The sequence below is a fragment of the Moschus berezovskii genome, chromosome 27 (genome assembly GCF_049115385.1).
Source record: "Moschus berezovskii isolate FMDL1 chromosome 27, NW_MosBer_1.0, whole genome shotgun sequence".
NCBI classification, from domain to species: domain Eukaryota; kingdom Metazoa; phylum Chordata; class Mammalia; order Artiodactyla; family Moschidae; genus Moschus; species Moschus berezovskii.
In genome coordinates this window covers 9,386,657-9,499,210 of record NC_142486.1, presented here as the reverse complement: position 1 = coordinate 9,499,210, position 112,554 = coordinate 9,386,657, and the positions used below count along the sequence as shown (strand labels likewise).

At 42.3% G+C, this 112,554-nt stretch overlaps 2 protein-coding genes across 2 annotated transcripts; both read right to left on the bottom strand.

Annotated features, from left to right (window-relative positions):
* Positions 1–3,533: 3,533 nt before the first annotated feature.
* Positions 3,534–18,714, bottom strand: NCF1 (neutrophil cytosolic factor 1). Its single transcript, XM_055410014.2, has 11 exons — positions 18,585–18,714; positions 13,985–14,065; positions 10,799–10,874; positions 10,496–10,661; positions 9,436–9,491; positions 8,244–8,366; positions 7,420–7,527; positions 6,446–6,563; positions 4,732–4,839; positions 4,058–4,200; positions 3,534–3,797 (listed from the first exon to the last, which is right to left on the bottom strand). Exons 1-11 carry the CDS (start codon positions 18,654–18,656, stop codon positions 3,670–3,672), a joined length of 1,179 nt encoding a protein of 392 aa, XP_055265989.2. The 5' UTR covers positions 18,657–18,714; the 3' UTR covers positions 3,534–3,669.
* Positions 18,715–27,508: 8,794 nt separating this feature from the next.
* On the bottom strand, positions 27,509–106,189 carry GTF2I (general transcription factor IIi). The gene is made up of 35 exons (XM_055409998.2): positions 105,817–106,189; positions 88,019–88,122; positions 85,540–85,678; positions 82,503–82,637; positions 81,232–81,415; positions 81,038–81,066; positions 78,282–78,336; positions 77,778–77,821; positions 74,891–74,968; positions 67,840–67,899; positions 65,626–65,682; positions 63,740–63,802; positions 55,946–56,056; positions 54,474–54,539; positions 52,780–52,963; positions 48,990–49,048; positions 48,159–48,230; positions 44,234–44,417; positions 43,315–43,373; positions 41,686–41,757; positions 40,357–40,540; positions 39,317–39,375; positions 38,913–38,987; positions 37,729–37,830; positions 36,912–36,977; positions 36,407–36,590; positions 35,451–35,509; positions 34,998–35,078; positions 34,487–34,570; positions 33,932–34,115; positions 32,438–32,466; positions 30,705–30,746; positions 29,901–29,942; positions 29,355–29,430; positions 27,509–28,631 (listed from the first exon to the last, which is right to left on the bottom strand). Exons 2-34 carry the CDS (start codon positions 88,115–88,117, stop codon positions 29,372–29,374), a joined length of 3,000 nt encoding a protein of 999 aa, XP_055265973.1. The 5' UTR covers positions 88,118–88,122; positions 105,817–106,189; the 3' UTR covers positions 27,509–28,631; positions 29,355–29,371.
* Between the last annotated feature and the right edge of the window lie 6,365 nt (positions 106,190–112,554).

The following is a 112,554-nucleotide window of genomic DNA, read 5'->3' as shown; positions in this document are numbered from 1 at the left end:
GTATGATTGAGCCAAGACTGGGAGAAACTGACTTCTCTCTTAAGCGACCAGCCTTGTCCAGCCTCACTCATATACTGCTTCCCACACGGGAACAGAAGCGCGCCATGCCTCCCACGGCCTTGGGGACAAGCTGTGTCTTCTATCAGTCAGCTCAGTTTAGGTCAGTCTCTGATTCGTGTCTGACTCTTTGCAACCCCGTGGACTGCAGCACACCAGGCTTCCTTGTCCATCACCAATGCCCAGAGCTTGCTCAAACTCCTGTCCATCGAGTCGGTGATGCCATCCAACCATCTCATCCTCTGTTGTCCCCTTCTCCTCCTGCTTTCAATCCTCCCCAGCATGAGGGCCTTTTCTAATGAGTCAGTTCTTTGCATCAGGTAGCCAAAGTATTGGAGCTTCAGCTTCAGCATCAGTCCTTCCAATGAATATTCAAGACTGATTTCCTTTAGGGTTGACTGGTTTGATCTCCTCGCTGTCCAAGGGACTCTCCAGAGTCTTCTCCAACACCACAGTTCAAAAGCATCAATTCTTCGGCAGTCAGATTTCTTTATGGTCCAACTCTGTTTTTTTATAAGATTTGCAATTCTAGTTTGCAGCGTAGTGTGTTTGCATCTGGAGAAAGACCCATTAGCAAAGACGTGAAGGCCCTGGGCCGGCTACAGTGCTGGAATGGGTGGTAATAATTGCTTTCTGGTACAACTCCCTAACTAGGCAGGCTCTCTGAATAATCAGAGGCACCCTGTCTCTATAGCCAAATACAATTCTCTGTGTGTTTGATAAGCTATTGTCCTTCACTGAATATTCACAACTCTTAAATTAGCCAAGACCCCCATTGCTTCTCACGGAGGGAAAACTGGGTAAACTTTCAAATTTCTGTGCCGCTTCTGTGCCTGAGCAATGGCCCCAGGATGGCTATTGTCAATTAAATCTGGAATGCAAGATCAATTAATTATATTCTCCTATTTATATTTCCAGTTTAAAAAATGTTTATTCAGTTTATTTAAACTAAAATAAATAACCAACTCACCCATTTCTTCCACCTTGCCACCTCCCACCTCTTACAGCCATCAGCCTGTTTCCTATATGTTGTTTTTTGTCTTTTAGGTCCCACATAGAAGAGAGATAGTACAGTATTTGTCTTTCTCTGCCTGACTTCACTTAGCATAATGCCCTCAAATTCATTTTGTTGCAAGTGGTAAGATTTTATTATTTTTTATGGCTGAATAATATTCCATTTTATATTTATGCCACAATTTCTTTATCTAGTCATCCACTGATGGCCACTTAGGTTGTTTCTATATCTTGGCTATTGTAAATGATGCTGCAGTGAACTTCGAGGTGCAGTTATCTTTTTGAATTAGTGTGTTCGTTTTCTTCATATAATACTCAGATTCTGATGGAATTCCTGGATCATATAGTAGTTCTGTTTTTAATTTTTTTTGAGAAATGAACATGGTGAGAGCACACATCGTTTTCTTGTTCTGATCTTAGAGGAAAAGCTTTTCACCATTGAATTTGATGTTAGCTATATACTCCTTATACGTGGCCTTTACTATGTTGAGGTATGTTCCCTCCATACCTGCTTTGTTGAGTATTTTTATCATAAATGGATGTTGAATCTTGTCAAATGCTTCTTCTACATCTATTGAGATGATCATATGAGTTTTAGCCTTCATGTTGTTAACATGGTATATCATTGACTGATTATTGAACCGTCATTGCATCCCTGGAATAAATCCCACTTGATCATGTGGTGTGATCAAAGATGTTGTTGAATTCTGTTTGCTAATATTCTTTGAAGAATTTTGTATCTAGGGTAGTCAGAGATATTGGCCTGTAATTTTCTTGTTTTGTGGCATCCTTTGTCAGGGTAATGGGTGGCCTCGTAAAATATATTTGAAAGAGTTCCCCTCTCACTAATTTTTTGGAAGAGTTTGATAAAGATTGATCTTATAATAACTGTTCTTTGAATGTTTGGTAGAATTCACCAGTGAAGCCGTCTGATCCTGGACTTTTGTTTGTTGAGAGTTTTTTTGTTTGTTTGATTCAAATTCCTGATCTCCTTGCAAACAATTGGTCTGTTTCATTTGAGATTTTCATTTCAGATTTTCTATTTCATCATGATTCAAGCTTTGTAGATTGTCTGTTTCTAGCAATTTATCCATTTCTTCTTGGTTGTCCAGTTTATCCATTTCGTCTAGTTTGGCGTATAATTGTCCGTAGTAGTCCCTTCTGATCCTTTGTATTCTGTGGTATCAGCTGTAGTGTCTCCTCTTTTATTTCTGATTTGGATCCTCTCTTTCTCTTGCCGAATCTGGCTAAAAGTTTGTCAATTTTGTTCCTGTTTTCTAAGAACCAGTTCTTAGTTTCATTGATCTTTTCTATTGTCTTTTCAGTCTTTTATTTCATTTATTTCTGCTCTAATTTTTGTTCCTTCCTTCTTTCTACTAACTTTGGGCTTCATTTGTTCTTTTTTTTTCTATTTCCTTGGGTGTACAGTTAGATTGTTTGAGACTTTTATTGTTTCTTGAGGTAAGCATTTATTGCTAAGAACTTCCCTCTCAGAACTGCTTTTACTGCATTTCATAAATTTTGGTATGTTTCACTTCCGTTTTCATTTGTCTCAAGGTGTTTTTGTTTCTCTTTCAATTTTTTCTTTGACTCATTGGTCATTTGTAACTTGTTTAGTCTCCACATTTGTGAGTCTTCCAGTTTTTTTCATGTAATTAATTTCTAGTTTCATACCACCATGACTGAAAAAATCCTCTTATATTTGTTAAAATTTGTTTTACAGTGCAATATATGATTTATCTTGGAAAACATTTACTGATTTTCTGGGTAGATGCCCTGTCCATTAATGTAAACAGAGTATTAAAGTCCCTTCCTATTATTGTATTGTTGTCTGTTTCTCCCTTCAGGTCTGTTAATATTTGCTTTGTATATGTTAGTGCTCCTATGTTGGGTGCATAAATATTCACAAATGTTATATCCTCTTATTGGATTGACCCCTTTATTGTTATGGGATGCCTTTGTCTCTTATCACAGTCTTTGTTACAAAGTCTGTTTTCTCTAAGTATAGCTACTCCAGCAGTCTTTTAAGTTTCTATTTGCATGAATGTCTTTTTCCATTTCTTCCCCTTCAGTTTATGGTATATCTTTACATCTAATGTGTGTCTCCCTAAACCTCAATTACAATTTTTTTTGACATTCAAAGTGTACATACAAGGTCAACTACAGCCCTGACCCCCCACCCCCACCACCCCACCCCAGCTATGCACTGTGTCCACTCTTCTTCAGGACTCTTCTGCAGTGAGGCCAGAGTTCAAGCAGGCAGTCTGTCCAGGCGAACAGCCAGAGGAGGCTGGCGCTTCCTCTAGCACTTGGCCTTGTGCAAACTTGGTCTTGGCCAAGGCCAGAAAAGTATGCAACCGGACCTCAGTTCTTGCAACTTCCCCAACAGAGCTCACAGCCTCCAGTCCTAAGTCTAGAAATATCAAGGGTGTTGCCCGCGGCGCAACTTTTCAAAGCATCAGTCCCCTGCAAGCAACGTTTATTAAGGGTATCGAACAGCTGGGTGGGGCGGGGCCAGGGGCTGCTAACCTCAGGCTCTATACACGTATATACAGGTTTAGGGGCTGGGGGTGGGGATAGCATCACGTTGGGGCGGCCTCAGACGGCGGAGGCCAGCTTCCGCTTGGTGCTCTCGCTGCAGCGGTGCAGGATGAGGTCTGCGCTGGGCCTGGGGGGCACGGCCGGCTGCGGCTTGGGGCGCTCGGTCTTGGGTTGCTGCTGCTCCTCTGCGGATGGCCAACACCAGGTGAGGCCCGCTCGGCCCCGCCTGGCTTCACTTTTCGGGCCCCACCCTCATGGCCCCGCCCCCACCGCCCGGCCCCGCCCCCATCACACAACTCCGCCTCCACCGCCCGGCTCCGCCCCGGGCCCCGCCTCCACCGCCGGGCTCCGCCCCCATCACACAACTCCGCCTCCACCGCCCGGCCCCGCCCCCAGGCCCCGCCTCCACCGCCCGGCCCACCCTCAGCCCCCGGCCCGCACTCACTCAGGGCGCCCCCGGAGTTCTGTGGCCCCGGCCGCTGGCGGCGGCGCTGCTGCATAAAACGGACGCTGTTGCGCCGATAGGTGTCCTGGCTGAGGCGCTTCCGTGACCGCTGGTGGATGCTGTGAGCGTTGCGGATGGACGACCTGGATCCAGCAGGAGGGGGACTTTGGTTAGCGCCCCGCGTACGCACCCTTGCCGCAGCCCTACCCGAGGGGACGCTCATGGCCAACCCTGGGGTCCAACGACTGGGCCGAGGAAGAGCAGCCGGTGGAGGGAGTCCTGCCCAGCCCCGATGGGCGTGAAGGCCACTGCCCCTACCCGGCACGGACCCCCTGCCCTGACTCAGAGCCCAGGCCCATTTCTCACCCGCCTTTCCCCGCCGGCCTTCAGCCTACCCCCTCCGCTGGAAGCCCTCCGGCCTGCCCTCAGGAGCCATCCCAAGGACGGTGGGCATCGGCGCCCCCACTGCCATCTCACACCGCTGCTGCCCTTGTGCCGGCCCCACAGTGTGGGAGGGCACTCCAGCCTTCGCTCAGTGAGAGGGCTGGCGCCCCTGCCCCGTCTCCGCCGCCCTAGCACTGTCAACCTAGGGCCTGGACCCACAGAGGGAAGCCGCGGTACACCCTCCTCCACCCCGCCCAGCCTGCCCGCACTGCCCCGGGGACCCTGCTCACCTGCGGGGCGGCGCCCCCCGACTCTTGATCTGGCTTTGGGCCTGGGCTACGTCCTGCCCTGCCTTCTGCAGGTACATGGATGGAAAGTAACCTGTGACGTCTTCTTTCCTGTAACAGAGGCAGCCCCTGAGGTCTGGGCAGTCGCGGCGGGGGGTGGAGCCTCAGACATGGGGTCAAGGGTCCCTTAGGGTCATCTGGGGTCAAGGCAGCTGGGAGGTTGCCAACACAGCAGCCAACACCAGCCCCTACACCTGTGTGCCTCAGTTTCCTCATGGGTGTGAGACAGGCCTTCCTAGTTGTGACGCTGAGAAGAGGAGCAACTTAGCAGATCCAGCTCTCCCGGGACAGGTGTTTGCTATGAAACCTCTGCAGTCTTGTATTTGTCAGTTTTATCTCTTATATAAGGTGATGGTCTCCTGTGTCCTAAGAAATCTTTGCCCATTTCCAAGTCGACAAGTTCCCTTATGCTTTCTTCCAAAAGCTTCTTAGTTTGGGGTTTTGTGCTTGCTAAAACCTGTGATCCATCCCAAATGTGTACGGCGTGAGGCAGGGTCAAGGTTCATTTCCCACCACCCCCTCCCGGGGATATCCAGGTGTTCCAGCACCATTTGTTGAGAAGATTTTTCTTCCCATTCTTACTACTACGTTTGGGAGTAAAAAAACCAGTAGCCTTTGCGTGCTACAGACTTCACTCAGTAAAACTCATTCTTCTTGGCTGGTGGGAGAATCACAAATATTGTCTCAGGAGTGCAAGATGGGGGCTCACTGAATTTGAGTCTAAAAACTAATTCACTTTGCTGTGCAGCAGAAACTAACACAACATTGTAAAACAACTTTCACCAATAAAAATAAATAAAAGTTGGAGAAATCCTGCCTCAAAGTCTTCAGTGGAGGGCCACACTGACGGGGGGTGTTATGGCCACAAGTTCACGGGGGTCACAGATGGGCGCTGTGACTCCAGATTTGGCAATCGTGTGTAAGACCCCAGGACTCTGCTTTCCCCAGAATCAGGAAAAACTAGTATTCTTACATTCATTTGAAGGAATGAACAGGTGAAAATTACAAGGATTTAAAAGGAAAAGGGATGACAGGGTCTGTTCTAGCAGCTGTCAAATATAACAGTTCATTCAGGGACTTCGTCTGGTGGTTTGGTGGTTAAGAATCTACTTGCCATTGCAGGGGACACAGGTTCTATCCCTGATCCACCACTACTAAAGCACTACTAAAGCCTGAGCACCTGGAACCTGTGCTCTGCAGCAAGAAGCCACTGCAAGGAGAAGCCCATATACTGCACCGAAAAGCAGCCCAGCTCACCGCAGCTAGAGAAAGCCTGCGTGCAGCAACGAAGACCCAGAGCAGCCCACAGTAAATAATAAATCTTTATAAAATGGTATTATGTTTTTAAAAAGGATAGTAATTAACACAATTAACTGTATTGCTGGAGAATGAATAGATGGACTGGTCAAGGGACATGACCCCAAAGCACAAAGGAAAGAAGTACCCACTCAGCCAAGGACACCAAACCCCATGATACAACCAGGCTGGGATGGAAGCAGTCTGCTTCCAAAATGGAAACAGCCCAGAGAGAGGCAGTGGCCTACCCAGAGTCACACAGTCAGGTCGGCACTGAGCCCGCACAGGTCCAGCCTTGGGCCAGGCTGGCTCGCGGAACAGGTGCAGTGGGAAGGAGAGAGGGAGGGCACGACTGTCCTACCTGATGACCCACCAGCCATCCAGGAGCTTATGAATGACCTCAATGGTTTCACCCTCCTCCAAGGATATCTCGTCCTCCAGCACAGCAGCGTAGGCTTTGATGGTGACGTAGGGCTCACCTGGAGGGGGAGGGGCATAGTGCGAAGGCCCACCCAGTGCATGGCTCCCCACCTTCCGCTCCTCTCTAGGCCTGGGGCTTCCTCCAGCTGGAGCTCAGGACACCATCTCCTCCAGTTCTCCCCACCCCTCCTGGGGGCACCCTGGACTTCTGTCCTCTGCCTGCTCTATTCAGGGGAGCTTGCCCTCTCCCACCCACCGCAATCCACACCAGAGGCCAGGAGCTCCCATGACCCCAGAGCCCTGGTCAGCCACCTGCACACGAGGAATGGCCAGACAGGAAGTGGGGAGGAAGAGTACCCATCCAGTGGCACTTCAGCGATCACTCCAGCCCACTGTTCACATGTGGGGCTGCCAGCCCTGTATACATGTCTTGCCCAGTTTTTAAAAAAGAGCCACAAATCCACATAAAATGGTAAACTCTATTAATATTTGAAGATATGGGCAACCAAAACTTTTAAAATCAAACCCCACATGGGCCCCATCCAACCCAGAGGCTGCCCATTTCCCCATTGTAGTCAGCCACAATACCCCCACCTCCAGGCAGCCCTCCTTCCTGAGCCTCAGGTTGGCTCACAGTGTTGCTTCCCACTGGACCTGGCCCCAGGCTGGCAGCCACCACGTGTCCCAGATTGACCTCATCACCCTCTCTCCTCTATTCTACCTCCAGGTTCCCTCTGTCCTGACCAAGGCACCACTTCCTACCCCCACCTAGACTCTGGGGTGTCAGCCCTGCCTCCGTCTCTGCCCAAGCCCTCAGTCGTGTCTGACCCCAAAGCAGTCACTCTGGCTCCTCAATATCCCTGAGCCCCTCCTGCCCCTCCTCCCAGCCCTGCAGCTGGGGAGGGCAGTGGGTACCTTCATAGTTGGGTTCTGGGTCCTCGGCTTCATCAGGACTGTCCAGAGGCTCCAAGTAGGACGCTGGGACCCAACCGCGCTTTGTCTTCATTTGGCAGAACCACCAGCCTGTGCCAGGGACAGGGGGCAGTAAGTCTGGGCGGGCCTGGGAGCCTCCCTCAGCCATCACGGGGTAGGCAGGGGGTGAGGACACTCAGACACAGACACACAGACATCCAGCACTTGCATTCAGACTGATTGTGTGTGTATGTGTTCAGTTGCTCAGTGGTGTCCGACCCTTTGCGACCCCCTGGACTGTAGCCTGCCAGGCTCCTCTGCCCATGGAATTTTCCAGGCAAGAATACTGGAGCGGGTTGCCAATTCCTACTTCAGGGGATCTTCCTGAACCAGGGATCGAACGCGTATCTCTTCCATCTCCTGCATTGGGGGCATTCTTTACCATTGCGCCACCTGGGAAGCCTGTCACCTTCACCACTTTCCATGCCAAAATTACACACACCGGTCCACAGAGGACCAGAGAACTACAGCTCCGAATCCATTTCACAGGCGTGATGAGAAGTTCGCCGGCCCACCCGGCTGTATCCCGCAGGGATGCTCCGCGCCCGCCCCGAATGTGTGCAGGTCCCCAGGGCCGCCAGGGGGCGCACTCGGAGAGAGGGTGACGCCCCCGCCCCGCCCAGCGTGGGGAGGCCGGTCAGGGCCCCAAGGAGCCGGAGCCCCGTGGTGCGGCAGGCGGGGAGGAGCGCAGGCAGAGCCCCGGTGGGGGCTTGTGGCCGGGGCCCGGCACTAGGGGAGCGAGGACCAGGCAGGGAGAGGAAGCTGACCGCTCTCGTTCTTCTCCACGACGTCCACCACGTCGCCCGTGGCCAGCGCCATCTGGGAGCTCGAGCCCTTCTCGTAGTCAGCGATGGCGCGGTACGTCTGCAGGATGATGGGGCCCGTGATGTCTGGGCAGAGGGAGGGCAGGGTGAGTGGACACGGTGGGCGCCTCCTCGCGGCTCTCCCCTGTGGGCCCTGCGTGGGTCGCCACGACAGGAACTGATGGCCTGTCCCCACCCAGCTCCAGACAGGCCGGGCGTGGACACGCCCTGTGTACTGGAAAGCAGCAGAGACAAGCTCGGCGGCGCAGCCCTGCACTTATTCAGCACCTACTGTGTGCCAGACACCGGCTGCACTCTTCACACGCTCTCTCTCATTAGATGAGGTTTGCAAGCAGTCTTTCTCAACATTAGAGTGCACAGGGGACTTCCCTTTGGTCCAGTGGCTAAAACTCCATGCTATCAGTGCAGGGGCCCTGGGTTGGATCCCTGATCAGGGCACTAGATCCCACATGCTGCAACTGAGAGTTCGCATGCCTCTAGTGGTGCAGCCAAATAAATAAAAAATTTAAAAAAAAAACAACTTTTAATGTGGAAACAAATCACCCAGGGATCTGGCTGAAACATAAGCACAGATTCCATAGGTCTCGGGTAGGACCTGAGGCTCTGTATTTCTAACCAGCCCCCAGGTGATGCTGAGCTGCCTGTTAAGCACTGACTTGTATCCACCCCTGCCACCAAATTCATATATTGAAGCCCTAATCCCCAGTACCTTAGAATCTGAGTGTATTTGGGCCACTAAAGGCCATTTTTGCCCCCAAATCTGATCATTCAACCAGAACATTCCCTGGGCTATTGGGAGCCAGGGTCTGTGCTTGATGCTGCAGTTAGAGGTGAGCTCCCAAAACTCCAACGCTTTTTTTTTTTTTTTTTTTACTTTTTAGCCATGCCCCACAGCACGTGGGATCTTAGTGCCCCAACCAGGGTTCGAACCCACACTCCCTGCATTGGAAGTGCAGAGTCTTAAGCCACTGGACACCAGGGAAGTCCCAAGATCCCAACTGTTTAGTGCAGCAGCCAAGACCCTTCACAGCTGCTCTCATTGCCTGCTCTTTTCCCTGCATACTTGGAGCTCAGGGTCCCTGATTGAGTCAACAGTCCCTGAGGGCGACCATGCTGGACTACCCCAGCCCCTTACCCGCAGCGTTGCTCTTGCCATCTTTGGGCATCAGGTATGTCTCTGGCTTTTTCACCCTGCAGCAGAGAATAGTCTGGGTTAGACCACTGGGCTTCCCCCTGGGATGCTCAGGACAGATCTACGGAAGAACTTCCCAAGACAGTTCCCAAAAGGAATGTGGGAAATGGGGGCCACTGCAGAGAGAAGGTAGCGGCTGGACTGGGAGGAAGGGGCTTTGAAGAAAGAAGGAGCTATTTGGAGCCTGAGGGCGGTTGCCCAGCTTCCTGCAGACCCAAAGGAGAAGGCTTATAGGCCAGCTTCCTTCTGCTGGAGCATCGAGAGAGAAGCCAGCGGGGGTGGGCGCCCTGTCCCTCAGGGCCTGAGGGGAGCTGTCCTGCCTGGGACCAGGGGTGTGTTCAGAGGTCCATAAGCACTAGCTGGAGCGCTGCTGTCTATGGCAAACCCTGTCCTCCAGGCGTCCCCTGGCACTCAGTACCAGAGAGGGACCTTCTGCAGCACATCCCCCAAGATCTCAGCTTCTCTGATGCCGTCCATGCAGGGCCCTGTGTCCAGAAGACCCCTAGGGCGAGGGCAGGCAGAGAATGAGGTGGCAAAGGAGATGAGGGGCCTGAGACAGGCTCAGGAATGAACAGAGGCCACCGAGCCCCATGTCTTCTCGGGGGCTCCTCACTTCCCAGTTTATCAGCACTCTCCCGGGCACCCACTACTGCATCCGGCCCTCACCACTGGGTCACAGGTGGGGAAGCTGCTTTCAGAAGGCTCCAGGTCCCACAGTCATGCACAACCAGGACAAGAACCGAGGACTTAGGACCCCCAGCCCAGAGTGCCTCCTCCACCCCACCCCCAGCATCCTGAGGCTCAGAGGGGTGCAGGTAGGAACCTGGCAGGGATGCTGCGGGTGTCCCTCTGAGCTGGAATCCTGCCTCCTTCGCTTTCTCGCTGTGTGACTTTAGGCAGGTCGCCCGCCCTCTCTGATCCTCAGGCTCTTCCTGTGTAACACGGGGGGAGCCCTGCCCTCTCCAGGTTGAGCCAACCACCCCTTCCCTCTCCCACCACTCACTGGCTGTCTGTGGGGAGCTTGAGGTCGTCGGGGCGCACCTTGAAGAAGTTGAGGAGGTGCGGGCAGCGGGAGATCTTGACGGGCAGGCTCATGAGTGTGCTGCAGTACTCGGTAAGAGTGCCCTGGCGGCTCTCTGCCACCCGCTGCCCATCAAACCACCGCGGGGCTGGTGGGACCAGGGAAGGACACCAGAGGACCAGTGAGCATACTTGCAAGGTCAAGTCCGGAGACGGTGGGAGTGGAGGGGACAGTCAGAGGGCAGGTGAGGGGAGCCCACCCAGCTGACTCAGCCCCACTCCTCACCTGGCAGGTGCGGGATGATCCTATCCTCTGGGTTGATGTCCCCTGCCTCAATAGGAAACATCTCCTTTAAGATTTTCTAGACAGAAAAGCAGACATGGAGGAATCGGTTTTATTAGAGCACTGTAACGGCACAGAATTGGACACGACCTAAATTGTTTCCAATCGCTGGGGCTAGAAGCTGCAGTCCAAAAAGTCATGCAACTTAGCGACTGAACAGCAAGAAAGAAGCTTCTGGTGGCATCCTGGATTCTTCTTTCTCTCCCGCCTCGAATCCAACCCACCAGCCCAATCCTTTTGGCTCTGCTCCCCAAATCTGTTCAGAATCTGATCCTTCTCACTACGCCCCCTTCTGCCTGGTTTGATTATTACAACCTTCTTAGGTCACTGACCCCCGCTCCTGGTCGGTCCTCAATCCACCACCCCGAGGCATCCTCTTAAAACCCAGGTTGTATCTCCTCTGCTCCCTCCCTCCCTCAGGACGCTCCCTGCCTCTCAACTCAACTCACTCAGAATGGAAACAAAGGCTGCGTTGTTCCATGAGGTGCCACGTGACCTGCCTCTGCCTGCCTTGCTCGTGTCTCCTGCCACCACTCTCCCCCCTATTCCCTCTGCCGGAGCCGCCCGTGGCAGCTCCAGGCCCACTCCTGCCCCAGGGCCTTTGCATGTGTTTTCCCCATTCTTCCCCCGACAGGCAGATCAATAGCTCATTCTCTCTCACCCTCTTTCTCCTTCTCCAAGTCCTTGCTCCGCTGTCTCCCCCTCTCAAGGCCTCCTTCCTGACAACTGCCCCTCCTCCTGTCACCCTTCCCACCTCCCCTCCCTGCTCTATTCTGCTCCTTCTAAGGACCATCTCACACACTATAGAGATTACTTATTTTGTTTGTCTGTCTGTTATCCCGACTTCTCCACTGGAACATAAGGTTTACAAGGGCAGGCAAGGATTTGCCCCTGTTTCTTATACCTTCAGCAGCACTGCCTGCTAATCAAGAAGAATGTGCCTGGCACTTAGTAGGTGCTCAATAAATAGCGGTTGGATGAATGAATAAGCCCACCTGCTAATAAAAGGGGCTTATCCTGGGACTTCAATGGCAGTCCGGTGGTTAAGATTCCACGCTTCCACTACTGGGAACATGGGTTGGATCCCCCAACAGGGAACTAAGATCCTGCATGCCATGTGGCGTGGCCAAAAAGTAAAAAAAAAAAAAAGCAAGGGGGAGTTGCTAATCCTACATTAATGCTAATGCTAAGTCACTTCAGTCGTGTCCGACTCTGTGTGACCCCACAGACGGCAGCCCACCAGGCTTCCCTGTCCCTGGGATCCTCCAAGCAAGAACACTGGAGTGGGTTGCCATTTCCTTCTCCAATGCATGAAAGCGAAAAGTGAAGGTGAAGTCGCTCAGTTGTGTCCTACCCTTAGTGACCCCATGGACTGCAGCCTACCAGGCTCCTCCATCCATGGATTTTCCAGGCAAGAGTACTGGAGTGGGGTGCCATTGCCTTCTCTGAATCCTACACTAGAACAGTTTAAGTAGGTGAGATGAAGCCCCACGGTGTATCATCATGGACTGGTCTCACAGTTGTAACCCAGTGATGGTAATAAGATTGAGGATCAGGCAAAAGGCAGGTTGGCATTTACCTCCACCTCAGAAAATGTACGCTCCACACTGCTGGAAGCTGTTCCTGGGCTCTGTGTGTGTGTGTGTACGTGTGTCTTGTGTGTGTGTGTGTGGCCATGTAGGGGAGGAGCTTGTGTGGGCTACGCGATGAAGGGAGGCTTCCACTGCTTTTGTGACGCTTTATCTCCTTTATCTTTTCTTAAAAATTTTAATGGGAGGATAATTGCTTTACAATATTGAGTAGGTTTCTGCTGCACAACACCACGAATCAGTCATAATTATATATGAACTGTGCTGTGCTTAACTGCTCAGTCATGTCCGACTCTTTGCGACCCCATGAACTGCAGCCCTCCAGCCTCCTCTGTCCCTGGGGATTCTCCAGACAAGACTACTGGAGTGGGTTGCCATTTCCTCCTCCAGGGCGTCTTCCCAACCAAGGGATCGAAACCCAGTCCCCAGCGTTGCAGGCAGATGCTTTACCAGCTGAGCCGCAAAGGAAGCCCAAGAATACTGGAGTGGGTAGCCTATCCCTTCTCTGGGGGATCTTCCCAACCCAGGAATTGAACAGGGGTCTCCTGCATTGCAGGCGGATTCTTTACCAGCTGAGCTACCAGGGAAGCCCAGAATTATATGTATATTATTTAAATATATATATATATATATCCTCTTCCTCTTGAGCCACCCCATCTCCTTTATCTAAAAGTCTTGTGCAAACAGCCCAGTGACATCAACTGTGATTCCAGGTGCTGCTGTACAAGGGTGGATATAGTTTTTCTTCACATTTATCTGCATTTCACTTTAAATAATTCAAAAAAGAGAAGTGCTTTTGTGGCCCCTCCATTCATCTGACCTGTCTTAGACCAGGACCCAGCAGCCAAGCTCCACACACTGTGACCCCCGCCATAAGCTCCCCCCAATTTTGTCCAAACAGCCTCTGGTGCTGGCAACCCTGGGGGATTCTCCCACGTAAACCCTGGTGATAACAGGCACCCACAAAGCAAGAAGACCAGGTTCCATGGGTATCAGGGTTATCCACCCTCCTTCCGGTCCACCAGGGTCTTCATCAGGCCAGGGACCATGAGTGAAAGAGCACGTGCCTGGGATGACACCTGCGGTGGTGACCCTGGCCAGGCTGCCCCCTGCGGGGACAGAGCAAACATGAGGACCCTTGAGACAGCCCCCCTGATTCCTGTGGAGTGGGTGCAGAGTTTTGGTTTGGGAAGATGAGAATGTTTAGAAATGGATGGCGGTGACGGTAGCGTGACATGGCGAACGTGCTTCATGCCACTGGCTTGTACACTTAAAACAGGCAAAATGGTAAGTGTATGTTACGTATATTTTCACAATAAAATTACCTTAAATGTTTTCTTTAAATTAAAAAAATATAGGGCCGACAACATTGTAAGTCAACTATACCTCAATTAAAAAAAAAAAATGCCCCCTTAACTGTAGGCTGGGAGGGGAAAGGGAAACTCTGGGTTTCTAAGCTTCCCTCCCCGAAGGCAGAGCTGGGGCTGGGCATGGTGTCTCCCCTTACCACCCCCGCAACACACACACACAGGGCACTCACGTGGAATTCGTAGATCTCAGTGAAGCGCCGATAGACCACCTTCTCAGACAGGTCCTGCCATTTCACCAGGAACATGTAGACCTAGGGGGGAGGCAGGAGCAGGGGACCTTGTTCAAGCACGTATCTGGGCAGCCCCCCACCCACGGTGGAAACCCGCAGGACTGGGGGTGGGAGGGAGAGTGCGATTTGGGGTAACATGGGCCACAGAAAGAGCCCCAAGTTCATGGACCCCAGAGCGAATTAACTCTCTCACAGTAACTCAAATTCCTCTCCGTAAACTAGAGGTAAAAGTAGGACCTCACTGCTAGGGCTGGTGTGAGAGTTAACAGGAGATAAGAAACAGAAAGGGCTGGGCTCAGATAACACAATGCAACCCAACACAGTGAGATGTGGTAGGGCTGGATTCATGCAAAATGTCCAGGGAGCTCCCTGGTGATCCAGTGGCTGGGACTCTGCACTTTTACTGTCGAGGGCCCGGGTTCTGTCCTAGGTCAGGGAACTGAGATCCCACAAGCCCAGGGCACAGCCACAAAATAAAAAAGAAAAGAAAGAGATGTCCAGAAGTGACAGATCTATTGAAACAGAAAGCAGATTTGTGGTTGCCAGTGGCTGGGCGGTTAGATGTAGAGGGGCTGAGGCTTGACTGGGAATAGGATTTCCTTGGGATGATGATAAAAAAACAGATTGTAGTGATGATTGTGCAACTCTGTGAATGTACTGAAAACCACTGAATTGTGCAATTCACATGAGTTAATCATACGGCATAAGAATTGTGGTGGTTTAGTCTCTAAGTCTGGAGAAGGAAATGGCAACCCACTCCAGTGTTCTTGCCTGGAGAATCCCGGGGACGGGGGACCCTGGTGGGCTTCTGTCTATGGGGTCACACAGAGTCGGACACGACTGAAGTGACGCAGCAGCAGCAGCAGCAGTCTCTAAGTCACATACGACTCTTGCGACCCCATGGATTGTAGCCCACCAGGCTCCTGTGAAAAATCCATGGGATTTTTCAGGCAAGAATACTGGAGTGGGTTGCCATTTCCTTCTCCAATATCCACAAAAAGCCATTATATAAAACAAACAAACAAAAACTCAATACGGAAAAATAAGCCTGTAAAAACTGTTAAGAGAACACCACTCAGCCACACAAAAGAACAAATGACTGATATTTTGCAACCACGTGGATGAATCTTAAAAGCACTGTGCTGAGTGCAAGAAGTCAGGCATGCAAGGCTACATACCATTCCATGTCTGTGACATTCTAGAGTGACCACAACTAATTCAAGGTGGAAAAAGACACCTTAAATAGTTGCTTCTAGGGGCTGGAAGGAATTACTGGGACACGAGGTGGAGTGAAGGGCACGGTCAACATTTCGATGAGAGTTTGGGTTCTGTAGGGACTGCCAGGGTCAAAACTCAGTAAATGTATCTCTAAGATTTGTGGGTTTCATTCTACACAAATTTTACATCAAAAGAGAAAAAACTATAAGCAAATGCTTAACTCTGGCTGTGACATGCATGCTGAAATATTCAGGGCAAAGTGTACTGATATTTGTGATTTGCCTTGAAGTGCATCAAAAATAAGACAGATTGATTGGATGGATGGTTTGCTTCATAAAACAAGTGCTACAGGTAACGTTAATGGAAGAATCTAGATAGTGAGCGTATGACTGGTTAGATTTTTGGGTTTTGTTTCACTGTAAAATTTTTTCAACTTCTCTCTATATTTGAAGTTTCTCAAAATAAAATATTGGGGAATCAAAAGAATAGCTACCACTGGGGAAGATCAAAATACTCTAAAAAATTAGATAGTTGTGAGAGTTGAACAGCTTATACAAAAAACCACAGTGTACTTCAGATGGGTGAACTTGCTAATATTTTACATGTTTAGAAATAAAATTAAGCCAACAAGGATTTTTTAACTTTAAAGTGGAAAACAAACAAAACCAAGTGAACTTAACCGTATATAAAGTGGGTAATAATCTAAATTTTGTTTTAATGGAAAAGACTCCAAATAGCTTTGAGTTACAGCAGTCACTGTTCTCAGTCCAAAAAGAACTGCAAAGGAAACTTAACTTTGACTGATTAGGTTAGTAGGTTTATTGTTGACAGTGGCGTGGGTGTAGTGACTCTGAAGCAAATTTGTGTTTACTTTAGAATTGAGCAGAGGAGTGATGCACTAATCTCCTTGGGCCCCACTGTTCCCACAGTGAGAGAGGAGCTGTAGATATAAAACGGTGAGGGGCTAGGATGATAGGACATGGCTATTTCCCCCAGTCTGTCCATTGAAAAGGCAGTCACGAGCCGTGACACCTTGGTGGCAATGAGCACACCTAGCTTCCAGATTTTGTGTTCTAACATCACTCCCACTAAAGAACCAGGGTTGAGTCCTGGCCTAGGGCTGAAAGAGTCCAGGTTAAGCTCGATCACCTTGTGCCATAAGAATGAATTCTGGTGCCCTCTCAAAAAAAAAAAAAAAATTGCTCAAAGAATGACATGATATATCCCAAATAAAGCACAGAAGCCAACCTGAAGGAGCTCCTAGTCACCAAATCTGGAACATTCTGAGCATCAAAATAAGTAATGATAGGAATGGACTCTGACCCACTGAATTCATGGATCCATACGGACATAAATAAAGAAGAAGGGAAGACATCTACAGGAAAATGTTAACTAGTGCATGCAGAAGGACCAGTAGCGTTTAAAAATCATTATTTGGTAATCATGATAGTCATTTGATTCAAACAAGAGTCATCTAGTTTCTGTAAGGCACAGGATACTCACATAGCTTTCCATAACCTCCCCCACGGGTTCGTTATTAATTTTGTTGCTTGTTGTAGTCACTAAGTCTTGTTCAACTCTTCTGCAACCCCAATGACTACAACCCGCCAGGCTCCTCTGTCCATGGAATTCTCCAGGCAAGAATACTGGGGTGGGTTGTCATTTCCTTCTCCAGGGGATCTCTTCCAGACCCAGGGATGAAACCCACATCTCCTGCATCGGCAGGTGGATTCTCTACCACTGAGCCACCAGGGAAGCCCAGTTATGAATTACAAAGGGGGAAACAGTAACTTTACAGCAGAGAAACTTGGAGGACACACTTAGGATTTAGTGATCAAACATCACTAATATAGGAATAAATAAAAATCACCTGCCACCTGATGGGATCAAAGAGAAGAACAGAGTCACTTCTGGGGTGTCCTTGAATTACTGGGATCTAAAGTGAAAAGTGAAAGTCGCTCAGTCATGTTCAACTCTTCACAATCCCAGGGACTATACAGTCCATGCAATTCTCCAGGACAGAATACTGGAGTAGCCTTTCCCTTCTCCAAGGGATCTTCCCAAGCCAGGGATCGAACCCAGGTCTCCCACATTGCAGGTGGATTATTTACCAGCTGAGCCACACAGGAAGCCCAAGAAGACTGGAGTGGGTAACCTGTCCCTTCTCCAGCAGATCTTCCCAACCCAGGAATCGAACCAGGGTCTCTTGCATTGCAGGCAGATTCTTTACCATCTGAGCTTTCAGGGAAGCCATTGGGATCTACGGAAGTATCAAACCTGTGTCTCCCTCATTGCAGGAGGATTCTTTACTCGCTGAGCCTTGGAAAGTCCCTAAGAAGTATCAGAAACACCGAAATTGAGGGGCGTTCTACAAAATAACTGGTCCCATCTCTTCAAAAAGTCAAAATTGAGAAGGATAAAGACTGATTAAGACCAATCTGGGTTAGAGAACACCAGAGAGACGTGGCAACTCAGATAGGATAACCTGGATTGGATCCTGGGCCTGAAAACACGTCCCTGCCGAGGGACAAGTAGGACAATTGCTGAAATCCTAATACAGTCTGTGGAATGGATAACTGTTTTATCAAGGTTAATTTCCTCATTTTGACACCTTTGGCTATGTAAGAGAACATTCTTAGTTTTAAGAAATACACACTTGCAATATTTAGGGGTAAAGAAGCACAATGTCTCCAAATAACTGTCAAACGATTCATAAAATATATATTCAGAGAGGGAGAAAGGGAGGGAGGGACAAAGGAACAGAGCGAGAGACACAGAAAAGGCAGATGAAGGAATACTGGAGTAATCAGCATTTTGCGGGCCGACATTTCTGTAAATCTGAAATTATTTCAAAATTAAAAGTTAAAAAAAGACGAAAGGTCTCCGCATATACTCTGAATGCAGCCCACGCGCCAGTTTATAAGGTGGATCCCTCTCTGGTCTTCCTCTGGGTTTGGAGACCCTATGACGGGTGGGGTGGCCCGGTCTGAGCCAACACTTCCCCAGCTCCCCGGGGGCCAGAGGGGGTACTCTTTGAGTCCCTGCGGTGGTGTCCCCCTACAGGAGGGGCCCCGACTCTGATGTAACTGATCACCACCTGCGCGCCCTCCCGGAGGGGCCGGCGGAGACACGTGCCGGGGGGAGAGCAAGGAGCGGGGTGGGGGCGCATCATCTGAAGGGCTCACGTGGACTGCGGCCCCCGATGGGCGGCCTGGAGCCCGGGGGCCCGGAGCCTCGGCCACGACCCTGCACCCTCTCCCCTCGGGCCGGGAGCCCTGGGGCTGTCCCCGCGCGGGCGATCCCGGCCCGGGCCGGTACTCACGTAGTGCTGGCTGGGGACGAAGCGCTTCTCGAAGCCCAGGAGGGCAATGTGGCGGATGAAGTGGTCCCCCATGGCTCGGCTGCGCGCGGCACCCGCTCCCCCGGGGTGCTCGGGTTGGGACTTAAATTGGCTGGAAAGAGGAAGTCGCCTCTGTCGCGGGGGGCGGGGGGGTGGCAGGAGGGGGCAGGGAGCGTGCAGAGAGGGCTCCGCTTCTTCTTTCGTTTTCTTTCGTTTTCTGGGATCCCTGGGGCTCCCGTGGCGGGACGTGGGCGGCCACACACAGGCAGGTGTGCAGGGACACTCTGGCCCCTGCCCTCCCCGTGGCCTCTAGGGCCCCACAGGTGGGGTGCCCAACTCCCCGCTCTCTCCTCCTGGCTCCTCTGCGCCAGCCGCGTTGGCTTCTCTGTTCTGGGAACTCCCCCGCTACTCGCACCTCAGGGCCTTTGCACGCCCCGTTCCACCTGGCCCATCTCCCGCAGGCCTGAAACTCCCACCCTCATTGTCTGCAGATTTCTCCTCTGAGAAAGGGCACCTCCTCCAAGAAGCCTTCCTTGATAACCTCACATAAAATAGCAACACTTCATGGGCCCCTACTCCTCTTTCCTTTTTTTTCAGAGCACTGACCACTGTTTTATTTTATTTTTACAATGTCTTTCCTGACCAAAATGTGAGCCCCATGAGAGAAGGGTCTGGCCTATTTGGACAAGGGCTCTGGCCCCAGTGCCCCAGCGCTGGTGCCTGGCATGCAGTGGGCCCTCTGCAAGTATTCATATAGTAACTGCATTGCGCATGGAGTGACGAATCCTCCAGGGGAGTGTGTGCAAGCCTCCAGTGCCCACCCAGGGTGCGTGTGACTGAGAACAGTAGTGGGCGGGCAGACTGAGACGCGAGTTCAAATCCTGATCAAAGAACGGCCCCTCAGAGCCAGCTTGGTTTCCTCCTGAGTGAAAGGGGACCCCAATCTCTGCTGAGAAGAGGGAGAAGGGGATTTGGGATGCAGGAGTGAGGGAGGAGCAGCTTTCTGGGAGAGGGTGGGTGGCTATTCAGTCACTCAGTCATGTCCTACTTTTTGCGACCTCATGGACTGCAGCACACCAGGCTTCCTTGTCCTTCACTGCCTCTCGGGATTTGCTCAAACTCACGTCCATTAAGCCTGGGGTGCTTGGCCAGGGAGATGCAGGACCTGGGAGCTCAGAGGTTAGAGGGCTGGTTCGAGGTCACAGAGCAAGTGGTCTTAGACCCAGGAAATTTGACTGCAGGCTCAGGTGGGCCAGGGTCACTTTGTGGCCCAGACTCTCAGATTTCAAGAGGCAGAGATGGTGGCCAAGGCCATCAGCGCTGCAAGCACTCTGAGAGCCAAGGGTCCCCGGGACCACCAGGGGCAAGGGCTGACGTTTGGCATGGGGTGTTACCTCGGAAGCGCAGGGCCCATTTCTTTGCTCTGGAAAAGGAGGTCCCCTCTAGACACTGCCGCTCCCCAGTCGCCCCAAGGTCACCAGCCCTGGGTGTGACCAGCCTTGCCAGTCCTTCCCGTGGTCATCCCCACTTACACAGCTGGGATCTCCCAGCACAGAAGGATGCACGGCTCAGCAATGGCAAAGAACTGCCCCACACAACACGGGTGAAACTTCTGGGCAGTGTGGGGATAGAGAAGTGGACCAAATGCCCCTCCTGCAGGATGCCATTGACCCCAAGCTCCAAACCTGCCCAGACCAGTCAGTGGGGTTGGAAGCCAGGGTGACCTCCAAGGGCAAGGGCGGGGGCCGGCAGTGAGCGGAGGGGAGCCAGAGGCAGCAAGCGATTCGCTCTGTTGATAAGGACGCCAGTTCCACAAGTGCGCTCACTTCCTAAAATTAGCCCGGCCCTAGGCGTGTTGAGTTTTGTGCACAGCCCTTCTCTGTGGGTGCCTTTTACCGCAACAGAAAGTTGGAAGCAAGAATAGACTAAGTGGGGCCTCATGATGGATGGTGGAGAAGGCAATGGCAAGCCACTCCAGTACTCTTGCCTAGAAAACCCCATGGATGGAGGAGCCTGGTAGGCTGCAGTCCGTGGGGTCGCTAAGGGTCGGACAAGACTGGGCGACTTCACTTTCACTTTTCACTTTCACACACTGGAGAAGGAAATGGCAACCCACTCCAGTGTTCTTGCCTGGAGAATCCCAGGGATGGGGGAGCCTGGTGGGCTGCCGTCTATGGGGTCACACAGAGTCGGACATGACTGAAGTGCCTCAGCAGCAGTAGCAGCAGCATGATGGATGGCCGTCCTCCCTTAAACCCACAGTACGCGGCACTTGGCTCACAGCTGAGTGATGGTCCTTCAGTCATTCACTAAACGCCCCCTCCCTGAGGGATGCTCAGCTTGTCTCTGGTCTTCCCCGTCTCACGCGATGCTGCCTTGCGGTCCCCACACCGAGGTCAGACTCTTGGTGCCACTCACCTGGGAAGGGCAGAGGAAGTGGCAGGTGGGGCTGGCTGCAAGTGGTACCCTCTCCTGGGCGCCAGTCCAGGTCACGGCCCGCCACTGACTTCCTTTCTTCTCAGAAGTCTTTCCACTCTTGCATAACCGCCCGGCCAGACTGCCCTGTCCTGCAGACGCCAGGCACGACCCAGCGGCCTGAGCCGTCAGCTGCTACCTCTCCACTTCCCTCCTGCGGTCTCCCCGAACCCCAAACCTCGCCTTGCTCCTCATCACACCCAGGGCAGAGAGGAGGGGACCAAAGTACGAAGTGCTAAGAACTCATGTTTACCTCATAGGACTTCCCCAAGCAAGCTTTTTGTCAAGATAAGATAGGATTTAATGCATGGGTGAAACAAGTGACCAAATGATTAATTTTTAAAAAATGAGCAAAATTAGAAAGAAAAAAATGATAAAACATACAAACAAAAATGAGCAAAATTAGACATTATTAATAAATAAAAGTTTGGCTTTTTTGGGGGGAAATACAAACTTAAATATTTTAGAACTTTCAAATTGTGATATTATAGAACACTGCAGGAAAAAATGAAACTGAACTAAATAAGAATTTAGGTACATTATGCAGATCTTGTTATACATGCCCCAGGTATTAGAATACCAGAGCTCGTAGAATCCCCAGAACGGATAGGGAGTTTGGGATGGACATGTACACACGGCTATTTACAATGGATAATCAACAAGGACCTACCGTAGAGCACAGGGAACTCTGCTCAGCCTGGATGGGAGGGGATACTAGGGGAGAATGGACACTTGTATATGTATGGCTGAATCCCTTTGCTGTCCACCTGAAACTATCACAACATTAATGTTAATCAGCTATACTCCGATATAAAAGTTTTTTTTTAAGTTAAAAAAAAAAGTGATTATTGATAGGTACATAAAAAATAATAATAATACCAGAGTCCCTAGAATCTCCCCCACCCACTTCCCATCAAGGGCTAACAAAGGACTTAGGCTGGGTTATGAATGCCTTACGTTTAGGATCTGATCTCATCTCATCTGCACAGTGAGACTCTCAGGAAGGCACTGTGATTCCCCCCGCTTGATAGATGGGAAAACAGGTGCAGAGAGGTTAAACGCACTGTCACGTCTGCAGAGCAAAAAGATGGGTCTTGAACCTAGGCAGTCTGGACCCACGCTCTTAGCCATCGGCCCCTGTGAATGAATGAACAATATTGGGGGGTTCACAAGGGAGGAGCCAGACTTCAGCCTCCTTGAAGAGGGAGGGTCTCACGACAGGCCTGACGGGAGGGGAGGCAGGGCTTCCCCATCTGGCCCAAAGACCTTGGCCTCGCTCCAGATGCCGCCTTCCCGGGTGGACGGGGCTGTGCAGTCCTCAACCAGGAAATCCTCGAGGCTGGGCCACAGGGACGGGCTGTGTGGAGACGGGTTTAGCCTGAGTGCCTGAGGCCCAGGCAGTGCCCTCTGGGGTCTTCTGTGGGCTTCCCAAGATGCGAACACAGCAGCCCTCACCACGTGACAGTTCTTTCTCAGAGGCTAAGTTAAGCTTCCTGCCAGGCCTGTGACAAAGGCCTCCTGGGTCAGTCCACAGGCCCAGATCTCGCCTGGCACTGGGTGCAGGCGGGGTCCCTGAGCCACTGGTTGAGGGGTTCCTTGGCCTTGAGGTTGGCTGCATGGGGCGGAGGCTTTGAAGGGCAAGCAGGCGCCCCAGTGTGGAAATGCACGCCACTAACCACCCATTCCCAAGGGACCTCGCGTCTTCCTTTCTCAGCAGATCAGACCAGGGACAGGCTCTGGCTGGGTTGGGGTGGGCCTTGCAGCCTTATCAGAAGAGAACCAGCAGTCTGTACTCAGGAGTGGAGCTAGGACACAGCCAAGCCACACATCCTGTGAATTCCTTCTCCCCTGGGCCTGATGACACGGTGGCCGGGTCCTTGGTCTAGGGACACAGGAGTGAGCACCTCGGACACCACAAGAGTCAGCCTGAGCCTTTGGTCTGCAGGAGGCCATGCACACACCAACTGCCGGCTGTGGGCACAGTGGCCTGGAGCCCAACCCGCACTGACCTATTCACAGAGGGTTGGGTGCCCTTGGCAAGCTCCAAGCCTGTTTTTTTCATCTGTAAAAGGACATTAGCAATTGTACCTATTCCCAGGGCTGTATTAGTATTTAGGGAGGTCCAAGGCAGTTTCTTGCTGTCTAAGCTGGGCCTGGAATGCGGGAAATGTCAGGTGAATGAGAGCTGGCACTGCAGGCTGCTGGGGCAAATGGTGCAGGTCTGGAGGCCTGTGTTCTCTGCTGGAGCTGTCGCCGGTGAGCTGGGTGGCTGTGTGGGGGGCAGCCCCCGGTCTAGCCCTGGGAGAGCTCAGCCTTGGCTGTGCCCAGGGCCATGGGGGCTTTCCCAGGCCAGGTTGGGGAGGATGGTAGACAGGAGCCTGAGTTCTAGGGGTGGGGCCGGGGCTGTCCCTTCTGCACTGTAGGTCTGGCAGACATCCTGATACCAAGTGGGTGCTTAGCCAAAATCAAAGGGACTCTACCATCTGGTCCCACTCCAAAGCCAGGTCTTCCCTGGTGGCTCGGACGGTAAAGAATCCGCCTGCAATGCAGGAGACCTGGGTTCAATCCTTGGGTTGGGAAGATCCCCTGCGGGAGGGAACGGCTTACCCACGGCCAGAATTCCAGGCCGGAGAATTCCATGGACGGAGGAGCCTGGCGGGCTGCAGTCTACGGGGTCACAAGGAGTCAGACATGACAGAGCAAGTTTCACTCGCTTCACTACCATCTGGTCCCGCTCCAGAGCCGGGAGCCCTGGGGCCTGCCTGTGCCCAGCCTCCCACCCCACTTCCTCACTGGGGCCAGATGCGTCATGTGGCCAGTCATTTGAAGCTCATCAACCATCAAGGCTAAATCCAGCTGTGTGCTACCGCCACAGGGGATTTTGCAGTGAGCTCTTCTGAACTTGAAGCTAATTCCAGTAACGAGAAAAATCCCACCTCCTAAATCCAGTCATCAGGGCTGGGTTGCCATTGTCTCCCCCACTCTGCCCAGAGACTGTGCAAAGGCAGATGGCAGCATGGTATCAGTCCAGGGCTTGGCACCTCTGCCCCGTCTGAAGGGGTACAGGGCAGTGCAGACGCACAGGCCTGGGGTGAGGCGCTGGTCACCTGCAGACAGTGGGTCTGCTTACAAGGGTGTCTGGTGGCGGCCTGGCTTGCATCAAGCACCGGGGAGCAGCGAAGTCACTCCCCTTGATCGAAAGCTCCTCTCTTGCAGGCCAACACTTGCTATGGCTTTTTGACCCTATGCCATGGGGTGGGTGCCTGTTGTGATCTAGCCTTTCTGCAAACCTGCACCAGCTGTCTTTCATTAAGGATTTTTCCTTGATGATCTTATAAAGAACAGCTTGTACCAATTACAGATGATGCAAATCTATAGATTCTTTGGGGATTTATGTGAAATCTTCCTAGAGCCTTGGAGGTGGCTGTCTCTTTTGCTGCCTCTGGTTGGGGTTGAGTGGATATGAACGGGTCAGTCTTCACTCAGTCCCCCCAGGCACTGACCAGCACATTCTTTGGTAAGGATCACCATCGCTTTCCAGGTTAGGAACGATGGGCATCAAGAGGCAGCCTGAGATCACGCGGTAAGTCACTGCTACAGAAGACCCACCACCCACCTATCCTGGCTTGAGAAACCTGGCAGGAAACACTGTTACACACACGGGTGTTGTATCATACATAGCATGTTTTCAGCGCTACCCTTCCTGACAACTTCCTCAAAAGAAAACCACAAGGGAAGGGGGGTTGAAGGCTGGGATGGGGCAGGAGGGAGCTGACACGCAAAACCTTTGTTGATCAGAGCTGGGGAGCTGGGAAGACAAGCAGCTTGGCTGCTTTTCACTCATTTCACAGGGATTTGAAGCCAGGGAGCTGCAGCAGCCAGGTTTACCCACTGATCTGTCAACCAGCCACCACAACCTGAGGGACTTGGGATTTCAACAACCTGCTTTCATTATCTGCCGTTTCAGCCAAAGCTGGCAGTCACGAGGTGAGGTTAACCACCCCTCAGTACACGTGGGAGTACAACAGAACCCAAACTGCAGGGGCTGGAGAGCAACTCCATGGTGGCCTCTAACCAGAGACCTGCACAACCCCCCTGTGCTCATCCAACTGGACTCAGGGCTGGGCAGAACCGGGACCCGGGCAGAACAAGGGGCCAGAGGTCGCCTCATTCCCCACACCATCCTCTTGTCTCTATCACGGGGAAACAGGCATCCGTGGAGAATACTTCGTTCAAAACACACACACGTGGCTTCTTCCACGAGGGAAAAAAGGTGTCCAGAGGGGCACTGTGGTGTGTGACAATTATAGTTCACTAATGGGTAAACCAACCAGCAGCTTCAGCTTATTCAGAACGGGGCCTTGAGGTCTGGACACTGGAAAGGTCTGGTCTCTCAATCTTCCTCTTCAATGGACCTTTCTGGTCCCTGGTGGGGAGAAAAAAAAAAAAAACGGCAGAAATGTTGCTGGAAGGATGCTCAGAGATGACCTACTTCCAAGTAGGATTGACTGCCTGCTGCAGTAGACAGCTCTGTCCTGGGCACGCTGGGCACACCGGAGCTCAGTCCACGCTGCAGTCTCAGAGGTAAGACTGTGGCCATGGCTGGATTCTTGGTCTATCTCTTCTGTCAAGTACCAAGGTGACCTGGGCACACATATGAATGCACTTCCGGTATCACAAACGATTTAGACCAATGAAAAGATAAAACGTCTCTTAGGATGTGCTAACTGCTCAACAGGGAAAGTTTACGTGCACTGCACAGTCCGAGTGGCGGTAGGTAGGTAAATGTGAAGATTTCTCTTGGAGGTGCCAGAGGCCCTGCCTGCAGCAGCTCTGCTGCCTGCCCCAGGGCAGAAGCTGACCCAGGAAGAGCTCAGCTCCTCCCTGCCACCCAAGGCCCAGAGCTGGGCAAGAGGCTGTAAGCAGTTGGCCCAATTTCACTATCAGGGTCTAACTGATAACAATCCTGTAATGGTACACGCTTCCTTGGTTTTACTGTTGGAAACTTACTCAAGATCACAGCTGTCCAGAAGCATGGCTTGGAGCTGATCACAAAGCCTATGTCCCTGGTCATTCTGATATATTTCCTGATAAGATAATGTTGACCCATCAGCCACCACAGGATCAGGATACTGTTTCAGAAACACAGGGCACGTTAGAATTACTGATGGGACCTATGTGAACTGTAGCTCATGTTTCAGTCTGGTCCTCCAGGAGAGACCTTGGTGGGAGTTTTACACCCCTCGCCCTCTGAAGAATCATGCTCTTTTGTCAACTGTCTCATTTATGAAGGCAAAACCTATTCGCTAACACACACGGCCGAAGGCTTGCTCCTTAGACGATTCCTGGGCTCCACGTGAGCAAGCCAGGGTGGCCCCAGACATTTTTAAACAAGCCTGTGGTGCTGAAACTAGGGCTCATCTGACTACTGCAGGTAAGAAGGCAATTTGCTAAGGCAGTCACCTTGCCAGGAGAGGCTGTACTGAGAGACCCCTGACTGTAACAGGGATGTGTGAAAACCTCTGGGAGACACAGTGAGTTAATAAAATGACTTCTTCCACCTCCATGCTCTTCTGCTCACAGACACAGCTTCAACTGAGATTCAACATTTCTTAAAGGAACCTGTAAGCTGTTCAGAGGCAGGATGGGACCAGACCGCGTCTTTATACCTAAGTTAGCAGGAGGAGGATGCCACACTGATTCTGAGCTGTGGTCCACAACGCAGAGACTTATGCGCTCATTTCTAGCTATAAGAAACTTTAAAAATTCCCAAACATACGTGTATGCATAGATGCAGAATCTTCATACTGGATATATATATACCGAGTAGGAAAGTACATCTCCTTCCAAGTCTGTGCTCCCTCAAAATTTCTGTTGAAAGGTTATGTGTACAAGCGTAACTCCTTTCAAAAGCAGCCTTTGGATGACTATGAATTCAGTGACTGGGATGGGAAGTGTGGGTGGTGGCAGCAAGAACACCCAAAAGGAACCCCGAGGGTCTACTAGAGCGGCTGTCTCTTCTGGGTGGTCGGCTGCTAAGTTTATCAACAAATCGGTTTGGCTGTCCCTGAGGTCACACCAGTAAGGATCACGGAGAGGCAGAAGGTGATGTGGAGAGAACAGAGCGGACCTGGAGCCAGTGTTTTATGTGGGAGGGGCTCACACATGGGCTCCATCCTGGGAGGGATTGACCTCAAACATTGCATGCAGTTGGCAGGTCATGGACAAACAGGTGGGGGCTCCAGCCCCAGCTCAGACCAGAGGCACAGTGGTCTCAGACTCACCCCCGGCAGGGGTGTCCCCCCCGGCACGGAGCCTCTGGACAGCAGCGACCTGACCTCACCTCACAATCCGCCTACCACCAAGCCGCCCCAAGTTTCCCGACAGTCATGAAAACACCTTAGAAAGAAATGAATTAGTGTGTGAAAGGCATGGATGGATTTTATTTATTACCCTATATCTACAATTTAATTTGAGGTAAAATATAAGCAACACATAAAAATGCCTATTTCTGCTACCATGTAATATAATTCTCCATTGTGAATATTGTGATAAAGCTAATGGAAACTCTATGCCATCACATACGCTAGCTTTCGTATAGCTGGTATTTTACATCTCTTACTGTTGGTGAGATTCTCCTACAAATGGCGCAGAATGTCAGAGGGTGCCTGGTCAGCTGACTGACCGCTCACTGCCCATACTGGGGCCTCAGTGTCACTGGTTCAACCGCAGAGTAACGAAGGCAACAAAACCCCTCCTCCCCAAGTTCTGAGCCAAGCTGGGGTAGCGTTCCAAGGAATTCCACACCACAACCGGCGCAGAGCAGTGAGGCTCTAGTGTTGTTCAGCTCGCCCCAACACTCATACCTGACCTCAAACTTCTGGTACGCCATGCATTTTATTTGGATGAAAAGTAAATGTGGATGGAAGAGGTTCTCTGTATTCCATCTATAAGCCACACGCTGAGATTACCGACCTCTTACTGGCTGTTAGTTGATCCTGATGGTTGTGTTTTAATGAGGATAAAAAACATATGAACCATGACAGAGAGCTTAGGAAAAGGTTTAGTCAAATATACAGATACTAACTGTTCACTCAGTCATTAAGGAGAGCCGTGAACAAAAGAATCATTTAAATGATTTTCTCCAATAGAAAAACTAAAGAGCTGAACTATATCACAGGGGTTTTCTTCACTGCCGAAGCTGAGATGTTCCAGTAGGAGATATCTTCACTTGATTGGAAAACAAACACCATCGCTGAAGGCTCTGCTGAATATGTAAAAGATCTGATGAGCTCCACCCCTGTCATTTTCCCTGTCGTTTTTCCAGCACTGCTGTAAAATCCTTATAATACATTCCCAAGGAAACCAGCCATTCCAAATCTACAGTCACTCTGCTCTTTAATTCAATTCACAGAACTGCTGAAAAAGTAGACATTTCTATCTAAAAGTAGAAAAAAAGGTTTGTATAGAAGGTATTTCTGTTATACAAGTATATTACACAGCCTGGGGCAGTAACAGGTCCGAAAAGCTCTTCTCACCCACTGATACTTTAAGCTAAAACAGGAGAGAAAACAGACAAGCGAGAAAACAGGTTAATTTGATTATAGGAATTTATGATTTTCACTAATATCACAACTTAATTACCACTTCAGTCCAGGGACTTGGAGGTACATGGTCCATTCCATGACCAAAAAAGTCTCCGTATAAAAAAACTAGAGGGTCAGCTATGGGTGAGAGATTACTGTTCCCTCTAACTCTCATGGAAACAGTCGATGCTGGGGCTGAGAGGTTCAGCATGACATGAACACCAAGACTCACTGACTCCTGGTCTAGGAACACCCCTCCTGGAAAGGTTTAAGATGTTTGGAATGACTGGATCAGGCCAAATCATACCAAGATACACAATGGATTATGTAGCTCAGCCAGACTGCAAATACTGTTACAGTGATTAGGGGAGAGTCAGTCTGGTGACACTGACTCGCAGTGCATCCAATGGCAAGGACAAGAATTAACCTACAAATCAGAAACAAAACACTTTCCATTGAGGGCAAAGTGCTTTAACATCTTTGCCTGATAGACAAACGTTGATCCAAGGAAAATCTCTATGCTTGAGCCTGCTAGCTCAGACTGCCCAGTATAGCTTATACCTGGTCCTCATGTGCCCCGAAGGTGGGGCCACCATTCATGGCTGAAGCAGGGAAAACACTTCAGCTTACGAATATGCAGGAAGGTTCTCCGAGACACTACATGGTGTCCTGGACACAGAAGCTGATTTACCCTAGGAGGGAAGAGTTCTACCACGTAGGGTCTGGTTCTTGCTTGATTTGGGAGTTTCCATCAGTCTCCTTTACTTCTATCAAGAAAAACAAAAGGGAACCGATTAACTGCGCTATGAATGCAGATCTGCTTGATTATACATCTACTCATACCAAACTATTCACTGCAACTCGACAGGATACTAAAAATGGCAGCAACCAGAGACTCTTCTCCAGCAGTTAAGGTCTAAAGTTTGTTACTTAGATTTTCAAAGTCACAAACGCCTTATTAATTATGCATGTAAAGGACCCACACTAGCTGAATCTAGGTTTCAAAGTAGTCATTCAACTATTTCATAATTCATTAAGAGTCATTTGGGGAAAATGGAAGAAAAGAACCTGTAAGTCATCTCTAAATACAGTGCTTCTGGGCATAAACTACAAACCCACTTTACCCAGAAACCAAGGAACAAAACCACCACGTGGTTCCAAGTAAAGAGCTTCTAAACCACAATTAATCTTTTGTCTTTGGCACTTCAATTTTTGACAACCAGGCTACCCTTTTTACCTTCGGTTGCAGGAACCTCCAATTGGGTTGGCTCGGCTGATTCTGAAGAGAAACACATGAAGATTTTATTAAAACACTGATCAAAAGTCACCTTCAGTTATGTAAAAAGCCTAGAGGGAGGAAGCTCTCTAGACATACACAAAGCCTCTGTCTAGGATGAAACAATAGCTACAAATTTGGGGAATTAAAAACACGGTTACTCAACTGGACTGTCAAAAATCTGTTTTTCTGAAACCTGGTATCTTACACAATCAATAACAATCTTAACACAGGTCCACAGGAAAGTAGGAGGTTCTTTATGTCTTTTTTCCCTTCCTTCTGCGGGATCCCTTTTAATGAAAGCCTTTCATTACTTTCAGTGAATCACATAGCAGGCCTAAACAAACACTTGCTTCTAAGTAATTTTTAAAACTACAACACGTGCATTTTCAGCCAACAGTCTGGCTTACAGCAACCATTAGAAATGAAGGGCATAAAGCACCAAGTTAAAAGACAACCTTCTTGTCACACAACCACACTGAATGCCACTGGTCTCAGGTTCCTGAGCCTGAGCTTGACATGGGAAGGTGGAGCCACTGGCATGCGGCCCAGTTCCCAGTGAGGACCTGCATGTGAGCCCACCTAGGCTTTCAGAGTCAAAGAAGCCACATCTGCGTGTGCTCGCGTGTGTGCATACATGTGGCCGTGTGTGCTGTGGAACTGACTGAGAGTTAGGTGCACACTAGCACGTGAGGCCACACAAAGGATGCATCTGGTTTACCACGTAAGCAGGACTATTTCCACATTTTACCCCGCTTAATTTACCTTGGATCACTGGACCTTCTGACTCGTTCTGATCAACCAACTCTGAAAAGCAAGCAGATTCATTTAAGTAACAATGATACACTGCTACATTTGAAAAGCATTTTTGCATACATTCTCTAACCTGATGCTCCAACTCTGCTATAAGAGACACTATTTTCCTTATGAGAAGGAGGGAACAAAGATTAAAAGTTGCAGTAGATCCCATCCAAGTAACTAACTCATTCATAGTAATTACCATAAAATTCTGTAAAATATTACCACACAAGGAAAAGAACAAAGCTGAACACTTTAAAGACACAGTAAAGGGGTAAGGAGGCATGAAATACAATGTCTTTTGAAATTAAAAGTTACATAGAAGGGAGATGAATTGCAATCAAAAAAGTTTTCCAAAAATCAAGACAAAACAAAAACCCCACACCTTATCAGGGGTTGGTCCTTTAAAGATCTCTGGTGTTAATTAAAGCTGAATGCGGAAGATGACCGAAAAATCTATGAAGCAAGATTTCCTTCATTACTGACATCCCCAGACACTGACACACTTGGCCAAGATAGAGTATAATAAAAACAGAGTCTATTGAAAAAGAACCAGTGGCTTGGGGGAACAAGTAAGTAAATACATTTTAGGATAAAATGAAACTCAAAACTGGGAGGCAGAAGAGACAAGACCAAATCCGTGACGCTAAAGGCAAGACAGCCAAAGAGCATCAACAGTGTGAAGCCCAACGGGGCGGCGGGAACAGGCACAACAGCGCGTGTCTCTCAGCTCAGGCGGGGAACCAACAGCACACAGGGCTCAGCTGCGCAGTGGTCACTGAAAACTCCTGAACACTTTCCCAACAAATATAGAACAGAAAGCTCGATATAGATGGATGTTAAAGAGTTGAGATGACACCAGCTGGAAAAATGACTGAAATGCTAATGGTGTATCAGTGAAGAATAACTGTCACTTTGGAAAATTTTTTAACAAGAAAGGTAACAGAAGAACATAAAACATTATTAGCATAATTGTTTCACACAGAAAAAACCCAACAACAACACACACACACATATGTTTAAAATGACAGGAATATCGGGGAGCTGGAAGAACACTTACACTTGTTTGTGCAAGATTATCTGAGAGCCCAATGACTGCCAGACACAATGCCTCGATATTAACAGAAGCCGCTAAATCACGTTAAAAGACTTGCTTTCTCTAGCCCAGTAATCAGAAAATAATAGTAAAAGTAGCAATGGTAAAAACAGGAATAAATATAGATAGTGCTTACTGAACACATACTAAAGATCAGGAGTCCACAAACCTCATCACAAAGAGGCACTGAGTAAGTATTTTAGGCTTTACAGGTTGCTCTGTTGTAATTTCTCAAGTCTGACATAAGCACATGGGCCCGATATCAGAACTGTATATTTACACAGTAAGGAGCTTGCTAGTCCCTGTGTTAGAGGCTTGACATAAAAATGTATCTTTTAAAATGCTCTAAAACTGCCAATATGGGTGCAAGTATCATTACTATTTGATTATACGAGTAAGTAGACAGATCTTAAAAAGTGAAGCAACTTGCCCAATATCACATCCACAAAGTGACCGGTGCTTTATGCTGAGGGCTAAAACGACTTTGAATGATTACTGCTGGATTACGCCTGTAAGTGTACACACAGACCTGCATAAACCCACCCATCCCCTTTTCTCACATCCCAGAAAAGAAAAGAAAAAAAAGACATCCAGAAATACTCACGGTTATTAATCACAAGTCCTGGAAATGGTCTAAAGAGAGAAACAGATGGTACAAGTGTTTTTTTTACTCTACAGGAATTTACATGTATATTTTTATTCAACTAACATTTAGCCCATGTTACTTATGTGCTAGAAACACAAAAGCTGCCCACTACCATTTAATCTTCTGCTTTTACACCTATAGACAGGTAAGTAACCATTAGGGCACATGATTAGAAAACGCTACACCAGAGATAGTGGGGGAAAAATGGGAGCAAAGTAAAGGGAAAGAGAGTAATTTCAGTAAAATGAGAAAAGGCTTTGGGAGAGTAATACATTAGCTCTTTCTGAGCGTCGGTCCTAAGCAGACAGCGGGAACTGGACCATGAATGGGTATATTTAACCACAGCTGAGTTCTGGGGAGGTGGGAGAGTGAAGGGGAAGGAGCGGGAGGGACGGACAGGCAGAGTAGACAGGGACATATACACAACCACACGTGAACTAGACAACCAGTGGGGATTTGCTGCCTGGCTCAGGGAGCTCAGACGGGGGCTCTGGGACACCCCGAGGGGTTGGGGGGGGGGCGTGGGAGGGGACACGTGTGCCTATGGCAGAAACCAACACCAGATTGTAAAGCAACGTTCCCTCAATTAGAAACGAATACACCGAAAAAAAAAAACACACACACAACAACCACCACGACTCTGTTTTCCACACACACACACAAATAAATACCAGGAAATTAGAGTAATTTTAGTGAAATGAGAAGAAGCTTTGGGAGGATAAGACATTAACTATTTGAGTGTTGGTCCTAAGCAGACAGTGGGAACTTGAAGTTTGGGGGCGGTGGAAGAGAAGCGTGAAGGGCCCTGGGAACTCCTACTTTGGTGATGGCAAAGGGGATGTGTGTAGCACTTACTGTGACAAGCACATGTCAACGAATGGAACCCTCACAGTGCTCTGAGTGTGCAGGTGCAGCAGCCATTCCTACCCTGTGGGTAAGCAGCTCCCACTCCCCGAGGGAACAACTACCATCTCACTGGACAGACAAGGAAACAGAAGGGACTTAGCACTGGATCCTCGTCTGACCTGAAGCCCGGGAAGAGATGCCTCAGGCAGGGGCTGGCAACATTTTCCTGTACAGGGCCAGACATAAACATTTCTAGACCACACCGTCTCTGTTCCAGCTACTTAAGTTTATCACTGCAACATGAAGGCAGCCACAGACAGTATGTAAACAAGCAGGAGTGACTGGGTTTCAACAATACATAAAAATAAAAACACGTGGCGGGCTGGAGCTGGTCCACAGGTCACGGTGTGCTAACAACACCTTGCCTTAAAAACCAGAGAATTAAGAGTCAGCACAGGGACGAAAGAATCTCACAGTAACTGAAGGACTGTGTTAGTTCATGTCATCGCACAGTAAACTTACTACAGAGGACCACATTTTGGAAGATGACTCGGCCTCAGTGATCTGCAGGTTCATTCTTATGACCAAGCAAGTCACTCCACGTACCTAATGACTGTGAATTTAATGAACTCAGCAGAATCTAAGATCCTTCTCATGGAGCTGATTTCCAGATAGCTGGGGGCTTTGAATGACACTCCGGGGGGCATGCCATCAACCACCACACAGCCAGGGTTAATTGTGATTTTCCTGTAGGGAACCTTCACGGGGAAACCCATCCCAATGGCTTCACCTATAGTGAGACAAATGGCATAAAAGCAGAGAGTCCACCTTAGTGAGGGTTTACAGAAGCACAGATGACAACTACCTGAGCATAATTCAGTTTTAAGATCCAACTGAGTCAAAGTTTTCCTGGCTTACTGCAAGCTGTACTATGCAAATGCCTGCAACCATGCTCAGTCATGTCTGACTCTTTGCAACCCTATGGACTATAGGAGCCACTAGGCTCCTCTGTTCATGGGATTTCCCAGGCAAGAATATTGAAGTGGGCAGCCATTTCCACCTCCAGGGGATCTTCCCAACCCAGAGATGGAACCTGCGTTTCCTGATTGGCAGGCAGATGCTGAGACACCTGGAAAGCCCATATGCAAATGTAAAACTTACCAAATTTTCGACTGAAGAGGTCATTAACTTGCTCTCTTAGCTGTCGAGCTTTTTCAACTTTTGATAGTCTTTCATTATCATCATCTAAAAAGGTTAAGAGAAAGCTGTAACTTAACAATGCCATTTTAATACCGGATACATTTTTAGGTGCTTTATGTAATTTTATATTTTGGGAATGTTTTTTAAAAAAATCAATCAAGATTGAAATGATTTAACCAAACAATTTAATAAGAGCACTAAACTAAAAATGCAACAACATCATTCCAGTTATAAAGAGTTTTGCTTGCTGTTTCATACAAATTTTTTAAACACATTAGGCATCTGGGTAGCCTACAGGTTTTAGTTCATGTTGAATCTAATAATTGCCAAGCACTGTTTATAGAGATAAACTGACGTGGTGATGTATTTGGTTAATAATTTCTGCAGGGGGTAGGGAAACAACAGACAATGTGCAGTATATTCAATCTCCATGAAGTGCTAACAAGCTATAATTAAGGCAGAGAGATCATACCTGGAATTGTCACCTGAATGATGTTAAGGTCTTCAACACCTGATGCAGTAGTATTAACACTGGGTGATGAATTGATTTTTCCTGAAAATGGAAACCTCAGATTAAAACATACACAAAAGGTAATTAAATCTTCCCTAATGCTTACAATAACAGACTATAAAAGACCATATCTTAAGCCAACTTTGTTCCTTGTGACATGTTTTCTTGTTCTGTGACACTGGGCTTCCTGAACGACGTTTTTCATTTTTTGTCTTCCGCGTGCTGCTTTGCAGAGCATCAGACATGCAGAGATCCTTAACTTATTAAAAAACTTAAAAATCGTAAACTAGACACAACCCCGACTTTGAATGCACTTTTCAGGTTTTATCTCAACAGCTACTCTTGCAATAATTTTTAAAATTACTACTGCAAAGTAAGCACCTGACAAAGTGTTTTCTGTAGCAAAATGCTTACTTGGAGGGCTCTTAGATGAGGAGGTGCTCTCCTTAATTGCAGTCTCAAACATTTCTGGCCTAAAAACAAGAGAAAAAGCATGTGTGTTAGTATTGCAATACTAAAACATTAAAAATCAAACAAGTAAGATACTGAAAAAGCTAGTAACTTTCTACTTCTTCCTGTGGTTTCAATATATCCTAGAAAGAGGCAATGCTAGACTTGAGAAGGAAACACAAGAGCCCTGCATGCAGGTAGCGTGGAAATATAAAGAGACAGGCTGTGAAAAGTCAAGTACCAAGAGTCAGTCTCTCTTGGGTCTTCCCTGAAGGTACTGGTTAAGACTTCAATAACAGGTTTGCAATAAAGGGACGTAGGTTTGATCCCTGGGTGAGGAACTAAGATCCCACACGCCTCATGGCAAGGCCAAAAAGTAAAAATTAAACAGTCTGTCTCTCTGAGGAAGCAGAGGCAGGGTCCTAGCCTCTAGAGACTTGGCTGAAAGTACACAGGGTGGCCATTAATAAATAAATAAATCCTAAAATTCCTTTCAACTAATTTTGAACAATTGCTGGACACTGATACATATTTTATTAACTCCAGTTACTTTCATCTGCTTCAGCTGTGCTGGTATAATTCACAGATCCCAAGCAAACAGAAGAGAGATTTAAACTATTCTGTAAACTGGAGAAATAAAAAGGCTTTAGAACACTGAACCTCCACTTAAGATTCCACCCATATCAACCAGTAAAAATATGACTATAAGGAGACTTTGCAAAATCAAGTTGTTATCCCTGTGAAAAGTCACAGCCCTCCTTCCCTCTTTTGACCACTTACAAAAATTTTTAAATATATACACAAGTACAGCTGAAAGAGCTTCTCCGACTCTAGGGCCCCAAAGCTGAATCCACATGCCATCTCCCAGAGTCAAACTGTACCAACTCAGGGGGCAAGCTCGTTTCATTTTATTTCCTTACTTTTTAATGATGAATTTAATTTTGGCTTTGTTTCTGAGTATCTTCTCCAGCCTTGGAATGCCAAAAGTAGACGGTCGTCGGAATGGCACACCCTCGGGTAAGCCTTCCACATAAAAGTCTTCTGGGAAAGACTCAAATAATGCAAACGGCACTTTCACAGCTTGTTTAAGGCCAAGAGCTTCACCTAAAAAACCAAAACACACACATCGTTTCTCATATACATAATTTTCTAAAAAATTAAACCTTTAAAAAAAGAAGCATTCAAACTACATTTTGCAGTTACTAAAACTATTCTTTAAAAAAATCAAGTGCATTTTAATTTTAGAAAAATGTTTTCAATTTCTTGAAGAAATGTGGGAAAAACGATCAAATTCATGCCTACAAAGCCCACACACATCTGATGATAGTATTTAAATGCTGAACTTTTTACACTGATCACATTTTTCTGTTTTATAAAAAACCTACCTCATATTTTAATAACAATAATACTTCAAAATAAACTTACCACATTTTTCATTGAAAAGATTTTCAACTTTCTGTTTTAGGTCTGTGATTTTGGCATTCCAGGCCTCTGCATGAAAAAAAAAAAAACACCACAGAAAAAAATGTCAGTAATAGTTACTAGTATACATCCAAGGTTAGGAACGTCTTCATCTTCTTTCATTGTGCATCTTTACTCAGTGCAAAATAAAAAATACACAGGTTTCCAACACAGTCATGTCTTGGTTAACTATTCTAATCCTGATGCATTATTTAACTGTTTTATTATATTACTGGGGTTCCCTGGTGGCTCAGATGGTAAAGAGTCTGTCTGCAATGCTGGAGACCTGGAAAGGTCCATGGACGGAGGAGCCTGGTGGGCTACAGTCCATGGGGTCGCAAAGAGTCGGACACAACTGAGCAACTAACTTAATTTTAACTTATTATATTACTAATATGTCAGCTACAAATTAACAAACAAAGACCAAAATACCCCCCCCCAAACAATTATAGTATCTACTCTGTGCCAGATACAATTCTACCCTTTAGATGATCTGTACTGATCATCTTAAAAATCACTTCACGGAACAGGAAATAATGCTATCCCCATCTACAGGCAAAGAAATGGAGGCACAGAGAGGTTAACCAGCTTGCCCAAGGTCACGGAACCATAAGTACTAGAGCCAGGTTTGAACTCAATCCACCTCTGTAGTTTGCGCCTTTAACTGTTAATATACACTGACTCACCAAATAAAAAAACAGTGCAACTAGCAAAATACAGCATTCTACTAATTCCTTTTATCTGAAGTAATGAAATCAAGAAAAATGAAGTATACATTTACCAAAGGAAAACTCCCTCCCTCGAGGCTTGAAGGGAACATTAGACCCATTCGTCTGGGTAGGAGTCCGAACGGCTGAGGTTTGAGGATTGCTGTTATTAGGGCCTAAAGAAGAATAAAAAACAAACAAAAAACATAGTCAGCACACACAATCAATCTCCTGCAAGTGACTTCTGTACAATAGGCTCTTGAAGGCCAACCTGTGCTGGAAAAGTCTGAGTCCAATGAGGACATAAGCAGTCTGCAAAGGAAAAGCCACTCTGTGAGTTCTACAGGCCTCTCCCCGTTTTCTACTTCCATCCTACAATGAGGCATTCCCCCAAAACACATCTAGCTTTCTGGCTGATAGGAGGAACTTTCAGCTCACTTAATGGTTCACCACAACATTTTGAAGCCACTGGTCACTTATGTTTGCCTTTATGTTTTCCTTTCAGCCTCTAAACATAAACACGATTTTAGATACAAGTACATCATCTCCACTATGAAGCTCTCCTTTGGATTCTCTAGCTATTTTTGGCGTATCTTTTCTTTGAATTCTAAGAAATACACAGAAACAATGCTACGGGTTCTGAGTTGTTTTCCACTAAAAGCCTGACTATGGCCTCAGAAGTCAATAAAATATGAAGATTCAACATTCTAATCTTTAATTACGTCAAGCTACTGAATAAAAACCAAAGCTTTCTTAAATGGCATAGTGGTAAAGCAAGGTATTTCTGGAGAAGCTGGATCTTTCCACCCCATCATCCTGAAGGCAGGTCAAAAGAGCTTTTCATTAACCCACCACTGCCCTTGTACATGAATATTCAGAGTGGCATTACTCACAAATAGTCAAAAAGTAGTACTACCCAGATGTCCATCAGGTGATGAATAAATAAACAAAATAAACAAACACATCCACACAATGGAATATTACTCATCAATAAAAAGGAAAGGACACTCATTAAGATGGATATTATCTAAAAGCAGAAAATAACACGTAGTGGCGAGGCTGAGGAGAAATTTCATCTTCTACTTGAAACTGTTGATGAAAAACATTTAGAAATCTAGACTTACCACAGGTTAGCTTGCCACACCTAAAACAAGTTTTGTGAAGGCCCATTTTCCTAATGTCAACACTAGAGTGAAGAAGCCACAGCTGAAGGCAGTGAACTCATGAGTGGACAGACAGGGCCACAGAGCAATCTCACCTTCCACAGTGACCTCAATTTCAGGAACCTTCGAATTACTCCCGGGGCTTCGTGGTCTTTTCGGGGACTGCAAAGCTGTAAAGTAAGCGTATACCATTTCTTTTGGATATTGTAAACAGTCCATAAGGGAGTGGTCTATAAAAGCGGAGTACTGAAATTCAGTTTGGCTCTTGCAAAGAAACTTGAATAGTTAAACTGATGGTAGCTGCGGACACTTGAATGAAGGATGACTGCAATATGAAACTGCCAATGGAAGGTTTACTTATTTTGGGGGGGGGCAGGCATTAAATAAAATACCTTAAAAAGCTCAAAAACAAATCAAAAGCCACCCTTGCCAAATATCTGACAGTGACTCAGTATGTTTTAACACACTGAAATATAATAAAGTATACATAATCTCTTACCTTTAGTGTTTATTTTACTAGCCATTCCAGGAGGCAAGTAGGAAACAACTAGTTCAGGTCTAGAGAGAAAACCAAGAATCGTTACAGTGGCCAGTATAATATTGGTCTTCATAACTAGTAAAACTTGTGATGACCAATTTTTTTTTAAATGAAGGTGACCACAAAATAACTCTGTAAGGCAAAAATAATCTCTATCATTGTGGACAAAAAAAAAAAAAAAAGACTTTTCCTTCCCACAACTAGCTGCTGAAAGATTTTAGGAAGAGTAAATGACTTCTTTCATGATAGCTCAGTTGGTAAAGAATATGCCTGCAATGCAGGAGACCCCAGTTTGATTCCTGTGTTGGGAAGACCCCCTGGAGAAGGGAAAGGTGACCCACTCCAGTATTCTTGGGCTTCCCTTGTGGCTCAGCTGGTAAAGAATACTCCTGCAATGCAGGAGACCTGGGTTCAATCCCTGGGTTGGGAAGATCCCCTGGAAAAGGGAAAGGCCACCCACTCCAGCATTCTGGCCTGGAGAATTCCATGGACTGTACAGTCCATGGGGTGGCAAAGAGTCAGACATGACTGAGCGACTTTCACTTTCATGAAAATGAAAACTAACAGGAGTTTAGTTTCTTCAGCTCCTGAAATTCTGCAGACATATAAACGAGAAACTTAATTGTTGAAATTCAGTTGCCTGTAAGTTTAACCAGAATAAACAGAGCACATTAAAAATCAGCAGTTTCTTTCTTCCTTCAAGAATCTATAGATAAGATACTTATAGAGACATCATAGCATCTCTCAGCAAATGTCAGCACCACTGTTGTGGGGCAAGTACAACTCTCCTTGTACTGATGAAGAAAATCAAGGTGAAAAAAAAAATCAAGATCAGGTTAAAAGAGCAGCAATGGACAAGGTGAGGTCCCAGGCTCATGCTACACTTTCTATCATGGACCTCAAAGGCTTAGCCATAACCTGAAGTTAGAGAAGATTTTCAACAGAAATACAACTTAATTGCCTAAATTCCAGAAAGGATTGCAATGGCAAAGAGAACTTACTTTTTAACAACAAACTTGATTTTATTACTTCCACGCACAATCCTTTCCAGTCTTGGAATTCCAAACCAGGTAGGGCTTCGAAAGGGAATTCCTTCTGGCAAGCCTTCTACATAAAGGAACTCGGGGTTTGATTCAAACACCGGGTATGGTACTTTGACTGCCTCTGTGAGTCCAAGAGCTTGAGCTGAAAGTGTAAGAAAACATAACTCATGAAAGGTAAGATTTTACAGACAATCTTTTACTTTTGTCTGACAGCAGTCTCTTTTTATGCTTTTATTATATGTATTTTTAAATTGTGATACAATGAACATGTAACACTATGTTAGTTTCAAGTGTATGGCATAATGATTTGCTATTTGCATATATTCTCAAGTGATCACCACAGTAAGTGTAGCTGACATCCGTGCATGCTCAACTACATTGTGTCAAAGTTCCCAGCAATCTAGCAATTTCCACTTAACATTGTAGGTATCTTAGTACATTGGGGAAAACTGAAGAACAAGCCTAAAAAAATAAGAGAAACATTTTAACACTTCGAATCAAAGGGATAATTAACTGTCCCTTTGGCCAGGACAATTAATTATCCCCACAGGACAATCAAAATTGTCTTCTGTGCTCCTGGAGGAAATGAACTACAGCCATATGGCAAGTACCTAGCCCTTGAACCCAACATCTGGTTTAAAAGATAACAGGAAATTCCTTGGTGGTCCAGAGGCTGGGACTCTGTGCTTTCACTGCTGAGGGCCTGGGTTTGATCCCTGGTTGAGGAACTAAGATCCCGCATGCCCAAGGTAAGAGGTGCACCAGAAGATGCACCTGAGCAGACTGGTCAGGTGTACTGAAGGCTCCTGATCCAGGACACAAACGTTAATGTCAGATATTGAAACAATGATGGCAACGTCCCAGGAATACTGGGATCACTCTACTCCTTCCTTCCTTCTCCATGAGACATACCCAATCAACTGAAACACTTGCTGAGCCTTGTCAGAATCCTCAAGACAGCACTCCAGGCAACCACTGTCAACACATCTACGTTGAAACAGATGATCAAACCCATGTGTCACATGGTGTCAGCCATGTCACAGGTGCAGACGGCAGGACTGAGGTCCCTCCCAAGACCTCCCACACTCTCCCGCTCTGACGCACGAGAAAGCGGGAGCCCAGGGGACAGAAGGTAACGCGCTCGGTTTAAGCAGCCAATGTCAGACCGGAAAAAAAGTCAAACCCAGCTTCTGAGATCTTCCCTCTTTAGGTCCTGAACTGCTAAAATGTTCATTCAGAACATTGCCTTTCATTAACATTTTAAAACTAAGACGATGCTTTACTTACCAAATTTCAAATTAAAAATCTCTTCCACTTGCTTCCGTAGCTTGGTAATTCTGACATTCCAATCTTCTTTGACTAGAAAGCAAAAATCAATCTAATTAACCATGTCCCTTATGGGTGCTGACACAAAATCAGATTGGATGCTATTTTTCCAGTGATGCCATTTTTTAAAACCTGAGATGTAATCAGCATATTACACTGTAACAGTTTCAGGTGTATATCCAGGGACACACTTCATACAACTTTTCTTAAGAGCAAAAACTTCTGTTCATAAGGAAAAGAATGATTTCCTACACTTGTCAAGAAGTTCAGGGAGAAAGAATTCCAATTTAAGTGCACAATGTAGATACAGAAGAGCTTGCTCAGAAGCATTTAGAGTGAATAGTTTTTAAACACTCCTCCTTGGAGGTACATCAAAGAACCCTCTCAGGAGTAGAAGGACCACCTATATAAGGACCCAGGCCTCCGGTACCAGGTTCAACTAGAGGAGCTTCAATTGTATTCACTTTTCTAAACAGGCCTTCCTTGTTTTATTGAATACATGTATGCCTACAGATTTACACAAAGGAAAACTTCACTCATCACCGCAAGAAATGAATGATAAAGTGATTAGGGAGGTGTCACTGAGCACTATTCACATCTGTAATCTGGTTTACTTCCTTACTCTTTATTTGTAACACAACCATATCCCTTTAAATACAACAAATATACAAAAAGATTATACCATCTGTTTAGCATACTGACGACTTTCACCAGTTGCACCCAGGTACCTAAAACTCAACAATCAGTACTGTAGAACAGACAAATAACCCACTTTGGACAGCAGTTCACCTTAGCATTTACAAGAATGATTAACTGAAAAAACAAAAGAAAGAAAAAGAAGGAATGGGGAAAGATTTAACAACAAAAATTCAGAACCCATTATTGGTTCTTAGCAACATAAGTTCCTAAGGTTGCAGAACCTACAGAACCTAATGTGCAGACCTAGACATTATGGTCACTTTATCTGACATTATGGAATGGAAACTAAAAACATAAGAAAGAAAGAAAGGCACAGTTATATATCTCAGAAAAAGAAAACAAAAGCATTCTGACAACTGAGATCGAGCCTTTTAAAGCTCTTTTCTGTTGGGCAGGATGTCAGCGCAGCTGCTGCAATCACAGTATCTGTCATTTTAAAACCAAGGTCCTCGAGAGAAGATGAAGGTCTCAATCTCGTGGTTGGGCCCATTAGCCACGAGTGGGCAGTTGTGTGCTTGAAATGTGGTCACCTCAACTGGGATGTGCTGGAGTATACAATATACATCAGAGATCCAAACAAAGGGTGTAAATAAACGAGATGAAAAATGTAAACTAACCCTCCATGCACAAACTTTACATGACATACATGGCTTGCATTTGTGACACGTGGTATTTCTACCAAACACCATGGGTCCAAATTCAAAGCTCAAGTTTGTCCCCAACTGCTATGTTCATCTGGATAAAACAAGGAGTGCCTGTGTCGATCTTCCAAGAAACATTGTTTCTGAGTGGAAGGGAGAAAAGAGCAATTCTATGGCATTAAAAGTTTAATGAAAGCTTAGAAACTATTTGATTTACAAGCTTTCAAGAAGGCTCTCACGACTTTCTCACCTGGCGTATTCGTTCTGGGCTGAGTAACTTCAGTACTGCTGTGTGTCAGAAGCTCTGGTCTGTAAAAACACAACTGGCATCAGGATGAGAGCATTCAAGACCGCCTTTACTTCCCATATGGTTCATTCTACCTTCAACCGTAGTGAATAAAAAATCATCTTGGTAACTTTAGATTATTTTGAAAATAGCAATTTACAAAGATTCATTCAGGGGGGACCACCTCTATGTCCTCAAGGCATTTTACGCTAACTTGCGGCAAAACGGATGTGTTCGGCCCCATCCCAGTTCAACCTTGGGTTTCCATCCTTCAGGTGAACTAAAGTACAATACAGGTAGATGTATCTGGCTTTGTCACCCTGAAGCTTGTCCCAACAAATAAGATACACAAATGCACAACCCCAATTAGCAAGCAAATTCTACCTCAAGGACAATTCCTTTGTATTAAATGGGCCTTCTGCTCCCATACTCTGCCCTCAAATTACCCATTCTGCTATCTTCCAAACTCAAGCCAGAGTGACCCTTTTAAGATCAAGGTCAAATTGTTTTAAAAGGAATCAGCTTTAAAACCTCTTCAACCCTTCACTGACTGTACAGGACATAAAGCTAGGCTTCCTCCCCAGGGCCATTTCAGTGTATCATGCCCTCAAGGGCATCACTCCCTTCCACACAGACTGTGTGGTTACCTGACTACTGATCAATGCAATAAGCCTCCCAAGGATGGAGTTTCTGTTGGATCCAATTTTGTTTATCTGGTGCCTGGTACTAAAGAGACACCTGCTTGAAAACCAAATCTAAATCTAATACCTCAGTTTTAAATATGGGGAGTGAAGTCCAATTGGGAGCGGGGGAAGCCCATTCTTATGAAATTAACTTTTCTTAAAGACAACATTAAATATGTTTTTGCAAATTATAATCCTACCTTTTAATAACAAATTTAATTCGATTGCCCACTTGAATAATTTTTTCCAGCCTTGGGATCCCATACCACGAGGGACTTCTAAAAGGAATGTTTTCTGGCAGTCCTTCCACGTAGAGGTCATTAGGGTGTGCTTCAAATTTCTGGTAAGGTACAGCCTTAGCTTCGGTGCTCCCTAAGGCTTCAGCTTTACGAAAGAAAAGCAATTCAGAAGACTGGAGACTAAATTTTCATTAAAATTATATTTAAAAAAATCCATAATAAAGGACATGTCAACTTTTTAAAAAGCATCTTTAAAATGACCTTAACAATCACTGAATACAAACACAGGAATATGGGAATGCATCTTACTATTCTGTTTCTGAATAGGCGCAGTACCGAAACTTTAAAATGTAAAAATGTAATTACTAATTCAACTTTAAAGCCACATCCAAACAGAGGTGTAACAAGAAAGAACCAATTTACAAAACATCGGCATTTACAGGTGTCCCTTGTGTTCTGTGTTACGTTTAACCATTTTATAATCTGACAGTTGAAAAAGACAGTGCCTTCTTGAAGAATCTGTATTTCTTTGACTCTCACTTTGATTTTCCTCTCAAATTCAAACGCCTTCTGCCTTAATTCCTTCCTTCATTTCATCAATACCGAACCTGAACAGGTCTACTGTATTGTAGGATCCCGACAACATGAGTAAGGAGTGTGTATTTGAAAAACCAAATACAATGTAATTTAGATCAGAGCAGTTTAAAGAAATATTACCTCTGTAAACATGGTAAAGGCTTTCACACTCACACCTGGGAATAATATTAATTATAGTCACTCTGCTAAATATAACAATAAAGGACACAAACTTAATTCTAACAAAACTTCCTATAAAATAAAAGTAACAGCACAAGTTACAGAAAGGGGGACGGTCACGTGCATGAGTGTTCACCTCATCGTGAACAACGTCTCCTCTACATTAAGTAAGCTTTCCCGTCTCCCGCGTCATTCTGCTTACTTTTGCTTAACTTTTTCCTGAACACTTAACACTTTCTAATAGACCACATATTTACTTGCTGCTTTGCTACGCGTATCACCTGATCTGTACACGAATCCTTGGGGAGGGGGAGCATCCACCGTCTCCTGTGGGGCTGAGTTCTCAGCACCAGACACACAGGGTGCACAGGTGCCGACCTGCAGTGTAACTTTTAAGACTTGGGTTTGATATGACCCACAATCCTAAATTTTCCTCTTTCCTTGTCAGAAGCCTTGAAGAAAGCAACAATTCTGCTGTTGTCTCTCTCTCTAAAGTTTAAGTATAGACCAGGAGCAGAATTTTGTTGTTTGTAATGTAACAATATAAAAACTCTTATCTATTTTTTAAATTTTTAATTGGAGGATAACTGCTTTACAATGTTGCATGGGTTTCTGCCCCACAGCAACTCAACTCAGTCTTAAGTATAAATATATCCACTCCCTCTGAAGCCTCCTTCCTCCCCCGCCATCTCACACAAACTCTTTATCTATTTTCTTAGCTCTGCTGCTGCTGCTAAGTCCCTTCAGTCGTGTCTGACTGTGTGTGACCCCATAGACGGAAGCCCACCAGGCTCCCCTGTCCCTGGGATTCTCCAGGCAAGAACACTGGAGTGGGTTGCCATTTCGATGCCTAAATATTTCCTACTGGCCAATTTTTCTTTCTGTGACTATACTATCGCACCCACAGCCTTCTTCTTCCATGAGGGTAAAGGCAGCTTACTAGCAAGCACCAATGATCTACTAGGATTGGCTGTTTCTCACACACCAGGTTTGATTTCTAGAACTAAACATCCTAGAGGCTAAAGTTTAAGCCTGTTCCTCTGGATGCCGTTATCTATGCCGACTAGTTATGACTTAGGGTGCTCCCACGGTGGCATCTCTAATGATACCGTTCTCAATTTTCTTTCACTAGATGGCTTGGAAATATGATGATTTTTAAAGTGCAGATTCTTCATTGTTCCTTAGCTGATTTCTGACCAGATGCACACAGAGGTAAATTTTCATGAGGCTACCCAAGTATTCAGGTTGGGCAATCAACGATAATGAGGGGGGAAAACTGAAATTCTGACTTTTCCTCAAGGCATTAAGAGTCTCAGGGAGCTAAACCATGTAAGTAAAACTGAAGTACACGGATTCTGAAAACAGCAAACAGTTAAATGAACTAAGTTTGTAGTTGCCACTTGAATTGCACCTAAAAGCTGGTTTCCTGGGTCTGTAACAGCCAGAGCCATACGCCACTCCTGGAGACCATGGGAGGAACAAGAGTCCGCACCCAGGAGACTTCAGCTTTCTGTGGTAAAACTCACATGGTTTCTCTCACAAAACTGACACAAGCCCTGTGACCTCCTGATTCTCTCTGGCACTCTGCTGGGCTTCCTTTGATCTTCGCAGTGTTATAATTCAGTGAGGCCCCATGTACACTATATGACTGAAAGGTTCAGTAATTTCTCAGTAGTTTTTAATGACTCTGGTCCATTCAGTATTTGTTGATCATCTGCTCAGGCACCAAGCACTGTTCTACAAACAGCCAAGACACACGAGATGTGGGCTGTTGTACAAATTGTATTACAGTGGAAGGAAAAAGGCAGCCATTAGTCCTTTAAGAAAAAGTAAAGCAGGATGACACACAGTACGCTTTGCAGTTTATCAGCTGAGCACCCAGTGAAGACCTCTCCAAAGAAGACACATGTACACTGAGGTATAAAGGACGGCACCACACACCTGAGCAAAGCACATGCCAGAAAGAAGAATGCGGACAGTGCAGCAATCCAAGGAGGGCACCACCTTGCAGAAGTGAAAAACAAGCAGGCGGTCCTCACAGCTCCTGCCGAAGTGAGAGAGCAGGACAGGGGGCGAGGCGACTCCAGAAGGCGGGCAATTGGGATCAGGGGCTGTGGGACTTATTCGCAGCACAAAGGGAAGCCACAGAGCACAAAACAGTGACAAGTTCCATTTTAAGTTTTCAGTGAGATTGAAAGCTGGCTGCTTTGGGGCATGGCTTTGACTACAGGGCGACAGCAGTGAGGAGAGAAAGACACCGGTCTGCACTATGTTGTACATGGAGAGTCAGCAGGAGGCCGTGTGGAAATGAAGAAATCAAGCGTGACTCCAGGGGGGTCGGCCTGGACGCCCAGGGAGTGTGGTGGCGCTAGGAGGATGAGGAAAGGGACAGGTTGCAGGGGGAGTCAAGGACTCGACTTGGGATGCGTGGAGTCGGAAGAGCTGCCAACCAGCTGGGTGAATACACAGATTCAGTGTTAAGAGTTTTCAGGGCTAGAGACTTGAATGTGAAAGTCACTATTCAATATAGATGATACACCATTTTTAAGGTAGAGGGAGACTAACTGCTCAGGACTCAGCTGTGGAGTAGGATCCAGAATGTAAAGACTGAACTTCAGGGAGGGCTGAGGAGAGAATGAAGAGCACAGCCAATGAGATGGAGGAAATGCAGTGTCAGTGATATTTGCAACTTTCCATAAGAACAGCTGAAAATGCTTAAGTAAGAAAGTAACAAAGGACTTCACAATGATAAACCAAAGATAAGTGCTGCACCTGTCTGGGGATACAAAGCACAGAAAGCACTGTGGACACTGTCTGCCCTCAGGACAGGGCACCTCTGGCGGCCCTCCACACTCCACTGGGGCACACTGCTAAAAGGCCTCCCTGTCTGCGAACCGCTCGGTGAAAAAAGGCCTGTCCGTAGTATCAGTGACTTAGTCAGGAGGACATGGGGGTTCATCACAATGTTCTCTCCCCTTCTGCACAGGTTTAAAACTTTTCATAATGTATGTTCAAAAGCAAACAATAAGAGAGCTGGAGATGAGCCATCCATGGTATCTACTTTCTTAAAAAGCAAAATTTGGAAAAATTATTCTGTTACTACTTTAGCTAGGGAGGAAATTAGACTTACCAAATTTTTTACAGAAAAGCTGATCTACCATCTTTCGTAACTTAGTGATTCTGGCATACCACTCTTCCTTGACTGTAAGAGTAACATACACAAATTCTTCAGTTTGATGACATTAATAAAATTACTAAATATCATGAAATAAATTATTAAGTAGGCAGTATTGTTTTCCTGTTCTAAAATTATCTCTAAGATTTCATAATGTGTTTATTAAAACAGTGCTGACACTGAATGAAAAGTGTAAAAACTCACAAAACGACAAAATGAAAATTTATAATTTAATAGTAATATTACACAGGTACTATAACATGTCCTCATTAAAGCTAGGAAAGAGAATCCATTTTACTAAAGAACAGCTAGCAGGCAGTTTTTGTTACAATACGTTTGGGGCTATGATAGTGCTGGCAATCCTTTTATTATACCAACTGTAAGTGATAAAATTTTCATTTTATGACCCCACCCAATGTCTTCCACTACAGAGCAAAAGCAACTAAGAGAACAAGTCATGACTATTTCCTTCAAAACACATTTAAACAACAAGTGATGATGCTCATGGCTTGCTGTGCCAAGTCCTTAAGCTGTGGGTATCAAGATGGATGATCATTCAACTGATTAATCTAGACTAGCATAATAAACTGTTCAACACATTATTCCAGATAAATTTTTCATCTCAATGGAGAACAGACATCGTCCTTTTATAGTCTACCCAGAAATCTGATGTTAATGAGTTATTGAGAAGAAAAGGAGATTATTCTTCTCAAGAATCTAGAACAATGTTCCTTGTATATCATGTTCTGATTTAACATACAATTTGACATAAGACTGGAGACCTACCTCCTGAAGCTGGTTTATCAAGCTGCAAGTCTTCACGTGTTGAATTCAAAAGTTCATGTCTGAAAGGTGAGAAAAATGACTAAATATTTACCCCATCAATATTCAGCAAAAGTAGTAACTACTAGCACTTGTATAATAATTGTTTTCAAGGCCAGTTTTCAAAAGATAGCCTGGACTCCTGAACATAATTACATCCTAAGACATTTAAGACAACTTGGTAACTGCAAGTTGTTTCATAATGGTCTTCATGGAACATGTGTCCTCAAACACACACACACAAAACAGTTAACCTGGTAAATCAAAGGTATTTTACAAAAGCAGAACACCAAAAGAATCAAACTACAAAATTTTAAATGAGATTCTTCGATTTCACTTTACATTCAAGATAACCTTACTTTAACTTATCTATGCTGCTGCTGCTAAGTCGCTTCAGTCGTGTCCAACTCTGTGCGACCCCAGAGACAGCAGCCCACCAGGCTCCCCCTGTCCCTGGGATTCTCCAGGCAAGAACACTGGAGTGGGTTGCCATTTCCTTCCCCAATGCATAAAAGTGAAAAGTGAAAGTGAAGTCGCTCAGTCGGGTCCAACTCTTAGCGACTCCATGGACTGCAGCCTACTAGGCTCCTCCGTCCTAATCTAGTTATAAAAATCCTAAATAAATTTCAAAACTAACTGAACTAAATATATTTCAGAATACACATGCTTTTAAAATTTTACAAATACATAAACACTCCAAAGAATTTGTACAATCTGACTTAGGTATCACTATTTGATTGTAATATCCTCCAGTAACAGATCAGGGGCAGGAAAGTGGGATCATACAGAAGCATGACAAGGTATTAACTGTAATCTCAGAAATGCTGGAAACTAATACAGGATTAAGGTAATGGAGGAGCTGTGAAATAAAACATTTGCTGAAGTACAGAATCACCCCTCTCAATAAGCAAAGAGTATATGTGTATCAAGACTAACCACATTTAACATTTGGGGAAAGGATTACTAAATATTTTCCAAACCTGGAAGATGGCTTCCAATAAATGAGGATATCAAAAGGACTAAAACAGAACATGCAAGGCATGAGTATCTTGTGATGAACTTGCACAAAGATTTAAATACCAAATATATAGTTTTATATGCTTTAATATTAGCAACAAGGAAAATCTACAAACTAATCTGCATATTTTCCATAGTTATTCAAAAAAATTGAAACTTCTAACAAATTAAAAACCAAGCACTGTAAGAAAATGGCAGTATGAGAGTTCTGAAAACTATATGCTTCTTAATGTCTCAATGTGTGTGTTGGGGCCGGAGGGGAGGTTGTTTACGATTCCTGCCTAGGACAAGTGTCAGGGTTTTACAACAAGCCCTTTTTGTTTACCATTCAGTTTCATGATGGACTATGAAATATTTACTTCCTCCTTCTCATTGCTATAATCCCTCATTTGCTTAATAAAAAAAGGCGTGAGCAATCAGGTAAACTGCTGGGCTGTACTGGACACATCGTGCTGGACTGCCATTATCATCATTCGGCCTTCAGAGTTTGTTCCCCATGCCCAGGAGCCTCAAATTTTAATAAGCACTGGAATCAACGGGGACCCGCACCACAAACAGGTTGGATCCAGTAGGTCTAGGCAGGATCTGAGATTTGTGTATCTCAAAGCTCTCAGGAGATGCTGATGCTGCTAGACTGCATGGCTGCCTACCATGTGGTCTCGTGTAAGCAGAGTTACACTTGACAGCACTTGACTGATCATGGAAAAATGGAGGCCAAAATCTTTAAACAATCATTTGTTTGAAAGTAGAGTATCTGTTAGTAACAAGCTTCTCTGTAGAGGATAGCTCACCTATTAACTGAGGTGTCTCTTGAGTCTTTTTATCCTTCGTTAAATCCTGTTGTTCCCTTATTTAATACCAACGCAGAAGGAAGTCTGCTTGGTTGCACTCTTTGGTCAAGGTGTTTGTTAATGTCTCCATTTTCTCAACCAGAATAAAGAATATGAACATTTCTGCAAATGACTATCCTGCTGCTGTTACTGACCTTACTATTTATTGCCCAAAGTCAGGAAAAAAATTAAATCAGTTATAATATACACATAACTCAAAAAGACATCCATATTAGAACTTAAAATCAAAGTCACGTATGTAAGTGAACCTCCCCCCTCCCACTGAAAAGTGAGGACTAGAGAATAAATCCATCATGGTGTTCTCGCTCCCAGGCCCGCACCTGACTAAGGAATAAGCGTCTGACACACACTGAACCAAAGAGAAGTTGGGTTTTCCTGCTCTCAGAGAAACAGGCAGCTGGTGCCTCCCCTCAGCAGCTGCGTCTGGCTGCGATTCCTGGACTGCTGCATCCAGACTCAGAACTAGTCTCAGGAAGCTATCAGCGTAAGGAAGAATCTGGAGAGAAGCAGAAGCAGAGCCTCACTGTTCTAATCCTATCTCCCAGCTAGGTGAGATAAGAAGCTTACTGACAATATCAGTCCAATCTGAAGGGAGGGTTTCTGTTATTTACTGCTGGAGACATCCCAACCTCTTTTATGCTGCAATCTCTGTGTGATTTCATACAGGTTTGTCTGGCTATAGAACTGAAGGTACAACTCATGTTCACATAGAACTTGGAAAGAATGACTTAACAGTGTTATATCTGTTACCGCTCAAATCAAGGATATGACATCAGCGTAATTTTCGTTCCTTATTGTGACATGGTTTTGATCTCTGGAACCTAGTACTTTCTGCCTTTATCCTTAGGGCACTGAAACTTTATGAAATGTGACTAGGCATATATCTTTGTTTTCTTCTCATTTATCCTACTCCACATGTTTTTTTAGGCTTGCAAAATAAATGCTATGCGTTTTTGACACTTTCCTTCTCTTTTCACATTAAGTCAGATGTCACATGAGCTTGAGCAAACTCCAGATCGACAGTAGACAGGGAAACCTGGCAAGCTGTACTCCATGGAGTCACAAAAAGTCGGACATGGCTTAGCGAAGCAACAACAAACAGATGCCACTAGATAAGGACTCACTAGTCTTTCTCATGTCTCATGTACATAATCATCTTTATGATTTATAATACTAACAAATCTTCTAGACTTTTCATTGAAAATTTTAGTTCAGCAATTATATTTAATAATTTCCAAAGACAATTAGTCTACAGTTGTTCCCATTTACAAATGCATCTAATATTTGCTTCATGTAGCTAAGAGAAAGTTTCCATACATCTACATTTTCTGAATATATTGATAAATGTCCTGATAGTTTTTTAAACCTTTTATTGTAATCTTAATAGAATTTTAGTTGGTAGAAAATATGGAAATGTGTTATGTGGTTGCCATTTTTAAATGGAAGCAGATACGCTTCCAAATGCTACACGTACTTAAAAAAAAAACCTTCTTGCTACAACTCTTACGTCAGTACTAAAGAACTTATAGCATTCACCTATTTTCCTTCTTTTCATTCTTACTTCTATTGTTTATTTTTACAACCTACTTTATTCCCACATATGTTTTTTAAAATTCAGACATAAAAAATAAGACAGTCATACTTCAATATTTTCTTTAGCATACTTAGCAAAAAACTGGAAAAGAAAATACTGGTTGTATGCCAGTCAGGTTTGGACAGGTGTTCATATTCCAAAAGCCAACTCTGTCAAAACTTACTCAGACACACTGAAAAGCAGAAAATAAAACAACTTACTTTAAATATAGCCCCTAGTGGCTAATGAATATTTGTCAACAATATAAAAAGATGCAACAATCAAGGTCAAAGAAAAAGTTTAAGAGTCTTACTTCTTAATCACAAAACGAATCCTTTCCTTTGCAAGTAATATCCTCTCAAGGCGAGGGATTCCATAAGTGGATGGCCTTCTAAAGGGGATTCCTTCTGGAAGTCCTTCTACATAAAGATCTTCCACGTGGGACTGGAAAAGAGGGTACGGGATCGTGACAGGACCTTTGGCTTTTATAGCTTGAGCTTTAAGGGTAAAAAGAGAAAGGAAAAATTATGAAATGACAAGGATTTAGCACAGATGGCAGAAAAGACTAATAATCGAATACATAGATATTACTCTGTAATTTTTATAACTTTATTTTTAAATTCCATTTATTATCACGGCATCAAAAGAAAAATAGCACAGAAGAACTGAAAGGAAAAGAACACCAAAGATGTCAGTACTTATACTGAACCAAAACTGCAAGGATACATTAACAATATATTATTTTGAAATAATACAGGTAGAGGCAGACTTTCTTTTGAAATTTTAACCACAAATGAATCCAGAAAAATATACCAGTTAATATCAGCTAGTACAAACAGCGTATAATGAAGAAGTAATATTTTTAAAATATGCTTTTGTAAAAAGGATTTTTTAGTAAAATAACTGAAGCAGAACATTTCTCTAAAATGTAGAAATTCTAAGATTTATGTATCCAACAGCAAAATAATACAACAGGTGCAAAAAGCCAAAAGGATGGGAAGTGTTACAAATCAAATATAATGAATAGACATTGATACTTTTATTAAACTACAAAGACTCAGTTTGTCTAAATAATAACGGACATGTAAATAGGTTGGGAGTGGGAGGAGAAGGGGACGACAGAGAATGAGATGGTTGGATGGCAACACCGACTCCATGGACATGAGTCTGAGTGAACTCCGGGAGTTGGTGATGGCCAGGGAGGCCTGGCGTGCTGTGATTCATGGGGTCACGGAGAGTTGGACACGACTGAGCGACTGAACTGAACTGAACTGAAATGCAATTGGGTATTACATAGTACATACAATGTTTTTAGGTGTGACAACGGAACTGAGATTAAGAGAAAAGCTTCCTCTCACTGAACTCAGCACTTTTCAGTAAGAAGTTTTGAGAGGTGACACGAAACGATGTCTTGGACACCATAATTTTAAAATGCTTTGCATCAAAGTCTACAACAAATATATATAAACAAACTCTCAAATATGCAAGCTGAAAGTTAAAAGGAAATACTGCTGCTGCTGCTGCTGCTGCTAAGTCACTTCAGTCGTGTCCGACTCTGTGTGACCCCATAGACGGAAGCCCACCAGGCTCCCCCGTCTCTGGGATTCTCCAGGCAAGAACACTGGAGTGGGTTGCCATTTCCTTCTCCAATGTGTGAAAGTGAAAAGTGAAAGTGAGGTCAGTCAGTCGCGTCTGACCCCTAGCGACCCCACAGACTGCAGCCTACCAGGCTCCTCCATCCATGGGATTTTCTAGGCAAGAGTACTGGAGTGGCTTGCCATTGCCTTGCTGACAATTAAATAAAGGAAACTCTTGTAAAGCTTTGCTATAATCTAGAAACAAAACTTCTAAGATTTGGAGAGACACCATCCACGGCCTTCTCAGGGACAGATTAAAACAGGAAGGCACGACACTGGTAGAATGGGACTTGCCCACGTTAGATGAACAGTCCAATGTTAAAAAGCTTAAGAAAAAACTACCACAAGAATTATTGAGCTTAAGACTTACCATACTTTCTTTCAAACAACTCCTCAACTTGCTTACGCAGATCAGTAATTCGAGCATTCCATTTCTCTGAAAATTTAGAGAAAAAGTTAAAACTCAGTAAAATAGATCCCTGTTTGGGGCACTAAATATGCTCTTAACATGACCCAACATCTCAAGACTTATTTTCTACATAATATATCCTAATTTGAAACAAACTGTCTATATAATTTTGCTGCTTTCCTAAGAACTATTTATTTTTTTAATGGTACTTAGAATTGGTTCAGTAAGAGATAGGAGTTAGGGATGTTTAAGGTTTATTTTCAAAACCCTTCTTACTGAGTACCTCTTTTTCAATTCATAAAGTCTGTAAAGCAGGAGGGCAGAGAAGACCCATACAATTAAACACGACAAAGTGAGGCAAAAACGAGCAAGAGAGTCTCCAAGAGTGCAGAAAACCTTCCAACACATGTCTGCGTTGTATGGGAACAAGAGTTTATGCACAGCTGTAATTCCTAAGAGCATGCTCAAAACACATGTCAACTGAGTATGGGTGTGGTGCACTGCACGCGTGCTCAGCGTGTCCGACTCTGTGTGACCCCCCGGACTACAGCCCACCAGGCTCCTCTGTCCACAGACTTCTCCACAAAAGCATACTGGAGTGGGTAGCCATTTCCTTCTCCAGGAGATCTTCCCAACCCAGGGACTGAATCCATATCTCTGGCATCTCCTGCACTGGCAGGTGGATTCTTTACCACTAGTGCCACCTAGGAAGCCCAGTAATTATGACGAAAGACAAGTTAAAATATATTGAAGTGCTATTTTTTTAAATGTATACCGCTAACTGTTCTATCTATACAGAATAAGGATCAAAAACCCAATTTGCCACTAATATTTCACCTAGTCCCTTCAAATGCATACATTGTCTCCACTGGGATTTGATTAGATTAGAGGCTAGTAGTTACACAAAGCAAGAAAAATTAATATCAAAATTCTATCTGGGGCTTCCCTGGTGGCCCATTCATTGAGAATCCGCCTGCCAACGCAGGGGATGTGGCTTCGATCCCTGATGCAGAAACTAAGATCCCATATGCTGCAGGGCAACTGACCCCGTGAGCCACAACTATGGAAGCCCAGACCCCTAGAGACTGCAAGGCAACAAGAGAAGCCCGTGCAATGCAACCAAGTCCCACGAGGGCCCAAAAATAAAATCAATCTTTAAAACAATTATATCTGAAGTTAAAAAGTGATCTAAATCTCAGACAGATAACTGAATCACTAAGTCAGTAACAATGATTTTTAAGCCTGTCCGTCCATTCTTTTTCTTTTTGGGTGGCTGTTCCATGGCTCGTGGGCTCTTAGTTCCCCTGACCAAGGACTATAAACCTGGGCCCAGGCAGTGAAAGTGGTCCTAACTAGTGGACCACCAGTGAATTTCCTTAAGCCTACCAATTCTAATTAACAACGGAAGATACCACACTTAACTGGGATCTTACCGAAGTTGAACTCCCTCACTTTCCGTTTGCCGGCATTGGCAGGTTCTGTGACGGGCGGCTGGGGAGGTTCACTGCTCTTTGGTCTCTTGGCAGGTGGAGGATAGTCATCATCTTGAAAAAGAAAACCATCATCACTGGAGGGACAGGCAAAATGAATGACAGCCACTGCCTGTAAAGATCTCAACATTTGAAAGACGTGGGGGGATTTAAGTATGACTGGAACGTCAGTTGTAAATTTCTGTATTGCCATTCCAGCATCATTTTTTTCCCAGTTACATTTCCAGCTTTCCTACTCTTCTGGGAGCTGATCAAGTGAATCATCCTCATTTTCCTTTGTCTTCTCTTATCAATTTGCTTGAAATTATTTTTAATTAAGTCATTAGAAATTTCCTTTTCTCCTAACTCCTCTGAGGGCTGTCAAGAATTATAGTGTATTTTAAGTCTTTCATGAAAAAGGTTTCAATGGAGACAGCTAAGGAAACCATACAAATATATAAGAAAGGGGGAAGAATATGTACCTTGAATGGAAAAATATTTAAACTTATACAATATTCAAACACATAAAGGCGGTTAGATAACTAACTGTACAGATAACTTTCAATAAACAAAACTAAAAGAAATAAGATTACATTATTTGTGAAACAAGCATTGATGATTCATCCGATACAATACCTATATATGGCGATCATATACTTAAGCACAGAATATTGACCACCCAAGACATCTGTAGTAAGATTTCTTTGTAGCTATGACTACAGCTCAACTCTGCTATGAGGCTTCAGTATATCTGGTGCTAGAATTAAGGACATTGGATCAAGTAAGAAAAGCTGTCACTGTCATATTCTGATCCCTGGAAAATATCAGCTGGCACATGACTAAGATTTCTATTCAAATACCACCTGTAAATTACCATTTTAAGAAATGAAAATACCAATTTAATACCAATGAAAATACCATTTTAAGAAATCTACACTTAAATGTGGAATGAAGAAGAAAATAATTATTGAGTTAAAGGAAACTGCAGGAACAAAGAGATACCGTAAGATACAATAAATCACCCTTTTCAGGGTAATCTTCATTCTCATTTTATAGCTAAACAAACAGGATCAGAGAATGTTACATGACTTAACTATGTTATGAGATCATGGATATAATTCTTTAAGCTATTAGCTAATAGATAAGCTCTCAAAGAATAACATGAAATCCAAATTTAGCATCATATACCATGTTGCCTTGCACAGCAATGGGTAACTTTTATATATGCTGTATAGTAATCAAAGGGATCCAAGTGTAAGCCTAAAATACTTGAATGTCACTCCTATCCTAGCATCAGAGGACAGGGCACACGGATTCTCCTCTTCACTGACTGTGGGTTCTTCCTTTACAGGCTGATAGTGTCACAAACCCTGTGGATACCAACATCCATGGATGCTGGAGTCACTACAAAATTAGCATATTATTCACATATAACCTACACACATCCTCCCTTATACTTTATGTCATCTTTAGATTACTTATAATACCTAAGACAATGTAAGTGCTGTACAGATAGCTCCCTGGCACATGGCTAATTCAAATTTTGCTTTTTAGAACTTTCTAAAAAAATTATTCCTGAATACTTTTCATCCATAGTTGGTTAAAGCTTGGAGATATGGAGGGCCAACTAAAACATCAACAGATTTTCTAAAAATCTGAAATCATTTACTGACTGTTCAAACCAACAAGAGAAAAAGGTATTGACTCACTGGGGCCAGATAAAGTCATATTAGGATTTATATACATGATTGTAAATCTGGAAAAGGAAATGGCAACCCACTCCAGTATTCTTTCTTGAAAGATCTCAAGGATGCAGGAGCCTATAGGCTACAGTCCACGGGGTCACAAAGAGTTGGACACAACTGAGCAACTAAGCACAGCACATGCACTGGTAAATATAAAAGTACTACTCTAATGGATACTATTTCAGAAAAAAGTTACCATATAAACAACGCACGACACTATAAAAACTTTCAAGTGTTAAATTCCACTGTAGAAAAGCATGTTCAAAACCAGAAAAAAAAATCTGTAGTAAAGAATAATTTTAAAAGGACAAACTACCAGTAAAATAAAAACTTGACTATGAAGAATTCTGGGCTCATAAGTTAGTACAACGATTAAAAACAGTCAAAAGATTCCATACTAGGTTTGAACCTAATTATTTAATGCCCTAAGTAGATATATTTTGGAAAACATATTAGGTATCTCTAATGTTTGGTTTCTGAAAACAGACAGACAAAATCCTTCTTTTCCAATTTCCAAACAGATTTTTAGAAGCCAAAGAATATTTTTAGGCTAGTCTGCAAAGGATAAAATGCAACATACTTATCTGATCTATGAATACTGTCCAAGCATTTTAACTATTCACTGTATTTCTTTATGAACATTAAGCAATGATATTTAAAACAAAACTATTTTCCTTACAGGCTAATATAGTCTAAATATTTCCATAAATTGTAATTTTTAATGATTGTTAATTAAATTACATAAAATGAAAACTGATAAAATAAAAAAAGAAAATATAGCTTATGATGGTAACAAAATTCATCCCAGCTGTATAATCTGAAGAGTTTGAAACCGATGTGAAGGGGAAAGGGCAAGAGAGCTTTGCCTTTCTTTAGTGTCCAACAACCTCATTTCTGCAATCAGATTAACTTACTTTAAAACAAAAGGATTTAACAGTATAAATATAATTTATAAAAATAACCTCCTTGACCATAACTAGAAAAAAAGACAAATCTAGGAGAGTGTTTTTTAACAAGTTAACAAATGATTTAACAAAGGCTGTAACATTAAAAAGCATTTATCACATTTCTCTCGAGACAATGAAGTCAATCTATTAAATGTGAACAGATGAAGTTATTTGTGATAATAAAATACCACAACATAAATTCTATTAAAAGACTAACCCATTTCATATACTTACTACTTAATTATAAAGAGTGTTTTAATTTATATGAAATATGGAATTACATCAAGAAGAGCTATGAACTCAAACACACTTATTTTTTTTTTTCTCCACTACTGCAGCAAAAAACTCTGATTCTGGGAACGTTACTCTTGACCTCACAATCCATTTCACAAAGGATTAAAATTATTTCTCTGTAGCAGAAATCAGACTGCCTCTAACAATCAGTTCAGCAGGGAGCACTGTTTTCTAATTATAATGGCGCTTCCACATTATAAACAATCACTTTTGTGTAAAAGAACCCCACACATCTCTGGATGCTTCAAGTTTAAGCTCAAACTAAAAATGTTTTTATTTTCAAAACTAAAAGCCTATAAAATTAATTTCAAGGTATTTTAGCATGCAAAAGCTGCAAATGAGTGAGGAATACGGCCTAGCTATGCCGCAGTGCTAAAAACAAGCCTCCCACCCCACGATAAAAGGCAGAGAGAGTCTCCAATTCAAAGTTTCTATCGAGAAAAACCTGGTTTTCCTTTTTGCAACATACTACTTACAGATATGCCCATAGATAACACAGAAATCAGAGCTCAAATGTGTTACGCAATTTATCTAATTCTTGACGAATGCATTAACATATAAAAACTTTTTTCTTATACTTATTATTTTCAACATGATCAAGTTGGTCATTTTATCAAATAATCTGACACCTATTCAAACTAAAAGAAATGAAATAAAAATAAATCAGGTACTCTTTCTCTTGAAATTACCTGGAGCTATTAATTACCCTCCACATTTCAAATTAATAAATGGCATTTTTCACCCATGGATCCAGATCCTAACGCCTCCAAAAGTCTAATTTTTACATAACAATTGGATGTCCACTAAGTGATTTGTTAGCAACTATAAAATTAAAAACAAAATATTCAAATGATAACATACCCAATTATATAGATTCTACAAACTCTCGAGTAACATTTGTAAGAATAATTAAACAACAACCATCCAAAACAATTGCTCTATCTTCAGAAATACCCAGAATTCAATCACTCCTTGTTCCTGCTGTCACCATGCAATTCTAAAGTATCTCCCTCTGAGTAACTATAATCGCTTTGCTTCCATTATGATCTGCTCTCTGTCTTTACAGCAGCCCTGTTTCTTCAAAAAGAAAGAATTTACTACTTCCCTGTTCAAAACCCTCCAATGGACTTGCCTATCTTGTTTATTCCAAATTCTTTAACACCTGTTCCAGCCGTCAGTACATACAAGGTGTCTGATATTTGTGGACTGATAAATGAACGTTTGAATAGCACAATCCTGAAAATTATGTGCGACAGTCAAAAATTTCTAAATTTCACCAAAAAAAGGATACTATCAGAGGATGAAATCCAACTACTGAAACCCTAAAACACTGTTATCCAAAGAGTAGTCCATTTATATATATGCAGTGTTATGAGCTGCATTCCTATGTGTAAATATTTATGTAATTAATTTATTTACTGAAGAAAACTTTAAATTTCAAAGAGCTTTACTTAAGAAGACATGAAATTTAAAAAACCGTAAAAAAATAAAACATGAAACCCTTCTAATCTATTTAAAAGCAATCTGAAGACAAATAATAATAATCAGGGGGTTATGCCTCAGCCAAATAAACATATGTGAATGGCTCAAGTTGGGGAAAAATGTTTGAAAGTGAACTGCATATAAGGAAATCTCTTTTAAAGCAAAATACTTTCCATTTTTAGCTCAGTCATGACAGCCAGTCTTCAAATAATTCTGAGGCAAGATTTTCTCTGCCCTTACCAAACACATGCCTAAGCCAAAGACCTGACAGTCTGATTTTACCCAAAAATCAAGGCATGCACAGCCATGTAACTCTAAGGGCCGTTTCCCAAACCGAGGTCACGGAGGCTCCACATGTGCGCCACTGACTTCAACAACAAATGGATCACCACAAATGGAAGGGAAGCCTCGCATGCTGCCATTCATAGCGTTGCGAAGAGTCAGACATGACTGAGAGACTGAACAAATGGAAGAGCAGATCTCAGCTCAGGGGACTATTTCTCACAGGATAACATGTCTGCATTGGTCTCAGTCAGACCCTTAATAGACACAGTCACATAGTGGCAAATAAAGATATCAAGGTTAATGTGGAAAATCTTACAAAACTCACTTGAAGACTAAGTTTCTTTTTTCTCTTCTATAAACTTTTTGGGAAATGCAGGAATATACAATAGGAGAAAACAAAAGTCACCACCACGCAAGCAGGATTATCTTATTTCTTTTCAAGTACAAGGATTTTCCTAAAGAAAACTAACATAGTCCTCTAGGCACACTTCTCTTTTTAAAGGTACCTTGTTCGGGAAAAGTGCCTTGTTCCTCCCCTTACCCTGCTACTAAAAGCATATTATACTAGAGGTCTTTTTTCAGATCTCTTATGTTTTTAAAGTTACCATTTCAATGTGTGATATATTTTTTCTAATATTAGAATGTATCAAAATTTATTTTCTAACCATGGATATTTTTCTAGTTTCTACCATCTATAGTCATCTTTCTAGAAAAAAAAAAAAAAAAATATATATATATATATACTTATCAAAAAATGTGGATGTGAGTTCTCATTTGATCTTCCTTGTTAATATCACAGACTTACAATTTACTTTCCATAATGTATGGACAACAATTAATTAGCAATTTAATTAGAGTTGGTATATAGTTTGTTTTTGAGTATATATCCCATGGAAAATGTTACTAGGAAAAGTAACATTTACACAGACCTGGTATTTCTCTGGTCTTCTGAACATAAAGCAGCAGCCTCAATAGCAAAATCCTACTAGTTGGAAAATATGGATGATAAATCAACATTTTGGCACTATGTCTTAGTTTAAAAGAAATGGGATTCATCATTCCCTTCAAAGAATGAAAACTGAAAAGACTGACACGTTTCAGGTTTGTAAGCTATTGATTTCTTAATTATTTTGACATCCCTTTAAAGGTTTACACTATGAAAAGCAAGTGTTTATTTTCTAAACAATTCTAATATAGCCTGTATGGGTTTGAAGGTTTAAGATAAATCAACGTGGTTATTAGTCCTATTTTTAAGGTTTATGCTAATAATTTTATAAAATATTTATTTGGCTGCACCAGATCTTAGTTGCAGCACGTGGGATCTAGTTCCCTGATCTGGGATTGAACTCAGGTCTACTGCATTGGGAGTGCTCAGTCTTAGCCACTGGGCCAACAGGGAAGTCCCTATACTAATAATTCTAATCATCATCTATTTTTCTTCTCTCTATAGGAAGGAAAAGGTTCTGAGTATTTATAATATCTAGATTTTAACTTATAATTTAAATTTATAATATCTAGATATTATATAATCTAGATTTTCTTCTCATAGTTGAGCTTCTAATTCATAGTCAATTATTGAGGACTTCCCTGGCAGCCCAAGGGTTAAGACTTCACACTTGCAGGGGGTGGGGGGGAAGCTGATTCAATCCCTGGTTGGGGAACTAAGATCCCACAAGCTGCCTGGTGTGGCCAATAAATAAATAAATGAACAAATGAATGAATGAATAAATGAATAAATTATTAAATGCTAGACTAGAAACAATTCAAAACAATTTTAGGTTAGTAAAATTATGCTAATGATAAAATGTGTATATTAAATTAACTGAGATGTTATCATGCAAAGTAGGAGAAAATTTCTGATACTGGGTGAAAGCTACCAATCAGCTTGTTATTTAGAAGCAATGAAGAAAAACATTCTCAACAGTCCGAAATAGCCAAACACCATAAATAACCAAGTGGACACCAGTAGAAGAGAGGTTATTATAAATAAAGAAGAAAAGGAGAGACAGAGATGGCAAACCAAGAAAGGTTATGCAGCAGTTAAAAAAAAAGAGTGAAGTACTAAGATGTAAAGTTATGAGAAAAACACTATGGGAAATGTGATATATGTGTATTTCACTTGCTCATTATAAAGCTGTACACTGAAAACTCCTATTAATTTTTGCCACACTAAATGTCTGTGTACACATCTAACTTATGTTCAGATGTCACAATAAAGTGACATCTACCACTGAGCACAGGGACACTGGAGCAGGGCGGGGGTTAACCAAATTTTTGCTTTAGAAAAGAATTACTTTGAGGAGAAAAAAAACTTATAGAAGTCACATGAAATAACTTAAAAAGAAAAAAAATCAATAAATTTAATAATTATGAAATATAAGGCATGCTCCTGTTAATAATTAGCTGAATCTTTAAATAATGCAGGACACACCGGCTCATCTGCATTCATGCGCTATCTCTGAAGAAGAAACTAGGGCTGAAGCAACTTTATAGAGATTAGTTTAGAATATTTTTACAGCTGCTGCTTCAAAAGTTTTGAAGGACACCTTTTATGTGAGCATTTTACGGGGAAAACTCGTTTTAGAAATTGAACTATCGATACTTTCTCCTCCACTTCACTAAGGTCAACAACCGGGGTCCCAGTACTAAGTCTCCTATGTCACAGCTCAGTAATAGGTTATAAATCTGTTTTTGCGTGCACCCGGTCTGGTCATAGTTTTCTCTTTTTAAAAATTCTCTGTTTCCCAATGGTAGAAAGTACCAGTATATAGCCTGGTCCACTGCTCGTTCACGGCTTACTTTTGCTGTCTAAAACTTGCAAAGCATTGGGTGTGCTGTGGGATGTGGTTACTTTAGTCACACATACACATATATGCTTCCATTTTTTTTTTTCCCACAAGTTTCCTTTAAAAATGAATGAAATGCATACTTGGCAATGTGAATGTGACAAATAATTTTTATGACCAGAAGTACACTTTTGGAATCAAGGCTTTTAGATAACTAACCTTCAATAGTCACCTCAACTTCGGGGTCCTCACTTGTTTCTGAAGGGACATGTTGAGTAGAATCTTGAAAAAAATAAAATTCTAAAATGACATTCATTATAAAGCACTTTCTATTATGTTCCAACATTTTACGGATTTGATATTCCAAAAGCAGCCTACCATAAAATTTTACTGTCATTTGAATTCACCTCATACTTGTTAAATGAAAATCTCTGACCCTTTTAAACAGGGAGAAGAGAAAACAAAAAGTAGAGAAACTCTGGAAAACTATTAGACAATACCAAGTTACCTGCATTAAAGGACTCAAACTTTCTAAAAGAGTAAGATTATAATGAAGTTAAAGTTATTTTCCTTCTGTAACTAGAATATGCTAGGATATAAACAAAGGCTTTATTATGTAAAAAAAAAAAAAAAAACTATTTCTCCTCTTCTTTCAGAAACACCAAGAGTGGCTTATAAAACCACGGAGTTTTTTGCGGTGGGAACCTTCATATCAAAACAGTGACTACTGTAACAAATACAGACAGGACTGTATCACCTAACTAACTTTGCATGTAACGTACTTCATAAAATTAAATATTTGTGTTACTACATAAAACAAATGTACATCAGAATGTTAGTGCTGGAAGCTCAGCTAGAGAGTATCTTTATCAACTCTCCTTTCATTTTGCAAAGGTTGAGAGATTAATTGATTTGCCAAAGATTATGTTTACATGTTAGTAAAGGAATAAAGACTAGAACCTAACTTCAACTCTATTAACACTGCAATATAACAATAAAAGTTTCCTCAAAAGTAGAGTGATTCAAAGCCTAATGTCTAAATCACATTGCCCAATGAACACCAGTACGATTCGTCTTGTAAACAGGTTATTTCCTTGTTGTAAATACTGCCTATCTAAAACAGGATTTTGTTACAGAGGAAATATCTAATTACCTCCACACAGTAAAAGAAAACAAACCAAAAAAAAAATTCACCAACACCATCATCTATTAAAAAATTCATTACGAAATTTAAAATATTATTTTAAATGAGCATCTCAATATTTCTGCAAGAAATGTATTCCATTAGAATACTCCAATTCTAAATCTGAATTTAGAAAGATCAGTCAACTTTCCAGGAACCTTCAGAACTCCCGCCACTCAAAGAGGGTAAAATACCAAATTATGGATTAAAAAATAAATAAAAAACAAATATAAGGAATAAAAAGATACAGAATAGACTCCTCCTTTTTTAGTCTTAAAAAATAAGGCTTGACATGACCAGCTTATGTGAGAAATAGTAATTCTAAAATAAGATCCAATTGCCTTACCACTTATTTTCCTTGGGAGAAACCTACAAAATTCTTTTGGAACTATCTAAACAGTTTACAGATAGGAACCCATTCTGCATGATAACGGTTTAACTCAAGATTCCAATAACTTAAAAAGCTGTAGCTGAATATTCATTCAATCCTACAATCCAAAGAGGATGGCTGGTTAACAAAGCAGTCCATGGGGTGGCTATAGGTATAAAAATGAGCAGCTAGATCATCTCTCTTTTAGTAATCTTATGTAGACTACATATGAACAGAGCCAGTAATAATTTAAATTTTAAATATTAAAACCATTCTTTCCAAATATGGTGTAAGATGACCAAGAAAAGATAGGCAACGTTTTGCATCATGAAGAATTTTACTTACCACTTAAAATTTAGTCCCCACATGCTTTATTATTCAATACAGTAAAAGAGGTATAACATCTTTAGGGCTAAAAAAAAAAAACCTGTTGGCTAAGAAGGCATACCAGAACAATCATTTTATTTCCAAATAAGGTTTTAAAGATAGTATCCCCTGTAGCACAGAACACCGTAATATAAACACAGCAAAGTAAAAATTCCCAAATCTAACCTTCTGCTGGTACTTCCATTTCTGTTCCTTCATTGCCCTCTGAAGAATGATGGCTTCCTAAAAAGAAGATAAACCCATATAATAAACCAATAAAGACTGACGCTGGGAGAAGAGAAACTAGGTAACAATGCAAATAAAAACACAAATACAAGCTGATTCTTTTAACTTCTTAGCAGTTAATTAAAACAATACCATCTAATTCAGAAAAACATGTTAACACTTCTGTATGAAAACTCAAAGAATTATTTTAAAATGCAAACATATAGAGTAAACCTAAGTAGGTCTGGGGATTTAATAATAGTTACTAGAACTACACAATATAATTACTGATAGATATTCGAATTTGGGAACTAGAATAGTATGTTTCAGAGTACCAAGCTCATCTGCCATTGATGCACACACAAAAACACACATCAGAGTCAGTTCTGTCTTTGCTCATAAGACTCTATCAAGTCTAGAAACACAAGTTCAGTTTGGCTGCGAAACATTTCTTGCTTTCCATTTGTACTATGGTGGAAGCTATGGAATCTAAATCCCCATTATTTAATCAAAGTTGCACTTAAAGGAAACGCAGAAGTTAAAACTTAAGATACTACCTTTAGTCTCAAAAGCATTTTAATTCAGGTAATATAATCTGCCTGCTTCTACAAACTGGAACATAAAGCAATGTGTCAGGTTAGGCATTCAACAGTGAACAGGCTCATCCTACTGGAGAAACTTTACTCATAAACAGGAAAGAAGTCATCTAAATCCCAAGAGAGCCAATTAGGTTAAGTGCCCAAACTGCCCCAGACTATTGATCCTCTGTCCTTAAATGTCTGAGGTACTAACATCGAAAAGATTGAGAATCACTGCCTTCGTGTAGAAATAAAAATGTGTTACCTACGGGGAAGAATAAAGCAAGGGGTCAGGAGGAAACATCAGGTCTATTTTGTCATCCACTGATAACTAATTTAAGAACTATACTAAAGGTAACCCCCATCCCCAGACACTGGTTTTATACACTTTTATCTTGATTTTTAAAGAGCACTGACTACAGTTTAAAAAAAAAACAAACTGTCATTCAGTGCCTAGCACCCTCAAATTTAAAGTACCAGGCTAAGACCAAAAATTTTGGGTTTTCCATGTCTAATTTTATGGAGCTCTAATTATCTTGGGATTCTTTTCCATTTATTTTATGTTCTGAAAACTCACCTGAGCTCAAAACAATGGGTAAATCTATAAATCTGTAGCTGAGAATTTTCTTTACTTAACTTCTTAAAGCATGCTTTCTCAACACACAGCTCCCCTCTCCCCATTAAACATTAACATCTGAATTTATGGAGCACTGGACTCTTTGACTGTAACGCCAAAGAAAACAAAAATGTGAGGCCAAAACAAGGAGAGATAACAGAGAAAGGACCAGTACTTAAAGAGGGAAGACTGGCTAAGAACAACTAAGGTGATATTCCATCAGGTCCTAACATGGTAACAGTACACGTAAACGATGATCCTGTGTGTGCTCTTTGTTCTCTCAAAATGTAAATCAAGCAATTACATTTATATTAAAAGTAGAGCTAAAGAAAAGACATCTTGGGACTTTGCTGGCGGTCCAGTGGTTAACACTCTATGCTCCCAATGCAGGGGGTGTGGGTTCAATCCCTGGTGGGGGAACTAGGACCCCATATGCTGCATAGTGCAGAAAAAGAAGAAAAAAGAATGAAATCTAACGCACTCAAAGCCGGAATAAGCAGAGGTAAAGCCAAGCCATCACAAGGAGCCTATGGTCATCAAGGGAGGGAACACTACACAGAAATTCCCCAAAAGACATTCAATCAATAAAATTAGGGATTTACAAATGATATCTTACAATCTTTCTAAACATTAAGTATCAACATGACCTTACTGATATTTACATTACTAACTATACAATATAAGCCTTATTTCTGACTATTCTGATATAAGGTATAAATGTGTACTTTACCTTAAATATGAAAGTGTGTCATGTACCCATTTCGAGATTCATTACTAGATTCACAAAAGGGAAAATTGGTTTTCAAAAATTGTTGCTTGTGAAGTTCATTTATGTTTCAAAAAAAAAAAAAGGCCAATACATTTCCTTTTCCATTTAGAAAAGTAATAATACAGATATAAATACAAAAACACAGTCTGTCCAGTATAAAGAAACATTACATAAGAACATTATGTGGGAAAATGGAAGTGAAAAAGTTATACCTTGCAAAGACTTCGAAAGGGGGAGTTTGTCATCAACATCATCAGTTTCAGAAGGGCCTGCTTTGGGACACAAAGATAACACTTCAAAACGAATCCCAAAAATAGATTTTGGGTCACTTCAGCAAACAAATTTGGGTGAGAGATATGGAATACTACAGCCTTTTCATGGGAAAAAAAAAAGCAAAAAAAAAAAAAAAGACTGACAAATGAATGGTGTCAATTTATGGTCTTAGTGAACGGAAAAGTGTATTCAGATAAAGCCATATACAGATAGTCAAAAAGAAATTCTGAAAATGACTAGACATGAACTGAATGGGAATGATATGTCTAAAATGGTGGCTATGGGTCATGTTCGTGACAGCAAACTGTAACTTTCACTTCATATAGATTACAAGCACAGATATATCTTACAAGGTGCATTTGTTTCTTCCTTGACAAATATTTGTCTTAATGCTTTGCCATACTAAAGAAAAATGCAGAATCAAATTGTTATACCTTCCTTAGAATCTCTAAAATCATGCAATTAACCTATCAGTAAGCTTGACACTCCATTGAAATTGAAATATGACAATTATTAATTCAAAAATCCTTTCCTATAGATTCATAAAAATTTTTAATAACATGGTTTTCCCCAATAATTAATATACAATGTATTTTGTCTTAATTAAACCTTCACAGAATGCCATAGATATTGACAACACACTTGCATGTATTATGCTTTAAGTGACAGTAATAGATTTAAAAGAGAACAACCATTGCGTTCTCGAGGGCTACTTAACATAAACATGTTCTTATCTGAAATGAATACAAACCGCTTTACTTTCTCTGAATATTTTGGAAAACATCCATTTGCTTTGCAAATGCATGAGGAATTTCATGAAGAGGCACAAAACTATACATTATAAGTAAAGGACATAGCACAGAAAATAATCTCACAGAAAACAGAAAAATTATTTATATTTGGAGTCTCAATGAAGACCAAAATGTTCAATGAGAAACCTGACTTCAAATGCCAGATTCACTGCTTCCTAGTCATGTAACCCTGGCTTAAAACATACAGGAAAAAAAAAAACATACAGAAAAAATGTATGATAGCAAAATGTACTGACTTCATAATACAGCTTTAGCTGCTCTTCCACAAGTCTAGCTATACACCATTATCAATATTGTTCTGCTCTCAATTATTTTAATAAGGTCCTCTTTAAGCCAAAGTATATTTCTTAGGATTCCCATGGTATAGGATTTCTATTTAAAATAACATGCTTATTATTGATTTCTAATTAATTACAATATTTTCTGGTAATTTCTTAAGGCCATCCATAAACAATTATAAAGTTATTTTTTGGAAAAGTTCCATATTTTCTAAATAAACATTTATTTGCTGGGTATGGAATTCTAGATATACCTGAATTGGCTTATGTTCATCAACTGCAGAGTTCAAATACTCTATTTTATAAGCATTCATCGTTTGTTAAAATCTCCCATATGACTGCATTCACAAATTTATCAACTACATCAAATTAAATCAATTTTTTACTTTGACTTTTGAGGCTACATTTTTAGGTAATAAAAGTTAATGATTATCCTATCAACTTATTAATTTATTAGTATATTGATTCTATAGTCTTACTCTTTTTTTTTTTTTAAATTTTCTAGGCTGCAAAAAGGAAAAAAAAACCCAATGCCATACGTAAGTTATCCCTCTCTCAAAATAATGCCATTTTAGTCTTACTCTTTATACTTGTTACTTTTTTCTTTTTTTGGCCTCAAATTATTATTACTAGGTTTCTTTCGGTTAATATTTGACCAGCTACCTTCACGTATCACTACACTATCTAATTATGTTGTTTAATTTTAGACATGTTTCAATCACACTTGACTTGGGCTTTCTTTGTCATTACATGAGTCCCACATGCACCCTCACAACTTGAGGAGTGTCTACCGTTTTTGCAGACAAATCGTGCTTTCCCAGTGCTCACACCTGAGCCATCTCAGAGGAAGACTGACAGGTACAGAGATGTGTTCAAGTCTATTTTGGAACTCGAAAAGTTTAGCAGAAAACATGAATGCTTTTAAGGTACAAGAATGAACAAATGAACTCAAGTATAATCACATATGAAACTACTGCAGTGACAGTATTACATCAGTACATGGGACTTCCCTGGGAGTCCAGTGGGAATCTGCCTGCCAGTGCAGGGGACCTGGGTTCGATCCCCAGTCCAGGAAGATCCCACATGGCGCGGGGCAACTAAGCCTGTGTGCCACAACTACTGAGCCTGTGTGTCCAGAGCTGGCGCTCCGCAACAAGAGAAACCACAGCAATGAGAAGCCCGCACACTGCAAACTGAGCAGCCTGTGCTCGCTGTAACTAGAGAAAGCCTGTGTGCAGCAGTCAAGACCGAGTGCAGCCAAAAATAACAAAGGAAATAAGCCAGTCATAAAAAAAGGACAAATGCTAAAAAAAAAAAAAAAAGGACCTGTACCCAACAAAAATAGGTAAATCTCAAAAACCTGTACAGATACAGGAGAACATACATAAAACACATACAGAGTACTGAGAAAATACATAAATTACTATGCGCCTGGATACACATACAAAGATATTCTGTGGAACTGTATGCTCATTTAAAGTATAAAATCATTATCAGGAGGGGCAAACTTCCATTTCAGTAAACTGGCTAACTCAGAGGAAAAAATGGGAATAGGAAGGGCCTAAAGAAGGGTGTCAATAACACAGTTAAAATGTTCCCTCATGTGAGATTCTGTAAACCTCGGAACATGTACATCATGTCTGTGGGTTTTAAACATTTTTAAAAAGTATTTTAGAATACAGTAGGCCATCTGAATCTGTGCATTCAGCATCTGCAGATTCAACCAACCATGGATTAAAAATATTTGGAACAGAAAAACTCCAGAAAGTTCCAGAATGCAAAATGTGAACTTCCAGCATGCTGGCAGTTACTAAGATAGCATTTACATTGTGTTAGATATTTCAGTAATATGGAGAAGGCAATGGCAAGCCACTCCAGTACTCTTGCCTAGAAAATCCCATGGATGGAGGAGCCTGGTAGGCTGCAGTCCGTGGGGTCGCTAAGGGTCAGACACGACTGAGCGAATTCAATTTCACTTTTCACTTTCACACATTGGAGAAGGAAATGGCAACCCACTCCAGTGTTCTTGCCTGGAGAATCCCAGGGACGGGGGAACCTGGTGGTCTTCCATCTATGGGGTCACACAGAGTCGGACACGACTGAAGTGACTTAGAAACAGCAGCAGAGATGATTCAAATAAAGAATAGGGGAGGATGTTTGTAGGTTACATGTAAATACTACACCATTTTATATAAGGGACTTGATCATCTGTGGATTTTGATACTGGAGGGGCTTGGAGGGGTGACTCTGGAACCCATCCATTCTCGTGGGTACTGACTGTACAACACAGCAGTGCAAATAAACGATCTCTAAGTACAATCAACAGGATATCTCACAAATTATATGTTTTACAGAAGAGGCCTGATACATGCTGATGGATTCTATTTACATGAATTACAAAAACAGACAAAACTAACTTAGGTTGTTACCATTCAGGACACTGGTAACAGAGCTGGAAAGGGGGCTGCCAGGAAAGGAGTCAAGGGAAAAGGAGCCTCCAATACTGACCCCTAACAGGCCTTCAGAATGCATGAGGCCAGAAACAGACAGAGGCAGGTGAAGGTTTCAGTACTTTTGTGATGGACAGAACAAGAGGGGAGAAATGCCAGGAAGAATACAGCAGACCTGAACGATCACCTGTTAAGCAACCTTAACAAATCTAAAATAACTGAAATTATACAAAGAATGTTCTCCAACTGTAATGGAAATAAAACTAAAAACCAGTAACAGAAAGCTATGTGACAATTGCACAAGTATCTGAAGAGACTACATTTTTCATGTAAACCAAAGGACAAAGAGGAAATCACAAGGAAAATTAGAAAATGTTTTGAACTGAATGAAAAGAACTAGTAATACTAATAGGTCTAAGTTTATAGGGTGCAGTTAAACTAATGCTTAAGAGGTAAATTTACAGCATTAAGTACTTAAGATTGGAAATTATCTGAATGATTTAAGTTCTCATGTTAAGAAACATAAAACTAAATTAAAATTAAAGCAACAACAAAAAAAAGACACATATGAGCAAAAAAAACACACAAAATTACCGAAATTTTGCAAAAGCTAGATGTTTGAGCAAAAAAGAAATAAAAAACAGAAACAGTTCCAGAGCCAGAACCAATTATAGTAAATAGTAACAACGAAAAACATCAAACACTTAGATATAAATCTTACAAAATATGTGTAAGATATGTATGCTGAAAACGAAGCACCCATGAATCACAGAAGAGCTAAACAGATAACATCCACATAGCACCCATGAATCACAGAAGAGCTAAACAGATAACATCCACATATCACGCGGAAGACTCAAGATACTCAACCAAATTCAGCCTACAGATTCAGCATAATCTCCACCAAAACGCCCAAGGGCTATTATAAACTGTAGTCCTCAAGACAATGCTATTCTGGAAAAGGGTAGAAACAGAAATATCTATGTAACAGGATATGCTTGAGAAAACAGACAATGTAACAGAATATTCTGAGATGCAAAAGTATTACAACAAAAAAACAATAGTCTTTTCCACAAAAGGTGCTAGAAAAACTGGATATCCGTATATGTAAGTTGGAACTTGGAATTCTGCACACTATATAAAAATTAGGCCTAAACCAATCATAGACTTAAATGTAGAACTATAAAAGTGTTTATAAAACACAGCAGAAAATCTCTGTAAACTAAGATTTTTTTTTAGGTATGGTACTTAAGCACAATTCATACAAGGGAAAAAACTCCCCACTAAGTTGGACATCGTCAAATTAACCTATTTGCAAATCCCATCACAAAGGACTTTTATTCAGAATATACAAAGAACTGCAAAAAATACCAAAAATGCATGGACTGTATCTCTCAGGCTAGATGAAAATCAATAGTCTGGCTCCCACCTTTTTCAACTGCACCTGATCTTTTCAGCAATCTTTTCTTCTACAAATATCCACTCCCATTACTCAAGCATTACCTTAAATCACTCACACTCCCTATTTTAAAGGGGGAAAAAATCTTATATAATCCTGTCTAGTAACACTCTAGTACTCTTGCCTAGAAAATCCCATGAATGGAGGAGCCTGGTGGGCTGCAGTCCGTGGGGTTGCTACAAGTCGGGCACTACTGAGCGACTTCACTTTCACTTTTCACTTTCACACATTGGAGAAGGAAATGGCAACCCACTCCAGTGTTCTTGCCTGGAGAATCCTAGGGACGGGGGAGCCTGGTGGGCTTCCGTCTACGGGGTCACACAGTCAGACACGACTGAGGTGACTTAGCAGCAGCAGCAGTAACACCAAAGTTAAAAAGACAATGCCACAGATAAAGGCAGAATTTTATTTTTAAAAATTAAATATAATGTGTTAAAAAATATTTTATTAAACAGTGTTTATTAAGTATGTTAGCAAGGTACCAAAACCTGCTGAACGGCTTAATATTTTCCAAAATTTTAACTTTTCAATTAAAAACCCTTAGATTTATCTGAGCCTTTTAGTCATGTGATTACTAGCATCATGGCAATAAAACAATCAAAACTGACATAAAAATGAAATTAACTAGGAGACAACTTAATATATATACACAGATTTAATATATACGTATACATGATTACAAAGTAGAATAAATTTATCCCTAACTTTTACAATACTCCAGAACTGATAAAAACTTATTATTTTAAATGAACTAAACCTACTAGAGAAATGCAAATTAAAACCAAAAAGAGGTATCACAAGACACCCAATGAAGTGGGTAAAAATAATGCAGACCATACAAGTGTTAACGAGGACACGGAGCCACCCGAACTACTGTCCCCACCGATGGAAATGTACAACAGTAAAAGCACAGTGGAAAACAGCTTAAATACCTGCCACAGATCTCAGCTATTCCAGTTCTAAGAAATCTACTCAAGAGAAATGAATGCGTATTTCCAAACATGTTCACAGCAACCTTATTTTTAACAGCCCCGAACTAGAAACAACCAAAATGTCCATCAGTAGACGGAGGGGTAAAGTGTGGTGCAGATGAACAATGGAGCAACACTCAGCAACAAGATGGAATCAGCTATCGACATATGCAACACTGTGGAGAATTTCAAGACAATTACATGCAATTTGAAAGTCACAGCTCCCCACCCCAAGAAAACAGTACACACTTTACGATGATTCCATTTATATAAATTTCTTAAAGCTGCAAACTAAAATGATAGAAAACATCACCCGTTGGCTGGGGAGAGCTGTGAATTACAAAGAGGCTCAAGGAAATTTGAGGGTTATGGACACTTCATTATCTTGACTGCAGTGAAGACTTATGTTTTTGGTTTATGGGTATACATAAAACCAATCAGATCTTCTACTTTAAATGTTTAATGTACTTTTTCCATCTATGATAATTAAGCTTACCATAAACTAGAGATGTTCTTCTAAACTAAAATCCATCAATGCAGAAAAGCAAACTGCACTGTGAAATTATGACCTTTAATTCCTATCTTGATTATCACTCAAGAAAAGATACAGAATAAAATGATAAATACCTAAAACTAAATAATGTCTGATCTTTTATAGATTTTTAAAATAATAAAAATAATGTGAACAGTTATTTTTATTCCACAAATAGATATTAAAGGTTTAGAAGATCTCTTATGCCTTGCAAATAACTCTGATAGAAACTGAATTCTATCTTAAGCCACAACTTTTACTTGTCCTTTTTAAGAATATTAATGATTATTTAACATTTCCCCTGTAGACTGACGCTGAGTGCCCCATTTTGAAATCAATTTTATTCCAGTGAGAAATTACAAGTACACCTGCTAGTCAAGGACCAAAGGACCAATCAATAAGATAGTATCTAAGAAATTCAGGCATTTAACAAATTTTAATTATAACCACCAATAATTTCTGGAAAGAAAAACTTCATTAAATAGTACCTTGAATGTTATATTGATAGTAATCAGGATCTTCAGATTCTTCCTTCACAGTCACAGCTGCCATTTCCAGAGAAATGCCTATAAAAGCAAATTAAATTATATAATTGTAATTTGAGGCATTCAGATTGTATAGGGAAGTCCCCTGTGCTCTGCTACTAATGCAAAATAATGCATTCAATTCATATTTTAAAGGTTTTCAAAGGACAAAAGCTTGCAAGATGTCACAGGGACAAAAATAACCTAAAACCCAACTAAGACAAAGTTTTAACCACCCTACTAACATTCTGGGATTATTTGTCTTCCAAAAAGTTATCTTTGCAATTAAAGAAAATTAATCACACTGCTTTCACTCATAGTTAAAAATATTTTTATAAATCAATGAAAATCACCTGTAAACATCAATTTTAATGACCCAATATTCCAGAGTAAAGATGGCATACTTCTTAATGATTTTAATAATGAGATACACTGATTTTTTTTCCCCTCCTAACATGTCCCTTTATTAATAAGGGCAACAAATCATACCTTTTAGCATAACACTTTGCCCACAATGAGGATAAATAATTTGAAGTAGACCTTTGTGGCCAGATATAAATGAGTATATATTGTATAATTTCATGTAGAGGAAGGTCAAAATTAAGAGAAAAGAAATCTATGTTGTTAAAACTCAAGTAATGTCAATTATACCTCAAGAAAGCTGAAGAAGATTAAAATGCATAAGCCTTAGGTTAAGAAAACACACTCAAGCAAACAGCTGACTTTCAGAGAAGAGAAATGAGAGGGGAGGAGAGACCCTTCTTGGGGTGTCATTAATATTCTGTATCCCAGTGAGTGTTAGGTCACAGGCATTTTTATTCACTGGCCATATATACACTTATATTTGGCATATATTATACTTCAGTTTTATTAAAAGTTTCAAAAAAGATTCTTAACAAATTCTTTAGTGAGTTCTTAATAAAAGGTATTTTCCCTACATATTCAAAAACAAAGTGTAAGGCAGAAAAAAATAAACCTATAAAAAAAAACCCTTTATAAATAAACTTTGGAGAAGGCAATGGCAACCCACTTCAGTACTCTTGCCTGGAAAATCCCATGGACGGAGGAGCCTGGTAAGCTGCAGTCCATGAAGTCGCAAAGAGTCGTACACGACTAAGTGACTTCACTTTCCCTTTGCACTTTCATGCACTGGAGAAGGAAATGGCAACCCACTCCAGCATTCTTGCCTGGAGAATCCCAGGGACGGCGGAGCCTGGTGGGCTGCCGTCTATGGGATCACACAGAGTCGGACACGACTGAAGCAACTTAGCAGCTTAGTAGCATAAATAAACCGCTATGTGTAATATTAAATCTACAATTAAGATGGTTAAAAAATTCAAAAATATGATTTTTCTCAAGTTGGCAAGTCTATTTTTGGATCCAAACTATTCAGGAGACAAATACATAAATAAAGGGGAGAAAATTTACAAAATGGTGATTTCAGCACAATACACTAAAAATTAAACCGAGATTTCCTGTGACATGAAAGAAAAGAGGGAAAGAAAAAAAGCTTCTGTGAAACAAACTGTGTAACAAACTCAAATACTTATTCCCAATAAGGAGAATTCAACGCTGCCTTTCTTGCAGACCCCTCTAAAAATAACGTACATAAAAATCCTCATTCATTCAGTCTGTCTCACACACACACACACACACAGACTTCTCCTAACCCCAACAATTCATTTCAAATACCATTAGATTGCTCTGACCAAGATATGCAGCTGCATCAGGGAGTTTCAATGGCCCAAAGCAGGGGGGCAGAAGGAGACTATTTACTTATTTGAGGGGGCAGAAGAAACTGAGTAACAGGCCTGGGAGACTGAGGAAAATGGGGGACAAGCATTAGTGGTGACAGCCCAATGAAACTGTCAAGGGGTCAGCAAGACAAAGAGGTTAGCAATGAAACCTGTGTGAAATGAAATATGTAGACATACTAAACAAGGTTTCCGTGACTCTCAGAAAATTCTCCAGGAAAGGAAGGAAACAAAAAAAAACCTTGGGGTGTCCAAGAACTGAAGATATGGGCATGAAAAATCACAGATGGAAATGGATAAACATACGTATGTAAATACAAATACACATAAACAGATACTCCAGCTTTGCCTACTAGAAGCAATGATATCCCAACTGCAACAACAATATCTAGCACCAACATATGATTGCTTAGCAAAATAAAAGAAGGGAATGAAGGAAAAAGAAGACAAGACGAGAAAACACGAGAACTGCAATAAAACAAAAGAGAGGCAATAACAAGCGTTGGTCAAGCGATGGAAACCCAAACCCTCACACACTGCTGCTAAGAACATAAAATGATACAGTCACTAAGGAAAACAATTCATCAGTAGCTTAAAAAGTGAAGCAAAGAACCACAATTCACTCCTCTGAATCTACTAAAAAAAGGTAATGAAGACACATCCCCACACAGACACACATACAGATGTTCATACCATTATTCAAAACAACCAAAACTGGCAAGAACTCAAATGTCCAATAAATGGTGAATGGATAAACAAAAAGGAGTATATCCCATGCTGCTGCTGCTGCTAAGTCGCTTCAGTCGCGTCCCACTCTGTGCGACCCCATAGACGGCAGCCCACCAGGCTCCGCCATCCACGGAACAATATCCAAGTAAGAACTATTTATATATGCTACAAGGCTTTAGAAGATGTGCCTCAAATCATGAACAAGCAGCAGCAGCAGTAATATTAATAAATAATGTCACCTTTTGGAATAAATTTGTTCTACTTTACATCAAAGCAGTAAGTAATGAGTCCAAATACAAGGTTCTAAATTAAGGGAAAGTGTTCTTTACTTACATTTCACAACTGATTCTAAAAGCACTGGTACATACCAGAATCTTCTGAGGGTTCTGTTTTCACTTTGACGGGGCCACAGCTGAAAGGAAAAGAAACCCTGATGAAGCTCTGCGCGATGAGGGCCACTTACACACAGTGCTCAAATGCCTGGATGTCACAGGATAAACTCACTCACCTGACCCAGTCAGTGCAAAAGTGACTCACTTTAAAATTCACATATTTATTTCCTGCATCAATGACTTGTCAATTGAATTTAGAAATCTAATTCCAATCAACATTTTGAGAGGGAAAAGTAAAATAAAACAACATGGTCTTACTAGAAGGCCTTCCTATTCACAATGTGGTCACCAGACTGATCACACCAGTTTCATTCAGGTTAACTACTGCCATTCATAACTACTAAGTTAAAAAGTGCATTTCCACAGGCCCTCCAAAGGATTCAAATGCAGGCCTTTTTAATATTCTAATACATCAATAATCTAAACACTAAAGCCTGCTGAAGTGTGGAGGTTCATTAGTACTAATGACATATGCTTTACCTTCCACTTGGAGATAGCATTGACCTTTCAGCATCTGTAACCATCACACGACCACCTAGGTACAAAAAAAATACTCAGATTTAGATTTTTCCAACACCAATATGAAATATGACTATGCTTCCAAAGGTCCTAACTACAGAATGAACAGGGGAAAGGAGTTCACAGCTCAGGGTCATTCGAATGAGTACTGCTGTTGGTTTGAAAGAGTGTCCTTCATTCTCCCCTCTAAGGAAGATAGTTAGGGATGATAATCATCTAACAGCTTTTAGCCCCTCAACCCTCCACAAACCTCCCATTAATGAGAAAGGTCCCATTTTTATCAGTGAAACAAGTACACCAATATACTATTACTGAATAAGATAATACTGCTGTATAAAGGAAGTCAGATTTCTATTTGGAGTAGATCTGGGGACTTCCCTGGTGGTCCATAGGGTAAGAGGGTAAGACTCTGCACTTCAACTACAATGGGCACAGGTTCAATCCCTGGTTGGGGAACTAAGATCCAGCATGAGTACATCTGACTCAGAAGAAATGGACAACAATGACTGCTAACAGGTACAAGGTCCTTCCTTAAGGTGATGAGACAGGGTGACGGCTGTACATCTTGTAGACAAACCACAACCCACTGACTTATACACCATAGAACGGTGAATTCTATGTTTGCAAAAATTAAAAAAAAGGAAAAACGAACAAGGCTGACTCCATCAAATGCTGACAAAGATGCAGAACAACTACAGTTCACACACTGCTGGTGGGTGCGTAAACCAATTCCACCACACTGAAAGCCACTGTGGCAGTGTCTTAAAAAGGTAAATATATAACTAGCTACTGTTATGATCTCATCATTTCTTTTAAGTTATCTACCCAGGAGACACGAAAACAATGTCCACATAAAAACTTGCACTCAAAATATCATAGTGGCTTTCTTTATAAAAGCCAAGAAATGGAAACCCACATGTTCATGGGCAAGTGAATCAGTAAACAAATTGAGAGTATATGTACAGTGGAATATTAGTAATAAAAAAATAATAACTGTTGATACATGAAACGTGGAAAAATCGCAAAGCAAGAAGCCAGACAAACAAAAAAAGAGTACATACTCTAAGATTCTATTTCCATAAAAAAATATAGGAAATCCCCACTGACAACAACATGAGTGACATTGTGGGGAGAAGGCAGAGGAGGAGAGGAATGAGATGGGGTGTGAGGAAGCGTGGGCTGACAGAGGCTTCATTATCCTGACTGCAATGACAGTTTTCACAGCGATACATGTGTCGAAGCTTAGCAAACCGTACACTTTAAACATGTGTAGTTTACTGTATGTCAATCATATCTCAATAAGCCTGTTAAAAGTTTTTACACTGGAAAATGCAATCCCATTATAATTGCAACTTTTCAATTACTTTGAAAGTCGGTATGGCAAAAGAGGTGAGCCATACAAAGCCACCCACTTGGACAACTCATTACTATAAAACTCTATAGAAATATTGTTTAAGTAACCACTAGGCCTCAATGTTTCAGAACATATTTCTAGAATCACAGACTTCATAAAATACAAATGGCAAACTACAGTTAATCTGCAACACATCACGGCAAAAAAATACTGATCAAGAAAAAATGAATTCTAACTTAAACATGAAAACCAAGTCTATACTTTCTCAATCTCAAAAAGGACACATACAAAAACCTACAGCTAACTCAACGGTGAAAGCTCTAAAGTCTTCCACCGAGTATGGAGAACCAGGTGATATTTGCTACAGCCACATCCCACTCAATACTGCACTGAACACCCTTGCCAGAGCAATAAGGCTAAAAAACACAAAACATTCAGACTGCGAAGTCAACTGTCTTCATTTACACACAACACGATTCGCTCTGTAGAAAGTCCAGAAATAAACAGGGTTGACTAACCAAACTGCCAAAAAGTTGTCCCGTATACCACATGGACTGTATACTCAAGATGGGTGAACTTTATTTATGGTATGTCAACGATATCCCAATAAAGCTTCTAAAAGATTCATCTTTTCATCATAGTGAGAATAGCAGAGGTTACCGATCGGAAAACAATATATGCTTGGGTACCCATGTATTATCTTGTCCTTTCACGTTTACATCGCTCAGAAGTTGCCAATGGCAGTGATTATTTTCACAAGTCTCAAAGGGGTGCCAGTCTTTTAAATATCCCTTTTCCCTTCAAAGGGAATGTCTGGACTTCCCAGAAGGAAGTCCTGTTGAAAACCTGTTCATTTTTCAACGGCCCATCTTAATCCCCTCTTCCTCGTAAACTCCTCCCTGGGCTTCCTCCCTGGAACCTCCACTAACCGTTCCTCCAGTGTGCGCCTCTTGGGGTGACTCCACCCTCAGGCCACCAGCACTGGAAACCGTTAACGCCTACACATGGCTGTGCATCCCCTCCCCACCAATCCTGTGCTCCATCGCTGTGCCCGCTCAGTGGACACTATGTAAATTAAATCCCTCATAATTCTGGGGTATAAGGACAGATCCTTACACCCTGCAAACACAAAGCCTTGAATAGATCCTACAGCAAGCGGCCGAGCTGAAAACAGTAAGTCTCTGGTTTTTCAGCTCAATAGACTTTTCACTGGTTTATACAAACATTGTACCACTCCACTCCAAAATGTCTTACATCATATTCTCAAAGAAAATAAAGGAGACATCATTACAATGTATTAAATTTTTGACACAACAGGTTTAGTAACCGGTCCTGTTATAATGTAAGCAAAGCAATCACTTACCTAGGTGCTTCTTTGGCTCTAGGAAAGGTCTGCAGTAAAACAGAACAAAATATTACATGTAAATACAAAAAGTTATCAAAAAGCATAAATTTAAATGGCTTCTATAGTAAACAATAATAAAAACATATTAACTTAAGGTGAATATTCAACTTTATTTGAAAAAGCTATTGAGGGCAAGGGAGAAAGTACTTCACCTTTTAATGATAAATGAAATCCCTGCTTTGTTCTCCAAAATCCACTTCAGGGTCGCAAGATCATAGTTTTCAGGGTGTTTGAAGGCTACTCCTTCTGGAAGCCCCTGCACCACCACAGCCGACTGATCTCGGAGCATCTTTTCATACGGAACAGGTACCACTGTTGACTTGCCTAAAGCTTTCCCTGAGGTTAAGAGATAGGGAAAAGGCAGAAAGACAGTAATCATTAAATGGTAAGATTTGAAAAACTTAACCATGATCAGTTATCATGGTTCAATAAATGGCATTAGTAGGTTTTCTTCTTTGTCTTTGCCATGTTGCTTGCAGAATCTCAGTTTCCCAATTAGGGACTGAATCCAGGCCACATCGGTGAAAAACCCGAAACCCTAACCACTAGGCAACCACGGAACTCCCCCGCATTCGTGCTTTTGCAATATTTTATTTCAAAACTACCTTCAAATACTAGAGGGCCCTATTCCTATGTTATCAGTAGTCGAAACCTGAAACGAGTTCAAAAGGCCAAAATGAAAAGTATATATTGATAAAAATACACACATAAAATTCACATAAAAGGAAAGGAACAATGGCCCACTCGGGTATAATACAATTTCTTCATATACAATTCAGCCTCAGAACACGGAACCCAGACAAATCCTACTGTTACCACAAAACACCAGGCAATTTTGGGCTAAAAATTGAAAACTTATTAGATAAACACACCCTATATTCACAAACGAACATATCCTCTCGGATGTCTGTGGGTATCAGACAGGGGGCCCACACATGCTGGAAACGCCAGTCCCGAATTGAGTTCCACCTACAACTTCACAGTCTAACCTATATCCTCCCCCTCTTTCCTCTTTCCCTAAAAAGAGCTGTTTATTGCATAACTAGACTAAGGAAAGGTGCTTTTTTCCCAGGGACTTGTTGAGATCAGCACATTGTCAAAAACAAACAGGACTCTTCAGGTCGTTATGCTGTGTCACTGCAGGTTCTCTGGTAGGGGATGCGGATAGTGGTGAAGTTAGGCATTTGTAGAAGAGGCAAGGGGTAGACAGGGAATCTCTGCACCCTCCTGTTTAATTTTGCTGTGAACCTAAGACTACATTAAAAAACAAAAAAACAACTCTAACAGCTAAAGAATATCTGGGAATCAACTCATTCAACTGTGAAAGTGTGTTACGTGATTCTTAAATCAATTACTTAATCTTCCCTTTAGAAAAGTCAACTATATAACATATTTTTCAGACAATTCAAGTGTATAACCCTACCATAGCAAAAGCAGAAATAGTCCTCAACTGTTTTTCTGAGTGTTTCAATCTCTACAGCATCGACACTCATCCGATTCGCCTGGGTTGTAGATTTCATTTTATGCATCTCTGCAGCCTTTTCTTCTTCTTCAACACCTGTAAAATATTAATGCTATAAAAAGTCCATATCCATTATCTTAGTATTTGATTTTTGCTAAGAGTATTTTTTCCAAATGCTAACACTCATGATTTGACAGAAAGGAAAGAGAAGAGGAACTTTAAAAATAAGAACCTAAAAGACAAAGGACTTGAATGGAAATTATAAGAAACAGAGATCACCTCTGAAACAAGAGCAGCTATAGGTGACAATAGGTACTAGTAATTTTAAAATGAAAAGATACCTCAGAGCAACTACAAATTTAATATGGGAAGATGATCACCACAAAATCATTCTTGTTGCCAAGTCTAACACAAAAGATTCTACAGATAGTTGACGTATGGCTACTTAGCACTTGAAATGTACACAGTCCAAATTAAGATGTGTTGTAAATTTACAATACAGCCTGGATTTTGAAGATTTAGTACCAAAAATTATATGCAAAATACCCCATTAATTTTTTGAAAAAGGAAATGGCAACCCACTCCAGTATTCTTGTCTGGGAAATCCCATGGAGAGAGAGGCCTGGCAAGCTACAGTCCATGGGATTACAGAGTCAGACTCAACTTAGCTACTAACACCACCCATCCTTCAAGGTACTAGACATTTTTACATTCACCTATTCATTTTAAAATCCTCTAGGAGATAACAAAGTCCATCTTCCTAATGACTTATAGGGTTTCTACAGTGATTAACAAGATTTGAATTAAATCAGTGGTGAGGGAGAAAATCGAATAAAACAGAATTGCTTAGTATGCTTCCTGAAGGACTGAGTGTCTGTTATACAAGAAAATATCATGTGATGGTGATAATGACCTTTGAGGTTTTTTTTTTAGAGATTTCATTTGTAAGGGGTCTAATTCTCAGAATGCCACCATCAAAACTGAAGCTCACAGAGAATGTAAAAACAAAAAGCAAATAGGTCTAAGAATATTCTGGCATAAATTATTTTTATTTAATGAAAAATGTAAACCTTGAGTGTATCTCTCAGATGACCTAGTGCTGCTCACAGAAGGTGCTAGCACTTAAGTTTGATGTGCTGTGCCCCTGGTTCTGGATGTCCCTTGTTAAAACCAGAAAATAAGATGGAAAAATATATCTGGGTGGAAATGTCACTCTGTTGATTTATGAGCTATAAATGTTCACCTTTTAAAAATAATTTAAAAGTATAAACAGATGATTAATATGTAAGTTGATATAGAGGCAAAAAAGCAAAAAAACCCGATACGAGCCATCCTGTATTTTGGTTGTTGCCTTAATAAAGGATTTGCACAGGTATACAAAAAATAATTTTTATACTGATTATATATGTTGAATGATAATGTTTTAGATGTCAGGTTAAAATATATCCACTAAAACAAATGATACGTTCTCCTTACTTTTCATTAGAAAAATTTTAATTACCTAAGTGATTCACATCATTTTATTTCCATAGGATCCGTTCCGTTCCGTCACTCAGTCGTGTCTGACTCTATGCGACCCCGTGGACTGTAGCCTAACCAGGCTTCTCCGTCCATGGGATTCTCCAGGCAAGAATACTGGAGTGGGTTACCGTTTCCTTCTCCAGGGATCTTCCCGACCCAGGGATCAAACCCGGGTCTCCCGCTTTGGAGGCAGATGCTTTAACCTCTGAGCCACCAGGGAAGCCCAGGATACTGCCTTTCAAAACCCTGGAAAAGAGCTTAGAACTCTCCTAAGAATTTCTAAACTGACTATAAACCCATTGATTTGGTTTCGGAAGACAACTGCAGAACAGTTTATAGGAAACAAGTATTAGGTACTTAAGCATTATATACCAGAAGATTATTCTCTGTGGCATCAACATTTTGGTAATAAAAAAAGTATGAATACTAACAGGCAGGGATTATAATTTGCAACTGAGGACAATTCCCCTAATGCTTAGTTCTCACCACTGAAGAAGCCCATTAGCAAAGCATATAGGGAACAGGGATGTACACACAGCTGCCAGTGGGATTACAGTATTCATGGGACAGATGGCAACAGACACACATAATCAAAGCAACATTATTAGTACAAATTCAAATACACAAACATAATCAAAGTCTTAAAAATTCTCAAAATGGTAAGAAATAATGAGGGAAAAAATTTCAACAGATTACTACCATGAAGCTTAAAAGATAATGGGGGGGGCAGGTACAGAGGAGGGGAGAGATGCTTTTTAAAAAACGCAACTGAGAACTGAAATTAATGACTTAAGAGTGAACTTTTATTCACCCATTATCTGCCTTAATGTATCATGAATTGGATCTGACTTGATAATGGATCTTAAAGACAAAAGCTATGGACAGTGTTAGGTTAGACACAGACATGAACACTGTCATACTGTGAGAAGGTCTAGGTTTTAACAGCCTACAGGAAATTTCTCTAATGCATTTGTTCCCATATCAAATAAACACATTACCTGGATAAACTTCTAACTGGAGGGTCGCAAACCTCACTGAGAACGGAGGATAAGATGACTCCATTGAGGGGTCAGGAAGGCCCGTGGAACTTTCTTCATGCTTACTCAAACTTAATGCAGAGGAAAACTTTTCTTTCCCCCAATACAGCAAACATCTATCAGGGACAAGACTTGCTTATCTGAATTAAGAAATTTTAATCACTCTGCCATTTCTCTACCTTCTAAGGTGTTTCACTAAGCCAGAGTCAAGCAAGGAGCACAGGAAAAACAAACAGTGCCTATTTTTCTTAAGATCTTCAGTACTTCCCCTTATGTGTTACCATGTCAGTGATTTCCTCTGAGCATTCTGAAATGTCACCAGGGACTTCAGAAAAGTCTTTTTTGGGCATAAATCTCATTCAGCTTTAGAAGCGAAAACAATGAGTTCTCCATAAATATAAACATTTATGGAATACAGAAAATAAAAATACAATACTTACAGTATTTTACAAAATCTTTCTGAAAGTCCTTTCTAGTGTTGACAAAAGCACGTCCTCTCTCAGTTCCAACAACAAACACATCTGTTTCATACACTGCGATGCACGCCACTTCCGCCTTGGACTTGGCCAGTTCTTTACACTAAAATATACAAATAGTAAATTTCATGTTTCAGACATTTAAAAGCACTCTTTCAGCTGGATGAATAAAAAAATCTTATCACGTGACCAGCCATAATGCCTCATCTGGAATAAGGTAAAGTTTCTAGTTTCTGGCCTTAAATTATCATATCTAGAAGAGAGTCCCCTTTTTTTTTAAAGAGACCGCTATTTCTAAATTGTTTACAACCTTGATTTTTAAGAATTCACAGAATTTTTATGAAAAAAGGGCAGAAATCCTTTGTAACCTGTTATAGGTCAAAAACCCAAGAGACAGACTCAGATGTGAACAAAGGCTTGCTGGCGAGCACTCCCAGTGACAACAACCTTGTGCAGTGAGGGGCAGCAGGGTTCTGCAGAGCCAGAACAGACAGCTGCTGCAGAGGCGCTGCAGGTACTCGGGAGCTGGTTCAGGCCTCCCCAAGGAAGGGGAGACCCTGGGCAAGGGAGCCTCTGACACAGAGAAGCCAGCAGTCCCTCAGGGGAGAGGGGCCTAGAAGCCACACTACAGCTTCCATCACAAATTCCCCCCTCCACAGTATCTCCATACATATACACCACTGGAAACCCATTCAGAAAGGTACACTTCTACTGAGTGCATTCCTAAGAGACTAAATATTCTTTAAAATCTTTACAAAAAGAGTATACAGCCTTCCATTTTATGGATAAACAATAATTCATTTAGTGCAACCCTTATAGAAAATGTTGCCGATTCCAATTATCACTCTGAAACACAACACTGAAAAAATCACCTGGGAACAAAACAGTTATGTGTATTTTGACTTTCTTAAGACAGTTAGAGACATGAAACCACAGTCCAAAAACTCTCAAAGTAAAAAGTTTTAAGGTCCTCAAAACCTACTGAAAATTGCTTTCTTAGAAGGGTCATGAGTTGACACTACCATCTGTACTTCTAGAAGGGCTAACTCTCAGTATCCTAGCAAACGTTACTATGCACCTTTCCCAGAACCATTTTTTAAAAGTATAAACCATTATTATACTTCAGTGTAATCAATAATCCAGGGAATTCCCTGGTGGGCCAGTGGTTAGAACTCGGTGCTCTCACTGCTGGGGCCCAGGTTCAATTCCTGCCTGGGGACTTATCCCACAAGCCACAGGGCATGGCAAAAAAAACAAACACAAAACAAAAAACCCCCAATAATCCAATGATTAGCATCAAAATCAAAGGGTATTAAAGAATATGGAACTTTAGACAGTTTTCTGTAAATCAGCTTCTTTCACTTATTTAGGAAGAAATAAACAGTGCCAAAGGTGAGGAAACTAGAAGAGTCTGAGGAAGAGAATGGCTCCTACGCGACTTTATGTCATCCTACGTAAAGACTAGTTTAAAGAGGATGGTTTAATATCAACAGAGTAGAGTTAATCTCTAAATTATTTAACATGACAGCCACAAATGCTGACTGACTTGAAGACCAAAAGCGAGAAGTGACATTCAGAGAGAAATAGTATATATAGTCACTAACCACTCTAATATTGCTTCCTTGAAGGAGATAATTTTTTAAATTCTTATGTAGTAGAAAGAAGGGGGGAAAAAATGCCCTAATGGAAAAATAAGAGATTCCACTAGTATTCTATATATAATACTTAAAGGCAGTAAATACACTGCCTCCTCCTGCTTAGAATATATAATTTCACTGTGTCAGAAAATACATAAGTCTGATAGTTTTTAAATCTATGAACTCATATATATTCATAAAAACATGATAAGCAAATGATAGTACTATGATAGTAATATAAAAATGCAACAAAATACTTAATTATTTTGCAATTATGTATAAATAATTTTTTTTAAAATAAAGTTACACTACATATTTGGTAAAGGCCACCAAATTCAGAAAATTGTGAAGGCAAAGCACAATAAAATAAAGAATAGATGTAAAATAGTGAATATGCTCTTAAGGTCCAAAATTGTGGTAATGTTCTTTACACTGATACAGTTAACACACCAGCAACACACTACAACATACAAACTCACTCAGACTAACTCCAAATATTGCACTCAAATTCAAAGTTAAGGCTTGCAAAACAATGGATTAACTATTAGGAGGTAGAAAATTGAAATTAAATGTAAAAAATTACACATTCAAGTAAGTTAAGAACATTCGGAAACATGGTATGCAGTAATATTTGATTTGAAAAGCTTAAATCCCATTAACTATTATTCAAGAAAAAAGCCTGTATATACTAAAAAAAAAAAAAAAAAAAAGACAAAGTGTGTTTTCCAAAAACCAATCAATCGCATTTTCACAAGCCCAATGTTATCCAACTGTAGAAACTTTACGCAACTGCAGAGCCATCTCACCATGGACTCAAGAGCAGACATGAGGAACGTCACCACCATCCTGCTCTCTGAGGACTCCTCGTCTTCGACAGGCAGGGTAGACACTGCTACTTGGGCCATGATCCCTAGGAAAGAGAAGCATTAAGGAAGTGAGTGCTAGAAACTCAGAGTCCTGCTCAACATATGTTTAGAGCTGGAAGGGTCCTCCATGAGGTGCCTAATTGACAGTTTTCTTGCAATAGAAAAAAAGTAGGAGACTCAAAAACCAAGTATTCTAGGGACTTGCCTGGTGGTCTAGTAGCTAAGACCCTATCTTCCAATGCAGGGGGTGTGGGTTTCACCCCTGCATGGGGAATTAAGATCCTGCATGCCACAAGATGCAGCCAAAAACTAAATAAAATCTGTTTTAAAAAAAGTATTCTATTTGCCCCAAACTCCTATTATCCTATAAGATACAGAACCTATCCCTTAATTTTCCATCTAGTTTTATTTCCAGAAAATTAGGTCAGCATCACCTTCCAAAATAAATTTAGATGTCACCCAGAACTAGTTAAAACATTTCCCAATGACAGCAAGATGTACTGCACTTCACAATCCAGGTAGTTTATCACAGTTCAACACATACCACCTCCCTTTCTCCTGAGGGCACTGATTACAGAAGAGTGGATGAAGCAGACAGGGTGGGGCATGGGATTTCTCCTTTCTTTAAAACTTTAGTGTCAGCAAAGAGGCTCAGCCGAATTTCAAGCACTATAAAAATTCAACACATTAACCATTCAATAGGAAGTGTTGGCAAGGATATGGAGAAATAGGAACCCCTGTGCACTGCTATCAGGAGTGTAAAATGGTGCATCCATTGTGGAAAATAGTTTGGTATTCCTCTAAAAAAGTACCCAGAGTTACCATGATGCAGCAGTTCCATTTCTGGGTATATACTCAAGAGAACTGAAAGCAGGGATGTGAACAGGCATTTGCACACTCATGCTCACAGCAGCATTATTCACAAGAGCCAAAAGGTGGAACCCCAAGGGCCCACCATCAGATGAACCAACAAACAAAATATCATACATCCATATAATGGAATGCAATTCCGCTTTAAAAAGGTAAGATGTTCTAATACATGCTGTAATAGAGATGAACCTTAAAAATATTATTATTCTAAGTGAAATAATCCAGACACAAATGGACAAATGTGTGATCCACTCAAGAGAGATTACCTATCAGACTAAGAGACGGGAGGTAGAATGATAGTTCCCAGGGACTAGAAAAAGGGAGCACTGAGAAGTTATTATTCAATGCATCCGGAGTTGAAGTTTGGGACAACAAAAAAGTTCTGGAGATAGTGATGGTGGTCCCACAACACTGTGAATGTAACTAATGCCAGGGGAATTTTAAATCATTAAAATGGTAAATTTTACATTATATATTAATATATATAATAAAAATTTTAAAAGGCAAAAATACATCATATAAAGACATTCTAAGAAGCCAAAATCTAAAGCAAATTTTAAAAAATTCTAATACTAAAAGAATTGTTTTCCTATAAACAGCATGCAAATTAGATGCCTATTAAAAACTATCCCTTTTCAATTCAGTTAATTCTAGGTTTTAGCAAGAGACCAAATAATGAAATGAAATTAATGAGAGGATAACTGAAAAATTAAGGACCAACAGTAATTCTATAAAACAAATACATATATATAAATTAATTTACTAAAGACACCTGGGTATTTCTTAACTATTGCTGTTATTCAGTTGCTAAGTTGTGTCTGACTCTGTGTGACCCCATGGACTGTAACCCACCTGGCTACTCTGTCCGTGGAAGTTTCCAGGCAAGAATACTGGAGTGGGTTGCCATTTCCTTCTCCAGGAGATCTTCCTGACCCAGGGATCAAACACGAGTCTCTCGTGTCTCCTGTATTGGCAGGTGGATTCTTTAATCCACTGTGCCACCTGGGAAGCCCAAAGTTATATTTAAATTTACTTAAATCAAAATGGACAAGGCATATTGTTTTTCTATAATAACTTTCATTTAGAATATATTAATACAATCAGAAAGTAGTATGAACTTTTCTGAAAGTTCATAGCATTTCTTAATAATCTCACTTTTCCTTTAATTTCCTAGCAAGAGAAAAAAGATGTGTTCTCATGTTACAAATGCAGTAATTTCTCAAGGTCATACAGTCACCCTCAGAGCCAGAATATAACATTAGAACAGTTTCCTGCCTATTGCTGCTTCCACTTCTCACCTCCAGTTGTCACAGATATGCTATGATATCCACCACATTCAAAGTGTGTTAACAACTGGGAGGGACAACAGCCTAACAGCCTGCGGGGAAGCCACAGCTTCATTATCAGAACTTCTCAGGACCATCTCAGTACTCTTTGATGGGAAGAACCCTGGAGGTGGTGGAATCCACTCGGGCTCCAGGGGGAAGGCTGATTCTGTCTGGGGCTTTCTGCTCTCTAGAAATGGCTGCATCTGGATCACTTCCCTGAGAGCCCTTAGTCAACACGGCGCATGGAACATTCCCTGCACCCCTAACCCGTGACTGCGTCCTGTCCTCCGCCCTTTGCCAGAAAGAAAATGTCATCGCACTGCCGCGTTAACGGTGACCACGTGAGGACACACCAGGCCGGTGGTGACACGAGCTTCCAGAGCATGAGGCCTGATGGGCAGGTCCTCCCAGAGCCAGGAGCAGGAAAGCCAGGCTGGGGGCACCCCAGACCACCAACCAGCTCTGAGACCCCGATGGGCTGCCCTCAGCAGCCTCCTGTGATCAGAGATACCCAATCACTCAGTTTCCAGGATGGGTCTTTTCACCTCTCACCGTATACAGAGAGTCAGTTTAAAATAAGAGCAAGATAGACAAAAAATAAATAAACATTTATTAAATACAGCTATCATGTTTTATTAGTCATCTTTTAAATATTCACAACAACCCTGGGAGAGAGGAAGAGTAAGAGCTAAACGGAAGTATCCAGGGAGCCTAGGAAAAAAGAACTTTGAAGGGTACAGCACCTTACAAAATGGAAACAGGCACTCTTTTTCTGGTTTAATTTAAATGGGGGTGTTTGTGTCTGTCTGTCTCTCTGTGCATCTGCGTGTTAAACAGGGAGGCTGTGTGTGTGTGTCTCTTGTGTGTCTGCATCTGTCTCTGTGTGTCTAGAAATGAGCAACAACAAAAAATCCCCAGGATATGATCTGTCATATCAAAACTCAGAAGTCTCCCAAATAAAGAGACCATGAAACAAAAAAATTTCAAGTAACTAAAATGGGACAGTGAGTTCTCTGGAACAAAAAGGGAAAGGACCTTAAACAGAGAGAAAAAAATGCACTGAAACAATTCAGAAATGTGAGCACAGTGTGCAGAGTTTTAGATTTCCTTTTATTCAGTACGTTTATCCATTCACTAGGCATCTTGACTAAGGACTGTCATCCTTTGCTTGTGGCAAATTCTCTGCTATTATTTCCTCGGGGCTTCCCTGGTGGCTCAGGTGATAAAGAAGATCTCCTGGAGAAGGAAATGGCAACCTACTCCAGTATTCTTGCCTGGAGAATCCCATGGACACAGGAGCTGCAGTCCGTGGGGTTGCAGAGTCGGATATAACTAAGTGACTAACACACACACACATACACATTATTTCCTCAGGTATTGGTTCTGTCCCATTTTCTATCTCCTATCCCACACTGAAGCTCAGATTAAATGTATGTTAATCCTTAAATCTCTTACTCTCTTCTGTATGTTTCTCATTTCTCCTCCCTGAACTAAACTCTGGTCTTCTGACTTATCTTCCATTTCACTCATTTTTTCTTCATTTGTACTTATTCTGCTGTTAAAACTACCCATCAGGTTTTTTACTTTGTTTATAATTTTCATTTATACAATTTCTATTTGCTGCTATGTCACATTTAAAATTTTCTTCACCCCAACGATTTTCAAGCTTGACATATTTCTTTAAACATAGCAGTAGGAGTTGTTTTATAGTCTAGGATAATTCAAAATCTCAAGTCTTTGCAGTTGTATTTCTGATGTTTCTCGTAGTTCTACTTTCAAATGTATGGTTCTTGTTCCCATGGATACCTGACTGTCTTCTACTGTATGCTGGTCGTTTTACACCAAAACCTGTTTTAAACATGAGACCTGGTGTCTGGGAACAGTACCTGCCTGGGAGATCACCATGATCCAAGGATTCACCTTCCTCAGATCCCTTAGATGTTAACCCAGACCACAAACAGAAATAAGCTGGCTTATTTCTTAATCAGTCTTATTCAATTGGGGGTCGCAAGTTATTGAGGGGAATGGTGAATCTGACCCTTGAATTTTGTGCAGATTCTGTGCTTTGGTTTCAGCCTTTTCATCCCACAAGGTTTTCAAAACTCAAGTTCATATGGTGAAACTGGCAGAGCAAAAGAGATTTCCACTTCTACTATTCAGTTCAGTTCAGTTCAGTCGCGTCTTTGCGACCCCATGAATCACAGCACACCAGGCCTCCTGTCCATCACCAACTCCCGGAGTTCACTCAAACTCATGTCCATCGAGTCGGTGATGCCATCCAGCCATCTCATTCTCTGTCGTCCCCTTCTCCTCCCACCCCCAATCCCTCCCAGCATCAGAGTCTTTTCCATTGAGTCAACTCGTCACATGAGGTGGCCAAAGTATTGGAGTTTCAGCTTTAGCATCAGTCCTTCCAATGAACACCCAGGATTGATCTCCTTTAGAATGGACTGGTTGGATCTCCTTGCAGTCCAAGGGACTCTCAAAAGTCTTCTCCAGCACTTCTACTATTAGTTCCCTTAAAAAAGAAATTTTGTTGGCCCATGTGCAGCTATGGTATCTTAAGTTTCCTGACCAAGGATCACACCCTTGCTGCCTGAAGTGGAAGCAAGGCAGCCTAACCACTGGGTCCCCAGGGAGGTCCCCCATTCTCCTATTAATATTAGCTTTCTCATAACAGCTCTTCAAAATTCTTACCAACTTTTTGGTAGCTTTACAAAAGTTTTGCTTTATAATTGTAGAGCATTCTTAGTAGTCCCACCAACTCTGGGAACCACACCTAGTTTACAATAATCTTTATCTTCAAGAACAATTTATGAATTAGCCAGAACTATTACTAAACTGCAAGGTTACCCAATTCAAAGCACCACAAGTAAACAAAGGCAATTTTCCTGTTTTATTCAACCTAAAGGTGGCACTGACTCCATACAAAGCCAGTCAAAGAACACAAGGGACATCATTAAACTTCTATTACCTCCCGGCAGACCTTGCTTCTCCTTAAGAAGATGGGTTTTTTCCTAAGACAAAGATGACAGCCATGCATGTATCTTTAAAGTTTGACCACACACCTATCCTGTGATCCCTGTACCTTCCTGCTACCTTCTGCACAGAAGGTCTGGGGATTTGTATCCCAAGCCCACTTAAGTGGCTAGTCAGAACAAGATTACCTGGGATACACTGTGATTGGCAGTCCAGCCAGAACTGCGTGGAATAGGAAGGTAAGGAGTTATTCAAAAGGCAAAGCAGGACACTGACATCAAAGAAAGGGGTTGACAAAGTGTTAAAAGACACAAAAATCATGGCTACCAGAATCCGTTCCACCTTCTTTACCGTTTTTTCAATTTCCTTACTTCTTCAACTCCAAATGTTTTTTAACTTCATCTTTTGTTTCCCTGATTTGGTTTTAATTCTCCTTTATGACCTTCAAAACTGAACTTAATTGGCCTTTTAATTGTTCTGTCTTTTTATCTTTTAACCTGTCAGCTACTGTTTAAAAGAAGCAATGCCTTCTTCTATGTCTCTGAAAACAGACTCCAGCCACTCTGTAAAATCTTCTTGGGTTTCTTGTTGGAGATCCATTTCAGGGGTTAGGTCTGTCTGTGTCCTTACTGTACTGATCTCTTCTACCTCAAAATAAGCCAATAATTAATTCCATGTAAGTGCTTGGGCTCTTTATGGTTTGTTTTTGCTGGAACCAGTGTGCCTGCTACTGATTTATTTACAGCCACTTGCTCTGCACAGTCTGCGGTATCTCAGTTCCCCAACCAGGCAGGGATGGAACCCACGGCGCTTGCAATGGAAGCATGGGGTCTTAACCACTGGGCCACCAGAGAAGTCCCCCATGGAAGTGTTTTCAGATCATACTTCCAGTTTTAATTTGTTGATCCTTGCCATTAATGCTGAGCAGCACAATAATAGATTTTACAGTGAGTCAACATTTTGACACAGGCCATCATCACTCTAATGAAAATATCAAGACTCTAAGATTTCTGATTGTGTTGATTTCTAAAGTATTACCAAAATTTCAAATTAAGTAATACTGCTTCAAATTAAGCTTCAGGTCAGATTGTTAAATCAGTGGGGGAAGAGGGGTCATAACTCTGATCTTGTTTTTTTTTTAATTACATTTATGTCTTATTTCTTTTTTGTGATGTTATAGTTATTTTCAACAAGCATTTTTCCATTTCAATCTTAAAGCTTACAATCTTAGATCAAAAAGAAAATTCAACATATTTTAGTTGTTTGTTCCATTCTATTAGAAATGAGAAACCCAACCCAACAAGATTAGCTGTCTGGATAGTCATAGAGACAGCTAATTTTATAACCAGGGACTAGAACTGTATCTCCAAATTCCAACTTTCATGCACAAAAATAATCCAGGAAAGGCGGGTTAAAAGGTGATTAGAACTGTACTACTAGGCAATCTTTCTAAGGCAGCAAATTAACTGGCATTTAGAAGCAAACTGAAGCAAAAGTATAATATCCTTTTTGTCCAAAAGGCAAATACTAGAGGGACACTGAAGGGCACATATGAACATCAACAGCACTTTCTGAAAAAAATAAAGAATACTGTTCAAAGAAAAAAATACGAACGATTTACAGACGGATTGTCTAGATGAACGCGTAACTTACGTCACAAAACTGCTGACAGGCACTGTCAGGCACACACATCACCATTAACAACAAACAGCCATGAGTCATTTAAGCAACACTTTATTTTAGTAAAATCCAAAACCAAGATCCATGGTCAACTAGGAAGAAATGGATTTGAATTCAGCCAGGCACCAGGGTCAATATTTTCTTCTCAAAAATTTCATTTTCAGTTTTCTATAGGCAGTTCAAGTTCTCTATTATTTTTACTTATCATAAGCAACTAAGATCCACACTGTACACTGAGTTAAGTATGGTGAAATAAACGTTACAACTACAAAAACCAGTAAGTTTCCCAACTCAGTATTTTATTTCTAGAGCCATAATTACTAAATCGCAGATACGTGGATCAATGAAAACTGAGAAAACATTAAAAATCAATTAACATACTTACCCCTAGGATATTGGTCATGAAAGGCTATAGACAGTATTTAGGACAGATAATATGGCATTCAATTCTGCAATTAAACAGGCTTACGAGTTTAAAGGAAAAAAAGGGAATCCTTTAATTAACCAGGCAAATCTTCCACCGAAACTTAATTTTTTGACCTCCACGCCAGCAAAAGGCAGCATGGCTTTCCTGGGCTGTGGTTGCTCTCACTGTACCAGTATTTAAGATGCGCCAGCTCTTCCTTGGTTTTTTTTTTTTTTTGGTTGTTTGGTAGCTTCAGCCGGTAAAGAATCTGCCTGCAATGCAGGAGACCCCAGTTTGTTTCCTGGGTCAGAAAGATTCCCCCTGGAGAAGGGCACAGCAACCCACTCCAGTATTCTTGCCTGGAGAATCCCATGGACAGAGAAGCCTGGGGGACTACAGTCCAAAGGGTCACTCGGACACAACTGAGTGACTAAACACACACACACACACATATCTTTTTTAGTTGTCTCCATTATTTGAGTCTCAGGTTTTTTATTCTAGTCTCAGGTTATTTTTTGTTTATAAGGTTAGCTTAAAACTCAAACTTACCAATTCATTTAACTAAGAGCCACGAAAGCCAAATTTCAACAAAACTGTCACTAAAGGCATCATCACAGCCTTAACTACACTCATCTTCAGCGAGAAATGTAGAATAACTTTCAGTATCACTTAATTCTAAGAACAGTAAAATGGAATTTCAAACTTTTACAAAATTCTGATTTTATAAAAGTAATTTTTTTAAATGAAGAGAACTAAGAAAAAGCTAAAATCATCTAAGATACTATATATTAAGATGGTGCCTAAAATAAAAAGCAAGGACCTAATAGCTGAATCAGCTGATTTTATCCTAAACACGATTCAGTTCCATTAACATTAGCATAGTTTATCATGTAATATTACATACTGGCAATCTATTAGGCTGCCTAAAAATTTCTACCTCTGAAACTTGTATTTAATACCTCTGTGTTCTAGCTACAATATCCTAAAAGCTAAAGTTTTTTTTAGGAGAGAAAACTTACTCATCCCTAAAACATCAGTATACATGTATAGTGAAATCACTTTGGGTTGTGAACAAAGATTTTATAAATATCTTTTTTTTTTCAGCATAGTACCATTTGTTCTGGGCTTCCCAGGTGGTTCTGCAGGAGACGCAGGTTCGAGCCTTGGGTCCAGAAGATTCCCCTGGAGGAGGAAATGGCAACCCACTCCAGTATTCTTGCCTGAGAAACCCCATGGACAGAGGAGCCTGGCGGGCTACAGTCCATGGGGTCGCAAAGAGTCGGACACGACTGAGCATGCACGAACCATTTGTTCTAATGATGTCCACTGAGCAGTTTCTAAAGAAAATGTATTTACAAGTAATTCATTGACTCAATTAGTTTAACTTCTGAAAGATCCCAAGAAGCTAACTGAGTATCTTGACATGTTTATTGTGACAGCTGCCAGACACATTTTACAAAGCAGACCTTTTCTAACATAAGACTAGTTGATAACTTAGAAAGTAAATTGCCCACGATCACAGAATTATCACATTACTAGAGTCTCATCCATATCTGACTGGTCTTAATTTCCAACTTCTTTTAAACTACACTATACACGGTACACTATAACCCAATTTTTAACATTTTTCAAATTCCACTACCCACAATATTGAAATTTCATTGTTTTCAGGACTTAGGTAACTCCTCTACATGAGGTTTTTAGGTTCAGGCACTAAACATCACCCCTAAAAAAGTTTAAAATCCTCAGCCTAAATTTTTAAAATTCCCAGCATTCCACAATGCTAAAAAGATGAGATATTTTCATTATCCCTAAGTACTGCCACACTTACTAGACAAAGGAAAATACAGCACACATCATCCACCATCTTAACCAAGTATTCAAAGTAACTCCAGTCACCGGACAAATAAACATCATGCCCACCCAACAAAACACAAGAACACTGTGATGTTCCTGTCCAAAATGCACTGGACAAACCAGAGTTGAGAGTCATTTTATGAAATGACTGCCCTGTAACCTTCAAAAAGGTCAACGCCATTAACAGTGAAGGATATTACAGAGATGGGACAGCTGGATGGAAGTGTGATATTGAGGATTCCCTAGTGGTTCAGTGGTTAGGCCTCTGAGCTTTTATTGCCAAGGCCAGGGTTCAATCCCTGGACAGAGAACTCAGCGTGCTGCTTAACTAGGCCCTTTGCGACATACAGTGGTGTTTGGCAAAATATGAATGGGCTTGCAGAATGAAGGCTATGTGGGAAATTTTTTATTTGCTCTTCTTATTTAATGCATATTAATTAAAACATAGGCACTAATTAAAATTCCTCCTACTTTTTGCCTGACTTCAAAGGGGTTCCGACTTTTGCTTTTGCAGTCTCAAGTGGAGTATTAGAACTGGGAGAGTGAAGGATGTGACACTGTTATTACTGATTAAAATTTGTCCCGATTAGCTAAATAAAATTGGATTTTTTTTTTTTGCTTCTTACATTTTAAGGAAGGAGTGATTAGAATTTCAGGTCAAAAGTATAAACATGCACACAACTTTATCTAAAGATAGTCAGATAAAACTTCTCCTACAGACTACATATCAATCAAATGGCGTATTATCAGGGTCTTTCAGTTTCAACAGTACTGTGTTTGGGTTTGGGGAGGGGTCCTCCATTCAGTTCTGCACACTCAGCACTCATGACACACTGGTTAATTCAAGATGGACCAAGGCTGATTTTTAAGTCATGGCTTGTAAGTTTTTATAGTAGGCTACGCTTACATTTTAAGATGTGTTAAGTCGCTCTGGTTGTATCCGACTCTGTGACCCTATGGACTGCAGTGTGCCAGGCTCCTCTATCCATGGGATTTTCCAGGAAAGAATACTGGAGTGGGTTGCCATTTCCTCCTCCAGGGGATCTTCCCAACCCATGGATGGAACTCAAATCTCTTGTCTCCTTCATTGGTAGGCAGGTTCTTTACCACTAGTGCAAATTCTTAATTTCTGCGGAAATAAAGTTTGTAATTTTATCAGTAAACATCAAGCGATCTCTCAAGACAAAACAAAATACACTCCAAAGGTTAGGATTTGAAATGACTCCAAGTGTTTACTTTCATACTTAAAACATTATACCCTCTCCACCCTATTTCCAAAAAACTGTTGAGACAGCTAACAAAAATAGTCCAGTTTTTTCTTTTTTAAAAAGCCACTTCTCTGATGGTCCAGTGGTTAAGAACCTGCCTTTCTATGCAGGGGACACGGGTTCAATCCCTGGTCAAAGAACTAAGATTCCACATACCCTGGGACAACTAAGCCCACACATTGCAACCAAGACCCTTTGCAGCCAAATGAATACATAAAATATTTAAAAATAAAAAAGCCAGGAGACTTCCCTGGTGGTCCAGTTGTTAAAGACTCCAAGCAGGAGGTCTGAGTTCGATCCCTGCTCAGGGAACTAAGATCCCACAGGCCTCATGATGCAGTAAAATAATAAAAACTAAAAAAAAAAAACAAAAACAAAAACAGGTGAAGGAAAGAATGATAAAATAATTAAATGAAGTAAGGGAAAGTGGATCTTCCCCAATAGTGGATCACAAGTTCAATACCGAGTTTCACAGAATCCAGAACACTGTCTTTGTAAAACAAACACACACCTTATCAACTATTCAGGAAAATCCACAACTTTTCTCAGCACTAGTTTGAAATTTTTCACACATGTATAAAGTATACATTTATACTGATAGTCCAGAGTTTTTTTTAAGTAGCAGCTTTCTCTACCAATACACAAAGAATGTACTCCTTTTACTTTACTTCAAGTATAAAAAACATTTGGTTTACTTGTTAAACTGGCTCACTTGTTTTTTTTCTAACTTTGTATGAATTGGAGGAGGAAATGAAAATCAAGTAACTGGCCTAAAAGTTCCATCTTTTCTCTTTATAATGTATTGTCCACAGAAAGCAGGCAACAGAGCCAAGCAATTATGGATGGTAGCTTTGGAATCAGGCCAAAATTCTGAATTAAAGGCCTAGCTCCAATATTAGATATGGTTGGCTGTGGGATTCTTTAATCCCAAATCTCCTAGTCTGGAAATGACAATAAATATATGAACTTAACTCACAAGGTTCATATCAGAATCTGTCAAGTACCTGACAGCGTGCTAAACATAAGCATTCAATAAACTGAATAAGCACTTAATTTTAAATTTAATTAAATCACTTATTTCTAAAATACACATATATGGGGACTTGTCCACTCTGCGCTTCCACTGCAGTGGGGGGCCTGGGTTTGATTCCTAGTGGGGAAACTAAGATTCCACACAGCAAACTAAGATCTACGCAGCAAAGCCAAATAAAACAAATCAAACAGTCAAATCCCTAGAGACAGAAAGTAGAGTGGCGAGTGCAGGGGCTGCAAGCAAGAGGGAATGGGTTAACGGGCAACTTAAGTTTAGGAAGGTGAAAAAGTCCTGGAGCTGGACTTTATGATGGCTGCTCAACCCTGTGACTGTACAGACTGCACCTAACACTGTTTTGTGGTATGTGTTATGCTGTTAAGTCACTTCAGCCGTGTCCGACTCTGTGAGACCCCATAGATGGAAGCCCACCAGGCTCCCCCATCCCTGGGATTCTCCAGGCAAGAACACTGTGGTATGTGTACTTCACCACAATTAAAAAAAAAAAAAAATCACTATAAGGAACTATCTGAAAGAAAGAGGCTTTCATGGTGGAAATGGCTGACGCAAATTCTTCACAAAGGGACGAACTCCTTTCTCAGCGGTTTTCTCTGCTATTGAGAGATCTGTTCAGATCCATCTAAATTCTGCCCCAAGGAAATCGATAAAAAGAAAAAGCACCAATCCAACAATTCCACCAAGTATACACACAAAAAGCTTGAAAACAGGGAAGACTCAAAATACTTGTACAGCAATGTTCATGCTGCAACACTGTTAAGCCCAAAAGGTAGAAACAATCTAAATGTCCATCAACAGATGAACAGAAAACAAAATGTGGCCTATCATGCAATGCAGTATTATTAAAAAAAGGAGTGACATTCTGATACATACAACACAAACAAACCTTGGAAATATTATTCCAAGTAAAACAGCCAGATTAAAATAAGCAAATTCACGGAGACTAAAAGTAAATTAAGAGATTTCCAGGAACTCCAGGGAAGAAGGAAAGGGAAGCTACCACTTAATGGCCTTCTATCTGGGGCAATGAGAAAGATTTTAGAAACGGTGGTGATGGTTATTGATGGTTATACAATGCTGTGATTGTAATTAAAGGCACTGAATTTAAAAGGCTTAAAAATGCTTTAAATGGAAAAAAAGAACAGGAGAAAAGTAGGAAGCTAACAAACTTTCCTGAACCCCTTTAGGCACTTTTCAAACTAATTCCAGTACTAGGGTCAATCTCTTTGTACTTTCCTTACTTATAAAGTGGGCATTTTACATGCTGTCATCCTCCTTTGTCCAATTATCATTTCAATAAAGTAATCTAAGTGGTTTAAAGACTGAAGCCAGAATACTTTTTAATTTTAGTGCAGTTCCACTATCTCATTTTAAGTAAATTTTGGTCTGAAAATTCAATCGAGACAAAACTCTGTTCACATTTAGATTATACTCAATACAAAGAGCTTTTTTGAAATATATCAAATTCTTAATAATGAACAAGATATAAGCAGTTTTCTCAGGTATTATTTAACTGTCAATTTCTAGTGAAAACACTAAGGTGAGTGAGACCTGACCACATATAAGACACCTAAACTTTTCTTACCTTCTTTAACTGCCCAATAAAAACAAAGAAATTCCAACTGCCCTTCAACACATTTATGAGTTTCTATCTCAAATGTAACAACAGCCCGGGGCGGGGGTGGGGGTGGGGGGCCGCTGGGGGAAAAGGTACTGCTTTGAAAACTTGTATGATAGCTGAAGAAAACTGGTGGAGGGATTCTGTGTTGGGTAACCAGTTCTAAAGGCTATTTTCCAATTTTAAGTTTACTAATTACAAGGCAGACATTAATCTCCATTATAGATATTCACATTACAGATAGTTATCTACTAACCAGGACTAATTTTAACCAGATACCCCAAATAGGACCCAACACTTGACTACAATTATACCAGAATACAATCACATACAGGATTCCCTGATGCCTCAGACGAGAAAAAAATCTGCCTGCAATGCAGGAGACTGGGGTTCAGTCCCTGGGTCGGGAAGATGCCCTGGAGATGGAAATGGCAACCCACTCCACAATTCTCACCTATGAACTCCCATGCACAATCACAACTGTACTTTAAGCTGAGGAACAGGTAATATATTTCCTTTGCCATCCTACAAAGACAAAAACACTTTGTCAGAGGGGAAAAATCCCCGAAGAACAATTCTTGCCCTCACAGAATTTACATTCTCCAGAGTCTGTGGAGATTAACCTTGTAATCAGGATAACAAGGATTGGTATCACACGCAGTTTTTATTTCCTTAGGAAATTCAATTTCTGTAAAGTATTAAACATAGTATTTAATTTTAATTCATTCAATCTTCAGAACAACCGTAAAAGAGAAAGTTTCTATTATCATCATCCTTTTTTAAAACAGGGAAACTGGGATACAAAGTTGTGAAAGGGAATTGTTCAAGGTAACACAGATGGAGTAATTTCAGAACCTATGTCAATAGGCACCCATTAAGCCATACTCTGTCTCATTCAGCCATAAACTTTGCCTCTGAAGTTACTTTTTAAATAAGCGAATTCTTTTAAAGTCCTCCATAATTTTTCAACTTACAACCAAGGAACATGAGTCAATCTGCCATCAACTCTGACAATCCCTATGCAACTTTTTCTTATTCTCCCACCAGGTCAAAGTGGGGAAAAGCAGAGTAGCATCAGAAACAGGCATGGAGTATGAAGACAGGACTGCAGAAATGGAGAGGGAAAAAAAGAAAAAACAAAAACTGGAAAACTGCATCTGTGAGCATCCCAGTAAAGGAGAACCGAGAAAGAAGAAAATGCTAAAGGAAGAAAAAGACTATTAAGATGCATTCAGTACTTCTGATTTATACACCTAATTTTTTCCAGTATTATATACATACATTCTCTCAAATATTAATTCTCAGTTTTACTACTCCCACACAAGTAGCCTCAGCTACACTAATTGGTTAATCGAGTATTGTCCTTCATGTTGGGGTTTCCCTGTGGCTCAGCTGGTAAAGCGGGAGACCCGGGTTCGATCCGTGGGTTGGGAAGATCCCCTGGAGAAGGGAAAGGCTGCCCTCTCGAGTACTCTGGCCTGCGGCACTCCACGGACTGCAGAGTCTGTGGGGCACAAAGTGTCCGACACGACTGAGTGACTCTCACTTCACATTCCTCACGCTGCCAGCACTGATCACAAGAAAATCCAACTCTACAATTCTAATGGACTGATTAATCACATTTCCTACCTTCCCTTAGTAACAGTGAATAAGCTTAACTCAAATAAATGGAGACAACTTTTGAAGAAAAAAGGTACCCATGTAAGGACCTTTAGTAAAGGGCTATTAAAAATTTCTTGGTAATTATCTTTCAGGTGTGTGTGCGTGTGTATTCAGCAGTGTCTGCCTCTTTGCCACCCCATGACTGTAGCCCACCAGGCTCCTCTGTCCATGGGCTTTTCCTGGCAAGAATACTGTCGTGGGTTGCCATTTCCTTCTCCAGAGGATCTTCCCTACCTAGGGGCTCAGTCAAGTTTCTTTTGTCTCCTTCATTAGCAGGTGAATTCTTTACCTCCAGGCCACCTGGAAAGCCCAACCTTTAATACATTTCAGTAAAAGTGAAATATTAATACTATTCTCAAAGAGAATTAAATCTCAAACAATTCTTCAAAAAAATGCTTTCCCTTAGACATACATAAAAATCACTTGATCAGCATCTATTTAAGCAACTAAAACAATTTCATGTTAGTTACAGCACAGCAGTTATGAGGACTGCAAAATTTGAAAACCTCATATTTTCAATGAAGAATGAAACATGATAGAATTTAATTAGGTGGAATGCAAGGTAAATAGCTGGTCACCAGTAATAACAGAAAAGGTGAAGTGTTTGGAACTTTTTCAGTGTTTTGATTTACCTGAGCAGAGACCTTGTCTTTCACATTTTATGTTTTGGAACACACCATCGATCTAAGGATCATCCAAATAAAATGATAGAACATTACTAGAAACTAATCCCACTCCCCTTATCTAATTTAAGATTACTTACTTTCCCAAAACAGAAATCCACTAAAACTTAAAATCATTCTCACCAAGACTTGTGCCCCAAGACAACGAAAGCCAAAGCCAATGCTTCAATGACAAAGTCTTTGTAGTCACTTTCTTAAAAGTTAGTCAAATCACTGGTGCATGCATGGAACTGGGGGTTGGGGGGGAGAGTTGGGGAGTTCCAGCTGCTCTGCCTGCCAAGATAAACAAAAATTCTTAACTCCCTGTTTGCCAAGTAATCTACAGTAAGCAGTGTGAATTACTTTGATTCTTTAAGACCTCGTTTTAAAATAAGGAAAAGCATGCACCTAGAATAAACTTCCCTCACAACTTAATTTCATACCAGAGTGAATAGTTCTCAGTGTTCCTCCTCAGAACAGCAGCAGTAGCATCAACAGCGAACCAGACAGAAATGCAAATTCTCCGGCCCATCCCAGACCTGCAGCATCAGAACCTCTTGGGTGGGGCCCAGCAATCGTGTTTTAACAAGCCCCGCAGGGGATGCTTGGGTTCTGAGAACCAATGGCCTGAGGGCTAAGAGTCATAAAGGTCCAAGGTTTACTGGCTCGGTGACCAACAGGTAATCACCCAGCTTCTCTGGACTTGTTTCTCTTCTAAACAGTGGAATTAGGGGGTTATTATGAATATTAAATAAGAAAACCACGTTAAGTTTCTAAGTGAGACGCCTGACATATAAAAACATTACTCAAGCCCTAGCTGTCGCTAGTAATAAGAGCTTTGACGGTTGTAGTCTGCAAGGGGGATAAAGGAAAAGGGTTAATCCTTACCTCTCCAGGAGTTGAAACCTAGTGACCAGGCCAAGGCACGTGCACACAAAGCAGAACCAACCAAACTCCAAGAGGAAATAAAGAGGGGCAGACGAGCTGACCGTAAGAAGAAGCAACAAATTCTGACCCAACGTTATAAGAGAAGGCTTTAAAGAAGCGACTGCATATGAGAAATAAGAGTTCCACGGCCTCAAGGGAAGAAAAAGGCATTCCAGACTACAGGTGTGAGCCAAGATCACAAGAAGCAAGCGAAACGAAAAGTGCACGGTAGCAGGCTGCAGTGGCTGGAAAACGGACCAGGAAAAAATATGCTGTAGGACATAAAATCGGTCACCCCAAATCCTGGGGCTTAGCTGGGGGTGAGGGGAGGGATTGGAGGCGTGGGTAAGACCCAGCCTCCGACTGGCACTAATGCACACGCTCGGTCTGCAAACTAAGTTCCCCTTTTGTTTTCTGAGCATCCAGACACCACTTTTACGCACAGCGGCCCGTCAAGCCATTGTCTGCAGCAAAGTTGAACGCAGGAAGCTGAGACGCGTGCCCGGAGCCCAGCATTCCGAGGAGTGGGCGCTACTCCAACTAGACCTGATGTCTGAACATTCTCAGACACCAACGAGCGCAAAACCATTAACACTTTAAAAAAAAAATCCCTTTATTAAAAGGCAAAACTTGGATAAGCACAAAGTCGGGAGTAACGAGGACAAGGGGTTTGCTTTTTATGGGTTTTGTTTTTTTTGCCTTCTTCTCTGAATCCCCTCTGGATACTGGCCGAACCCCGATGGCTTATTTTCCCAAGCTTGCAGACTGAGGTTTTCCTTCCGGTCATTGTGCTCATTTCCCCCAAAGAGCAAGGCCCCCGCGCGCCAGCCCGGCCGGGCCCCGGGACAAAGCCCACTCCCGGGCTCCACCTGGGCGCGGGCAGGGGCGGCGCTCCGCGGCCCGCCCGCCGGCCGCAGTTACCAGGCAGCGCGGCACCGCCCACCCCCGCCGCCCGCCGGCCAATCCGGCGCGTCTGCTGCCCCGGCGCACGAGCCCCGGAGACACCAGTCCGAGCGCGACCCCACGGCTGGGGCCTGGCACCGAGCGCGCACCCGCACCGCCCGAGCCGGCCAATCAGCGGGCCGGGCATGCGCAGCCCGCAGGCTCGCGCGCTCGCTCGCGCGCGGGGCCCTCACGCGTGAGGCGCCCCCCCCGCCGCCACACGCCGCGCCGCTGCGCGCGCCCCTCCCCCACGCACCCAGGCGCGCGCGTCAACTGTCGTCCCCCGCGACCGCGTCTGCTCCCGCCCCACCCCCAACGCCGGCGGCCCAGGGCTGGAGGGGGGCGGGGCGGCGGCCCCACCGCGGCGGCCGGCGGCCCCCAGAGCCCCCCGCCGCCCGTGCAGTGCCCCCCCGGAGAGAAGGGGCGAGCCTCAAAATAAAAGCCCTGCTCGAGATGGCAGCCGGGGCGGGGATGGGGCGACGGGGACTCACCCGAGTGCAGCCGCCTCCAGGCAGCGCCGGGGCCGCGGGGGCGCCGAAGGGAAGCGAATGTGGGCCGCGCGCGCGCGAGCTGCGGCCGCGGCGGAGCAGCCTGGGCTTGAGACGCGCCGGCGAGCGGGCAGGAGCTGAGAGGGCGAGGGGGCCCGAGCGTCTCGGCCGAGCTCCTGTCACCGCCGCATGGCCGCCCTTGGCAGGGCCTCGCTCAGCGCCTAGATCCTCTCACAGGGAAACCGAGGGACGGGCCGGGGTGACCGCTGCAGGCGGGCGGCCGCGGCTAGAGAGCGCGTGCGGGGAAGCGGGGGGGCGATCGGTGGCCCCTTTTCTCTGCTCTCCGAGCTGCTCTCTCTCACCCTCCTCCTCCTCCTCTTTTTTTTTTTTTTTTTTTGTTCCTAGAAGCCGCGCTGCGCGTGCGCACCCGCAGCGCCGCCCAGCGGGACTTGTAGTCTCTGATTCGTCCCCACCAACGCGACGGCGGGGGACGGCGGACTACGACTCCCAGGAAGCCTCGCGCCGACCAGCCCGGAGCCCGAGGACGCGGCGAGCTCGGCGCCCGGCCCTCTCGGGCAAGGACTGTCAATGGAGGCGCGGGTGGTGGGAGCGAGGAACATGGCTGCACCTGGGGCCTGCGCGGCTGCCCGAGTGGGGGAGGGGAGCGGGGACGCAGGGATGGAAATCCGGGCCGAGTCGGCTCCCTTGCCGGGCTTCAGCCGGCCGCAGCCACGGTCCCATGGCTCGCGCTCACTCTTGCATCCCAGATTCCCAGCAAATTGAGAGGCTGGAATACTGCAAAAGCCGGGGAGCCCCAGGCCGGCCTGCCGCCTTCCCTGCTCCGCCAAGGGACTTCCTCCGCCCTGCACCACCCTCCGGGACACAAAGAACTCCTGTTAGTTTTTAAAGCTTGCCTCGAGAGACTCTTGCCGCAACTTCGGACTGAGCGATGGAAAGGCACCATTCTGTTTTTATTTACCCCTCCACCTCCAGGCTTTGCTCACTTTCCACTCGACATGTAGAAGGAAACTTAAGACGGAAAAGCCATGGAGGGCGAGCAGAAAACGTGATTTGCAGCCCGTTTTGTTCTGTCAACAGCTAAGCAATTTTCCTCAAACCCCACCCCCCCGGTATTTTTTTTTTTTTTTGGCGTCTCAACTTTCATTAGCTCGCGAATTTCGAAAATGGTGAGATATTACTGTTCACCCCAAGTTAGAAGTTTAAAAAACTCGAGGCCAGAGATTTTAGATGTTTATGTAAAAAACACAAAATCGAGTGATTATGTGATGTTTCTCCCTGCCGGAGATTCGGGCCACGCCGGCCATCCTCTCCCCCTCCCCCTCCTCCTCGGTAGGTGGCGACCACGGCGCTTTTTCCAGCCTTTGTCGCTCGCAAGAAAACTTTCCGAGCAGCTAGTCTTTTGATGTAGGGCCAAGACCTTTCCTTTGAATTTGGGTTCGCAGATTAGCTTTCCCCATCTTCTTCCGTAGACCGCACCCATAAAGCCTCATCTAGAATGTCCATGTGGATTTAAAATAGATGGAGAATTTAAAGATCCCTGCGAAGCAATCTGATTCCAGAAGACGTCTACATTTTCCCGATTTCCCCTGCAATCTTTTACTGTCATTTTGTCCTCGGTTAATTCGATTAGGTCTCTTCCTTTGTCAAGTTTCTGCACAGCATTTAGTTTTTCATGAGAACAATTTTCTTTTTGCACTCATACTTCATATTTAAATTCCATCTTCCCAATACCAAGTACAACTGACATACTTAGGGATAAACATTAACTCTTGAGAAGCCTACAATTCAGCTGGTAATAGCAACCACCCCCAGGAGCTGCGAACTTAGCTGCTGTGAGCGTCAGTTGAGGATGTTTTATGGAGGGATAGGAGCCCTGAGGGCTTACCTGGTGGCTCAGACGGTATAGAATCCGCCTGCGATGCAAGGGGGTCCAGGGTTTAATCCCTGGGTCGGGAAGATCCCTGGAGAAGGGAATGGCTACCCACTCCTGTATTCCTGCCTGGAGAATTCCATGGACAGAAAAGCCTGGTGAGCTTCAGCTCATGGTATTGCAAGGAGTCCAACACAACTGAGAGACTAACACAACTTTTTTGGGGAGGGTCTTGAACGGATTATTGGGAATACTGAGAAGCGAGGATGGGAGTACTGAGAAGCGGGGATGGGAGGATGCACTGCGTGTGGCGGAGTAATGGAGGAGCATTGGAAGGGTGTTAGGAAGTAAGACGAGTTCATTTAGTCACGATTACCCTTGTCATTAAAAACTTACGTGGGAGATAGTCCCCTTTTTATGAAGTTAACAGTTCAGTGTGAAATTTTGCTGCTGCTTCATGAACAACTCCAGCTTCCTTGAGGTTGAGGTTGAACTATCGAATCCTAAAGCTGGTCTTTAAAACTTTAGGTGGCTTTGAATTGCCTCTGGACAGAAAGCTGGCCCTTTGGGGACAATGAACAATGTACAGAAGTCACCCTTTTTCCCCTTGTACTGCTATTAGCAGGTTTAACCCTCAAATTCATACTTGTAAATATCATACATGTTCAGTCTTAAGAGCCTGCTCACCTTGGCTGTTAGTGGTGCACTTGCTGTTGGTTAACCAGTTTTTCCCTTACCTCATTGGTACAGGTGCTATGTTAATGGTGATCAGAATTACAAGCCACTTGAGATACCAACTCAGCACAGCCAGCTATTTTCCGACACAAGATCACACTGCTGTTTTAGGGGTTGAGCAACAATTGAAAAATACCAAAAAAAAAAAAAAAAGATTTGTATATGTAGGAATGACTTCTTATGGAATCCTCCTTTGTTCAAATCACACTCAACTTTTGTTTAGAATCACATTCAACATAACACAATGTGTATACTAAGACTGAGATTGCAGTCTGACTGCACCGTGCGGCATGTTGGATCTTAGTTCCCGGACCAGAGATCAAACCTGTACCGCCTCCAGTATAAGCTCAGAGTGCTAACCACTAAACTGCCAGGGAATTACCAGCTGGCAGAATCTTGCAGGTTATTTCAAATTATTTCATATACATCTCTCTTTTTAATGTTTAACTTAGCATATGCAATCCTGCAGGTGAGTGTCCAAAAACAGGACACTCCATTCTACTGCATACAGTAGCCCCTCCTTATCTATGAGGACAGTACTGAATTCTCTATAGACTATGTTTTTTTCCTGTATGCACATACATATAATAAAGTTCTTTGTTTTGGGGGGTTTTTATGGCCATGCATGAGGATCTTATTTCCCCTACCAGTGGTTGAACCCAAGTTCCCTGCAGTGGAAGCACAGAATCTTAACCATTGGACCACCAGGTTAGTCCCTTATAACAAAGTTTAATTTATAAATTATGCATGGTGAGAGATTAATGGGCTTTCCATGTGGCGCAGTGGTAAAGAATCCACCTACCAATGCAGGAGATGCAGGTTCGATCCCTGGGTTGGAAAGATACCCTGGAGAAGGAAGTGGCAACCCATTCCAGTATTCTTGCCTGGAAAATTCCATGGACAGAGGAGCCTGGTGGGCTACAGTCCAGGGGGTCGCAGAGAGTCGGACACAACTGAGCGAACATACACAAGAGATTAATAATAACTAAGAACAATATAACAATATGTATTGCAATAAAAGTTACATGAATGTGGTGTCTTTCTCTTTCTCGAAATATCTTATTACACTATACTCACCCTTATGATGAGGTGAGTTTCCAGGTATCACCAGAGTTAATCTGTTCTTCCGCATTTTACGCCTTGGTGCCTCCTTTGCACTTTTATGAATAAAGGTTCTATTGGACATCTTCCGGAAGAGCCTGGTTTCATCACAGTTGAAGACGTGCTTTGGATAACATCCTTTCTCCTTAATCAACTTCTTCAACTCCGCTGGAAACAGGGCAGCAGTTGCTTCCTCAGGAGACACAGCCTGTCCAGTAATCTTTATATTTTTCAGTCCAAACCTATTCCTGAATCTGTATAGCCATCCCTTACTGGCAGTAAAGGGCTTGGTGTCACTCGTTTCAGGGGCTCCCTGGCTGAAGTCGTCATAGAGGGTCAGTGCTTTCTGACGCAACGCGTTGCTGTCAATAGGAACACGCTTTCTGTTCATGTCTTCCACCCACAAATCTAATGCCTCTTCCATCTTAACTAAGCACTCATCACGGACTGTGGCTGTAACTTTTGCAGTTCGGGGCGCTACAGCAAAACTAGCACGAATTTCTTTTTCCTTCTTCATAATTTCACGGATAGAAGATTCGTTCTTACCGTAGATCTTAGCAACCTCAGCATAAGATTTTTTTTCGTTCCTTACCAAGTCGAGAACTTTCACTTTTTCAATCAAAGGAAGCACTTTACGGCTTCTCTTTGGCATATCTGAACCACCAGCATCACTACTCTCGCGCTTTGGAGTCATTATTAAGTAAAACAAGGGTTAACTTGAGCACAAGCACTGCTGATACCTCCGCAGTAGATCTGATAACCCAGGCAGCTACCAAGAGACTACCGGGCCGGATACGCTGGACAAAGAGATGATTCACGACCCGGGGCAGGACGGAGGGGGCGGGCGTGAAATTTAAAACTTATGAATAGTTTATTTCTGGAATTTTCCATCTGCAGCCAGCCCTCCATATCCGCGGGTTCTGCATCTGCGGATTCAACAAACCGTGGATGGAAAATATTCCAAAACAAACAAACCAAAAAATGCCAGAATCTTTCAAAAAAGCAAAACTTGCCTTTGCTGGGTGGGCGCCCAGCAACGATTTACATAGTATTTACATCGTATTTACAATGATTTACATAGCATTTATATTGTATTAGGTATTATAAATCCAGAGATCATTAAAAGTACAAGGGAGGGTGTGTGTACGCTGTATGTGAATCCTATAGCCATTTTATATAAGGGACTTAAGCTTCTGCAGATTTTGGCACTTGGGGGTTTTGGGAAGGTGGGGGGGTCCCTGGAACCAATCACCCTTCTAGATCAAGGGATGGCTGTAATGTTTTCCAAATGCCTGTAACTGAAACGGAGAAAGTGAAACCGCAGATAAGGGGGGTGGGGGGGTTGCTGCTGTCTGTGGGAGACAAAAGCCAAGTCAGAGGAGATTCAGCCCGGCTAGAGATAGATCTAAACCAAGTGTGAGCTCTTCCACCAACTTAAATGCATCTTCACACAATCTCCAAGCACACACAGCCTTGTTAACTGCTTTTAAATAGCAAGTCACATGGCAATGTTGGAGTGCCTTCACTAGTCCTGAAAAATCATCACCATCTTGGATTTTTAATACTGGTGTCAGGAATCTGCTTTTTCCATTATTACAGGACCCATCCCCCTATCAGCCACCTTTATGACAGAAATGCGCCTCCACCACTTGGTCAAGGTCACTGTGATTGAGTTTTTGTTTGATTTTTTTTTTTTTTTTTTTGGTTCGTTTGCACATCTTGCAGGATTTTAGCTCCCACACCAGAGACAGAACCCAAGCCCTGTCAGTGAAAGCTCCAAGGTCCTAACCACTGGACCGCCAGGAAATTTCCTAGTGCTTCTTTTAAAAAGATGTTTGGTTGGAATCCAAACTGAATAATTAATCTTTTTGTGACCCTGTCCTATATTTTATATTGCCCCAAACCATAACTCTAGCAAAAGCTGAGACACTCTTGACGTACCCATTTTTCAAAGTAGGTCCATCTTTTGAAGAACACTAATCAGAGGTCTTTTTCCCTATAACTCTGCCTGATGCAGAACCAATAAATTTCGGGTCCAATTTCTTGGGTGTTTTTTATGGAATCAGTTCAGTTTAGTCAGCTCAGTCGTATCCGACTCTTTGAGACCCCATGGACGGAGCATACCAGGCTTCGCTGTCCATCACCAACTCCCAGAGCTTGCTGAAACTCATGTCCATAGAGTCAGTGATGCCACCCAACCATCTAGTACTTATAGAGAGAGAATGGGATGAAATATATATATCTTGATTAAAATAATAGTTTGATATTTTAGATCTGGGTTTAGTTAGGAATTGCATGCCTTGTCCAGATCACATGGGTAGGGCCAAAATGACATCTTTAGCTTCTGCCTGGGTATTTGCCCTCTAACAGATAAATCCTTTGTTATTACAAGGATGCTTTTTAAGGAACTGTTTATGAAACACTATTTGTGAACAGCTTTTTTTGGGACCATTTAATATTACAACTGTGGAAACAGTATCTTTGACAGAACCCTTCCAAAAGTGGAAAAAATAAACCCAAGTTATAATTTATTCATAATAATTAATAATGTAGATGTGACCTAAATAGACCTTCTCACTCTTGCTATGCTTTTTTGTGCAAACATCTGGCCTGTGCTGTGAATCTAATATTCATGTAAAGCCAATAGAAATAAACAGTCTTAAGTGTTGGTTTGGTGGCTAGGTAGTAAAGAATCTGCTTGCAATGAGGGAGACCTGGGTTTGATCCCTGGGTTGAGAAGATCCCCTGGAGAAGAGAACAGCAACCTACTCCAGTATTCTGGCCTGGAGAATTCCATGGAGAGAGGAACCTGGCAGGTTACAGTCCATGGGGTTGCACAGAGTTGGACACGACTAAATGCCTTTCCCTTTCACTTACTTAGCTGGATTTACATGAATGTTGGGTTTCCCTGGTGGCTCAGATGGTAAAGAATCTGCCTACAATGCAGGAGACTTAAGACCCCCTGGAGGAGGATCCAGAATTCTTGCCTGGAGTATCCCATGGACAGAGGAGCC

Bases quoted from the DNA above. Each gene is read 5' to 3' on its own strand.
- NCF1 (XM_055410014.2), bottom strand. From the start codon at position 18,656: ATGGGGGACCACTTCATCCGCCACATTGCCCTCCTGGGCTTCGAGAAG. The intron at 9,492-10,495 runs GTGAGTGGTGGG...TCTCTGCTGCAG, and splicing joins AAGCTCCCCACAGACAGCCA to GGTGAAAAAGCCAGAGACAT. The intron at 4,840-6,445 runs GTAGGACAGTCG...CCTCTGTTACAG, and splicing joins GATGGCTGGTGGGTCATCAG to GAAAGAAGACGTCACAGGTT.
- GTF2I (XM_055409998.2), bottom strand. From the start codon at position 88,117: ATGGCCCAAGTAGCAGTGTCTACCCTGCCTGTCGAAGACGAGGAGTCC. The intron at 36,591-36,911 runs GTAAGTTTATTT...TTGGTTTTTTAG, and splicing joins TCTTTTCAATGAAAAATGTG to GTGAAGCTCTTGGCCTTAAA. The intron at 29,431-29,900 runs GTAAAAAGGGTA...TTTTCTTGATAG, and splicing joins GGAGGTTCCTGCAACCGAAG to AAGTAAAGGAGACTGATGGA.